This window comes from Capsicum annuum, chromosome 5 (assembly GCF_002878395.1).
Source record: "Capsicum annuum cultivar UCD-10X-F1 chromosome 5, UCD10Xv1.1, whole genome shotgun sequence".
NCBI lineage: Eukaryota > Viridiplantae > Streptophyta > Magnoliopsida > Solanales > Solanaceae > Capsicum > Capsicum annuum.
The window spans coordinates 3,042,011-3,186,189 of NC_061115.1; the positions used below are offsets into that span (position 1 = coordinate 3,042,011).

The 144,179-nt window shown below is 36.0% G+C and overlaps 10 protein-coding genes and 1 long non-coding RNA gene across 11 annotated transcripts; 6 read left to right on the forward strand and 5 right to left on the reverse strand.

The window, feature by feature from the left end:
- Positions 1 to 838: 838 nt before the first annotated feature.
- Positions 839 to 28,198, reverse strand: LOC107871532 (receptor kinase-like protein Xa21). Its single transcript, XM_016718481.2, has 4 exons — positions 28,003 to 28,198; positions 27,593 to 27,808; positions 15,841 to 16,014; positions 839 to 984 (listed from the first exon to the last, which is right to left on the reverse strand). Exons 1-4 carry the CDS (start codon positions 28,196 to 28,198, stop codon positions 839 to 841), a joined length of 732 nt encoding a protein of 243 aa, XP_016573967.2.
- A 7,287-nt stretch (positions 28,199 to 35,485) lies between these two features.
- Positions 35,486 to 39,308, reverse strand: LOC107871533 (receptor kinase-like protein Xa21). The gene is made up of 5 exons (XM_016718482.2): positions 39,189 to 39,308; positions 38,970 to 39,099; positions 37,444 to 37,808; positions 37,047 to 37,326; positions 35,486 to 35,679 (listed from the first exon to the last, which is right to left on the reverse strand). Exons 1-5 carry the CDS (start codon positions 39,306 to 39,308, stop codon positions 35,486 to 35,488), a joined length of 1,089 nt encoding a protein of 362 aa, XP_016573968.2.
- Positions 39,309 to 45,533: 6,225 nt separating this feature from the next.
- On the reverse strand, positions 45,534 to 47,574 carry LOC107870157 (receptor kinase-like protein Xa21). The gene is made up of 2 exons (XM_016716590.2): positions 46,222 to 47,574; positions 45,534 to 46,079 (listed from the first exon to the last, which is right to left on the reverse strand). Exons 1-2 carry the CDS (start codon positions 47,444 to 47,446, stop codon positions 45,733 to 45,735), a joined length of 1,572 nt encoding a protein of 523 aa, XP_016572076.2. The 5' UTR covers positions 47,447 to 47,574; the 3' UTR covers positions 45,534 to 45,732.
- Positions 47,456 to 49,235, reverse strand: LOC124898668 (LRR receptor-like serine/threonine-protein kinase EFR). Its single transcript, XM_047412420.1, has 2 exons — positions 47,618 to 49,235; positions 47,456 to 47,574 (listed from the first exon to the last, which is right to left on the reverse strand). The coding sequence occupies exons 1-2, from the start codon at positions 48,230 to 48,232 to the stop codon at positions 47,503 to 47,505; spliced, it is 687 nt and encodes a 228-aa protein (XP_047268376.1). The 5' UTR covers positions 48,233 to 49,235; the 3' UTR covers positions 47,456 to 47,502.
- Positions 49,236 to 51,244: 2,009 nt separating this feature from the next.
- On the forward strand, positions 51,245 to 67,993 carry LOC124898669 (LRR receptor-like serine/threonine-protein kinase EFR). Its single transcript, XM_047412421.1, has one exon. The coding sequence runs from the start codon at positions 64,503 to 64,505 to the stop codon at positions 65,577 to 65,579; it is 1,077 nt and encodes a 358-aa protein (XP_047268377.1). The 5' UTR covers positions 51,245 to 64,502; the 3' UTR covers positions 65,580 to 67,993.
- A 5,825-nt stretch (positions 67,994 to 73,818) lies between these two features.
- On the forward strand, positions 73,819 to 74,889 carry LOC107871534 (LRR receptor-like serine/threonine-protein kinase EFR). Its single transcript, XM_047412922.1, has one exon. The coding sequence runs from the start codon at positions 73,819 to 73,821 to the stop codon at positions 74,887 to 74,889; it is 1,071 nt and encodes a 356-aa protein (XP_047268878.1).
- A 65-nt stretch (positions 74,890 to 74,954) lies between these two features.
- On the forward strand, positions 74,955 to 76,541 carry LOC107871535 (LRR receptor-like serine/threonine-protein kinase EFR). The gene has a single exon (XM_016718485.2). The coding sequence runs from the start codon at positions 74,955 to 74,957 to the stop codon at positions 76,539 to 76,541; it is 1,587 nt and encodes a 528-aa protein (XP_016573971.2).
- Positions 76,542 to 104,742: 28,201 nt separating this feature from the next.
- On the forward strand, positions 104,743 to 108,115 carry LOC107871536 (receptor kinase-like protein Xa21). The gene is made up of 5 exons (XM_047412923.1): positions 104,743 to 105,376; positions 105,608 to 105,830; positions 106,209 to 106,438; positions 106,804 to 107,625; positions 107,769 to 108,115. Exons 1-5 carry the CDS (start codon positions 104,743 to 104,745, stop codon positions 108,113 to 108,115), a joined length of 2,256 nt encoding a protein of 751 aa, XP_047268879.1.
- A 12,897-nt stretch (positions 108,116 to 121,012) lies between these two features.
- LOC107872275 (receptor kinase-like protein Xa21) lies at positions 121,013 to 124,075 on the forward strand. The gene is made up of 3 exons (XM_047412924.1): positions 121,013 to 122,669; positions 123,216 to 123,391; positions 123,488 to 124,075. The coding sequence occupies exons 1-3, from the start codon at positions 121,013 to 121,015 to the stop codon at positions 124,073 to 124,075; spliced, it is 2,421 nt and encodes an 806-aa protein (XP_047268880.1).
- Positions 124,076 to 131,707: 7,632 nt separating this feature from the next.
- Positions 131,708 to 135,826, forward strand: LOC107870158 (receptor kinase-like protein Xa21). Its single transcript, XM_016716591.2, has 2 exons — positions 131,708 to 135,167; positions 135,309 to 135,826. The coding sequence occupies exons 1-2, from the start codon at positions 132,047 to 132,049 to the stop codon at positions 135,653 to 135,655; spliced, it is 3,468 nt and encodes a 1,155-aa protein (XP_016572077.2). The 5' UTR covers positions 131,708 to 132,046; the 3' UTR covers positions 135,656 to 135,826.
- A 432-nt stretch (positions 135,827 to 136,258) lies between these two features.
- On the reverse strand, positions 136,259 to 138,895 carry LOC124898670. Its single transcript, XR_007055380.1, has 3 exons — positions 138,578 to 138,895; positions 138,411 to 138,488; positions 136,259 to 136,543 (listed from the first exon to the last, which is right to left on the reverse strand). It is a non-coding gene; the product is annotated as an uncharacterized LOC124898670 (long non-coding RNA).
- Positions 138,896 to 144,179: the final 5,284 nt, after the last annotated feature.

A 144,179-nucleotide genomic window follows, 5' to 3' on the forward strand; every position in this document is an offset into this window, starting at 1 on the left:
TCACATGAGAAAACAACTAACATAATGAATAGATAGGAAACAGTATAAAATAAAATTTCCTAAGGAGTGATACGCTACTAACTTGGATGTATCAAAAACAGCCCCAAAAACAATACACAACACAATACAAAACCGAGACAAGTTGGAAACAAGTCCAAAAACCGAGAATGCTACACAATGGTGAGATAATAACGTGTATATCCACACCAAAACAGCAACAACACTACAATAACGTGATAAGAACAAGAATAAAATAACAATATTATAGAACAACAAACACACTGCTACAAGAACACAAAAACAACACTACATGATTACAATGAAACAAAGGGATAGATAGATAGAACAATGGTTGGTATAATCTTAAGAACTCAAGATCTTGTTCCACTATTGCACCCTTAACACCACACACAACAAAAACCTATCTCTTACGTGACACAAGATTGTATTCCACCTCTCAAGCATCGACGTTTCAAGGCAATACTCAATCACTAGTGATTCCACATTAGCTCTTGACTTAGTTTCGGTTGTGGTGCCACCAAAGTGAGAGGACTTGTGTTCTTATGACTTACAACATTATCCAAAAACTAACTAGAGAAGCCCTAACATGTTCCTTATATAGCTATTACAAAATGGAAGACTAAAGTGTCCATAATACCCCTCAAGGGTGAGGCGCCTATCAAGTGTAATAAGTGGACTGTTTTTGGTGTGTTTTGGCCATCTTTTACACTAAAATTGCACACACCAAGTATCGGGTCCAAACGCACTCTGATAAGTTCCATATCCGTGATTATTCTCGTATCATCCTCTCCATCTTAAGAGAAATTTGACCACAAATTCACGGCTTCACCTCGTTCAAATACCACTTCAAAAGGAATCGCTCAAAAAAGTACGCACATGAAGAAACCGAGAGCTCAATAACCAAAAGTCTCAGCCAATCATCTTTATTTTGAATCTTGGCTTCCTCTCCATCTTGAGATTTACCTTCAATCGCATTCGAATCAAGTCTCCTACCATCAAACAAGCATTGTTGTTGACCCCATATCCTTCTTGTTCCTTTCTACCATTCTCCGCTACATGGACATGTCGGCTTTGGTGAAATGGAGCTTCGGTTGAAAGGATTGATTTGGTCAAGTGGGGTTTTGGTTGTGGAGCTTGGACGGGAGGGATTTGGCTTCCAAGTCCTTCTTGTTGGACTTGATCGAATTGAGGGGGAAGTGAATTAATTAGGTCTCGGGTTTGAGGAGATTTGGTGGCTTGGCTTATGTCTATGTCATTTGGTGGTGGTCTTGGAGGATTGATCATTGGATGTAAAGTTTGGGAGTAGAAACACAAGAGTTCCTTCGACTCTCCACTTGATCCACCCTATCAAGTATAGTAGACATATCCGAGCCCAATTTTCAAGACCCGCATTCGGCTTAGCTATTTCTCGGTCAATAGCATCAAGATGGGCCAAAATGGTGTACATTATGGCCAAGGAGATACCTACAAAACCGAAAACACGTTAGTTGTACAAAATATCCTCACTCTCTTTTTATTTTGTGTCTCTCAGATCCCTCACTCTCGATCTCACAAGTGTTGTAAGCTTGGTTGTATTCCGCGCTTAAGAGGTAGACCAATATTACAATGACTCCATAAAACTAAGACACAAAAAGAAACGTACACACGAAGAATGGATTTCAAAACTAACTTACAATCTAGTACTAGCTTGTAAGTGAGTAATGGAATCAACAAACGAGACTAAAGAAACATCAAATTAGAAACCAATAATCCATGTTTGATCTCAAATTAATGTGTGAACATTATACTTGGTGACATGTCACCCTTCAATTGGCCGAGGTTTCAACAAATTTTAATCATATTTTGGGTCCTTCACAATTTGGAATTGATAAAATTAAAATTGGAGGGAAAGTTCAAGTCTTAGAATCTTCTTCAAATTCAACCTTCAAAAGGTGTGAATTGACTCGTACTATTCCCCACAAAACAAGGTCCTTGAATTAGGGAAAAGTTGTTGAAAAGTTGTCGTCAACTCAAAAAGTGACGTGAGCTAGTCCTTTCACCAACAAGTCTTCCAACTTTGTCTTTAACCATTTTAGATCTATTAGGTACTTTAAGTTGGTCAAGATATGAGAGTGGGTGAATAACAAAAACAACACAACAACAATTTTTCAAGAACAATAACAATATCAACAACATTCCAGTCCAAGTCTACAACAATATCACCATACAGCCAAGGACAACCACATCAAGATTCGGCCATCTTCAAATTCACAACAATAATGTCATTATTTTAAGATCAAACTTGAGATCTAGACACTTGTAGTGTTGGTGAGAAAGAAAACAACACTTGAAACACTCTAAATAAACAAAATAACTACCAAATATAGACACACAAACAAGTTTTTGGTCTAAGACAACAAGATCCAGATTCGGCCAAGAACACAAGAACACTTTTTTTTTTATTTTTCAACTTTCAAGCCCAAGATTGATCTTGTTAGGACAAAATAAAAGATGACTCTGATACCGAATGATACACTACAAACTTGTATGTATCAAAAACAGCTACCAAAAATAATACACAACATAATACAAAACCGAGACAAGTTGAAAACAAGTCCAAAAACTGAGAATGCAACACAATGGTGAGATAATAATGTGTATTCCACACCAAAATAGAAAAAACACTAAATTAACATGATGAACAACAAGAATACAATAACAATATTATAGAACAACAAACATACTGCTATAAGAACACAAGAACAACACTACACGATTACAATGAAACAAAGCGATAGATAGATAGACCAATGGTTGGTATAATATTAAGAAACCAAGAGCTTATTCCACTCTTGGAAACTTAACACCACAAACAACAAAGACCTATATCTTATGTGACACAAGATCGGATTCCAGCTCTCAAGCATTGACGTTTCCAAGCAATACTCAATCATTAGTGATTCCACACTAGCTCTTGACCTAGTTTCGATTGTGGTGCCTCCAAAAGAGAGGACTTGTGTTCTTATGACTTACAACATTATCTAAAAACTAACTAGAGAAGTCCTAACATGTTCCTTATATAGCTATTACAAAATGGAAGACTAAAGTATCCATAATACCCCTCAAGGGTAAGGCACCTATTAAGTGTAATAAGTGAACTATTTTGGGTGTGTTTTGGCCATATTTTACATTAAAACTTCACACAGCAAGTCTCAGATCCAAACACACTCTCATAAGTTCCATATCCATGATAATTCTCGTATCACCTAGGTAGAAAGGAGGTTCACCAATTTCAGAAGATGACAATCCTAATGATGCGCCTGATCGTAGACTTGAGATCCAGAACCTTCTAATGCCTCGAGTCTGTACTCTGGATGCTACACGGTGCTTACGACCCCGAAGGACCACAAGCTAACCCTTGACTGATATCTACTGTGAGCACTGAAACGTGATACTGTAATAAATGTGAAAAATAGGCTAAAATTCCATAAGGTTCAAAATCTATAAATGTTGATAAAATATATTGTATATGATAACAATCTATAAAAATGAACACTGCCTAAAAACTTGTATAAAAAGCCTCTAATTTGAAACTATCTGAAAGTGGAGTTGATGGTATAATCCCCCAACTAACTCCATCTACTGAAATCCAAAGTCTACTGAAATAATAAAATAAAATAATATCCTTGAATGATAAGGACTCACTGCTAATCTACTGCTACTAGCTGAATCTGAATCTATCTATGTGCGGTCGGGAACCTGGCGTTCAGACCTATGATATGAGACATCATAGCACAAAGAAAAAGTATTCGTCAGTACTTGGAATGTACTGGTATGCTAGATGAGGTAAGGCTGAATGCAAGGGTTCATATGCATGAACAATAACTGACTGTATGATATAAAGTAACTAAACATGAGAGTACATGTATAACTGGTACTGTTGTAAATACTGAGTATGCACTAATGTGCATATAAATAAATACTGTGACTAAGCTTGTCTAAAGCTAAGTCCTGAAATCTAAAACTAAGTAAATGATATCTGAAGTTACTGATAACTGAGTTACTATACTAATTGATTGTTTCTGACAATCCTGATTCTGTAGAACTGAACTGAGTTCTATTCTGAAGATTGAGACTGAGAATGTGGGAGGTAATTATCTAATCGACATACCCCAAATTTAAAACACCTCATCAACCCTCAACTGGTAGGTTTGATGTCTCAACCTACAGTAGCTACGTAGTTTTGGAATGTAAGAATTGCTTCTACGGATCTTACCCTCTACTGGCAGGTGATCCCCCATCCTTGGGTTCACTCGGTGCTAAATCCTACTCCCAACTGAGTATACTGAACTGGACTATACTGATACTGAGCTTATTGAGTTTTCCTGAGTTTGGTAACTGACTAAGTTCTACTGAGTTCTATAACTGACTGAGAGTACTACTGATCGTGACATGACTGAGATTCTGTAACTGACACTAGATCTATACACACAGCTAAATTATTGGGTATTAAATACTCCCAGGACTTGATAGCATGAAAAATAAAGCATAATATACTCTTGAAAATCATAACAATATATACTTGTCGATAATTCACTCATAGAGGCATTTAATCAAACACTTTTAATGCATCTACTTATACATGAATAGGAAATATATTCTATCATGTTATAATGGCACTATCTCATTAACATAGGCATTTTATCAAACACATGGGGAGAATGGTTAGGTTATATAATAATCAAAACAGATAGTTATCATGGCTACATCAAACAACTTGTAAGTTGAAGGTTTTATCATGAAGATCCTGTAATTCAACACATACAATGATTAATTTCATAAAAGCATGTAATTTAATCAGGAACTAAACCCCAATAATAACATGAACATTAATTAAATTAAATTTAAGCATGAAAGTTCATAATTCAACAATCTTGTATTTTGAAAATAGATTCGTGGACTCTATGTGTAAAAATAATCCATAGATGAACGCCTGACATACCTTAGATTGTTAATTCTTGAAGGTTATTGGAGAGACTCTTGATTTCTGCTCTTGTTTCTTAAAGCTGGGTTTTAGCCTTTTTTGAGAAATAATGACTTAATCTTTGAATAAAGTGAATAAATGATGAGATAGTAGGTTATTTAGGGGTAACTTTCATGTTTAGACTGATTAGGGCCGTGGAAAAATATCGATTTATCCTTGAGAATGACTTAAAAATTCGTACTAAAAAAACTCAATTTTGTACCCTGGCGCTATGCGCTACTATCATGCCAAGCCACTGAAAAATGATAACTGGGAATGTGGTTGGTGGCGCAACGCGGTGGAATCGCATTGCAATACTAGATGGGACCTGGAAGCTCGGTGCGATGTGGTACAATCGCGTTGGCTCACTAGAAATTGACAAATGTAAAAATAAGCTTTGCCGTGATGCGCCAGTATCGCGGTACCTCACTAAAAACTGACAATTACCATTTTGGCTTACTCCACGATGTGCTACTGTCCTGAATGACGGTGTTTAACGGCTAAAACTTAAAATAGCCATAACTTCTTACCCGATTATCGAATTTAGGTGAATTTTATATTGTTGAAAAGCTAATTCAATTTCCTATGCAATGGCAGGATCTAAATTTAAAAATACTAAGAGTTTCAAAAATTTTATATTGGATAACTTATGAACTGAGAGTTAAGTTATTCTTGATAAATATGGGGCATTACAAACCTAAATCATGAAATGATGTTGTGCCAAAGACGGTCAATATATGCTTGAGAAATATGGGGTATTACAAACCTACATCATGAAATGATTTTGCGCCAAAGATGGTCAATATGTGGAATGTATTGTTATGTAAAACTATTTCAGGAGGGTAGTAAATCAACATATTAGAAATGCCAATAAAATTCAAATGTAAATGATGACAACTAGAAATAAACAAGAATATAAACTAAATTTATAATTGACCAAGTAAGGTAGATTTAATTCCTTTGATTATTTGTGGTAGAAAGTAGTGAACCATCATAAACCACCATGTGAGTGCATGGACTCTGATCTCGGCCATATTAGCTAAGCCATCCTATACCTTTCCAGGCATAGGACATGAAATAACATGATTTGCTAGCAATTATCTATGGTTAGCCTATAACACCCCATATTTTCAAGCTAGAAAGCGAATCATCATTCCTACGTGCATAAGCTCTAATTCCAAGGTTTATATTTAAATTCAATTGTCATGATCCTTCTCCTAGTGTATGAGGTGATTATGAGGTGAAAAGTATTCATAAAAACCACTTGGATCAAACTTGAGCTAAGAGTCATTCATTCTTCCAAAGTTTGATAGTCGATTCTACAAGGGTCTACTTTAAACATATATAACTTTTGATACACAGAATTTTTCAACTCAAGACCCACCAAATTTTAGATAATTGAATTATCTTTCCAATGATACCAATTTCACCTAAATCCAATAACCAAGAAAAAAGTTATGGCATTTTCCATGTGAGGCAGTAAGCCGATGCGATCTTGATGTGTCGCATCGAATGCTCCCTGACATGAAACTTGACACAAATCTAAAGTGGTTTTATGTGTTATTTCAATTCCTAATGGGTCTCGGGGTACTTAAGTCATATTTCCTCACCCAAATTTTGTCCCTAATTATCCTTAAACAAAATTAAGCGTATTAGTAACATTTGAACTCTCTCAAGATCCCTAATTCATCTTTCAAGAACACAAGAGGATAAAACAACTAGGGTTTGGGCAATCGAGCCTAAAGGTCAAATCTTTTCAAAATTTCTTCATGATTCTTCACAATTAAGGTATGTGGGACTATTCTAAAAACCTTGGACATAAGTTTAAGTGTTTTATCAAGATTAAAAAGCCCCAACTATGATTTACAATGAAGTATTCCATATTGTCTTGAATCACTTTTCATGGAAATTGAGTTACAACTATATATATATATATGTGATTTCGTGTAATTTGTAAGATTTATTGAGAGAATGTGTATGAATTCTCCTCTCTTGTTGCGAAGTAAAGTTTACATACTCATTATGAATGGTTTGGAATGCATGTTTTGGGATTTGAAAGTGATCTTCTAAATATCGTGGTTTTTGACATGGTTTATACTGAAGAGAGGAATTTTCTTGCTACAACTACAGTTTAAAAAGAAAAGAATTGCATGTGTTTGACTAAATTGACATGACCACCACATGTTTTGAAACTTGCAAATAGATGAAAAATGTCTAAGCTTTCTTGAAACTTCAAAGGAATAATTCTATTGTGATGTTGTAAATCTTAGGTGGTCATGTGAATGTTTTGAATATGAGGGGCTATGAATTTGGCATAACATGGACTTGCAAGTCAGGGTATGACGATACCCGGTGATAGTATGCACTTAACAGAAAAAATGATGAATGTTTTGAATGCATGAATAATGGCTTTAAAGAACTCAAATTTGGCCTAAAGAGAGGTAGATGGTTACCCGAAGAAAGCCTTTGATTGTAAGGGCTCATCGCCGAAAATTGAGTTTACCGACTCGGGTGATATGATTGGATAATGCCAATGTATACTTGTCCTTGAGACTCTGGTATACTAGAATAGAAATTAGGACCCTAATTCAAGAGGTACACTTGGATTGGGGGCTTGGCCACCGAGTTAAGGGCGGATTCCATATAGGCCGTCGGATTATAGAAATGTAGGGTGTACCATCTATCTCAGAATTAAGATAAAGTGTGAGTCATGATTTCAAGGGAAGCATTTAAATATTTTAAATAATGCCCATGTGTTTTACGTAACTGGGTGTAATGTTTCGATAAATGCTCTAATTTATTTTGTATAAAAATATGTTATTTTGAGTTGTTTCACATACCAGTATAATTGTATTGACCCTCTATATTTCAGAATCTGAGGCATAGTCCTGAGGTCCTGCTAAGCAGTAGACTTGTTTGTCCGAAGTTGCAGCTGGTGACCCTCCCTTATTTTGGAAGACCTGATTTATGGCCATTGTTAGTTTATTTTTATTCATGGTTTGACTGGGGACCTTGTCCCAGTTTTGTTTTAGAGATATGATTGTTCTTGGATTGTTAGAGATTTCATAGACGGGCGTCATGTGTTTTAATTGTTAAGAATTTCCTTTTTGAACTGTTTAATTGATTTATGAGATTGACCATGATTCCGTATTATATTTTCTTCCACATTTCTTTTAATTATATGAGTGTTGTGCATGATCTACAAAGGGAAAGGGGCATCTGGGCCTTCACGGTTTGGGATGCCCATCATGGCTAGGGTCTCAACTCAGGTCGTGACATAGCCCCTTTTTGGGACACATGAAAAAAGAGTCGTCCGTCTTGCAGAATAATCTCTATCTTATGTTAGCAAACATAGTTTCGAGAATTTGTCGTTTCAACCTATGCCTTCATGGTCAGCTAACTAACTCTCTTATGCTCATGATGTTATCTTATTTATCGAGTTAGTACTTGATCAAAATGTTAGTCTTGTCACGTTTATGTTAATAGTTTAGCCTTTTAGGATCATGCTCTTGGTTTAGCCTTTTTAAGATCATAATTATGTATAGCAACTTTAGGCTAGAGTTAACCGTAATAGGTTATTCTATAATTCAGATAGATTAAGCAAACCACAAGTAAAATAAAATAAGAACAACACACAGATTTACGTGAAAACCCTTGGGAGAAAAACCATGGGCAGAGAAGGTTTCACTATAATGGAGAAAGAGTACAATGTGGAGAAGGCTGAATTTCCATAATAATGAAAATAACCCACTAAATCACACTTATATAGTACATGCGTACAAATAGGTCCTAGGTCCAAAAGCATAAAGTGATACAAGTACGACCACGAAGATGGATGCATGTGAGTGTGTAATAAACTCAGGGCTTTGAGTTTGCAAGTGAAGGACTTAAAAACACCAAAATAACCCTAATATCACACTTGAAGTGTAACAAGGAGCCTTGGAACACAACAAGGCAGCCCCTAAATACACTTGAAGGGCACCTAGATCCTAAAGGGCATTTTGGACATTTTGCATTTTATTTGTAACCTAGTATAAATAGAACATTTAAGGGATTTTAGACTTAGATTATTCATGATGTTGTAAGTCTTTAAACACAAATAAACACAAGTCCTCTCCCTTTGGAGGAACAAAACCAAAACTAGGCATAGAGAGTGTGGATTCACTCTTGTTGATCTTATGGCTAGGAAACGTGATGCTTGGGTGGTGGATTCTGACCTTGTATCTTCGTAAGAGATAGGTGAACTTTGTCTTTAGTGTTAAGGGTCCAAGAATGGAATATGGCTCTTGGGTTCTTAAGATTATACCTTCATTAAGTCTATCTAACTATCCCTTTGTCTTGTTGTATTTGTGTAGTTTGTGTTCTTGTTAATGCAAACCGTGAATTGTTGTTAATTTTTATCTTTTTCTTCATCTTGTAGTTGTTAAGCTAGTTTGTTGCTCGCTTCCAAATAATGTGTTAAAAACCTCATATCCTTGTTACTCTCATTATTCTTGTCTTGTATTGTTGAATTCGAGTGTGGTCACCAAATAGGTCCATGAATTTTTCAAACTAGTGGACTATTTTAGTGTTTGTTTCGTGTTTCCATTATTTTCTCATATCATTTGGTATTATATCATGGCGTGATATTGTTCCCAAAAGATCAATCTTGATCTTGTTAGTTGAAAAATAAAAACAAATTGATGAAAAACTGAAAAATCAAAAAGAAGCAAATCTGTCTGTGTTGTGTTCTTGGCTGAAATAGTGTTGTTGTTGTTTATTGGCCAAGATTTTTACTTGTTTTGTTATTTATAGTGTTAGTTTTATTCATCTCGAACACTCTTGAATCTAAATCTAAATTTGAGCTTGAAATGTTGGTGTTGTTGTTGTAAACATAAGACTTGGCCGAATTATTGTTGAAACATTATTGTGGTGGACTGTTTTGGCCTTGTTGTCTTCATATAGTTGTTGTTCTAAGATTGGACGCGTGATATTTTTGTTCATTGGTGGCCTAAGAACCATTTTTTTTCAGTTGTAGTTGTCTTGGCCAAGTGTTGAATATATTGTATTGTGAAAATTGGAAGTTGGCTGTGTGAAAATTGTTGGTGTTTTTGGAGATTGTTGTTGGTTGTTCTTGGTGATTGTTGATTTTATTCTTGAAGCTCTTCACAACCTTCATAGCTTGTTAAAATAAATTGAACCTTAGATCTATAAAGGTGAAGGGGAAAAGGTGAATCTTTGTTAGTCTTGAAAGACTTACCATCACTCATCAACTAGTCAATCAAGTCTCAACCACTTTCCAACACTTTCCCATGATTTAAGAACCCATATTTTAATAAGAAGTACAAGAAAAACTCAAAGTCTTGAAAATTAAAAATTAAAAAAGGCTCCAAGACTTATTTTTTCTACTAAAACGAAATTCCACCAATCCAAATTAATTGTTGACCAAGACTTGAAATTGGACAACAAAAAATGGTTAGAAACCGCAACTAATTACGTCCTGCCACATCATCATTGTTACTGTTAACGCAATAATTTTGGCTCAAATTTTGATTTCTTAGTTTCAGTTTGTTGTCTCTTAGTTTTTTTTTAATTGATTCAAGTAATAATTAACAAGCTAGTAAACTTCTACTAGGTTTTCACTTAGTTCTTGAATTCGTTGTTTGTGCCTACATTTCTTTTGTACTTTTCTCTTTTGTGAATTCGTTGTATCTTGTTGGTTCAAGCCCGTAAATAAACTTTCTTTGAGTCAACTCAAATGAAAATCTATTCTGGACCAAGGTGGACTCCTCCCCCAACCACTCATGAAGTACAAACTGGCTTTCAACACTTATGAAGCCAAGTGTGAGGTAAAACCGAGCGTGAGAGTGTGGTGAGGCTTTTTGAACTAACTAGTTTGTTTTCTTTCGTTTGTTGTGTTTTTTCTTTAGGTACCATGTCTTCCAATGATCTCAATGCCACATTTGATAGCATCAACAACAATCTTGAGGACATTAAATGGCATGTTGAAAGGCTACGCCAATTGGTATCCACACTTATCCCAACAAATCCAAAACCTAAGGTCCAAACACCTTGCGATGAAAGCTTCCTGAAGGAAGTTTCTGCACAATCTTTTGAAGGACTTTCATACAGAGGTAAAGAAGAACATACTCATGAACTTCAAGGTAAAATAGCTAACTCCTACACATTGGTGCATGTGAATGATAATCGTGTGGCTAATAAGTTGTAATACCCCAAATTTTTCTAGGTAATTTTTTCCCAAGGATGCCTTGTATTAGCTTCTAAAGTGAATTTGATTATTCCATGAGGATTTTTGAAGATTTTAACTTTTTTTCATGTGGTAAATTCAATAAGTTTTCCATCGATATATGATTCGCTTAAATCCGATAACCGGGTAAGAAATTATGACGATTTCAAGTTTCCGTTGTAAAACAGTGTCATATTAGTCAATGGAGCGTAGCACCACAAGAATAAATGACATTTGGCAATTTCTAGTAGGTCTCCGCGATTATGGCGCATCGCGCCAATGCTCAAATTTAGAATTGTCCTTTTTCCAGTGTGTTAGCGCAAGTTCCCCCGCGTTAAGCCAATGTTCCAGGTTATGAAGGAAAGGCCAATGCGATGGCTCCGCGTTACACCATCCCTTAATTTCCCAATTTTCAATTTCCAGTGACATGGAGCGATAACACCGCATCGCGCCAGGGGTCCATTTGGGGAAAATTTTACTGAAATTAATTGACGCATCCAGGGTTAAAAGGGTCAATTTTCCACACCTATTTAAACCCAATAACATGTGATTTAGCCATTCTTCACCCAAAATATACTAGTTTCTCTCAATTTTCTCTCAAGAACAAGCTAGGATTTCTATTGAGGATTAAAATTCAAGAAGGTTTCACTGTCAATCTTCACGAAATCACGAACTAAGGTATGCATAGTGTTCATTCATGGACTTCTTTCGTCCATAAAGCCCAAAAATTCCATTTCTAAATTCAAGTTATGGATTTTCTTATAAATTTCTTGATTGGGCTGCTCTTGTTCATGTTGATAATGAGTAATTGAATTGTATTCCATGAATGAGTATTAAATTCCATATGGGTTGATTTGTATAGGTATAGATTCATTAGATCCTATGACTAAACCCTTGAATGATTAAATTGAAATTGAATCATGACAGTCAATTGTTGTATGATGTTGTTTACAGATTCTATGCCTACCATGTGTTTGATTGAATGCCTAGATGAAGGAAAAGTGTCTAACTAGCATAATATAATGAAATCCCCATGTATGTACTTGTTCGTGTCTATCACAGGTTTGATGAAATGCTTCTATGAATGTAGTATGTATTATAATACTAGTCAAGTATTCAAGTAAGTTATGCTAAGTCAGTTTCCTTCCATCAAGTCCTAGGGGTACTTATACCCGAAACATTAGCTGGGTGCCTAAAGCCATGTCATTCTTTCATGATACTCTTAGTCAAGCTATGAATTCTTAGACTTCAGATAGTCTTATGACTCAAGAAATCTCCATGATCTCATGAACTCAGTTTGTTATCAGATATCAGTAGTATTCCATCAGGTAACAGAATTCAGTATTTCAGCTCATGTTCAGTTCAATAAATCATGTTCAGTGTCCATTAAGATGGGAGTATAAATTAGCACCAAGTGAACCCGAGGATGAGGACACACACTATCAGATGAGGGTGTGATCCTTAGCAGTCATCCTTGCATTCCAGAACTATGTACCCAACATAGGTGAGGGTGTGATCCTTAGCAGTCATCCTTGCATTCCAGAACTATGTACCCAACATAGGTTAAGACATCAAAATTGTCGATGAGGGTTGATGATGATACAGAACAAACAAGGGAATACAAAATCACACCCCAAAACAGTCCACAAATCAAAAAAAATCGTGGACCAAATGGGGTCCTCTCTCGGATTCGACAAACACAACAAGAATACAAGATATGAAGGTTTATTTGACACCAAAAACAGCAACGACAACAAGAGATAATCAACAATATGATAGGAAGAAAAAACACTATGATAACAAGAACCAACGGTTACAAAATTACAAAAACAACAAGAACCAATGGTTCATTAGACAACACAAACTAAAACATGAAATGTAAATATAGGAAGTGAGACATACACTACAATTAGATCAAAGAATTCATACACATATTCCATCTAAGGACCCCTATAACTTACAATAGTAACATCACACTCTTACGAAGACACAAGAGGGATTCCACCGCTCAAGCACCAACATTTCCAAGCAATACACATTTACAAGTGTTTCCATACTTGGCATGCCCTACTTTTCGGCCTAGAGAGCCTTCTCTGAAGTGTTCTTACATCAATATTCAGCAACCCCCTGAAATAAGCCCTAACATGTTCTATTTATAGACTTATTACAATAATAGGAAAAATGACAAAAGTAACCCTCAGTGTTAAATTAACAAAATGGCTCCCATGGAGTATAATAGAGGGACGACTTTTAAGCCCTTTTCACACTCCAACTCGTACACTCCGTAGGTTGCATTCAACACACTAAAAAATGTCCATCTTCATGATTTTACCCATATCATCCTCTCCATCTTGACAGAAATTTTACCTCAAATTCATGACACAAACCAAATGAAAATGGTTCCAAAACAGCCCACAAAATAAGAAGAAACCGAGAACATAAAAACTTCATTTTGCACCTCGACTTTCTCTCCATTTTGAGATTTGCCTTGAATCTTATTCTGCTCATTTGAGTTTCATTCCCCACCATGATAGCACTACAAATTTTGTTATTCATTGTCGCTAAGAAGCTACCTACAAAATACAAACAAATTAGTTGTATAAGAAAGGTCCTCACACTCTCTCTTTATTTCTTTGCCTCTCGGATTCCTCACACTTTAATCTCACAAGTGTTGTGTTCTTGGTATTCTTCACCACCTTCATAACTTGTGGAAGAAATGATGCAAGAATTACAAGGACAACACAAAACACACTTCAAAATCAGTCCACGAGATCAAAGATCCGAGGACCCTTTTGAAGACCACACTCGGATTCAACAAACAACAACAAGAACACAATGTATTGATGTGTTTATCACCTAAAAATAGCTAAAAACAAACTATTTTAAAAACAACAAGATGAAGAAAAACAACAAGGGAACAAGAACAACAAGTCATGGATTTGAATAACAAGAACAAAAACAAACGATTACAACATAAAAAAAATGGATAGATAGTTAGACTTTGGTTGGTATAATATTAAGAATCCAAGAATATGGTAATATTGGACCCTTAACACTACACACAACGGTTAACCTAACTCCTACGTTGACACAAGAGGAACTTTACCTCCTCTAAACACCAACGTCTTAAGCCAACATTGCAACACAAGTGATATCCACACTTGTTGCCCTCATTTTAGTGTGGTGGCTATTCCAAGCCCTGCAAATAAAGGTGTTTCATGTTTCAAGTATTACATCAATGAAAAACTAATGAGTAAAAGACCTAAAATATTCTATTTATTTTCTATTACAAGACAAGGCAAAATAACAAGAATGCCCTTAAAGGGTGGGGTGGCCATGGAGTGCATTTGGACCCTATGAAGTGACCATAATACCCTTAATGAAGATGACCAAATCATGACCCATTAAGTGTTATCCAAAAACGTGAGTCCTCAAGTCTTCTATCCTCCAAGCAATCTTCCACACACGGCCTTGCTTGTGCTCAAAATAGGTCTTCCTTGTATATTTTTGTGCCATCGGGGTGACCAAGTCTTGAGCCTTTAAATGATGACCTCCAACATGTCTTCAAAAATTAAGGTGGCCATTTGACTTGTATCATCCTTCCCTTCTTGAAAAGGATTCGACCTCGAATCCAAACCTTGTAAGAACAAAGAGAAGACAACCAAGCACTACATCCTCATGACATAAGGGTTAGAGTTAGTACAATAAACGATATTAACATGCTAAGGAAGTACACACTTGAGATATAACCACACATTCTTTGTTGTAATCACGAGGGACTTAGAAAAAAATTACAAAGGAGTTGGTGAAAGGAATCACCATCAAGGGGTGGTGTCCTAATTAAAAGTAAAGTCCACCTAACATATATAACAATATCACTCACTTTCTCCTAGGGTGTCGTCCTCAAAATTAAGAAATCCCTCTTTATCACTATTGAAAATATCATGAACTAAAAGAGTGTTGAGAAAGGTGTTCCATAAGTCGACTTCAAATAAAGGGTTCCCATGCATGCACTTACTACTAGTTTCAAAATTTCCACTAGGAATATGCCCAACAGAAGAAACACATAAAGACGAAGTAGATGGTATTTCTAAGCACATATCACCTTCTCTTTTACAAGAGTTGTCCTCACATACATACAAACCATCATGGGAAGCCAAAGGACCACAATAAAAATCATCTTCACAAAGACAATCACAACTCGGGTTTTCTAAATATTCAAGCAAATCAAGATCATCTATGCCCGGTTGATCATTTTGCTCACCCTCACTAGTTGTTGGCAATTCACATATCAACGCAGACTCACCTTATTTTTCACAAGGGTCAACTAGTGTGTGAATACTCTCATCAGTTGGTAATGAAACCTTAGTCAAGTTGTAAGTGCTAGCACCGGATGGACACAAATCATTCTCATGAGGAGAATCCATTTCGTCATCTAAAGGATCAACTAGTTCTTGTGTACCTACAACAAGAGTTTGGTCCTCATATGACCTAACAACATCAAGAGTATCACAAAATGAAGACTCATGCACTCCTACACTAGGTAAAACTATAACTACGTTCATATGAATGTAGGGGATAACATTTTTACCTCGTAGCTCACATGAGCTACGGTCTTCATCTTGACGTGTGTCTGGGTAGCCCACTTGCTCCCGTGGAACTCCCATATGATCTAACCTTTCATTTATCACTTCCCATTGACGGGTAATGGCATCAAGTTTAGCCAAAAAAGCACTTTCAGCCGCGAGTTCCATCGTAATTGCACCTAAAAAAAAGAAAAGAAAAAGTCTACAAAATAAAACGCAAGTTATTTCGAAACAACCTCACCGCACTCTCACACACTTGATTAATTCACACTTGGATTCAAAAGTGTTGCAAGTCGGCTTATAGTTTGTGATGAGTCGAGGGGTTAGTCTATTCCTTGGTTAGAATGGATTCTTTGATTGAAGACTCAAGGAAATAATGTCCAAACTTGAACCAAGAAATTCTATGATTCAAAAACAAGAAAAGCACAAAATAACGCTAACACAAACAAACGGGCACAAAAACTAACTAACAAGCTAGTAGGAGATTACTAGGTTGTCAATTAGTGTTCAAACCAACAAAAAAAACTAAGAAACAATAAAATCAAAATAAGAAATCTAAAAGTTGAACTCAAAATGTTGTGTGAACAGTAATTTAGTGATGTGGCAGTCCACTATTGGCCTTGGTTTTGTTAAAATTTTACTCTCCAATTTCAAGTCTTGACCAATCTACAATTTGGAAATGGTGGATTTGATTAATGGAGGGAAATTGGAGCTTCATTTTCAAGTTCAAATAAGGCTTGACCTTCTTGGTACTTTCTCCTTGAAACAAGGTCCTTAAATAAAGGAAAGTAGGTAAAAAGTGGTTGTCAAGTCTTTTGAGTGATGTGATCAAGTCTTTCACCAACAAGTACTAAAACTTGTTCTTTCACCTTTTGTGGATCTAATGTTCACTTTTTGTTTTAACAAAAGATGAAAAGGGTGAAAAACAACAAGAACACAATAACAACACCAAGAACAACAACAATATTATCCAAGAACAACAATAAATTCCTACGCCCAACGCCCAACTCCACAACAACAAGTCCTTCAACACGGTCAAGGCTTAGAATGACAACAACATCAAATCAACCACACTTTGTTCACATTAACAACATCAACAAGTTCAAGTTTAAGCTTAGATTTGGACACTTTTCAGCGTTTGTGAGAAAGAAACGAACACTAGAAACACTCTAAACAACAAAATACTACAAGATCTAGTCACAAAGAAACATGTCTTGGAAAATACAACAACAAGAACAACAACTTTCTCGGCCAAGAACAACAAGAACGGGGAGATTACTCCTTTTTTGGAATTTTTTTCAGTTTTTCAACTCTTTTCTTTTTTGATTTTTTTTTCAACTCTCAAGCCCAAGATTGATCTTGTTAGAACAAAATCAAAGATGGCTTTGATACCAAATGATACGAAACAAACAAGGAAACACGAAATCGAACCCCAAAACAGTCCACAAATCATAATAAATTGCGGACCAAATGGGGACCTCTCAAGGATTCAATAAACAGAACAAGAATTCAAGATATGTAGGTTTCTTTGACACCAAAAACAGCAACAACAACAACAACAGATAATCAAAAATATGATAGGAATAAGCAACACTGTGATAACAAGAATCAACGGTTACAAAATAACAAGAACAACAAGAACCAATGGTTCACTAGACAACACTAACAAAAACATGAAATGTAAATATAGGAAGTGAGACATACACTACAATTAGATCCAAGAACCCATAGACATATTCCATCTAAGGACCCCTAGAACTTACAATAGTAACACCATACTCTTACGAAGACACGAGAGGGATTCCATCGATCAAGCACCAACATTTCCAAGCAATACACATTCAAAAGTGTTTCCACACTTGACATGCCCTAGTTTTCGACCTAGAGAGCCTTCTCTGAAGTGTTCTTACATCAATATTCAGCAACCCCCTAAAATAAGCCCTAGCATGTTCTATTTATGGACTTATTAAAATAATAGGAAAAATAAAAAAGTACCCCTTAGTTTTAAATGAACAAAATAGCTCCCATGGAGTGCAATAGAGGAACGACCTTTGATCCCTTTTCACACTCAAACTCGTACACTCCATAGTTTGCATTCAACAGACTAAAAAATGTCCATCTTCATGATTGTATCCATATCAGATCAGGTGGATAAGCACTATCAGATAAGGCCCCACCATTCTCATATTGGGGACACTATCAGATGAGGGTGACCCACAGCTTGTCCTTACCAATGGCGTGGTATTGACACCCTCCCAATTGGGGTTACAAATTGGATCCCAACTCAGCCATAATGGCGTATCAAGGGCATGTCAGTTAAATACTACTTCCCATAATTTCATGTAATAGAATCAAGACTATCTGATACAGTCAATCAGTCCTAGTAATAGAACTCAGATAGTTCTTTAGACTTCAGGATTGTCAGATATAGTCAACTCAGATATAGTACAGAACTCAGATAGTTCCATTAGATTCAGGACTGTTAGATACAGTCACCCATATTATCAGTTATATTTAGATATAGTCACTCATGTTATCAGTCATATCAGTTATTTGTATTTTATTCTATCAGTATTCAGATTCAATAATCATGTTATCACGATGTCAGTTACAGTTATGTTTTCATGCATGCACTCTCACGTTCATGTTAGACACCCAGTTAGTATTACTCATGCATGCAAACTCTTGCATTCAGCCTACCTCACATGTATACTCAGTATATTTCATTATACTGATGAATTTGCGCTATGGTATTTTCTTTTTATGCTACACCATAGGTTCAGAGACACGAGTTCCAGATCAGCAGTAGGTTTCAGTCCCAGCAGTCAAAGTTAGAAGTTAGTCCTCATCCTTCGAGGACATGATTATTTCCTTACTATCACATTGATTTGCTTATTATTTGGATTTAGTTGGATGTCCCATCAACTCCTCATTCAGATTATTCAGATATTAGAGGCTTTCAGACTAGATGCAGACTAGATTCAGACTATTATATTTTAGACTTCAGTATTTCTAGTTTTATTTTAGGTATTTTATTATGCTACACAGAGGTTATGCTATTAAGATATGTTCAGTATTGAACCTTATGGCCTCTCAGTGCATGTTTCCATATTTTTATGTCATATTATGCAGTGTACAGGTACAGATATCAGTCATGGGTTATCCTGTGGTCCTTCAGGATCATGAGCATTATATAGCATTCTAGTTCAGAAAATTGGGGTGTTACACACTTGGTATCAGAGCCTAAAGTTCAATAGTGTCCTAGGAAGTCTAAAAGCCACATCTAGTAGAGTATTGTACATGGGTGTATTGTGCTCCACATTTATGTGCAAGAGTCTATGAGATGTTTAAGAATAGGTTCCTTACTTTTAGTATTCATGTCGTGTCTGTGAGCATAATCACAAGTCTGTTTCTCAGTTTAATCTATTTCTCTCTTTCTTCTACAGAATATTCCTCCTAATAGAAGAAATGAAAATCAGTCAGCCCCTCAGGTCGAAGAACCTTTGGGCGATCATGTTTCTTATGTGGAGTTTCGAGCCACATTCACAACCCTTGCTCAATTAGTCGCCACTTGGAATAAACATCCAGCATTTATTCTGGCCAACCCAGTGGCCAGCTCAGCCGCAGCTAAGATTCAAGACTTCACCCGAATGAATGCTCCAACCTTCCTCGGGTCTAAGGTAGATGAAGACCCTCAAGAATTCATTGATCAAGTTCAAAAGGTGACAGACTTCATGGGGGTGGATACTGTTGAAAGTGCTGAGCAAGCTACATACCAGTTGTAGGATGTGGCTCATGCTTGGTTCAAATAGTGAAAGTCCGAAAGGTCAAATGATGCAGGTCCTATAGAATGGGAAGAGTTTGACACTACATTCTTAGACAGATTCTTTCCCCAAGAGCTTAGAGAATCCAAAGTGCTAGAATTCATCAACCTCGAGCAGGGTAACATAACGGTAAAGGAGTATTCTTTAAGTTTGCTCAATTATCCAGATATACACCTCATGTGGTTACAGACAATAAAGCCAAGATGAGTAAGTTCGCTTCAGGGGTAAATGATAGCATTATTAATGAGTGCAGATCCTCCATGCTAAATAGTGACATGACCTTAGCCAGACTTATAAACCATGCTCAATAGATAAAGGAGCAGAAGATTAAGCAGAGAGAAAAGCATAATAAGAAGGTTAGGATAGGTAGCTTCAATTTTAGTCAGCCTAAATCAGAAAGAGAAAACCATTTCCAATTTTGTCCTAAGTCATCCATTCTAGCTTCTTCTTCAGCTAGTGCTCCAGCTTCTAAGCTCAGAGATAGAGCGCCAGGCTCTAAGAACAAGGTCAATGTCAACAATGACCGAATGAATTTCCTTTGTCAGACTTATGGTAAGAACTACAAGAGTGCTTGCAGAGCTGGCAGCGATGTCTGTTTTGGTTGTGGAAAGCCAGGCCACAGAGTTAGAGACTACCCTTAATCAGGTTATTAGAGTCATATCCACTTCTCAACTCAGTCCTATCACCCAAATCAGTAGGGTGCCACTACCAGTTCTACTAGTGGGCGACGCCCAAATCTCCTTTATTCTCTTCAAACTTGACAAGATCTGGAAAATTCTCCTGATGTAGTTACTGGTACATTACAGATCTTTTATGTGTATGTTTATATTTTGCTAGATCCAGGAGCTTCCTTGTCTTTTGTTACTCCTTATATAGCAGTTGATTTTGGAATCAATCCCGAAATTCTAGCAGAGATCATTCCAGTCTCTACCCTAGTGGGTAAAACCATCATAGCTCGGTGGGTATACAGGAACTGCCTAGTTATGATATTTTAGAAAGTCACGTTAGCAGACTTAGTCGAATTAGAGATGACTGATTTTGATATCATTCTAGGTATGGATTAGCTTCATTTCTTCTATGCCATAGTCAACTACACAAATAGAATAGTTCAATTTCAGTTTCCAAATAGACCTATCTTAGAGTGAAGGGGTAGTGTATCCACTTTGAGAGGTTAGCTTGTTTCCTACCTTCGAGAAAGAAATATGATATCTAAGGGATGTGCCTATCATCTCGTTCATGTTAGAGATTCTAGTTTTGAGACTCCTAGTCTTGAATCAGTTCTAGTCGTACATGAATATTTAGATGTCTTTCCCAAAGATCTTCCAAGAATTCCTCCAGAAAGGGAAATAGACTTTAGTATTGATCTTCTTCTAGACACTCAATCTATCTCTATTCTTCCATATAAAATGGCACCAGCAAAACTTATAAAACTGAAAGATTAGTTGAAAGATCTCTTAGATAAGGGATTCATCAGACCCAGCATTTCCCCGTGGGGCGCACCAGTTTTATTTGTGCAAAAGAAAGATGGTTCTCTTAGGATGTGCATAGATTACTGTCAACTCAATCAGGTCACGGTCAAGAATAAGTATCCTCTTCCCAGAATCGTTGAGTTGTTTGACCAACTTTAGGGTGCCAGTTATTTCTCTAAGATAGACCTCAGATTCGGCTATTACCAGCTCAGAGTTAAAGAATGTAACATCCCAAAAACAGCTTTCTGTACTCGATATGGTCACTTTGAATTCTTAGTTATGTCATTTGGTCTTACCAATTCCCCAGCCGTTTTTATGGACTTGATGAACTGTGTGTTCAAACAGTACTTGGACATATTCATCATAGTCTTCATAGATGATATTCTGATCGATTCCCACAGTGAGCGTGATTAGGCAGACCATCTTAGAACAGTACTTCAAACTCTCAGAGATTATTAGCTATTCGCCAAATTCAGTATGTGTAAATTTTTTGCTAAGGTCAGTAGCATTCCTTTGTCACATCATTTCTAGTGATGGCATTAGAGTTGATCCTCAAAAGACCAAAGTAGTAAAAAACTGGCCCAGACCTGTCTCTCCATCAAATATCAGGAGTTTCTTGGGTTTTGCGTGGCTATTATCGATGGTTTGTTTAGGGATTTTCTTATATTCCATCCCCTATGTCTAGATTGACTCAGAAGAAAGTCAAGTTTTAGTGGTCAGATCCTTGCGAGAAGAGTTTTCAGGAGTTGAAGACTCGACTCACCTCAGCTCCAGTCTTAGCTCTCCCAGATGGTTCAGATGGGTTCATAGTGTATTGTGATGCACCCAGAGTAGGCTTGGGTTGTGTCCTCATGCAGCATAGTAAGTTCATAGCCTATGCCTCTAGATAGCTTAAACCCCATGAGAAGAATTATCCTACTCATGATCTTAAGTTAGCAGTCGTAGTCTTTGCCTTGAAAATTTGGAGGCATTATCTCTATGGAATTTATGTAAATGTATTCACAGACCATAAGAGCCTTTAGTATGTCTTTTCTCAGAAAGATTTTAATCCTTATCATAGAAGGTGGTTAGAGCTCTTGAAAGATTATGACATGAGTGTCCTTTATCATCCGAGAAAGGCTAACGTAGTGGCCGACACTCTCAGTAGACTATCCATGGGTAGTGTTTCTCATGTTGAGGATAGTAAGAAAAAGTTAGCTCAGAAAGTCCATCGGCTTGCTAGACTAGGCTTTCGCTTAGTCGATTCAGATGAGGGTGATATATAGGTTCAGAGTAATTCAGAATCATCTCTAGTTTCCAAGGTGAAAGAAAAGCAAGATAGAGATCCCAGTTTTGTCAAGTTGAAAGAGTCAATTCAGGATCAGAAAGTAGAAGTCCTTTTTCAAGGGGGAGATGGTGTTTTGAATTGTTAGGGTCGTCTCTATGTTCCAGGTTTAGATGACTTAAGGCAACAAATTCTTACAGAAGTGCATGGTGCGTGCTACTCTATTCATCCAGGGGACACAAAGATGTACTGCGACTTGCGGGAATCTATTAGTAGAGTAGGATGAAGAGAGACATTACAGAGTTTGTCGCTAAGTGCTCTACATGTTATTCAGTTAAGATAGAGCATCAAAAGACTAGTGGGTCCATGTAGGAGTTCAGTATTCCTACTTGGAAGTGGAAAGTTGTGAACATAGACTTTGTGATGGGTTTGCCTCGAACTCGTCATCAATATGATTCAATCTGGGTCATTCATTATAGATAGAATGACCAAATCAGCTTATTTCCTTCTAGTTCATACCTTTTATTCAGCCGAGGATTATGCCAAACTCTATATCAGGGAGTTGGTCAAATTGTATGGTATTCTGCTATCTATTATCTCAGACAGAGGTACCTAGTTCACCTCTTATTTCTGGAAAGCATTCCAAAAGGGTCTTGGTACCCAAGTTCATCTCAGTACAGCCTTTCATCCTCAGAAAAATGGTCAAGCAGAAAGGACCATTCAGACATTGGAAGATATGCTAAGAGTGTGTGCAATCGATTTCAAGGGAAGTTGGAATGCCTACTTACCTCTAATGGATTTTACATACAACAACAGCTATCATTTTAGTATTTGAATGGCTCCATTAGAAGATTTCTATGGTAGGAGATATAGATCTCCAATTGGTTGGATCAAAGTTAGTGAAGCCTCAGTCATAGGTCCTGACTTAGTATTAGATGCCTTAGAAAAGATCCAGTTGATTAGAGAAAGACTCTGAGCTGCTCAGAGCCAACAAAAGTCTTATGCAGATGTTTGTAGAAAAGATCTCAAGTTTGAGATTGGTGATCATGTCTATATAAAGATCTCTCCCATGAAGGAAGTGAAGAGATTAGGCAAGAAGGGAAAGCTCAGTCCCCAATATGTTGGTCCCTTCAAGATTCTCAGTCGCTTTGGCAAGGTAGCCTATGAGCTTGACTTGCCTTTAGATCTAGCATCAGTTCATCCATAGGTGACCCATTAGTTATAGTCCTCATTCAAAGAATTTATGTTCAGAACACTCTTTCTTATGAAGAGATTCCAATCAAAATCTTAAACTATTAGACTCGTAGATTGAGGAACAAAGAAATCCCTCTAGTTAAGGTTCGTTAGGAAAATTAGTCCATCGAGGGAGCTACTTCAGAAGCAGAGGCAGACATGCGTACCAAGTATCCTCACCTTTTCTTCACTAACTTAGATCAAGCTCAAGGTAACAGTTCTCCTTAAGTTTACTCAGTTTCATGTTCAGTGTTCATCACAAACTTGGTATGCAGTTTCATGCTCATGTTCCCATTATAAACTTAGAATCAAGTACCATTGCATATTCAGTCATGCACGTATATATCAGTTCAGTTATTTAATTATGTATCAGATATGCATTCTCATTGTGAGAAACTTAGTTCTTCAGAACACTAAGTTATGCATTCATGAATCAGTTACACATGCATCAGATATGCATGTTCAGTATGTTATGTTCATCTTGTCAGTCATGTTAGTCATGAGATCATGTTCCAGTTATCCATGTTCAGTTCAAGTTCAATTTATTGTCTTCCCTTTCAGTCAGTGTCATTCGAGGACAAATGTTCTCAAGGGGGAGATATTGTAATACCTAAAATTTTTTAGCTAATTTTATCCCAAGGATGCCTGGTATTAGCTTCTAAAGTGAATGATGATTATTCCATGAGGAATTTTCAAGATTTTTACTTTTTTTTCATTGTGAAAATTTAATAAGTTTTCCATCGATATATGATTCGCTTAAATTCGATAACTGGGTAAGAAATTATGACTATTGCAAATTCCTGTCATAAAACAGTGTCATATTAGTTAGTGGCGTGCCACGTCACAAGAGGAAATGTCATTTGGCAATTTCCAGTAGGTGTCTGCGATTATGGCGCGTCGCGCCAGCGCTCAAATTTAGAATTGTCCTTTTTCTAGTATCTCAGTGTGATTTCTCCCACGTCGTGCCAATGTTCCAAGTCACGAAGGAAGGGGAAACACGATGGCTCCACGTCGCACCATCCTTCAATTTCCAGTGACACCGCACAATAACGTTACGTCGCGCTAGGGGCCTAATTCGGCAAAATTTTACTAAAATTAATTGACGCATCTAAGGTTAAAAGGATCAATTTCCTACCCCTATTTAAACCTAACAACACGTGATTTAACCATTCTTCGCCCAGAATATACTAGTTTCTCTCAATTTTCTCTCAAGAACAAGCTAGGGTTTCTATTAGGGATTCAAATTCAAGAAGGTTTCACCATCAATCTTCACGAAATCACAAACTAAGGTATGCCTAGTGTTCATTTATAGACTCCTTTAATCCATGAAGCCCAAGAATCCCTTTTCTAAATTCAAGTTATGGATTTTCTTATAAATTTCATGATTGGGCTGCTCTTGTTCATGTTGATAATGAGTAATTAAATTGTATTCCATGAATGAGTGTTAAATTCCATATGGGTTGATTTGTATAGGTATAGATTCATGAGATCCTATGACTAAACCCTTGAATGATTAAATTGGAATTGAGCCATGATAGTCAATTGTTGTATGATGTTGTTTACACATTCTATGCCTACCATGTGTTTGATTGAATGCCTAGATGAAGGAAAAGTGTCTAAATAGCATGATATCATGAAATCCCCATGTATGTACAAGTTCATGTTTATCACAGATGAAATACTTCTATGAATGTAGTATGTATTATAATACTAGTCAAGTATTCAATTAAGTTATGCTAAGTCAGTTTCCTTCCATCGAGTCCTGGGAGTACTTGTACCAGAAACATTAGCTGTGTTCCTAGAGCCATGTCATGCTTTCAAGATACCCTTAGTCAAGCTATGAATTCTTAGACTTCAGACAGTCTAGACAGTTTTATGACTCAGAAAATCTCCATGATCTCATGAACTCAGTTAGTTGTCAGATATCAGTAGTATTTCGTCAATCAATGAAATTCATAGTATTTTGTCAGTCAATGGAATTCAGTATTTAAGCTCATGTTCAGTTCAGTAAATCATGTTCAGTGTCCATTCAGATGGGAGTAGAAATTAGCACCGAGTGAACCCAAGGATGGGGACACACACTATCTGATAAGGGTGTGATCCTTAGTAGTCATCCTTGCATTCCAGAACTATGTAGCCAGCATAGGTTGAGACATCAACACTGTTGATGAGGGTTGATGAGGTGGATAAGCACTGTCAAATAAGGACCCTACTATTCTCGTATAGGGGACACTATCAGATGAGGGTCACCCACAGCTTTTTCTTACCAGTGGTGCGGTATTGACACCCTCCTAATTGGGGTTACAGTATGGACCCCGACTCAGCTATAATGGCGTATCAAGGGCATGTCGGTTAAATACTACTTCCCACGATTTCATGTTATAGAATCAGGACTGTCACATACAGTCAATCAGTCCCAGTAATAGAACTCGGATAGTTCCTCAGATTTCAGGACTGTCAGATGCAGTCAACTCAAATACAATACAGAACTCAGATAGTTCTATTAGATTTAGGACTATCAGATACAGTCACCTATGTTAGCTGTTATATTCAAATATAGTCACTCATGTTATCATTCATATCAGTTATCTGTATGTCATGTTATCAATATTCAGATTCAATAATCATGTTATCACGGTGTCAGTTATAGTTACATTTTTATGCATGCACTTTCTCGTTCATGTTAGGCAATCAGTTAGTATTAATCATGGATGCAAACTATTGCATTTAACCTACTTCACATGTATACTCAGTACATTCCATTGTATTGATGAATTTGCTCTATGATATTTTATTTTTATGTTAGACCATAGGTTCAGAGACATGAGTTCCAGATTAGCAGTAGATTCCAGTCCGAGTAATCAAAGTTAGAAGTAAGTCCTCATCATTCGAGGACATGATTATTTTTTTACTATCTCATTGATTTTTTATTAGTTGGAGTTAGTTGGGGACATATCCCATCAACTCCTCATTAAAATTATTCATACATTAGAGGCTTTCAGACTAGATTTAGACTATCATGTTTCGAACTTCAGTATTTCCAGTTTTATTTTGGGTATTCTATTACCCTACACAGAGGTTATGTTAATCAGATATGTTCAGTATTGAACCTTATGGCCTCTCAATGCATGTTTCCGTATTTTCTTGTCATATTATGCACTGTACAGGTACAGATATCAGTCATGGGTTAGTCTGTGGCCCTTCGGGGTCATGAGCACCGTGTAGCATTCTGGTTCAGAAAATTGAGGTGTTACATAAGCCGGTGAGTGTGAGTAGCAGCTTACCTACATATGAGTATGTTGATTCCTTGCCACTTGTGAATTATGTACATGTTGTACGAGTGGAAACACTAGTTGATCCTATAGATGACTGAATCGACTCTTTTAGTAAGATCGATTTGTGTCCACCTAGTGTTGAAGCTATTTTGTTGAATAAAAGTACATCATCGTGTGAAAATTGCGTTGACCAACTTGTGTGTAAAACTTTCCCACCACTTGAGTATATGTGTTGTGTGATTAATGAATCTCAAGTGAGTGAAGAATTTGAAAATGTTGGTCAACAAAATTGGAAACCTGATAACTATTCTTGGGATAGTCTTTTACTTGAAATCTCTTTGAAACTTGATATTAATCTCTTGGAGAGTGATGAACTTGTTTGTTCCGAATCTGCCCATGAAATAGATCATGGTCTCTTTAGGTATAATGTCTTGTTTGAACATGATATAAACACTCCTAATAGACCTAATGGTGAAAATAATGGTATAACTTGCCTTGGAAGCTATAGCCTCTATGCTAACCCACTATTAGCCTATAAGTACACTCCTTATTGCTAACTTTCTATGTTTCCAGAAATATGTTCTTGATTTTGTTAAGCCTCTTGACAACATCTTTCATGGTTATCCTTGATTTTGGAGTTTCCTTTGTGCAATCTAAAGCCAATTCTATCATGGAGGCTATGGATAATTCACTTTTGGAAGTGATTTGCTCTTCCTCAGAGAAAAGATTGGCATCCACAACATCCATTATAGTTCTCGGAAATGCTCGCCTTATCCACTCTCTCAACCCAAGGTTTTCATTGAATATCTCTTCATCTGTCAGCCTTCTTTTTGCCAAAACTTCCATGAACATGATGCCATAGCTGTAAACATCACCACTAGCGGAGACCATTCCATCTGAACCATATTCTTAATAGAACAAAAATGAAAAAGAGTTACTCATTTGAACAAAAATGAAAAAGAGTTACTCATTTGAACAAAAATGAAAAAGAGTTAGCTCGTACTACCAAAGACTTTCTTTTTATTTGTGAAGGCTTGATTTAGATAAAGATAAAATCAAAGAGAAAGGGTATAAGATAAGTAAGAAAGAAAGAGTAGTATACCTGCTGCAATGTATCCAAGAGTTCCCAATGTCTCTGTGTGTTCCATGGACTTGTTTACGGCTAAAATCATAGAGATTCCAAAATCACCAACATGAGCCACCATATCTTTGTACAAAAGAGGATTTAGGTCGCAATGAACTATCGGAGTGTTATGACTGTGATGCAGATATTCAATTGCCACAACCACATGAAACATTATAGTAACTCTTTGAAGGAGGTTCAAGTGGGATTGTTCTTTGTATAACCAATTCTCGAGACTCCCATACAAAGGCTCTTATATAGTCACTAGAACAAGTAGTAATCACGGGGACAAGATTTATGTGTCTAACATTTCTCATAATTTCGTATTCAGTATCAAACCTTTTGAATAATTGCTCATTTTCCAAATCCAGAACTTTTATTGCAACCATGATTCCACTAGATAATATACCTTTATACACAAAGCCAGAACCTCCCACATCAATCAGATTGGATAGATCAAAATTATTTGTTGCTCGTTGAATCTCATGATAAGAAACTAATTGATGAGTCATGATCTCCCAAAACTATTCGACATTTTTAGAATTTCCTTTCTTTTTTTGTTTCATTATTGTAACACTCCGCATTTTTGAGATAGAAATCAAAACGTCATTCCTACGTGCGGAAGTTCAAATTCCATGGTATATATTTAAATTCATGTGTCTTGATCATTCTCCTAGTGTATGAATTGATTATGAGGTGAAAATTGTTTATAAAAATCACTTCGAGTAAAGTTGAGCTAAGAATCATTCATTCATTCTAAGTTTGATATTCGATTCTACAAGGTCTAGTTTGAACGTGTATAACTTTCGATACATATAGAATTTTTCATCTCAAGGCCCAAAAAATTTTAAATAATTGAATTATCTTTTCAACGATACCAATTTCGCCAAAATTCGATAACCGAGCGAAAAGTTATGACATTTTCCGTGTGAGGTAGTAAGCCGACGCGATGTCGACGCGACGCGCCGGCCAGCGCGTTACGGAACTGTTTCACTCGTTAAATCAGTTTCTAATGGGTCTAGGAGAATTTTGGTCACTTTTTCTCACCCAAAACCCATCCATAACATAAAATTTTAGCCCAAAGAAGCATCAATTGCCTCTTTTATGCAATCTTCTCTCAAAATAAAACCTAGCCACCTCCAAGAATAAGATTCAACTTTTTCTTCCCCAAAGATCATCAATTCAAGCCTTTAAGATAAAGAATTCCAAGAAACAGATCAAGATTCGGGTTTCATCTTTCCAATTTTATAATCTAAGGTATGTGGGACTACTCTAAAAACCTTGGGCATAAGTTTAAATATTTCGTCAAGATTAAAGATCCCCAATTTTGATTTATAATGAAGTATATGTATGATTTTTTAAGAGTATGCATCATGGGACTATTTAATGGAAAAATATGTTGATTTGAATCACGTTTCATGAAAATTGAATTATAATTATATATATATGATTTTGTGCATGTTTGTAAGATTAATTGAGAGCATGATTCTGTAGATGTTTGTAAGATCATGGTGTTTGATATGGTTTATTTATAATGAGAGGGGGTTTGTTATTATCACTACATTCTTGTTTTAAAGGGAAAGAGTTGCATGTAATTGAATTAATTGACATGACCACCACATGTTTTGAATCTTGCAAATAAATGATAAATGCCTAAATTTTCTTGAGATTTCAAAGTGATGACTTTATTGTGATGTTATGAATCTTGGGTGATCATGTGCATAATTAAAATATGATGGGCTGTGATTTTGATACGATATGGACTTGCAAGTCAGCGTATGATGATACTCGGTGATACTATGCCCTTAACAGAATAAATGATGAATGTTTTGAATGCATGATGAATGGTTTTAAAGAAATAAAATTGGGCTTAAAGAGAGGTAGATGGTTACCCAGAGAAGGTGTTTGAGTGTAAGGGCTCATCACCGGAATAACCAAATTTGTCGATTCGGGTGACATGATTGGCTAAAGCCAATGTATACTTGTCCTTGAGACACTGGTATACTAGAATAGAAATTAGGACTCCAATCCTTGTAGCATACTTGGATTGGGGGCTTGGCCGCCGAGTTAAGGGCAGATTTCATATAGCCCGTGGGATCGTAGAAATGTAGGGTGTACCATCTATCTCAAGATTAAGATAAAGAGTGCATCATATTTTCCAAATAAGTTCCTTGGAGTCACTGAAGTATGCCCATGTATTTTACTTACGTATTATGATCCTTGACTTTATGAAATACTCTCATCTATTTTTTATAAAAACATGTTATTTGGAGTTGTTTCACATACCAGTACATCTGTATTGACCCACTATATTTCAGGATTCTGAGACATAGTTGTGGGGTCCCGTTAAGCAGTAGATTGACTAGTAAGAAGTGAAGTGTGCAGTTGGTGAGCCTTCTTTATTACGGAAGGCCTATTTCTTTTCAATCACTTGCTATTTATTTTGGTTTAGGTCCACTGGGGTCCTTGTCCCAGTTTCAGATAGTTTTTGTTAATTTTCGTATGTATTAGAGATTTTGCAGACAGAAATAGATGTTGTCTAGATGTTGATGGATCTTCTTTCGTATTGATATGCTTAACTTAGAACATGACCATGATTCCGTATTACTTCTTATTTACGCATTTTCTTTTGTATATGAATGTGTATGTGATTTCAAGTTAGAAGGGCTCTCGGGCCTTCATGGTTCGGGATATCTGTTATGGCCAGGGCCCTGGTTCGGGTCGTGACAATTATCCAAACTGAAACCAACAAGAATATAAAAAAGGATGAAGTAACCACTGGAATAACAATTTTTAGCACAAATAACTCCTTAGATTTTGATTGTTACCCAGTGATAGGGCAAGAAGGAACCTCTAATTTGTGAATTCCACATTGACCTTTGTTCCCAAGAAATGATCGCAGAGTGGAATTTGTAAACACACCACCATTTTAAGGTGATTTGACTTGTATTTGATTCAAAGCAGCTTATTTTAAGTTTTGATTGTTTGAAGCTCAAGAAACAAGAAGATAACTCAGAAATGATGGAAATTAGCTAATTAGATGCGACAGTCGATGACATCAGAACAATAAATAGATTGAACGGAGATGTGAAGAAGAAGAAGAGCAGTACACTTTCCACTTTCCCTATTTTGTCTTTAGGATTAGAAAGTCTTTGACTTTCCTATTTTTGTTAGAGTAATTGGGCTTGGGTCTTGCCTGACCTAAGTTTTTTGTACAAATTTGTTTTAACATTTTAATAAATGGCCCAAAAGGCCGATCTTTGATTTAAAAAAAAGTAAACGCACCACCATTGGGTATTTCACCTTCTAAATCATTAACTGAAACATTGATGGCTTTAAGGTACAAGAGTTTTGCCAATGACCTAGGAATAGTACCTACCAAGACATTTACAGACAAATCCAGGATTTCCATGGGCATGAAAATGAATTGTTCGACAGATTAAGAATCTTCACTTCAGAAATATCAGCAAAAAGTGATATCTTTTGAAATTGGCGGTGATGGGATTTTGAGATATCAAGGTAGGTTATGTGTGTCAGATGTGGATACTTTTCAAAAAAAAATTCTTGATAAAGCTCACACTTCGAGGTATGTTGTTCATCCAGGCTTTACTAAGATGTACCATGATCTTAAAACTATATATTGGTGGAATAATATGAAGCATGATGTGCTGATTTTGTTTCCAAGTGTTTGAATTGACAATAAGTTAATGTGGAACATTTGAGGCCAGGTGGTACTTCCCAAGAGATAACTTTGCCGATGTGGAAGTGGGAGATAATCAATATGGACTTCATAACGGGACTTCTGAGGTCCCGAAACTAGTATGATTCCATTTGGGTAGTTGTTGACAGGTTGACGAAGTCAGCTCACTTTCTTCCTGTGAGGACTAACTATTCGGGAGATGATTATGCCAAGATGTACATTGAGGAAATAGTTCGTTTTAATGGAGCACCAGTATCCATTATATCCGATCGAGGTACGTAATCCTTTTCACAGTTTTGGAGATCTTTTCAGAGGGGTTTAGGTACCCAAGTGAACCTGAGTACTGCATTCCACCCTCAAACTGATGGGAAAGTAGAGCACACCATCTTGAAGATATGTTGAGAGCCTGTGTAATTGTCTTTAAAGGTAGTTGGGTAGATCATTTGCCATTGATAGAGTTTTCCTATGATAATAGCTACCATGCCAGCATTAAGATGGTCTATTTTGAGGAACTTTATGGGAGAAGATGTAGATCACCTATTGGGTGGTATGAAGTAGGTGAGATGCAGTTGTTTGGGCCTGATCTCGTTCATCAGGCAATGAAAAAGGTGAAAGTCATTAGAGAATGACTCAAGAAAGCTCAGAGTCATCTGAAGTCCTATGTTGATGTTAGAAGGGGGGAGTTGGAATTTGAGATTGGTGATTGGGTGTTTCTAAAGGTCTCCCCTATGAAGGGAGTCATGCAATTCAGGAAGAAAGGGAAGCTAATTCCTCGCTATATTAGACCATATCAAGTTGTGAGAAGCATAGGTGGGGTCACTTATGAGTTAGAGTTGCCCACAAATCTGGCTTCTGTCCATCCCGTGTTTCATGTGTCCATGTTGAGGAAGTGTATTGGTGATCATTCTCTAGTGTTTCCTGTAGAAGAGATCAAGGTGTCGGACACCTTGGCATATGAAGAAGAACTTGTTGCTATCTTAGATCGTCAAGTCCAGAAGTTGAGAAGTAAGGAAATTGCTTTGGTTAAGGTGTTATGGAAAAATCAGAAAGTTGAAGAAGCTACTTGGGAATCGGAGAACGATATGCGTGCAAGATACCCAAATCTTTTTGATCCGGTGAATGGTGAGGTGGAAGGTATAATCCCTGCCTTATTCTTTTGATCTTTTATTCGGTGAGATAAATCGTGCTTACCTGTGTCCTGCGTCATTATTCAGGGATAAATGATCCCAAGAGGGGATAATGTAATGCCCCGCAGAAATCTTCTATGTGGTATCTCACCTAATAGCATGTTGAGAGTATAGCAACTTGAAAATTTTCTAAGTGTAAAAGGGACTTAGTCACATTTTGAACTCCTAACCTTTGACGATTTTATTTTTGACCTTTTCGACCTCAGAAAGTTAATTTTTAAGTTGTTTCATGTTTGACAAAGAAAAAAGGATGTGTCAAAAAAGTTTTGGATTTTTTGGACAACGTTATAGGTGTGTTTAGAAGTTGGAAACTGTGAACCGACGCGAAGTCGACGCACCGCATCGATGAAACAGTGAACCAATGGATATCAACGCATCGTGTCGGTGGCCAGTTCGCAAATTCTTTTAAATAACTGGCCTAGGGAATGGCAATTCAATCATTTTTTTCCTTCTTCATAACTTTGCCATATCAAAAAATTAAAGAGTGTTTAGGGAAAAATATCTTCCGAAACTACTCTTATCATCAAATATCAAAACCCTAGTCCCTCCTCAATAGATCAAGAGTAATCTTGGAAGCCAAGAATTTCAAGAAACGAAAGTTTGATTCAGATTCCACTCTCCCTCCTAAGTGAAATAAGGTACGTGGGGCTTTCCTAAACTACACGGGTATAAGAAAATTGTTTCAACAACATTTGAATATTGTGAAATCATGAATTTTGAAGGGGTTTTAGAATTCATATTACAATGTTGCTTTATGAACTCTTAAATGACATTATTGTTTTGGTCTTGAGGCCTTTCCCCCAAAAACTTGATTTACAACCATGTATAAGTATATATATATATATATATATATATATGTGTGTGTGTGTGTGTGTGTATGTATGTGTTTGATGAATTTGAATGATGAATTGAGAGCATGATCCATTAGAAATCCCTCTCTTGTTTACAAGTTTCTAGTTTTCGCAAGCTATGATTTATTTGAAATGCCTTGTTGGAATTATGATATAAATGTCTTGATTTAGTTTATGGTTTGACTATGGTTTTGAATTGAAGAGAGGAGATTTTGCATGTTGATAAATGTTGAATATATATAATGAAAGGATTGCATGGTTTGCAAAAAAAATACATGACCACCACATGTTTGTTGAAATGATTGAAAAAGAATGATTTTTGCATAGTTTGATAAATGTATTGAAGAATGAATCTTCTTGAATTGTTTGAAGTAGGGTGGTCTAATTTATGTTTTGAAAGAGAAGACTGTGATATGATTTTGATGGCCCAGAAACATGACTTGCAAGTCTTGGTATGACCCCTATATTTCAGGGTCTGAGGCTCAGTCTAAAGGTCCTGCTAAGCCTTTGAATTTCCAGACAGACAGTGCAGTGTGCAGTGGTGAGCCTTCTTTATTCCGGAAGGCATAATTCTCTTCAGACATTTATTATTTATTCTAGTTTAGGTCCACTGGGGCCTTGTCCCAGATTTAGACAGTTTAATTATGTCATATGTAGTAGAGACTTCGCAGACTGAAAGAGTTTATGTTTAGATGTTGAAAATTTATTTCCGTCTTATTAAACAGATTTCAGATTCATGATCATGATTCCGTTTAATTCATTTCCGCACCTTTTCTTTATTATTCGAGTATTGTGCATGATTACCAGATGTAGAAGAGTGTTCGAATCACTATGGTTCGGGATGCTCGTCATGGCTAGGGTCCCGGCTTGGGTTGTGACACTGAATAAGCTGCAAGTTACAAAGTTAGTTACTAACTACTTTCCGGAAGTTAGTTAACACTGTTTTCACAGTGTTTATTGGAAGGGCTGAGCTGACTTCCTTCTTTAAAAGTTGACTTCTCTCTCTTTCAACAAAATATCACCCAATTTTATAATCCAAACTACTCTAGCTGGTTTATTTCTTTACATAAACTTGATCTTTTCTAAGTTCTCGTGTTTCAGTTGGAAGGCAGTTGAATAAGAACCTCGCTCCAGAGTGCCCTCCTGGGCTGCAAACCGGAAGAAATGGAAGCTCGAAAGGACCGAGGTTCATAACAAACATATTAAGCAACTATATTTTGCATGCAACGATCCTTAAAATAAAAATCCTTTAATTTGGTGATATAATAATTAATCCAAGTAAGGTGTAAAGAAGCTGTGTACACATTAAAACGGCAGATTCAAAATATTGAAACTCAGTTACATATATTATTATTAGTATTTACCATTTGCTTATCGTCCTTTCATAGTAATACCATTAATGGACCACACTTTGTTTGGCGCCAGATCTTAACATAAGATTCATCGTTGTTTGGTGCCATGTGGAAGAAATAGAACGTTAAGCTTGCAAACAGAAAGTAGACACTTTCATGATATTTCATAATTGAATTCAGGTTTATTCAAGAATTAAAAACATAGCTACAAATAAAGAAAGTGAACAATTTAAGGAATCAGGTTCAAAACTACTCAAATCTGAAAAACAAAATATGGGAAATGCAACACTCTAAAGTACAAACAGTACATGACTCCAGGTAGTAGTATACGACGACTTTACTAGAGAACACCATTGGAAGAGATGCTAACTTCTAGGTTTCTAGAAATACATTCTTGATTTTGTTAAGCCTCTTGACTACATCTTTCATGGTTATCCTTGATTCTGGCATTTCCATTGTGCAATCTAAAGCCAATTCAACCATGGACGCTATGCAAATTTCACTTTTAGAAGTGATTTGTTCTTCTTCGGGAAAAAGATTGTCATCTATAACGTCCATCATAGTCCCTGAAAAATGATTGTGTTATCCATTTGCTCAAGTCAAGATTTTCATTGAGATAAAACCTAAACTTAACACCATATTATAACTTTGACCTTAAATTTTGATAGCGCACAAATAGGACCTTTAACTATTCAAAACCTGAACAAATATGACCTCCAATTTTGCAACCCCCATGCGTGAGTTTCACTCGCGCCTATGTGGAAAGGTAATCAAATCACACGGTGCTACGTCATTAAAAGGGCTGACTTGGAGGGAGGTCATATTTGTGCAGTTTTGAATAGTTAAAGGTCATATTTGTGCATTGTCAAAGTTTTATTTTTTGTGTTAAAACGACGTCGTTATTATTATTATTATTATTATTATTAGTATTAATCCTATGATTTTGGTTGTTGTAAGCGTTATTGAAGAGCAAATAATACTTCTGAGCTATCTAAGTGCCTTGTTTCATGTGGTTCAACATTAATATACGTAAATAAATATAGATTTTCTACCTTATATATACAACGTAATTTTTTTACCAAGGGGTTTCGGGTGAACCCCATGGCAACCACATAGGTCCGCCCCTACGTTAATTTAATAACGTTTTAATAGCGTTAATTTAATAAAATTTTAGTAACGTTAATTTGATAACGTTAATTTAATATACTACTACTACTATCCTTAATAAGGTTAATTTAATAACGTTTTATTAAAACTATAATTTATTTATTATTAGATAGTTTCATCTTTAATTTAATATTTAAATAAATTATATTTAGATATATTATATAACTTAAATTCACCCTCTGCTTTATAATATATATATACCCACGCAATTTTTTCATATGAGGCTGACCCACCTAATTAATAAATCTTCAATATTGCTCTTTTTCTGCAATGACAAAAGAAATTAGATGTCATTTTAATCTTTGAGCCGAAAATAATGAAAAAATAATAGTGAAAAGTCATTTAAAGATCATATTTGTACAGTTTTGAATAGTTAAAGGTCATATTTGTGCACTGTCAAAGTTTAAGGTCAAATTTATGTATTATGCCCTTAGATTTTAAGCTAGATGCGCCTAGTTTTGTGTGTTGAACACACGTTTTGCCACATAGGATTGGAGGTCATATTTGTGCAGTTTTGAATAGGTTAAGGTCATATTTGTGCACTGTCAAAGTTTAAGATCAAAGTTATAATTTGGTGTCAAGTTTAGAGTCATATTTTTGTATTATCTCATTTTCATTACATATCTCTTTATCTGTTGGCCTTCTTTTGATCAAAACCTCCATCAACATGATGCCGTAACTATAAACATCAACACTAGTGGATACTATTCCCTCCGAGCCATATTCTTAAAAAAGAATGAAATGAAAAAGAAGGGACCTTTTTTACCTGGTACAGTGTAGCCAAGAGTACCCAATGTCTCGGTATGTGCCATGGACTTGCTTACAGCTAAAATTTTAGAGATACCAAAATCACCAACATGAGCCACCATATCTTCATCCAAAAGTACATTTGCTGGCCTCAGATCACAATGAACTATCGGAGTGTCATTACCATGATGTAGATATTCTATTGTCATAGCCGCATCAAGCATTATAGTAACTCTTTGAAGAAGGTTCAAGTGGAAATCTTCTCCGTACAACCAATTTTCGAGACTCCCGTTGGACATCTATTGCAGAACAAAGGCTATTATATACTCACTAGAAAAAGTAGTAATCACAGGGATGAGATTTCTGTGTCTAACATTTCTCATAACTTCGCACTCAGTATCAAACCTCTTGCATACTTGCTCATTTTCCAAATCCAGAACCTTTATGGCCACCACATTTCCGCTAGATAATGTGCCTTGGTATACAGAGCCAGAGCTTCCCTCACCTATTAAATTTGATCCATCAAAATTATTTGTTGCTCGTTGAATCTCATGATAAGAAATCAATTGATAGGTTCCGATCTCCAGTACTTTTTCAACATCTTTCAACTTTTGTTTCTTCTTCCATTTCATTATCCAATCTGAAGCCAACAAGAATATCAAAAAGGATGAAGTAACCACGGGAATAACAATTTTCAGCACAAGCTCCATAGACTTTGATTGCTGTCCAGTATTATTGACAGGGCAAGCAGGAACCTCCAAAATGTGCATTCCACATAAACCTTTGTTCCCAAGAAATGATTGCAGAGTGAAATTCGCAAACACACCACCATTGGGTATTTAACCTTCTAAATCAGTAAATGAAACATTGATACTTGTAAGGTGTAATAGTTTTTCCACAGACTTAGGAATAATACCTGACAACCAGTGGCAGATCTACCCTTTGCCGAGGGGTTCATCCGAACCCCCTTCGGCGAAAAATTATGCTATATATGCATTGTTAAAATTATTTTTTATGGATATATATTAGACGTTGAACCCCCTTCGGTTAGTTTATATGTTTCTTATGAACCCTCTTCGTGAATATCCTGGCTCCGCCACTGCTGACAATGCATTTAAAGACAAATCCAAGAACTCCAAGTTTATCAACTTTGTAAGGGAGAATGGAATTGTTCCTAAAACAAATTGTTGGATAGGTTAAGAGATTTCAGGTTTTGGAAATCCCCCAATATGCTTGGTACCTTTCCAGACAACTGGTTACCAGAAAGATCTAGATCTGCAATGGCCTCCAGTCCAATATTTGGTGTAATTTCTCCTTCTATAGAGTTTCGTGACACGTTAAGAAAGAGAAGACCTTTCATTTTCCAAAGGCTCAAGGGCAATTTTGATGAAAATTTATTAGAACCCAAATAAAGGTGTTGTAGCATGCTAAGATTTCCTAAACATTCCGGGATCACTTCTGTGAGATCATTACGATCCAGATCTAATTTGACCAAATTAGATAAATGGCATACCGCCTCCTCAATATGTCCCTGCAATTTACTGTTATATTAACAGCCCTTGGAGTTGTTTAAGCTTACCAATCTCAGGAGGAATATTTCCCATCAAAATGTTATTTTCGAAGACTAGGATAATAAGAGCACTCATGTTGCCTATACTTGGGGGATGAGGCCATTGAGGTGAGCATCTCCTATATAGAAGTCTTCAATAGTAGATGAAAGATTCCCAATAGAATTGGGTAGAACGCCATTCAACGGGTTGGAGCCTACTTGTAGATATCGCTGTTGGGTTCATAGAAGTGTGAATGAGAAATGGAGAAGAAATGGTGGAGGAAAAGGAGACACCCAAATTGAAAAGTGTACTCCTAATTTGGAAAGCTTACTCTTTCTTCCACATTGGTGGAAGAAGAGAACTTTTTAGTGTTTATATTGTGAAACACTTACTCCACATGGTAACTGAGGCAAGGAAATAGAGATGCCTCGCGTCGTTGTCATCGCCGCTCGCTTGGCTCGGCTTTGGATTTGGCAATCGATTGATGAGAACTTTCTTTTTGGACAAATTATTTGACAAAATCTGAACAATGATGAAAAATGCAGGAAATATTTCTGAGTTTTAATCCTCCATTTACATGCAGTAACAGATACGCGATGCTACTGTTTTACGTGAACAGTGACATAGAACAGTTGCACTGCTTCGAAAATGTTGCATTGCTTCAGTACTGGTGCACTGTTTTTTGTACTTAACTGAACTGATGCACTGGTTGAATAAACAGATGCAACCATTCAGCAAAAGACACACTAATTTATGGAAAGATATGGCTGTTCAGGGAAGGATGCAATCTTTAATGAACAAACATGAATTTACAGCAAAGGTGCAACCTTTGGAGTGAACCATTACCTCCTTTCTAAAGAGGCATCTTGTGGCTATAAATAACCTGGTTTGCATCCACAGGTTAGAGGTAGAAAATACAGAAATTTTCAGATTACAAAACTTCTTCTTCTTCTCTTAAAAAATACTCTAAGTGTGATCATTCTAATCGTGAGTGTGTTTGAAGAATCTGCCTATTTGAGGTACCGTTATAGTCGGATTGAAGGTCATTTTATCCTGGGAGGAAGATTCCATAACCTCAGGTACAGTGAGGAGAATTATTCCTTAAGGAAAATCGTGAATTCGGACGACTTAACCTTAATCATTTCTGTTTAATCTTTATTTTCTGAAAAATAAATACAACTCTTGAAAAGGTCATTTTGATCTTGTGTTGAGAGTATTTAATACTTCATTGTCTAGTTTTTAGTATAAAATTTAGCGCAACTAATGTTTTCTCTCAATAAATTATATGACCTTATTTATTATTTTTTCATTATTTTTCATTATTAGTTTTAATAACAAATAAATGACTTTTCACTATTTTTATCATTATTTTCGGCTCAAAGATGAAAATGACATCTAATTTCTTTTGTCATTGCAGGAAAAGAGCAATATTGAAGATTTATTAATTAGGTGGGTCAGCCTCATATAAAAAAATCGCACGGGTATCTATATATATTATAAAGCAGAGGGCGAATTTAAGTTATATAATATATCTAAATATAATTTATTTAAATATTAAACTAAAGATGAAATTATACTAATAATAATAAAAATTACAGTTTTAATAAAACGTTATTAAATTAACGTTATTAAGGATAGTAGTAGTAGTATATTAACTTAACATTATCAAATTAACGTTATTAAAATGTTATTAAAACGTTATTAAATTCACGCAGGGGCGGACCTACGTGGTTGCCATGGGGTTCACCCTAGCCCCCTCGGTAAAAAATTACATTGTATATATAAGATGGAAAATCTATATTTATGTACGTATATTAATGTTGAACAACATGAAACAAGGCACTTAGATAGCCCAGTGGTGTTATTTGCTCTTCTTGGGCGCTTCCTTCAGCCTACTGCGCGGGTTCGATCCGTGCTAGTGGCTGTTTTTTTTTTTTTAATAAAAAAAAATCTAGGTGCTGCTGCTATAGTAAATAAATAAAAAACTTATAATGATACTAATAATAATAAAAATGTTGTTTTAATAAAAAAAGAAAAACAAAATAAATAAATAAAATAATAATAATAATAATAATAATAATATTAATAATAATAATAATAATAATGACGACACGTTTTAACACAAAAAGCAAAACGACATCGTTTCAGATGAAAGACAAATATGACCTTCAACTATTCAAAACTGGACAAATGACCTCTGATCAAAAGTTTCTCCAAGTCGGCCCTTTTAATGACGTGGCATCGTGTGATTGGATTATCTTTCCACGTAGGAGCAAGTGAAACTCACGCATGAGGGTTGCGAAGTCAGAGGTCATATTTGTCCACGTTTTGAATAGTTAAAAGTCCTATTATTTGTGAGCTATCAAAGTTTAAGATCAAAGTTATAATTTGGTGTCAAGTTTAGAATCATATTTACGTATTATTCCCCTATAAATTCATATTATTTCTACTATGTCTAGTTTTGAATATAAATTTTTGCATAGCTGTTGTAACCTCCAAATAACTAAACCAAAGTTTGATTTCCGATATTAAAGCCTGTGTGAGTTATATGTGCAGAGTTATAAATTAAAACTGCCATGCCTAAAATCATTTCAAGCACTCAAATTTGATAGCTTCCCTAATTCCGGAGGAATTTGCCCCACAATGTGACTGTTTCGACAATAAAGATATTGCAGAGTGGAGATATTGCCCAATGAAGTGGGAATAGTCCCCGTTATTGGATTATCACCAATATGAAATTCCTCTAGTTTGGATAAACACTCAATATTTCTAGGTATATCTCCAATTATATTGTTTAGAGATATTGAAAAAAAACTTTAATTTCTGTGAGTTGGCATATGTTGGAAGGAATGCAACCAGAAATTTGGTTGTTAGATATGCCTAAAGACTCCAGATTTGACACAATATTTCCCTTCATCAAGCAAGAGAGGACCAGAAAGGCTATTGTGTGCTAGAGATGCGGCAAGAAGTGCTGACATATCAATCAAACAGTGCTACAAGAATAGAACCTGTTAACTGAGAGTAAATTTGCTGAATAGTTTGAAAAATTATCTATAAATATCACTTTTATTTTATTTAGGACAGAATATCATTCAACTTTTCTTGTTTTCCTTAAAATATACTCGCACCTCAAAATCTTTCTCTCTCCTACTTGGAATATCATGTCATTAAATTTTTTTTTTTTAATAAATGTATAACTTATCAAATTTATTTAACTAAAGGTTTATCCTAATTCTTTTTTTTTTAAATACACATGATATATTAATCATTAAAGCTTAATTTAATTACATCAAAAGCTTAGGTTATTTTATTTGATATGTACTCTTCAAATTTCTTTTACTTAATTATTTATTTCACCACGTAATAATAGTTTTAAAATACAAGTACTTATATGAATTGGTACAATAATTTTTTTTATCGTTTATATTATATACTAAAAATTCTTAAAACTTAAAAGAAAAAAAATGATGGATTTCATATTTTAAACCTTAAGTTTGTTATTTATATGAGAATAAAAGTAATATCCCTTTTTGGAAGGAAAGAAAAATTATGTAGTCTTGAAACAAATAAAATTTTAAATGATACCTTTTTCAGTACTATTACAAATGAATTTTTAAAATATTACTCAATCAATTATTCTTTATTTTTGATGTATTTAGAATGAAGTACGGATATAAATTAGCGTTTAATTGTATAATAAAATAAAATATAACTATAATGATCACAAAATAAAAGTAAAGAAACTAAATTAAAAATAATATATTTTTTTTCTAAATTTTTATGTCTTGTCTTACGAATTTACTTGATTTATTTATGGACAATAACTTGTAAAAAATTTGCAAGAAAAAAATCAGCTTTTCACTTTATATCTAGCAAAAATTATCTTGCATAACAATTTTCAATTAATCTATGTCCAAATTAAATTTTTCAGGTTATAATACATATTAATTTTTTTTATTGAATTTTGTTTGGCAACAAAAAATACCGTAGATTTGGCATCAATGTTTTTAAATAACAAATTATATTCTTTTACTCTCTATTACTCTATATTTGAAGGTAATATAATATCTTTGGATTATATTAATTCAAAAATTCTTTTGTATAATACAAAAAAATGAATTTTATTCTTTTATTTTCATATAAATAACAAATTTAATGTCTAAAATATATGAAATCTGTCGTTTTTATTTCTTTTACATTTTAAGAATCTTTAATATATAAAATAAATAACAATTAAATGATTACAAAATTTTATAAGTACTTGAGTTTTAAATATTATTAAGTGATGAAATAAATAAGTAAATAAAAGAAACTTTGAAAAGTAAATATCAAATAAAATAATTCAAGTTTTTGTGTAATTAAATTAAACTTCAATGATTAATATATCATGTGTAATTTTTTTTTTTAAATTAGGATAAAACTTTAGTTAAATAAGTTTGATAAGTTAAATAGATCTATTTATATAAAAAAAAATTAATGAAATGACATTTTAATAGGAGAGAGAAGGTTTTTGAGGTGTTAAGTATATTTTAAGGAAAATAAAAAGAGTTGAATCATATTTTTATCCTAAATGGAGCAAAAATGATAATTATAGGTATTTTCTCAAACATGAGTGACATTTACTCGTTAACTGATTATCGACCAAGGCAAAATGGTCCTTTCACCCCATCTAACTCCCTGGTCTTTTTTTAATCCCTAAATTTGTTCCAAAGTATATGAAACACTCCTTAATACCTAATTTATTCTCTCTCCCAAAATCCGCAATTTCCAATCTGAAGTTTCAAGAATATGGTCAAAGATAATAGTTTCTTCTTAAGGTTTTCTTACGAGTTTCATCATCAAGGGTATGGGAAACAAATCCAAAGTCTCATATCGAATTCAAGCTAGGGTTCAATCTTCCAAGTTAAGGATTCAAGCTTTTCCCAAATTCCTTCCCTCAAAAAGGCATATTGAACACTCTCTACTTTAATTACTATCCTAAAGTGTGAATTTCATTATCGTTATACTTATTTTATTGATGTTTTAAGGTTGGAATTTGAGAATTGTTATTACAAACACTAAATACGTTTTTCCCTCTTTGTACAAACTATTTCTAACCTCTTGTGGACTGCGTTGGTGATATGAATAAAATGATTGAAAGATGCATCTTATTATATAGCTTTCAAAATACTGAATTTATGAATGATTGAAATTATACTTTCAAGTCCTTCAAGAAAGCTTTGAAGTAAACATGATGAACAGAGATGATGCCCCATCTTTCTGAAAGATTGAAATGTGTTAGAACTTTATGACTTGCTTTGAGTTTCTTATGCAATTTGATGATGAATATGAGTATGATTTAGAATGATGGGGTAAGGAGTCGATAATGTTTTATGATAATGTTTTTTTGGCATAATATGAATGGCTTGTAAGTCTTGGTATTACGATACCAATATGAAGATGCCTAATGAATGACTCCATGATTAATGTTATGTGAAAAATGTTTTAATTGGTCTCTAAAGGGAATTGCATAGCTTCACCTTGAAGGCGTAAGTCCTTGTGACCAACGCTCGAAACCTATATTTGCCGGTATAGAAATGTTGTACCTTAACTGGACGATCAGATAGTATCCTCAAAATGAGGATAGTCCTTAACATGAAGACAATATATATGGTGGCTCAGTCTATCGTTGACTCTTGCCTAACCCTCAGCACGTGCGGCCAACATGTATTGGGCCCTGCCGGTTGGGGAGTTCCGGACCCATATAGCCATGGGTAAAGAGATGACGGTGAAAGCTACGTAGTTCAGGACAAAAGTTTTAAATGATCATGTAACATGTCCCTTGCCCCTACCTCGGCATCCTATTACAGTTATGATTGTTGAATATATGTTTTATGACTAATTTTGGTAAATTTGCATATTTTATCCCTCTCCTTGGGTTGCATGTGAGTACTCGCTGTACTGACCGTCTCCGGATGCTACATCATTTCATGATGTAGGTTCGGAGGGTTTTTCGCAGTGTTAGGTGGTTTGGTATCTCTATTGCGCAGCTGTTGAAGTGGTGAGCCCTCCATCATTCAAAAGACCTGTTTCTTTTAGCCCTTTCTGGTTTTAGCACTTTATTTCTTTCCTTCTGGCATAGTCGGGGTCATGTCCCGACTTAGTCGATGTTTTATGGATAGAGGCTTGTAGACAACATTGGGTTATGGTTCCTAGATTTGGATTTGGTTTTCAAACTTCATTTCGTTATTCATCAAACTCTTTCATGTTATAAGTTCATTTCCGCAATTATATTTGTCACTATGCTTAAGATATAATGCTAAGGGGTCATCCCACGCATTCATCGGTTTGGGATGATTGTAATGGGCAGGGCTACTGTTCGGTTCGTGACACTTCGAAAAGTCCCAACTAGCAGATACTATTACCAAGGTTCTTCTAAACGAACCTTCGACAGCCACATGTTCAAGCTACACGTTGTTACACACTGCTTACCTAAAAGAGGTGTATCAGTCCATTACTTAGAATTAGTTAATCACCGTGTATTGTGAAGTTCTCTTTTTAAATTGATTAGCTAAATTAGTCTTAATAAAATTATTATATTATCAGTGTATTTATCTTAGTCCAATGTTCAATAGTTTAGGTTCTTTAAAAGTTAAAACTAGTAGAAGTTCTGCTCACTAGTTTGATGTTTTTTTAAACTATAAGAGCATTTGGTTAGTACGATGCTTGTAGACAAAGTTAATAGAAAGTTTTTTCATATTAATACGACTAATGGACGGTGGTTTGCTGCTTTCGTCTGTTGATCCATCTAACTACTTAGCATAAGAACTATAGATGACATTAATGGCCTATCGCTGCATGGTCCTGGATATAGAGAAGGCCAATATGAGTCTGAAATTGATTTATCCATCAGTCTAGTCCTTTGCTTTCCGTCCATAGCTGTCATGCCTAAAATCATATAAGCACTCAAAACATGGTTAAATTTTATTTAGAAAAATAAATAAATTAAAATAGGTTCAAATGAAATTACAAATGCTAGGACAACACTATGAATTAAAAGCAGTACATGACTCCAAGTAGTACCATACAACGACTTTACAAAAGAAACCAAGTAAACAAAACGCAACATATTAACTTGCAGCTGAGAAATAGCACCACTTGAAGAGATACTAGCTTCTACATTTCCAGGAATGTGTTCTTGATTTTGTTAAGCCTCTTGACTACATCTTTTATGGTTATTCTTGATTCGGGAATTTCCATTGTGCAATCTAAAGCCAATTCGACCATGGAAACTATGCAGATTTCACTTTTAGAAGTGATTTGTTCTTCCTCGGGAAAAAGATTGGCATCCACAACTTCAAGCATAGATCCTGAAAATGATTGTGTTATCCACTTCCTCAAGTCAAGATTTTCATTGCGTATCTCTTCATCTGTTGGCCGTCTTTTGGTCAAAACCTCCATCAACATGATGCCGTAACTATAAACATCACCACTAGTGGATACTATTCCGTCCGAGCCATATTCTTAAAAAAAAGAATGAAATGAAAAAAGTTAATTGAAATATAACGCCAGTTTTGTACAAATAAATACATGCTTTTTCACTTCTAGAATTTGGAGATGCATAATTATGATACAAAAATCAAAGAGAGGGGATTTTTCTTGTACCTGGAGCAATATATCCAAGAGTGCCCAATGTCTTGGTGTGTGCCATAGACTTGCTTACCGCTAAAATTTTGGAGATGCCAAAATCACCAACATGAGCCACCATATCCTCATCCAAAAGAATGTTTGATGGCTTTAGGTCGCAGTGAACTATCGGAGTTTCATTACAATGATGTAGATATTCAATTGCCATAGCCGCATCAAGCATCACAGTGACTCTTTGGAGAAGGTTCAAGTGGCAATCTTCTCTGTACAACCAATTCTCCAGGCTCCCGTTGGACATATATTCGAGAACAAAGGCTCTTATATAATCACTAGAACAAGTAGTAATCACAGGGACAAGATTTCTGTGTCTAACATTTCTCATCACTTTGCATTCGGTATCAAACCTCTTGCATACTTGCTCATTTTCCAAATCCAGAACCTTTATGGCCACAACAGTTCCGATAGATAATGTGGCTTTGTACACAGAGCCAGAACTTCCCGCACCAATTAAATTTGATCCATCAAAATTACTTGTTGCTCGTTGAATCTCATGATAAGAAATTAATTGATAAGTCTTGATCTCCGGAACATATTCAACATCTTTGGACGTCCCTTTCTTCTTTCGTTTCATAATCCAAGTTGACACCAACAAGAATATCAGAAATGATGAAGTAACTGTTGGAATAACAATTTTTAGCACAAGCTCCTTAGACTTTGATTGCTGTGCAGGATTAGTGATAGGACAAACAAGAATCTCCAATATGTGCATTCCACATAGACCGTTGTTCCCAAGAAATGATTGCAGAGTGGAATTTGCAAACACACCGCCACCGGGTATTTCACCTTCTAAATTATTAAATGAAACATTGATGCCTTTAAGGTATGAGAGTTTTTCCAAGGACTTAGGAATAGTACCTGACAAGGCATTTAAGGACAAATTCAAGAATTCCAAGCTTATCAAGTTGGCAAAGGATAATGGAATTGCACCTGAAAATGAATTGTTGGATAGGTCAAGAATTTGCAGGTTTGAGAGTTGCCCGAATCTGCTTGGTATCATTCCTGAGAAGTGGTTACCATAAAGATATAGTTCTACAATGGCCTTCAGTCCTCCAATATCTGACGGAACTTCTCCTTCTATAGAATTTTGTGACATGTTTAGAAAGAGAAGACCTCTCATTTTCCAAAGACTTGAGGGAAATTTTGATGAAAATCTATTAGAACCCAAATAAAGTTGTTGTAGCATGCTAAGATTTCCTATACATGCTGGAATTAACCCCACGAGCTCATTATCACCTAGACTTAATTGAACCAAATTAGATAAATGGCATACTGCCTCTGGAATATGTCCCTGAAATTTGTTGTTCGGTAGAAACAAACCTTGGAGTTGTCTAAGCTTACCAATCTCTGGAGGAATATTTCCCATCAAATTGTTAAATTGTAGGACTAGGGTATTAAGGCCACTCATGTTGCCTATACCTGGGGGGATGAGGCCATTCAGGTGAGCATCTCCTATATATAATATTTCTATAGTAGACGAAAGATTCCCAATAGAATTGGGCAAAACGCCATTCAACAGATTGGAACCCAAAAGTAGATAATGCAACATCCTACAATCCACCAAAGAATTTAAGAATCGCAACTCGTGCTCTCTTGGTTCATTGGTAAGGTGATTATGATGTAGTAACAGTGATCGCAGCTCACGAAGATTTCCCAAATTATTAGGAATAGTTCCTGTGAGAAAATTGCCAGCTAGATCCAGTGTCTCAAGCTTGGAAGCATTTGTTATGAACAATGGAATTTCCCCTTCCAGCTGATTGTCTGACAAGTGAAGATGTTTAAGGTTCGGAAGATGAAGACCTGTAGAGGTTAGAATTCTATGCGAGAGGTTGTTGGAACTGAAATTAATTGTTTCCAAAGAAGATATATTAAAAATATCCTCTGGAATCTCGCCAATAAGATTATAATTCTGGGCAAAGTTTAATTCTCTCAAATTTGATAGCTTCCCTATTTCTGGAGGAATTTTCCCCATTAAGCGATTGTTTCCACAAAAAAGATTTTGCAGACGGGAAATATTGGCTAATGAAGTGGGAATAGTCCCTGTTATTGGATTTTCGCCAACATAAAACCCCTCGAGTGTGGATAAACAACTAATATTTTTGGGTAAATCTCCAGTTATCTTGTTGAAAGATATGGACAACACTTTGAGCTCTGTGAGTTGGCAAATGCTGGAAGGAATGTGGCCAGAAATTTTGTTGTGAGATATACCTAAAAACTCTAGATTTGACACTATATTCCCTTCATCAAGCAAGAGAGGACCAGAAAGACTATTGTAAGCCAATGAAATCTTTTGAACTTTCTGGTTTTGAAATAGGCTAGTTGGAATACTTCCTTCTAGCTGATTGTTCTGAATGTCAATGACTCGCAAGCGAGGCAAGTGGCCAAGTCCGTAAGGGATGCCACCATGGAAGCTGTTGTTCCCGAGATTGAGCACACTTAGAAAGGACAAATTGGCCAAAGATGGGGAAATTGTGCCTTGAAGTTACATATCAGGAAGAGCCAAGGCGACAACCCTTTGCCTTTTTGGACTGCACGCGACACCGAACCAAGAGCAAAAAGAAGTATTCGTGGTCCAATTAGTGGCCAATAAATGACTAGGACTTGTAACAAGATTTTTGAAAGCTAGTAGAGCTTGTTGATCTGTTTCATTTGAGGAAGCAGCTGATATAGAAACAGAAAAATATTGAACTAGAAAGAGAAGAATCAATAAGAAAATTTGATTCTCCATATATCTTGTTACTATGCACTGCTTTGAAGGGATTTGGAAAATTGATTTGTTTGATTGATTGCCAAATTTACTGCATTATATACAGCACAAAGATCTCAAAATAAATAAATAAATTAACGAAACAGAAAAGGATAACTGATCAGTATTAATGTAAATAAAATGTTAGTTGACTCAATTTGGATTATTAGTTATTTCCACAAAATAGAAGAAAAGTTGTGGAAATAATTGCTCAAGAAAGTTTGCTGTTTATGCATCGCTATCGAATTAATGTCATGTGTTATACGACTTATAACATGATGTGATATTGTCTATTTTGATCAAGAATCTGACGTTGATTATAACACCCCTACAGCTTTGCCAAAAGCCTCATTGACTAACATGTAGCTATTGTAACTTTTTAATATTCTCAACCAATAATGTGAGACTTTTTTTCTCAAATCCAACAATCACTCCCTCGTTATGGCCCATTCCCTTAGTTGGAGTCTTTTTGGTTCCTAGAAAATGTGTAGTTTGGTTAAGAAAAAAAGAACATGTCCAATTGACTTGAGCGTTGACTCAAATTTGGTTTATTTTTTCCACAAAATTATAGAAAAGTCCGTCAACACTGCTTTAGCAATAGAAACCTAGTTATCTATTATAACTTATGTCCTTTATTTGGAAATCATTTAGTATAATTAATAGAAACATGAATTTTATTTTTGGAAAAAAGAAATACTATCCTATTTTGTTATAGGGAAAAAGGATTTATATGGTCATTGGAGTGTGATTTGTGAAAATAATTATGCCGGTTATGGCTATCCTTGTAGAAGCTAAAAAGCTCAAAAACAGTTGTTAAGAAAAAGGTATAGAACCGTGAATATTATTCAAAATAGTGAAGGGTGCTTTATAATATTACATTGATTGAAAATCTGTGAACATTAAAACTAGAGAACCCGTAGCTAATAAAATGTAAACAAGTAAATAGGAGTCCAATGTTGTCTAGGCAAACTCAGATATCAACCATCAAGGAACACATATTCGGATTAGTCGAGACTTTAATGCGGATTCCAAAATTCAACTAAAATAATTAAAATTTCTACCAAAAAAATCTGTAAATATATCCTAATAGATTGTGGGTGCAACCAATAATTCGATTTTTCAACCTCAATAGTGGCCTTAGAACTAACTCCACTTGACTTATTTCAACAAAAGAAAATCATCATGAGGAGAAAAATGTATCACAAAAATCATCATTAGGAGGAAATGTCCACTTGGTGGAGTAATTAGAAACAAAAACAAGAGTGGATAGTGCCATAGTGGGATTCTAGCTTTAGGTGAAGTCCGTGCTATTTTCCTCAAAAAGTGTCACATCATTAACAATACGAAACTTTGTTCACATGTTCAATAAAAGGGGAAAATATACTTCTTAATTTTGCCGTTTAGAGCGGATATACCTCTAGTTAAAAAATATGCTTATATACCCCGCATCGAACAAATGACGTGTATTATTCTTTTAATTAGTAGACCATTATTTACTGAATTAAAAGAAAAATATCCTAAACTTGATTTTTCAATTCCAAAAATGTCGCGTAGCTTTAAGATATAACCTCACCTAGTAATACCAGCTTTATGTTACCTTACTGCATTTCAACTCCTTCAATCATCATGATTGTACATAGTAAGTTATCGATTATTAATATCTGGATCTTGAACATGCTGAACTTAATTGAAAGCATCATAAAATACATATGTGAAAATTAGACTTATATCAAGTTATAGGTTACCAATTTTTCAGAACTGTATCCTTTTCTCCCAGTTGAATTTTGATTACAATCTGAATAGCGAAAATATTTATAACATGTACAATCGAACTTCTATCTGATTGTTGTCCTTTTTTTTGTCTTTTTGGCATTCTTAATTTCGCGTTCATTGAATATTGCCTAGGGTGACTTCATTTCTTGTGCTTTTTATCTGCATTTTAAAAATTGAAGCAACTATTCCGCGCTCAAGAAATAAAATTGAATTGAGTCTTCCTTTTATAGCTAAGTCATCAGCAACTTTTGCAGAATTCCGTCAATTTGAAATCATTTACTTTGCTGCTTGAGTCGTTTGCTTGCTTTAAGAGACTTGTTTAGCATAGTAGTCTCATGTAGAGAAACATCATCACGTTCTTCTTCAACTTCTTTTATTTGTGCCATGAAGCTTATTTCTTTCCCATTGCAAGCCGATAGTGACTCCTCTGCCGTATTTAGCCTTAGTGCTTTTGGTTATCTCATTCAAGTTTCCGGCCTTCAACAGCTAACGCTATATCATCTGAAGTCTTTCTGCTCTTTTCTCAAACAAACTCATCTCATAATTCAAAGTGTTGGCTTTTGATGATGTAATCTTCTCATTCTATTTCGCCTATTCGAGTCCTGACTCAAGGTTTTCCATTTCTTTGTCAGTCGAATGTTCCATGTGCTTGCATAATACCCCAGAATGCACTAGATTAAAAAAATTTAAATGAAAATTATTTCTCCCTTGGGACATTACGGAATGCTTAACAAAGGACCTTTTCTTCTAGAAAAAGTGCATTTGTTGGAGTCCCACATCGGTGGGTTAAAGAGTCCTTGGTCTCCTTATATGGTCTTGGACAATCCTCCCCTCATGAGCTAGCTTTTAAGGTTGAGTTAGGCCCAAGGTCCATTTCATTATCATGGTATCAGAGCCAGGCCCACCCAGTTCATTTTACCACCCAGGGGAGCCTTGACATTACTGGCTACTACACCAAAATGAAAAAGCTCTGGGAAGAACTTGGTACTTTGGATACGAGTTCTCAGTGCTCATGTTTGTGCACCAGTGGCGGTAAGGCAAAATTGCACAAGGCTGAGAAAGACCGACGGCTCATTCAATTTTTAATGGGATTGAATGAGGTGTACACAATAGTCAGGGGTAGTATTTTGATGATGAACCCATTGCCCAATATGTCTCAAGCTTTCTCCATTGTAGCCTAGGAGGAGAGACAAAGAGAGGTCAAATCTCATAACAAGTTCAATCTGGAGCCTACTTCTCTCCTTGGGAATGTTGCTGGTACTAGCACCAATTTTAAAACAAACTATGCCCCATACAGAGGCAATGGGGGTAGTAGACCTCCTAGAAACTCCCACTTGTTTTGTGACTATTGTAGGAAGGCTGGTCATACTAAGGAAAAGTGTTACAAGTTACATGGTTTTCCCCCAGATTTCAAGTTTAAAAAAGGCAAAAATATTGGAACAACCGCTGTTGCTCATGGTTTTACAGAAGAGATGATGGGAAAGACTTATGAAAGAGATAATGAAAGGTCAAAAGGAAAGAGAACTGAAGTGAATGACAGTGGATATAGCCAGGAGAAGAAGAGTCCAGCAGCAACAGTTTAACCAACTAGTTGGTTTACTGGAACAATTTCAAGTTCTAGGAGGCAACAATACTGGAAATACTGCAAGAGAAGCTGCAAACAACATCATGGGTGGAGCTGTGAACTTTGCAGGTATTCTAGCATGCTACTCTTCCATTACTGACATTGGTAAATTGTCTTGTGAATTTTACAAACTATCTGTTGATTCATGGATCATAGACTCAGGGGAAACACACCACATGAACTTCAATAAGTCACTACTTACAAATATTAGACTCTTGCGCTGGTTACCTTACCAAATGGCTATAGAGTTAGAGTGACAGAAATTGGTGATGCTTGTTTGAATCCTTCACTAACTTTGCATAAAGTATTGTATGTAACTAGTTTCAAGTTCAATTTGATTTCAGTTCATTGCCTATCTGCATTCTTTAAAGAAATTGTTAGTTTCAACAGTTCTTCTTGTTAAATGCAGGGCTCTTCACTGAAGAGCCCTCTGGAGATTAGTAGATCCCAAAATGGACTCTATTTCTTATGCTCAAGGTGTCACAAATGGATCCTCTAATTCTGTCTCTGTTTTCTCTAGTTTACCTCCTACTCTTTCTACTGTTAGTGCAGCCACCACATATACACACTCCACCACTATTCCACTTGTAAGATCCATCTTTTGAATAATAAGACTGTGGCTCTTGATTCTAAGCATTCCTCAATACCTTTTAATGTGAATGATTTTGAGCTTCCATCTAATTGTAGTAAGTCATTCATGTCAAACATGTCTCACGGAAACAATGTAGATCACTTGTGGTATAATACGCTAGGCCATGTGCCTTTTGTAAATATGAGAAAAATCTCTTCACTCCCTGTTAATTTCTCACCTAGACAACCCTTTTTTATGTTCTGTATGCCCCATGGCCAGACAAACAAGATTTCCATTCCCAATAAAGACTACTCCCTCTAGTTCTAAAATTTTTGATCTCTGTAATACCCCACATGTTTCTAAGCTAGGAAGTGAATAAGTTTTCCTACGTATGAAACCTCCTATCATGTTAGTAGCATTTTAGTGCATGACTTACAATGAATATCCTAGTGATAGAATAGCTTGCAATGTCTTAAGCATGCTCATATGAGTTGCTTAGAGTGATGCAAGCTAAGAGTTTTTGAGTCCATCAAGTCTTAGTGCTCGATTTTTTTTGCAAGGGTCATCTTTGAACAAGAATAAAGTGATTTATATGTGAAATTTTGGCTCATTTAGACCCACCAAATTGTATATAATCGAATTATCTTTCCAACGATATCAATTTCATCAAAATCTGACACCCGAGCAAGGAGTTATGGCCATTCAAAGTAGAATGCATCGCCTAACCAATCACACATGGCCACTGGAAAGCATATGCGATAGAATATGCGGAGCCTATGTAAATATAGGAGATATCACATGCGGCGTCTATGTAAATATAGGCGATATCATATGCGGCGCCTATGTAAATATATGCGATATCATATGCGGCGCACATCTATGATTTCAGCCACAAAAACACTTAGTTTTTGAGTTATTTTGAGGGTACTTAAGTCTTTTAACTCACCTTACATGTCCCTAAACTTAAGATCATGAAATTTATAGCTTCTAAACACATTACAACCCTATTAAGATCTCAAAGTTCATTATCCAAGAGCACCATAGGAGAAAAACAACTAGGGTTGCACAATCAAGCTTGAAGATCAAATTTCAAGGAAATTCCTCCGTCAATCATCAAGAACCTCCCTTCCAAGGTATGCGTAGTTTTCATCCATGGATTCCTTTCGTCCATGGAGTTCATGAATCATTCTTTAAAATATAAAAGCTTTGTTGGTTGTGGTGATATGATCATACCCATATTGATGCTTGTTTGTTTTTCTATATAATAGTATCGTGACTGTATATCTCATGAAAGTTATGTTGTTAGATGAAAAACATGATCTTTAGGTGGATTTATAGAATGAAAGTGTGAAATCCACCTATTCCTTAAAGAATGCATGCAAGGTGTTCGATAAAATGCCTAGTATGTTAGAATTTCATATTTACATGATTTCATGATATCTAAATAACAAGTTCATGTTAGCCATACACTCCAATATGATTTTCCATGGAAATCATGTGTTGCTATTGTTATGGTATAAAACATGTATGATAATGGAGATATAAATTATGTACACAAAATATATCCATTCTTTTCCTATCATGTTTTAAATGTTGAATAAATACATGAAGTATACTATCCCTTGCTTATGATATTGTGAATTGTGGACTCAAATCTTCTGATCAAGTCATGTCATATGTGTCAGTTTCCTCCTATCAAGTCTTGGGGGTATTCGTACCCAAAAACTATAGCTGTGTGCCTAGAGCCATGTCATGTTTCACGATATCCGAACTCAAGCTATGATTCCATAGACTTCAGTCAGTCATGTGACTCAGGAAAACCTCATGATCTCCATCAGTTCTCAGATATCAGTAACATTACGCCAGTCAATGGAATTCAGTAAGATTAATTCATGTATAGTCAGTTATTCATGTCCAGTCCCTCCAGATGGGAGTAGAGGTTAGCATCGAGTGAACCTAAGGATGGGAACTCACCCACCAGTTTAGGGTGTGATTCTTAGTAGTCATCCTTATGTTTCAGAACTATGTAGCCAGCATAGGTTGAGACATCTTAACCTATAAGATTAGGGTTGATGAGGTGGTTTAACCTATCAGTTTAGGGTTCCCACCATTCTCATTGAGTACCTGCCAGATAAGGGTCACTCACAAGCTGTCATTACTCGTGGCACGGTATTGACACCCTTCCAGTCAGGGCAGAGATTGGACCCCAGCTTAGCCATAACGGCATACATGGGTCATGTCGGTTAAACACTACCTCCTACAGTTTTAGTATCAGTCTCAGTAAAAGAACTCAGGGTGTTCTTCAGATTTCAATATATACAGGACTGTCAGATACAGTCGTCCATGTTATCAGCTTGCAGTATCAGTCATGACAGTTATCAGTAAACCATGAATTAGCTTACAAGTCTTGCTATCACGTATTCATGGTCCCAGTTTCTATATATGTATGTTTGCACTCCCACGTTCATATTAGTCATTCAGTGTTGTTCATGCATGAAACCCTTTATGTTCAGCCTACCTTCCTCGTATACTCAGTACTCCAGTTGTACTGATGCATTTGCACTATCGTTCTTTCTTTTCATGTTACACCATAGGTTCCGAGACACGAGCTCCAGCCCAGCAGTATCGGTAGCATTCCAGTCGCAGAGACACAGTGAGTCCTCATTGATTCAAGGATAATATGATTTGATACATTTATTTATTTCTTCAGTTCAGTTTTACAGAGTTAGTTGGAGACATGTTCCTTCAACTCCTTATTCAGATAGTTTAGAGGTTTTCAGATTTATGATCAGATTTACGTTTCAGATTTACGTTCAGACTTGCTTTCAGATTGAGTTGTTTTTGGTATTTTCACCCACATGGACGTTATGATTTTTAGATATGGTTTTATTCATTTGAACCTTAGGCCTTACAGTTTTACGTATTCTGCATTATTATGTCATAATTTGCAGTATACAAGTACAGATATCAGTCATGGGTTAGCTTGTGGTCCCTCAGGGTCATGAGCACCTTGTAGCATTCCGGTTTAGCAAATCGGGGCGTTACAATCTCCTACACCTGGATTTATTGGGACCTTACCATGAACCAACTGATGATAACTACAAGTATTTCCTAACTATTTTTGATGACTAGAGTAGGTCAACATGGACCCAACTTCTCAATTGTAAAAGTAATACTCTTCAAGCTCTAAAAGGTTTTGTGTCTCTAGTAGAAAATTAGTTCAAGGTCACAGTCAAGTCAATTAGGACTGATAATGGTTCAGAATTCATCAACAATGAGACTCACATATACCTTCAAGACAAGGGTATAATACACCAAAAAACATGTCCATATACACCTCAACAAAATGGTGTGGTAGAGAGAAAACACAAACACCTCCTTGAGGTTCCTAGATCACTCTTATATTAATCAAAAGTTCCTATTAAATTCCGGGGAGAATGAATTTTAACTGCTACCTACCTAATTAACAGGCTTCCACTTTCAGTTCTTCATGACAAAACTCCCTTTAAAATACTGTATAACAAGCATCCCACTTATTCTTATCTTAGAACTTTTGGTTGCCTATGTTTTCCCACTCTTAACACTCACAAGGACAAATTTGATCCATGATATACACCTCATATTTTTATTGGTTATCCTTTCAATAGAAAGGGTTACAAGGTCGTAGACATGAGTACCAAGAGAATACATGTTTCCAGAGATGTGTTGACATATGACATTGTTTATTTCAGTATTCAGTGTATAAATTTTAAGTTAGCTAAGACGGTGACCTGGCAAGTTAGTTAGATTAGCTGCCAGTCTTTTAGTTAGTGTTGCAGTCAGTAGTGTAGTTAGCTTTGCGGTTATTTCTTGGGATTAGAGCTGTGCAGTTATTTTGTTGTGGTGAAGTAAGAGTTGAATTAACAGTGGTTTGGTGTAGAGGTAATGTGTGGTCAGAGGCAGGGACAGGTAGAGTAGTGTTAGTTGAGTTATCAGTGACATTATTAACAGTTTCATCATCCAACACATAAGCTTTGTTAAAAGTATTATGAGTAGAGTTCAACAAAATTGTATCAACAGTTAATTTCTTTAAGTACTTTGGTAAAACTAGAATCAGATTCAGAAAGTGCAACTGAAAAAGCATTTTCATGAAATAACACCTCCCTGGAAACATGTATTCTCTTGGTGCTCAAGTCTAGGACCTTGTAACCCTTTTTATTGAAAGGATAACCAATAAAAACGTGAGGTGTAGGTCTTGGATCAAATTTATCCTTGTGAGTGTTAAAAGTGGGAAAACATCGGCAACCAAAAGATCTAAGATGAGAATAAGTGGGGTTTCTTTTGAGGCAATCCTCCCCTCATGAGCTAGCTTTTGAGGTTGAGTTAGGCCCAAGATCCATTTCTTTATTAGCATTGTTATCAATTTGTGCTTCCAAAGCGTTTTATTAGCTCTTTTGGGTTTGCAACCTCACTTTCACGTGTCCTAATTTTGTTGTGTAGCACTAAGTTTCTATTTCACCTCATAAGCTTTGGGAGCACCTTCTTTCTATGCTAATGCGGAATCATCTAAGGTATTTTCTGATAAAAACAGAACACAGTGAGCAGTTTGTTTTTCTATTAACTTCAGTATATTTCAATGATTACAAGGCTGCAACTTTATACAAATAGAAAAGAGAACTAAATGGTAAGATAATATACAATAATCAATACAAACACCTAAATAAAAAAAATAATCAACATTAATGAAAATAGAATAAAAACAATGTAGGCTCCAATCACTCATTTTACTTCCTGAATTAGCTCACTCTACAGCTCATTGCAACACTCCCACTCAAGTTGGTAGGTAGATGTCTTTGATACCCAACTTGTCCAATGATCTATTAAATGGTATACTTGGAACAACTTTTTTTAGAATGTCTGCTAACTGGTCTTCTGATTTAACATGTGGAAAACATATTATTTTCTCTTCAAGTTTCTTTTTAAAGAAATACCGATCTACTTCAATATGTTTTTTCCTTTCATGTTGAACAGGATTCTGAGTAATTTGTATAGCCGACTTGTTATCACAGAACATCTTTATCAATGAACTTGAGTCAAGACCTATTTCTGTTAATAATCTCTTCATCCAAAGAAGTTCACAAATTCCCTTCGTCATACTTTTGAATTCTGCGCTAGATAGCCATCACTTTTTGTTTCTTGCTTCCCCAAGTAACTAAATTTCCTCCAACAAAGGTCAAATAACCTGATGTTGATCTTCTATCTATTTCACTCCCAGCCCAATCCGCATCTGTATAGCCATTAATATTCAAATGACTATGTTTCTTGAACATAAGTCCTCTTCCAGGAGACGACTTAAGATATTACAAAATACGAGTAACCGCCCCCATATTCTCTTCATTCACTAAGATAATTCATGAATTGACTAAAAAGACTCACTGCATATGCTATATCTGGTCTTGTATGGGATAAATAAATCAACTTGCCAACAAGTTGTTGATACCTCCTTTTATTTTTTGGCGTCTAATTCGGATGCTCCTTTAGTCCATGATTTTGGACAATAGGAGTGTAAACTGGTCCATAATTGAGCATTCCTATTTCTGCCAATAAGTCAAGAACATATTTTCTTTGGGAAAGGAAAATTGCTTTGCTAGATCGAACCGCCTCTATGCCAAGAAAATACTTAAGTCCTCCAAGGTTCTTAATTTCAAACTATATAGCTAAATACCTTTGCAAATTTGTAATCTCTTCTTTGTCAATCCCCTATGATTATCATATCATCAACATATATAATTAAATTTGTGACCATACATCTTCGGTGATTCAAGAATAAGGCGTGATCAACAGTACTTTGCTTGTAACGTCATCTCTTCATGGCCAAGCTTAAGTGTCCAAACCACACTCTTGGTGACTGATTTAATCCATATAATGCTTTGTGTAACTTGCATACAGTTTCTTCTTGTGAAGTAACAAAGCCTTGTGGGATTTCCATATATACTTCCTCTTCAAGATCACCATGTAAGACAGTACTTTTCACATCATATTGATGTAATGGCCAATTCAAATTAGCAGCAACCGATAGTAGTACTCTCATGGTATTTAATTTTACTACAGGAGAAAAAGTCTCTGTATAATATATACCATAAGATTGAGTGTATCCTTTTGCCACAAGTCCCGCTTTATAGCGGTCAATCGATCCATCAGCACTGTATTTGATAGTGAATACCCACCTGCATCCGACCAGTTTCTTTTCTTTAGGTAGTGGTGCTTTTCTCCATGTATTCATATTCTCCAGTAGTTCTATTTCTTCCTTTATTGCTTGAGTCCACTTTGAGTCACTCAGAGCCTCCTGTACAGTGCTTGGAATATTTGTAGAGGATAGGTTGTAAGTGAATGCTTTGAGTGATTTTGATAAATTTTTTGTGCTAATGTACTCGACGACGAGGTATTTTGCTTTCTTTTCTTCAAGATCTGGAGAGTATCAATTTGGTGGTTGCCCTTGATTGTGCCTGAAAGGGAGTTTATATGTTGAAGGACAATCTAGTTCATTATTATTAGTAGAATTCAGAGATTGTACCTCAGGAATGCCCGCAGGAGATTGGTCTTCGTGTGGTACTAAGCTTTGAGTGACCATTTGTTCTGTCAGCTGCTTATGTGTATATTTTGGCTGCAGATCCTCTTGTATACTCACACCATGTTCAAGCATTAGTACCGACGGCAATGAAGAATGATCAACAAGTGTCTGTAATGGAGTTTGAAATTTCAATACTCATGATGGCAAATAAACTCCAGTATAGACTGCATCCATCCAATAACGTCAAGGTGCTTTAGATGCTATTAAAAGATCTCTAGCAGTTTCCAAAATATTCCTATTTTTTCGTTCTGTGACACAGTTTTGTTGAGGTGTCTGGGTGCAAGAAGTTTCATTAAGTGTTCCATTCTCTCGAAAGTAATCAACAAACTGGTTACTTGCATATTCTTCACCATTATTTGATCGTAAAACTTTTACAACAATAGAGAATTGAGTTCTTACCATGTTATGAAATAAACGAAAAAACCTAAACACCTCATCTTCACCTTTCATCAAATAAAGACAAGTCATACGTGTACAATCATCTACAAATGTCACAAACCATCTAATAGGCCCAAACAATATCATTAATGTTTCTAAACCGATTTCTTAAAATCATGATTTCTATGCCCATGAGATATTAGGAAAACCCCGCGTACTCTATTTAAGAAATAAAAGGATGCTCCTTGATACCTACGGCTTAAGGATTCCAAATCTCCAATTTGTTTTGAAAGCACATGGTTAAATCATGAGTTATTTGGGATTCTTGTTTGAAACCCTAGGGAGAAATCTTGATGGATTTTGGTGAGAGTAGGTGTATTTTGGTGTAATAGGGATTAAATCCCGTGTTCAAGATGTTAAGGGATTGAAAAGTACCCCAACTACCCTTAATGAGATGGGTATTAAAATATAACTGAGAGCCCGATTTCATGGGACACCACGATGCACCACAATCACGGTGGCTCCCTGAAAATTGACGAATGGGAATTTGGCCCATTCCGTGATGCGTCACCATCACAGAGTCTCACTGGAAACTGATCATCGGCATTTACACCCTCTCCGCGATGTACCAAGGACAGGAATGATGGTGTTTTACGACTAGGACATAAATTAACCATAACTCCTTCACCGAGTGTCCGTTTTGGATGAATCTTATGTTGACGGAAAACTTATTCGATCATCTATGTAATGAAAAGTTAAAATCTAAGGAATTCCATAGGAAAATAAGTACAAATCATTCTAGAAACCAATACTTGATACTTTAGGGACAAAATTTAGCTAGGAAAACTTTGGGGCGTTACACATGCATGTTTCTGAATTTTAAAACTGAAAATCTCAGTAAAATCTGTATTTTAGTCTATTCTGAATTTGCTATGACATTCATCTATTTTGGTATCGATATGCAAGACTTTGAATTCATATTTCTATGCCATACATTAACATGTTACAGCCTTCTCTTTCAAAACATTATTTTCAGACCACGAAACTAGTCAAACGGTATAAGTGGATATGTATAGTGAAATTCATGAAAACATAGTCAAGGATCCTCAATTCAATTCACAAGCACATGGTGGTTAAGTATCTTATAACAAATCATTCACTTCTCTTTAAAATCAACACTTTCATTTATGCAATTAAGAAAGACACCCTCTCTTCAAGTCATCATCAAAATCAAGCCAACAAATAATAGTAAAGACATTTATTTGTTGACATCACTCAGGAAATCACCTTTTTTTTAAATATCAAAGGGTCATTCAACTACTTGTTTAGTGACATAACTGTGTAAGCCCTTGTTACAATAGATATTTGCCTATCATACTATTTTCCTTTTACAATAATGCAAATGCAAACATGGCAGTTTAGTCCAAAAGAGAAGAAAAACATTTCTCAGTTTATCTGTATTGATTGTCAAACTATGTGGGGACTGATATGACATAGCCATATTGGCATTTTTGTCAATCAAAGACAGCGTACCAAACAAGTTTACGGATATTTTGGTTGATGGTCACTTGGGGCCAATTTATATCACGGACAGAGTTCTAGCTGCCTTTTTCTAAAGTAAGAATATAAAAACCTAAATAGGGGTAATACAAGCAAAGGGGATAAGTCTTACCTTACCAATCTTAATGAGTCTACAAATCTCTACTAATTAACAAAGAGTAAAGCATGTCGTACCCCTGAACTATGAACAAATCTGCTACGACAACAGGGGCGAGTTTACCTCTTTAAAAAATAGGCAACCGCCGGGGGCCTCATTTTTATAAATATTATTTATAGAAAAATAATTTTTTTATTTCAAAGGAAAGGATTATTAGAAGTAGTTCATATATCTAGAGTATTATGTCTCAAGAAATGCATTAATTATATTATTACTTACAAAAATAATTTAAAAAAATTGATTATATAATGTTCAAAATAGAGTTTATTAAAAAATTTATTTTTTCTTAAAAATTTAAGGCCTTCGTTTAATTTTCACCTTAAGCCACGAATTTGCTTGAGCCGCCCCTGTACGACACAGTCCAACTTCACGAGGATCCTATTACCCGAACTAAATTTTAACATATTTTTATCAATCTTTTTAGCTGACCCGACACCTTGTCAACCTTTTTAGCTGACATGACACCTTTGACATGAGTTATGTAATAAAGGTACCACATTAGCACAAAAGGGTGACAAGTGTAGACACCTAATTTCGTCCCTCCCCAATAACATTTTTTACCCATTTTTACCTTATCCTACGGTATACCCTCACCCATGTAATTATCCCTCCATAAAATGACAAAAAATAACAAACTCCCTAATAAAATTTCATCTTGTTTTATTTTATCCTAACAACCTATCCAATCAAAATAAACCACATCACTACCCCACCCTTTACCTACCTACCATACCCCTACCCAACGTGACCCCTCCTTTTTCAGGGGGCTTCCCTTCTTCTTCACCAAGACACCCTCACTCACCAAAAACCATACACCACATCACAACAAATCATAGACAGAAAAGAGGACTCCATTTTTTAGTTTCTTCTTCACGCACAACAATGATAAGATCAAACACGCAGAGAGGGAAAGAGATTATTGAGAGCTCAAACAGTGAGATTGAGAGAGGAGAGACGATGAGAGAATGAAATAGAGAGAAAAGAGGACGAACTGAGAAGCATCTGTGATCGAAATCAAAAAATATAACTGTTGCCGGCGTGGTTTTCACCGGTAAATCACCAAGAACCCGACCCTGTCCTTTTCCGGTGACCATCTAACAAAAATACATTGGAAATTGCTGGGAAACCACAGAATCCTTCCTATAGTGTCAATTTCGATGACCATCCATTAGAAAGTGTCGAAATCTGCTGGTGAGTAACCTAAATCGGCCCAACCAGACCGAATCCGACGAAGTCTGTTGGAAAACGGTCGAAACAGTTGGTGGGGGTGCGAAATAGGTTCGATTTTATCGTCGTCGTGTGATTTTCCAATTCGGGTCGATAAAAAATATAAAAGAAGGCTATTCCGAGTTGGGTTCGATTCAAAGTCAAAATTCGATTCGAGGTTTCGGTGCGGATTTCATCTCATTTAATTGAATAATACTTAAAAACAACATTGAGGTCTAATTCTTTCCTCTCTTCCTTTTAATTCTTATGTGATTGTTGAACGTGATTCGATATGTGAATTGTTGATGACGTTTGAGTGTTGGATTAGTTAATGTTTGGTTGTTCTGAATTCGTTGTTGGTCGCCATGATCATGAATTGTGTGATGAAATGGTATCTCATTCGAAAAGTAAAATCAGTGTTTGGGGGGGGGGGGGTGAGAATTGAAAACTCATTAAAATTGATGGATTTTGGGTGACTTTGGTTCATTGTTGTGTTCGGAATGAGCATGAATATTGTCGGAATATAATAGTCATGACATGTTGAAATGGATAGGAAAATATAGGTTCGGGTAGACAAAAATTTAGGAATAAGTATGTCATTCGATGATTGAATGTGGAGTTGTGTGTTGAATATTTTCTAGTTTATCGCATTCGATTGAAATGTAATCATTTGGCCGGGGAATGCCCCGAGGTTTCATGTATTTATTTATCGGGAAATGCCCCGACGTATTATGACTTCGAAGGAAGTTCGTGATCAAGGCCCGAGGCATCAGGTAAAGCATTGGAGCTTAGTTTAGGTCTAGTTTAGATAGGTTTTATATTTTTTTGCATTTTTCTATTTCGGACTGTATGATTGGACTGAACACTATATTTTGAATTTGTTTTGTTTCATGTGTTTGATGGATTGTTTTATGTGTTTTTGTGTGGTTTATACATTTGTAATGTCAAATTAGCCGATATGCTCCACCAAGCGACCGTGGTCGAACCACGGGGTAGAGGGGTGCCTAACACCTTTCCCTCGGTCAACAAAATTCCTTAGCCGGAATCTCTGCTCGCGAATCAGTGAGTCAAAATCGTTTCGAAAAGGATCTCCAAAGGTGACTTGGCACACCGGATTATGTCAAGTGGCGACTCTGAATAAAAAATGTAAACAATTCTTTTTCGAAATAAATTTTCAATCTTTTGTCACTTTGATAATAAAAACCCTTTCGAACCTTAAAAACAATATCTTTTTGTTGTCAAAAAAGGGGTGTGACAACAAGTATATGATAAAATTTAGTTCATGTGAAGATAGAGTGAATCATAGAAACTTTGGTCATAGTTTGGAGGATACTGGATGCTTATCTCAATCAACAAACATTCATTCCTCCTAGAAGTCTTCGTCTTGGATCCTAACAACCCAAGTATTGTCAATAATCAAGGAAAATTGGACAGATTCTGTTTCTTTGTGCTACTTATTTTCCACCGTTTAATCTGTTTGCTACTTATTTTACTTCTCAAAAATTTATTTGTTTTGGTGCTATATAGTGGAGTATATCATTGATCTTTGAAAATACCACACACATTAATCCAGTTACAAAATTCCCTTGAAACATACTATTTCCACTGCATAGTAACATGGAGAATCACATTTTCTTATTGATGCTTCTCTTTCTAGTTCAATATTATTCTGTTTCTATATCAGTTTCTTCGTCGAATGAAACAGATCAACAAGCTCAAGTAGCTTTCAAAGATCTTGTTATTAGTCCAAGTCAGTTTTTGGAGAATAATTGGACAAAGAATACTTCTTTTTGCTCTTGGTTTGGTGTCACTTGCAGTCCAAAAAGGCAAAGGGTTGTAGCCTTGGCGCTTCCCGATATGCAACTTCAAGGCACAATTTCCTCCTCTTTGGCCAATTTGTCCTTTCTCAGCGTGCTCAATCTTGAGAACAACAGCTTCCATGGTGGAATTCCTTTCGGACTTGGCCACTTGCCTCGCTTGCAAGTGGTTGATGTTAGAAACAATCAGCTCCAAGGAAGTATTCCAACAATTCTATTTCAATGCCGGAGGGTTCAAGTAATTTCATTAGCTTTCAATAAACTCGGTGGTGAAATATGGAAAGGGCCATGGTTTGTACCGAAACTCAGAGTCTTGAATCTGAGGAACAATAGCCTCACAGGTATAATCCCTCCTTCTCTTGGAAATGCCACAAAGTTGATGAACTTTAGTTTGGCTGGGAATAGAATCAGTGGCAACCTTCCAAAAGAGATCGGCAATCTGAGCCCTCTTGCAACTTTGTCCTTGTATGATAATCAATTAATAGGTTCGATTCCCGCACCACTGTTTAATATATCGTCGCTTCTTCTTGCAAATCTAGCATTCAATAGCCTTTCCGGTTCTCACTTCCTTAATGAAGGGAATATTGTGTCAAATCTAGAGTTTTTAAGTGTATCTAACAACCAAATTCCTTCTAACATATGCCAACTCAGAGAGCTCCAAGTTTTGTCCATATCTGTAAACGACATAACTGGAGAGATACCCAGAAATATTGGTTGTTTATCCAAACACGAGGATTTTCTTATTGGTGATAATCCAATAAAAGGAACTATTCCCGCTTCATTGGCCAATATTTCCACTCTGCAATATGTTTCCTGTACAAGAAATCGCTTGGAGGTCACTTCCAACCACTACAGGTCTTCATCTTCCAAACCTTGAACAACTTATCTTGGGAGGAAATCAGCTGGAAGGGGAAATTCCGTTGTTCATAACTAATGCTTCCAAGCTCGAAATACTGGAGATAGCAAGCAACTATTTTACAGGAACTATTCCTAATAATTTGGGAAATCTTCGTGAGCTGCAATATCTGTTCCTACATCATAATCAACTTACCAATGAACCAAGAGACCATGAGTTGCAATTCTTCAATTCTTTGGTGGACTGCAGGATGTTGGGATATCTAGAAGTGGGTCACAATCCATTGAATGGTGTTCTTCCCAATTATATTGGGAATCTTTCATCTACTATCGAAGACTTAGATATATCAAATACACGCATCAATGGCCTCATCCCCCCAGTTATAGGAAACATGAGCGGTCTAACAGAACTAACCCTTGGAGGAAATAACTTGATGGGAAATATTCCTCCTGAGATTTGTAAGCTTAAACAACTCCAAGGTCTGTTTCTACCGAACAATAAATTGCACGGAAATATTCCAGAGGCAGTATGCCATTTATCTAATTTGGTTCAATTAAGTCTAGGTGATAATGAGCTATCGGGGTTAATTCCAGCATGTATAGGAAATCTTAGCATGGTACAACAACTTTATTTGGGCTCTAATAGATTTTCATCAAAATTTCCCTTGAGTCTTTAGAAAATGATAGGTCTTCTCATTCTAAACGCATCACAAAATTCTATAGAAGGAGAAGTTCCACGGGATATTGGAGGACTGAAGGCCATTGTAGAACTATATCTTTCTGGTAACCACTTTTCAGGCATGATACCAAGTAGATTGGGGGAAATCCAAAACCTGCAGTGTCTTGACCTATCGAACAATTCATTTTTTGGCCAAATTCCATTTTCCTTTGCTAACTTGATAAGCCTGGAGTTCTTGGATTTGTCTTTAAATGCTTTGTCAGGTACTATTCCTAAGTCCATGGAAAGACTCTCATACCTTAAAAGCATTAATGTTTCATTTAATGATTTAGAAGGAGAAATACCCAGTGGTGGTGTGTTTGTGAATTCCACTCTACAATCATTTCTCGGGAACAAAGGTCTATGTGGAGTGCACATATTGTAGGTTCCTGCTTGCCCTAATCTTGGACAATAAAGGATCTTATGCTAAAAGTTGTTACCCCCGTGATTATTTCCTCCTTTCTGATATTCTTATTGGTTTCAGTTTGGATAATGAAACGACAAGAAAGGAAAGTCCAAAGATGTGGAAATGGTACCGGAGATTAGGACTCATCAATTAATTTCCGATCATGAGATTCAAATAGACACAAAAATTAGATGAATTGATTATGCAAGGGAGTACCATTCTCCATTCCATTTTGTACTCATTGAAAACAAATGGAAACCTCTTGCTGATTCGACAAATGAAGAAATGGAAAACCTCGAGTCTGAAATGAGGTAGACCTAAAATTATATTCGATACAAGAAAGACCAAGAAGACACAAAACAAACACCCAAAACAGTCCACTAGTCAAGAAAATCGTTTATCCTTTGGACGACCCCTCTTGGATTCAACAAACAACAACAACAACACAATGTATTGTGGTGTTTAACACCTAAAAAAAGCCAACCAACAAACTAACAAGATGGATAACAAGATGGAACAACAACAAGATGAACAACAACAACAAGTTACGGGTTCACTAGAAACAAGAGGAACGATTACAAGTTACAAACACTAACAAGATTGCAATAAAAGAAACAAGGGATAGATAGATAGACTACACGAAGATGTAATCTTAAAAACCCAAGAGCCTATAACACTACACACAATGATTCATCTATCTCTTACGTGACACGAGATCGGATTCCACCTCTCAAGCGCCAACGTTTCCAAGCAACACAATCACTAGTGATTTCACACTAGATCTTGCCCTAGTTTCGGTTGGTGGTTTATCCAAGCCCCAACTATGGTGTTTCAAGTCTTACAAGACTTACAATCATATCCAAAAACTAAATCTAAAAACCCTAAAATGTTCCTTTTATAACCATTACAAAATATAAGTTAAAATAACCAAAGGCCCTTCAAAGAGTGGGCACCCATCTAGTGTAATTTATGGGCTGATTGGGATGCATTTTGGGCCTTTTTTACCCTTTAACTGTACATGTAAAGTGATACGGGACAAACAAGAGAACACAAAACAACTCCAAAACAATCCACTAATCCTAAGGATTTGAGGACCTTTTTGAAGACCACTCTCAGATTCGCTATCAACAACACAATAACAAGATAAAGAGGTGTGTTTTAAACACCAAAACAGACACAATATAAGATGAACAAGATGAACACAATGGTTACAAAATTCGGATTCAACAAGTCACAAAAACAATCCACTATGAATCTACAAAGTGCAATAAGATAAAGATAGGTAGATAGACCAAATGAGGGAATAATATTAACAACCCAAGACTTGTTACACTCTTGGACCTTTAATACTACAAACAACACAAACCTATCTCTTACGTTGGTACAAGAGTGACCTCGATCACCCAAGCATCCAACGTTTCCAAGCTTGAATCCAACACGAGGGATTCCATACTTAAGTTGATTTCCCTAGTTACAAGTTTCAGATTTGTGGTCTTCTCTCCTTAGCGAGGAAATGTTTCTAAGTGTTTACAACATCCATATTTAGCAAAGTGTCCCTAACAAATGACCTAAAAGGTTACTTATATAGTTGTTTACAAACAAGGTGTGAAATGTCCAAAATGACCCCTTAGGCTCAAGTCTTCAAGTGGGTGCACTAGGAGAGCAATTATATGGACGGTTTTGGACCCTTTTTAAGTCCTCATTTCACTTCACTTTCACACTTCAAGTCTCGGGTTCAATACATCTCATAAACATGCATCCTCGTGGTCGTACCCTTATCATCAATGATACGGGACAAACAAGAGAACACAAAACAATTCCAAAACAGTCCATTAATCTTAAGGATTTGAGGACCCTTTTGAGGACCACTCTCGGATTCGCTATCAACAACACAATAACAAGATAAAGAGGTGTGTTTTCAACACCAAAACAGCCACAATATAAGATGAACAAGATGAACACAATGGTTACAAAATTCGGATTCAACAATTCACAAAAACAGTCCACTATGAATCTACAAAGTGGAATAAGATAAAGATAGGTAGATAGACCAAATGAGGGAATAATATTAACAACCCAAGACTTGTTACACTCTTGGACCTTTAATACTACACATAACACAAACCTATCTCTTACGTTGGTACAAGAGTGACCTCGATCTCCCAAGTATCCAACGTTTCCAAGCTTGAATCCAACACAAGTGATTCCACACTCAAGTTGATTTCCCTAGTTACAAGTTTCAGATTTGTGGTCTTCTCTCCTTAGAGAGAAAATGTTTCTAAGTGTTATAAAACATCCATATTCAAGAAATTCTACCTAACAAATGACCTAAAAGTTTTCTTATATAGTACTTTACAAACAAGGTGTGAAATGTCCAAAATGACCCCTTAGGCTCAAGTATTCAAGTGGGTGCACTTGAAGAGCATTAGATGGACGATTTTGGACCCTTTTTAAGTCCTCATTTGCACTTCAGTTTCACACTCCAAGTCTCGAGTTAAATACATCTCACAAACATGCATCCTCGTGGCCGTACCCGTATCACCCTTCCCTTCTTGAAAAGGATTCGACCTTGAATCCATGCCTTGAAAAATCAAGAGAAGACAAACAAGCACACATCCTCATGACATGAGGGTTAGGTGGAATAAACTTGAAGTACATCCATGGATCCTTTGTGTTGAACATAAAAAACTTAGTACAAATGTTACAAAGGAAGTGGCTATGAAGAACATCAATAAATAATGAGCATGGGCCGAGACAACTCCTACCATACTCTAAGATGGTACCGGGATCGAATGGGAGAAGTAGCCATGGACATGGGTTTCGGCCTCTCTCACTTTCCCCTAAGGTGTTGTCATCAAAATTAGGCATACCCTCTAGATCATTAGTGGAAATATCATGAGCACAAAGAGGGTGGAGAAAGGTGTCACACAAGCTAACTTCAGCTATGGTGTCCTTATACATGTACTCACTAGCTTCAAGTCCATCACCAGTATGTTCAACATAGGGAAAAAATAAAGAAAAAGTAGATGGAATTTCTTAGCCTACACCACCTTTTATTTCTAGAGAATAATCCCCACATAGGTATAAATCACCATGGGCAGCAAAGGAATCATTAACAAAAATATTTTTATAAGAACAATCACATTTTCGGTTTCCCAAGTAATCAAGCAAATCATGGTCATCTTCACCCGATTGACTATTCCTTTCCAAGACTACACATTCCCTACCCTTAAGAGTACTCTCATCTTCTAAGAAGTGATTTTCATCTTAAGGAGGAATGTTGTCACACCATAGTGGGTTAGCATATAAGGTATAGCTTCCAAGACAAGCCATACCGTTAACATCACTTGCACCACTAGGTTCATTAGGAGTAAATAAACTATCTTCAAACAAGACATTGTGCCTAAAGAGTGAATGATGTAACCCGCGGACAGATTTGGAACTTTCACTCTCTAAGGAATCATTATCAAGTTTCAAAGATATGTCAAGCACATGATTAACCCTATGAGCCAAGCAAACATTAGCATCTTTACAACAACATAGGCTCATAGGTTCAGTTCTTTTTCCTTGGCCAACATCTTTAAATCCTTCAGTCACTTGAGATTCATTAATCACATCACACATATCCTCAAGTGGTGGGCAAGGTTTACTCACAAATTGGGCAGCAACTTCCTCCGAGAATCTCTCAACGCAAGGTGCTTGGACAATTGGATTTTGTGGGTAGAGTTTGGGTAGCAATTGACGTATAATTTCAATGTGCCATTTCATATCTTCAATATTGTCGTTAATACGATCACATGTGGCATTGAAATTATGGGCATCCATTGTACCTAACAAAAAGACACAACAAACAAAGAAAAAAAACAAACTTGTTCGATCAAAAATTCCTCACCACACTCTCACTCTCGGTTTTACCTCACACTTGGTTTCACAAGTGTTGAAAGCCAGTTTGTACTTCGTGAGTGATTGAGTGTCGAGTCTACTCTTGTCCCAAAATGGATTTCTGTTTGAAACTCAAAGGAAATCTTGTAGGACTTGAGTCAAGAACTAACAACGAATTCAAAAAGATAAAAGTACACAAAAAACGTAAACACGAACAAACGGACACAAAACTAACTTACAAGCTAGTAGGAGATTACTAGGTTGTCAATTAGTGTTCGAACCAAAAAATGAACTAAGATACAATAAAATGAAACAAAGAAAATCTGAAATTTGAGCCAAAATTGTTGCATGAACAATAACAAGGATGACGTGGCAGTATGTAATTGGTTGCGGTTTCTAACAATTTTTGTTGTCCAATTTCAAGTCTTGGTCAATTTACAATTTAGGAATTGGTGGAATTTGTTTTAAGGAGGGAAATTCAAACAAGTCTTGGAGCCTTTTCAAATTCAAGTTTTCAAGACTTGACTTTTAATGTACTTTTCCTTAAAACATGGACCCTTGTTTCATGGAAAAGTGGTTGAGAAGTGATGTAAAGTCTTTAGTGTGTAGGAAAAGTCTTTGAGTCACAAGTACTACACCTTGAAACTTGGATCTATGTCTTGCAAGACTAAAACTATACACACACTTTTTTCTTCAACTTCTAAGATCATCAACCACTTTTTCTTTTAAAAATATATGGAGATGGTGAAGAACACCAATGAACACCAAGAACACAAACTTTGAGTCTTGAAGTTCTAAGGTTTAAGTTGGACCTCCCAAACAACAACAACTACTTTCCAAGCTTAAATTCCACAAAAAAATCTCCACAATACACATTCAAAACTTGAACCAACAACACATCACACGTTCAAGTCTTGAACCCGCAACAACAATCGGCCAAGTCCAAGTTGACAATAACAACATCAACAACAAAGGCTCATATCAAGATATAGACACAAAGTGTTAGTAAAGAACAATACTAACACTAGAAACACTTAATACAAGTAAAAATCTCGGCCAAGATACAACAAGAACATAATTTTCGGCCTAGAACGCAAAGTGGAAAGGTTGCTATTTTCGGGAAATTTCAGTTTTGAGTTTTTTTTTTTTTTTTTTTTTTTTTTTTTTATAGTTTTCAAGTCTCAAGCCCAAGATTGATCTTGTTAGAACAAAATCAATGATGGCTTTGATACCAAATGATACGAGATAAACAAGAGAACACAAAACAACTCCAAAACAGTCCACTAATCTTAAGGATTTGAGGACCCTTTTGAAGACCACTCTCGGATTCGCTATCAACAACACAATAACAAGATAAAGAGGCGTGTTTTAAACACCAAAACAGCCACAATATAAGATGAACAAGATGAACACAATGGTTACAAAATTCGGATTCAACAAGTCACAAAAACAGTCCACTATGAATCTACAAAGTGCAATAAGATAAAGATAGGTAGATAGACCAAATGAGGGAATAATATTAATAACCCAAGACTTGTTACACTCTTGGACCTTTAATACTACAAACAACACTAACCTATCTCTTACGTTGGTACAAGCGTGATCTCGATCTCCCAAGCATCCAACGTTTCCAAGCTTGAATCCAACACGAGTGATTTCACACTCAAGTTGATTTCCCTAGTTACAAGTTTCAGATTTGTGGTCTTCTCTCCTTAGAGAGGAGATGTTTCTAAGTTTTATACAACATCCATATCCAGCAAAGTCTCCCTAACAAATGACCTAAAAGGTTCCTTATATAGTAGTTAACAAACATGTGAAATGTCCAAAATGACCCCTTAGTCTCAAGTCTTCAAGTGGGTGCACTTGGAGAGCATTATATGGACGGTTTTAGACCCTTTTTAAGTCCTCATTTGCACTTCACTTTCACACTTCAAGTCTTGGTTTCAATACATCTCACAAACATGCATCCTCGTGTTCATACCCGTATCACCAAGGCTCGGATCCAACAGGCACTCTCCTAAGTCCATATCCGTGATTCTTCCCGTATCAATATGAAACTAGTAAATTGTCCCAAAAAATATACAATTTCATTTGAGGTTCATTTTATACAAAAGAATTATTTGGTGTAAAGTATAATTCTGGGGAATCCTTCCATTTGCCGTGAAGACTGGGCAGTAGCAACTTGCTAATTCCTTGGAATATGTCATTATCTGCATTTTGTCAAGTCAAGAAATCGATAATTTCCACACTAGCTGCTATAACGTGTTGGTGAATTCAGTTCGGAAAATTTTCTGAAAAAACATTATACAATATATATATATATACACACTCTTTGTTTTTTGTTTGTTATTTTGTATTCGGAACACACATTAAAGTCCTGACTAATCCGAATATGTGTCGTGTTAGGTCCACAAAAAGTCGTTGATGGTTGATATCTGATTTTGCCTAGAAATGTAATATCTGAATAGCATTAGCTACCTGCTTCACTAGTTTTAATATTCACAGATTTTCAATCAATGTAATATTATAAAGCACCTTTCACCATTTCGAAAAATATTCATGGTTCAATACTTCTTTCTTAACAACTGATTTTGAGCTTTTAAACTTCTATAAGGATAGGCATAACTGGCATAATTAGTTTCACAAATCACATTGTAATGACCATATATAATTTTTTTCCTTTAAACACAATAGAAATCCGATTAAATAAGACAATGATTGACATATGTTCTTGAACCAAATAAAGGACTAGCTAGGTCTCTTTTTCTAAAGCAAAGTTGATGGACTTTCTATTATTTTGTGGAAAAAGAACCAAATTTGAGTCAACAGTCAAGGCAATTGGACATATTCTAGGAACCAAAAAGACTCCAACTCAAGGAGTGGGCCATCTATAACAAAGGGGGTGATTGTTGGATTTGCGAACAAAAGTTTCACATTGTTAGTTGACAATATTAATCTGTTATTTACCCAAGCTTAAACAATAGTATAAGGTGATGCATAAACAGGAAGTTTCCTTCTTGTGGAAGTAATTAATAATCCAGATTGAGTCAACTACAATTTTCTATTTCTTTACTTATGATTTTTGGAAAAGGTGCTATAAATAATGAAGTAAGGTTGGCACTCTATCAAAAAAATCAAGTTTCCAAATCCCTTCAATGCTGTGTGCATATATCAAACAAATCAAGCTTCCAAAGTAACAACATGGAAAAGCATATTTTCTTTCTTCTCTTTCTAGTTCAATATTACTCTCATTCTATGTCATTTGCTTCATCAAATGAAACAGACCGAAAAGCTTTACTAGATTTCAGAAATCTTATTACAAGTCCTAGTCATTTTTTGGCCATTAATTGGACCAAAAATACTTCTTTTTGCTCTTGGTTTGGTGTCACTTGCAGTACAAGAAGGCAAAGGGTTGTTGCCTTGGCTCTTCCTAATTTGCAACTTCAAGGCACAATTTCCCCGTCTTTGGCCAATTTGTCCTTTCTCAGTGTTCTCAATCTTGGGAACAACAGCTTACATGGTGACATCCCTTATGTCCTTGGCCACTTGCCTCCCTTGCGGGTGATCGATATTCCGAACAATCAGCTCCAAGGAAGTATCCCAACAAGTCTACTTCAACACCAAAGAGTTCAAAAAATTTCATTGGCTTTCAATAAACTCGGTGGTGAAGTGTGCAAAGGGCCATGGAAAGTACCCAAGCTTAGTGTCTTAAATCTTAGGAACAATAGCCTCACAAGTATAATCCCTCCTCCGGTTGGAAATGCCACAAAATTGATGAACTTCAGTTTGTCTGGGAATAGAATCAACGGCAACATTCCAAAGGAGATCGGTAACATGAGCCAACTTGCATCTTTGGTCTTGCACGATAATCAGTTAAGAGGTTCCATTCCCACATCGCTATTTAATATCTCGTCGCTGGTTGATATGTCTCTGGTATTGAATAGCCTTTCTGGTTCTCTCTTGCTTGATGAAGGGAATATTGTGTCAAATCTGAAGTATCTAAGTATATCTAAGAACCAAATTTCTGGTTGCATTCCTTCCAACATATGCCAACTCAGAGAGCTCAAGGGGTTGTCTGGAAATATTGTTTGTTTATCCAAACTCGAGGATTTTTATATTGACGAAAATCCAATAACAGGGACTATTCCCACATCAATGGGCAATATTTCCACTCTTCAAAATCTTTTTTTTGGCAACAATCGGTTAGTGGGGCGAATTCCTCCGGAATTAGGGAAGCTATCAAATTTGAGGCAGTTATATTTTGCCCAGAAGATAATCTTATTGGTCAAATTCCAGAAGCTATTTTCAATATTTCTTTCAATTTGAACAACCTTTCAGGGAGAATTCCATCCACGACAGGTCTTCATCTTCCAAACCTTAAAGAAGTAAACATGGGAGTCAATCAGCTTGAAGGGGAAATTCCATTGTTCATAACAAATGCTTCAAAGCTTGAGATACCGATTCTAAATAATAACTTTCTCACTGGAACTGTTCCTACTAATTTGGGAAATCTTTGTGAGCTGCAATCACTGTTCCTACATACTAATCAACTTACCAATGAACCAAGAGAGCATGAGTCGCGATTCTTCAATTCTTTGATGGACTGTAGGACACTGCGATATGTAGAAATGGATGACAACCCATTGAATGGCGTTCTTCCCAATTATATTGGGAATCTTTCATCCACTATTGAAAACTTCTATATATCAAATGCACTCATCAATGGCCTCATCCCCCCAGGTATAGGCAACATGAGCAGTCTAACAGAACTAAATTTTGAAGGAAACAACTTGGCGGGAAGTATTCCTTCTGAAATTGGTAAGCTTAAACAACTCCAGGGACTGTTTCTAACTTACAATAAATTGCAGAGACATATTACAGAGGCGGTATGCCATTTATCTAATTTGGTTAAATTGACTCTAGCTGGTAATAACCTCACTGGAGAGATCCCAGAATGTATAGGAAATCTAAGCATGCTACAACTTCTTTCTTTGTTTTCTAACAGATTATCTTCAGAGCATCCCTTAAGCATTTGGAAGATGAGTGGTCTTCTCTATCTAGACATGTCACAAAATTGTATAGAGGGAGAATTTCCATCGGATATTGGAGAACTGAAGGCCATTATAAAACTAGATTTTTCAAGTAACCACTTTTTGGGCATGTTACCAAGCAAACTGGGGGAACTCCAGAACCTGCAGTATCTTGACCTATCAAACAATTCATTTTTTGGCCAAATTCCATTATCCTTTGCCAACTTGATAAGCTTGGAATTCTTGCATTTGTCTTTAAATTCTTTGTCAGGTACTATTCCTAAGTCAATGGGAAGACTCTCATACCTTAAAAGCATTAATGTTTCATTTAATGAATTAGAAGGTGAAATACCCAGTGGTGGTGTGTTTGTGAATTCCACTGTGCAATCATTTCTTGGAAACAAAGGTCTATGTGGAGTGCACATATTGGAGGTTCCTGCTTGCACTAATCCTGGACTACAATCAAAGTCTAAGGAGCTAGTGCGAAAGGTTGTTATTCCAGTGGTTATTTCATTCTTTCTGATATTCTTGTTAGCTTCAATTTGGATAGTCAAACGGCAGAAGAAAGGAAAGTCCAAAGATGTGGAAAAGGTACCAGATATCAGGACTCATCAATTAGTTTCTTATCACAAGATTCAGCGAGCAACAAATTATTTTGATGAGTCAAATTTAATTGATGTCGGAAGTTCTGGTTCTGTGTACAAAGGCACATTATCTAGTGGAATTGTGGTAGCCATAAAGATTCTGGATTTGGAATATGAGGAGGTATGCAAGAGGTTCGATGGTGAATGTGAAGTGATGAGAAATGTAAGGCATAGAAATCTTGTGCCCGTGATCACAACTTGTTCTAGTGACTATATAAGAGCCTTTGTTTTGCAATATATGTCTAACGGGAGCCTTGAAAATTGGTTGTACAGAGAAGACAGCCAATTGAACCTTCTTCAATGAGTAACTGTAATGCTTGATGCGGCTATGGGAATTGAATATCTACATCATGGTCATATCACTCCAATAGTTCATTGTGACCTAAAGCCAGCCAACATTCTTTTGGATGATGATATGGTGGCTCATGTTGGTGATTTTGGCATCTCTAAAATTTTAGCTGTAAGCAAGTCCATGGCATATACTGAGACATTGAGCACTCTAGGTTACATCACACCAGGTAAATAAAGTCCATTCTCGTTGATCTTCTCTTATCATAATTAATCCTCTCCAAATTGTATAAGTAAAAAAACAATTCTCTATTTGTACATAATTGCTGTTTATCTTTCAATTGAGTAACAATTTTTCCTTTCATTCTTTTCAAAGAATATGGCTCGGAGGGAATAGTGTCCCCTAGTGGTGATGTTTATAGTTATGGCATCATGTTGATGGAGGTTGTGACCAAAATACGACAAACAGATGAAGAGATATGCAATGAAAATCTAGACTTGAGGAAGTGGATAACACAATCATTCTTAGTGACAATGAGGGACGTTGTGGATGTCAATCTTTAGATTGCCCAACGGAAATGTCAGAAACAAGAATAACCATGAAAGATGTAGTCAAGAGGCTTAACAAAATCAAGAACAGATTTCTGGAAAGATAGAAGTTAGCATCTCTTCTGATGGTGTTGTATCGGAGCTGCAAGTTAATATGTTGCCTTTGTTTATGTAACACCCCGTACTTTTGGGCTAGAATCTAGACCATCGTTCCTACGCGTATAGACCCGAACTAGATAATTCCTTGTTAATATATGTGTGGTTATCAATCCTATAGTATGGGAATACCTTTGAATATGAATTGAGGTGACAAAAATCCCCCAACTCTAAGACGAGTTGAAAACATTTCTAGTGATTAAGTTTCGTTTAAACTTGAGTCAACTTCCATCAACCATAACTTCTTGTATATACCGAATTAGAGGGCCTGCTATATCAAATGAAAGATCTTCAAAGTAGTTTTTCAACCATACCAATTTCGCCAAAATCCGATACCCTAGCGAGTTACAGCCATTTTCGTGAGAGAGGCAATTGCTGCGCGCGATTAGCGTGCAATGCACTCTCCATCGCATGCACCTAATTTTCAGGTTCTGTTTTCTCATTTTTAAGAGCAACTTGAACCTTTACCTCACCCAAGGTCTGTCCAGAACATAAGATTCACGGCCCAAAAGCAAAATGCACTCCATAATTCAATTTTTCCTCTCAAATTAAAATCCTAAATCCTTTCCCTCAAGATCAAAAATCAAGATCTTAAGTTCAAGACTCCAAGAAAAGGGTCAAGATCCGGGTTCCATCTATCAAGATCTAGGTTCCATCTTTCAACTCTTATAGTCTAAGATTCGTGGGGTTCATCCGAAAAACTACATGGGCTTGTTGAATCTCCTGAATAAGATTTAAAGATTATCAAGAATGAATTTTAAAGGGGTTATGGAACTTATGCTTTAAATTTCGCATTTTGGATGTTTTGATAATATTATTTTTTTTCTTTAGGCCTTTCCCCCTTAAATTGATTTACATCTATATGTATACGTATGATATTGAAGATTTGATTGAGAGCATTATCATTGAAATCTCTCTCTTTGATGATTTATAATTTATGAAACTGTTGAGAATGATTTGAGATGCATGTTTAATGGTTTAAAAGTGGTGTTTTCAATATTAAAGTAATTAACATGATTTTGATGATGGTGAGAGGGAGTTTCTTGATATGATTTCGTTCGTGTGTTAAAGAGAAAGAATTGCATGTGATTGATATCTTTGACATGACAACCTAGTGTGTGTTTGAAATATCGAAAATGAGAGTTTTCTTGCATGTGTTTACATGAGTTTTAAAGAATGAGTTTCTTGAAAGGAATTGTTGATATGGTGGTCCTGAATTCCATGTTTTGACAGAGATATAATTTGCTATAAATGGCTCAGAGAATGTGACTGCAAGTCAATGGTATGACGATATCATATAAATTTATGCCATAACAGAACTAGAGTCTTCAGAGAGTCTGATTTCAAAGATTGCATGTTGTAAAGAATTAAAAATAGGATTAAAGAGGGTTAGGTGGTTACCCGAAGAGGGAACGAAACGGCTCATAGACTAAAACTGTGTTTTGCCAATACGGGTATGTTACTTTTGTATCGCTGGCGATGGCCCTATGGCGTAGTAGAGATTCAGAGACTCTGGCCCTTGCGACAAACTTGGGTTGGGGGCTTCACTGTCGAGTTAAGGGTAGATTCCATATAGCTCATGGAATTACAGAATTGTAGGGTATACCACCTAGCACAGAAGTAAAACAAAGAGTATGTCACTTTTTTAGATGATTTTATAGAGACTTTTAAATATGCCCATGAGATTCTTAACATATGATATATTTATGAACTATTTTAAATCACTCTCATATATATTGAATAAAAATTATTATTTTGGACTTGCTCTGCATACAAGTACAATTGTATTGACCCCCTATCTCTCAGGGTCTGAGGCTTAATCTAGAGGTTTGGCTAAGCAGTAGAGATTTCAGAGAGAAGAGACTGTGCTCTGGTGAGCCTTCTTTATTCCAGAAGGTCTGTTTATTCTAGACTATGTTATTATTTTGTTTTGGGTCTACTGGAGGCCTTGTCCCAGATTTAGACAGTTGTCATTTTAGCATGTAATAGAGATATCGCAGACTGGTTTAGATATTGTCTAGAGTTGTTGTATTTTAAATTCCTTATCATTAAATTGAGTTCAGAGTATGACCATGATTCTGTGTTAAGTTATATTTCTGCATCTTACTTTATTGTATGAATATTGTGCAGGATTACCTGATATGGGAATAATCAGGGATATGGACTTAGGAGAGTGTGTGTTGGACCCGAGCCTTGGCATATGCAATTGAAGTGTAAAAGATGCCCAAAATGCACCCAAATCAGCCCATAAATTACACTAGATGGGTGCCCACTGTTTGAAGGGTCTTTTGGTCATTTTAACTTATATTTTGTTATAGCTATAAAAGAAATATTGTAGGGTTTTTAGTTTAGTTTATGAATGAATTTGTAAGTCTTACAAGACAAAGAAACACAGGTCCTCTTTCCTTGAGGCACCCAAAACCGAAATTAGGGCTTAGACAAGTGTAGAATCACTTGTGTTTGCATTTACTTGGAAACATTGATGCTTGAGAGATGGATTCCGATCTTTTGTCTTAGTAAGAGATAGGTTTATTGTTGTGTGTAGTGTTAAGGGTACTAGAGTTACCATTCTTGGGTTCTTAACATTATACCTTCATGTGGTCTATCTATCTATCCTTTTTTTTGTAATCTTGTATCCGTTTTGTATCTTGTATTGTGAAGCCGTTTTTGTTGTTGTTGTTCTTATTCTCATTGTTGTTTCATCTTGTGTTGTTAACTTAGTTTGTTGTTAGCTGCAAAAGGTGTCAAACATCTAGTTATATTGTCCTTCTTATATTTCATTCTTGCATCTGAGAGTCATCTTCAAAAGGGTCCTCGATTCTTTGAACTAGTGGACTGTTTTTGGAGTGTGTTTGGACTGTTTTGAGCCAATTTCGTGTGTTCCTTGGTTTTTTTGTATCACTAAAAAATAGAGAAGGGCGTCCGAGCCTTCATGGTTTGGAATGCTCGTCATGGCCAGGGCCTCGGTTTGGGTCGTAACAAACTTGGTATCAGAGCAGGGTTCATGATCCCAGGGTGTCTGCAAATTTGCATCAGGTAGAGTTTTGTTTATGAGTGTGTAGTGCGCCACACTTAAAGAAGGAGGCGACAAGGTGTTTAGGAATATTTCTCTTTCTTCATGTTCTAGTTCATGTTATGGAGTCAAAATGTTCCTCTTCCATACTATAATTCATGCTATGGTGTCGCCCATACGAAATTAAAGTTATCCAAATTCTTTCTCTTATGTTGATGTGCTCAGATATATCTTATTGTTGAGCTGATTCAAGTGCAAAACTTTAGAGTCTAAATGATATGATCCTTTCTGATTGAGTTATATAAGATTTTAAAATTGTGCACGGACTTGTAAAAAGTGTTAGTTCTTCAAGGTGCATTGATTCTAGTGTGAACTTTGATTCTAATGAAATTGTGCTTTTTAGTTTGTGGTATTAAGTGTATTCAGTCCTTTTCAAACTTTATGTTGCAGATGTCACACTTAAGGGAAAATGATGTGTAGCAGAATGTTGGAACTGTATTTCCACCCGAGTAGTAGTGTATGCTAAAATGTCATGATCTATTGGTAGTGAGATGGTCTAGAAGTTGATGACATGAAGTCACAAGGTGAGCAATTAAAGTGAGGGTGGCTTTTGTGTAAATGCATATTTTTAGTTGTATAACTGTCGAATGAGGATTGATTTGTCATTTTATATTGATAGACTAGTGTGGTAGTAATATTTGTAGATTGCGAGGTATGCGATAGCGGAAGTGTTTGGCCGTGATTATTATCTATTCAAAATAGTGAAAGAGTCCAGAGTGGATGGTTATGGTGGTTACAGAAATCCCTTATAGGTTGTGAATAAAGACAGTTAGATTAGCCAATAAGTTATGATTATAGAGTCATTGTTATTTGTGGAATTTGAAGGTAGTCTATATGTATGCTTGGGTAAGTAAGTATTATGTGAGAAAGTAGAACATGGGAATAAGATCGTAGTGGATTATATTATAACATTAAGGTTAAACATGTCTATTATGTGACTTTACCCCCTTGACCTTCTTTTCTTTAACAGTTGTAAACTCGTATTTCATGTGAGAAGGTATGTAGTGGATTTTGAGTTGTAGTAGTAATGTCATAGAGGGATTGTGATTGTATGTAGTAGTTGAATGAAATGAGTATTTGAATCGATTTTCCAATTTGATGGACTAGTACATTATGTTGCATTCTTCATTGGTGATAGATGATTGATGCTAGACTATAGGATTGAATTTTAGATACAAAATATGGTGGTAAGAGTAGTGACTTAAGATTAATGATGTATGTTTCGAGGGAATGAATTAGTAGGCCCTGATGTGTTGAAATAGTATGTGCTAATGGATTATAATAAGGGAAACAATAAGGTCATGATAGATTATTGTTGTTATGGAGTTCCAGTGTACTAATGTTTCTTGATGTTTTATTTCTTAGTTCCAAGTGAGAATTGTGTGTAAGGTTGGGTTGTAAATCATGTTCAGCCCCAGACATTATGTTTGAACAACTGATGGCCATGAAGGTGGATGTGATGATTTCTTGGTTAATGATACTAGTTTTATGGAAGTGATCTAATAGGTTTGAACAAAGTATGCAAGAGCTTAAATTTATTTGACTTGTAATGAAGTATGATGTTGTATGTATGATGTAGAAGTATGCCCAAGGTGATGTGAGGTTACGGTATGTTTTTTTAGGGATATTACATATTGTGTGGCTAGTGTTACCATTGAGTTGCTAGGTGAAGAAAGACTAGTTACATGTTATCAGGTGTTCTAAATAGCCAAGTTAAGGAGTTTTGATTGATAGTGTTGAGCTTTTTGATATGAACTTGATTCTCATGGTAGAGAGATATAAGTTAGGAGTCGTGATATTGGTATGCTATGACTAAGTAGTATGGTTCATCAAAGTCTTGGTGATCCATGTTAAGTGTTAGAAGATAAGTTTGAGTTTTTCAAGATTGAGCTAATAGAAATAAGAGTTGAAGCACTAAAGAGTATGCACTCCGACCATGGGGATACTCATGAGGATTCGCAGTAAGTGTGCAAGTATTATGTGATGACTATTGGGACTATAGAAAGATAGGAGTGTGGCTTTGAAGGTAGTATTAGAAGTGGTTTTCCACTTCCAAGTGTAATCATTTGGGTTAAGTCCTATTAGTTGCATGTATTATCGTATTCCAGACCCTAGAGTGCATTGAGTGTAGTTCAATTTAGAGCCAAGTAAGGGATCTCTCAAACATAAGGTGATGGCTTAAGGTTAGGGGTAATATGATAGAAAAAGTAACCAAGAGTCTTTCAGATTCTAGTAGTAATGCCAGTATGATATAAAACATCAGAAAGTGAAGGTGAGGCTCAACCCATTCTTATCTCAGTATTTTTCAGTTATCCCAATATCTACCCATGCCTTACGTTTCGGATCCATGTTCATAGTTTATGTTCATGCATATGATAGAGAATCATGTGCTCTTCCAGCTCCTAAATGAGGAATTCTAGTTCATTCGATAGTCGGAATCACATTCCATAAGTTATGAACTCCAAATTGAGGTCATGCAGCTCATGACTCATGTACTTATGCTTTATGGTGTGTTCAGTTCCCATAACTCATGCTACACTCCAAATAATTGGCGGGATTTAGCTTTTAGCAAGGTATGCCCTCAATTCAGATCACTTTGATGAATATCTAATGTTGGTTCACTATTCCTCCGGCCTCAATTATGTGTCAAGTTTCGTATAGTATCCTTCCATACTTCAAGGTCTTATGTTCTAACCTTTTAGTGACTCCTCCTACTCACTCTATGAGGTCACTCTGCTAATGCGTTACATTATGTATCCAAGTCCTACCTATGTCTAAGGTTTGAGCACTTTATGGAACTTATGACATGTCCCGACTATGTCCCTCGATGAGCCAATAATTCTAAGTATCCAAGCTCTACGTTATGTTGCTCATGAACAACAAATCTGTGTCCCAAATCATAATTGGTTCTAAGGAACTATGTTTTTTGTATGTTAACGATTCATTTAATGTCGGGATTAGCCAAAATGATAAAGTTGTGCTAACTCGTGACTATTTCAGTTCTGAAAATGAGAAGTAATAGCTTCGAGTGGAAGTCCTTGCCTAAATCATCGACTTCATGAATTCCATACTCATGTTATAAGGCTCATGATGAAAGATCTCATGTTTCTCACTGTGGTTGTCCTAAGAACTCGTTCTATGTTGAGTTTATGCTAGAATGACTCTCCACTTGTGATCCAAACACTTGATATACGAAGCACTCTGTGATTGTACCGTATTTGCAACTCATGTCCCACCTTGAGTATGACAATTAGTATATGTTATAATCGAATTGTGTTACTCCCTTTCATGATTCTCTTGCTCAGATCCTTTATGACCCCTTTGTATGCTAGTATGATGGTGACTCTGGAAGCGTAGAAGTATGTTGGGTGGGGGAGTAGATGTCTTTGTAGGTGAAAATTTTGATGCGATTTCTTGAGCTAAGGTTAGAAGAGCAAGGGAAGGAAGGATATAAATATTCTTTACATGAAATAGTTAGGAGGAAAGTATATGGCGAGAATCTTAGTGAAAATAAATGAATTTGCAGGTCTTAGTGGAGATATCCATGAAGTGGGGTGTAGTAGAGGTGGGCTGAAATTTTGTGATTGATGAAAACACAAACCAATGTGTCATGCGGTTAGCATTCTTTGAATTAAGACTTGAGCCTGTTGGATTATAGTGATAAGGTGAGATTATTTCTTAATGTGATGTAGAGTATAGGGTCTCGTGGTTTAAATTAGCACCTCTTTCCTCTGAGTTACGCTTCAACATAGAAGTAATATACGATGGGACACAAATTCTTGTGGTTAGATGTGTTACGGGAGAATTGTAAGTTGGAAATGATGAAGTATGTTGATTAAGGTTGGGGTATAGATAAGTAGTGTTGTTAAGTTTAAGTCTTTTCGTTGTATGTTGTAAGATGGAGAATACTAATATTCATATGCTCCGTGAGAAGCTTATCTCATATCTTATACCAATCTTAATCAGGCCGAGGGCTCTTAGAAAAAGTTATGTTTTACAATGTTTTGATCATGTGCCATGAAACACATGCCAAGATCATGTCGATGTCAAGTTTCGTTATCTCAGGTTTCATGCTTACCCATTTTCCTAGGGGTTATCATGAAGATCGTATAACACCTTTGCATATTTTTGTTGAGGAAAATTATTCAAATCAATTTTATGTTCTTTATTCTACACTTTTAGAGCTTTAAAAAGTCCCTACCAATCATTCGGGGACGAATGATCCCAAGGGGGAGATAATGTAAAACTCTGTACTTTCGGGCTAGAATCTAGACCCGAACTAGATAATTCTTCGTTAATATATGTGTGGTTATAAATACTATAGTGTGGGAATACATTTGAATATGAACTGAGGTCACAAAAACTCCATAACTCAAAGACAAGTTGAAAACATTTCTAGCGATTAAGTTTAGTGGACGTTTAAACTTTAGTCAACTTCCATCAACCATAACTTCTTGTATATATAGAATAAGAGGGCCTACTTTATATAAAATGAAATATCTTCGAAGAAGCTTTAAAACGATACCAATTTCTCCAAAATTAGATACCCGAGTGAAAAGTTACTCCCATTTTCATGAGAGAGGCAGTAGCTACGCGCTATTAGCGTGCGACACATGCTCCGTCGCACACACCTAATTTTCAGGTTCTGATTTCGTGTTTTTAAGGGCAATTCGGACCTTTACCTCACCCAAGGTCTGTCCATAACATAAGATTCACGCTCCAAATGTAGAATACACTCCATAATTCAATTTTTCCTCTCAAATTAAAACCCTAAATCCTTTCCCTCAAGATCAAGAATCAAGATCTTACGTTCAAGACTCCAAGAAAAGGGTCAAGTTCCGCGTTCCATCTATCAAGATCTAGGTTTAATATTTCAACTCTTATAGTCTAAGGTACGTGGGGTTCATCCTAAAAACTACATGGGCTTATTGAATCTCCTGAATAAGATTTAAAGATTATCAAGAATGAATTTTAAAGGGGTTATGGAACTTATGCTTTAAATTTCGCATATTGGATGTTTTGATAATACTATTGTTTTTTCCTTTAGGCTTTTACCCCTTAAATTGATTTACATCTATATGTATACGTATGATATTGAAGATTTGATTGAGAGAGTTATCATTGAAATCCCTGTCTTTGATGATTTATAGTTTATGAAACTATTGAGAATGATTTGAGATGGATATTTAATTGTTTGAAAGTGGTCTTTTCAATATTAAGGTAATTAACATGATTTTGATGATGATGAGAGGGAGTTTCTTGATATGATTTTGTTCTTGTGTTAAAGAGAAAGAATTGCATGTGATTGATATCTTTGACATGACCACCTAGTGTGTGTTTGAAATGTCGAAAATAAGAGTTTTCTTGCATGTGTTTACATGAGTTTTAAAGAATGAGTTTCTTAAAATGAATTGTTGATATGGTGGTCCTGAATTCCATACTTTGAGAAAAGAGATATAATTTGATATAAATGGCTCAAAGAATGTGACATGCAAGTCAATGGTATGACAATACCATATAAATTTATGCCATAACAGAACTAGAGTCTTCAGTGTCTGATTTCAAAAATTGCATGTTGTAAAGAACTAAAAATGGACTTAAAGAGGGTTAGGTGGTTACTCGAAGAGCGCACGAGCCAAATGGCTCATAGACTAAAACTGTGTTTTGCCGATACAGGTATGTTACTTTTGTACAATGGCGATGGCCCTATGGCGTAGTAGAGATTCAGAGACTCCGACCTTTGGGGAAAACTTGGGTTGGGGGATTTGCTTCCGAGTTAAGGGTAGATTCCACATAGCTCATGGAATTACAGAATTAAAGGGTATACCACCTAGCGGAGAAGTAAAACAAAGAGTATGTCACAAAGTTCAGATGATTTTGTAGTCTTTTAAATATGCCCATGTGATTCTTAACATATGGCATATTTATGAATTGTTTTAAATCGCTCTCATATATGTTGAGTAAAAATTATTATTTTGGATTTGCTCTACGTACCAGTGCAACTGTATTGACCCCCTATCTCTCAGGGTCTGAGGCTCAATCTAGTGGTTCGGCTAAGCAATAGAGATTTTAGAGAGAAGAGATTGTCCAGTGGTGAGCCTTCTTTATTCTAGAAGGCCTATTTATTCCAGACTATATTATTATTTTGTTTTGTGGCTACTGGGGATTCAGAAAGTTGTCATTTTAGCATTTAACAGAGGTTTTGCAAACTGGTTTAGATATTGTGCGGAGTTGTTGTATTTTAAATTCCTTATCGTTAAATTGAGTTCAGAGTACGATCATGATTTCGTATTAAGTTATATTTCTGCATCTTACTTTATTGTATGAATATTGTGCATGACTACCAGATAGAGAAGGGCTTCCGAGCCTTCATGGTTCGAAATGCTCATCACGGCCAGGGCCTCGGTTCGGGTTGTAACAGCTTACCTGGTTTCACTTTTAAAGTCGTCATATACTAGCTTAGAGTCATGTATTGTTTGTACTAGTAGAGTTTTGCATTTCCCTCCTCTACTTTACTTTTTGTGATTTCAGATGGGAGTGGTATGGAAATGTTCATCGGCACTATTTTTTCACGATCCGAGGCCCGGACCGTGATGAGCATCCCGAACCATGAAGACACGGGCGCCCTTTTCTACATCTCGTAATCATGCACAATATTCATAAAATATAATAAAAGATGCGTAATTGTAAATCACTATGGAAACATGGTCATACTCTGAATTCAATTTAACGATGAAGAATGAAATCCAATACCAACTAAACAACATCTGAACCAGTCTGTGAAATCTCTACTACATCTGAAAATAACAACCGTCTGAAACTAGGACAAGGCCCATAGTATACCTAAACCAAAATAAATAACATAATCTGAAAGACATAGGTCTTCTGGAATAAAGAAGGCTCACCAACTGTACACATCACTGCTATATGAAAACTCTACGTCTTAGCAGGACCTCTGAACTGAGCTTTAGAACCTGGGAGGTAGGGGGTTCAATACAAATGTACTGGTACGCAGAGAAAATCCAAAATAATAATTGTATTCAATATATATGAGAGCAATTTAAATCAGATCATAAATATATCATATGGTAAGAAATTACATAGGCATGTTTAAAAGGCTCTGTAAAGTCATCTGAACTCGGAGATACTCTTTATTTACTTTTGTGCTAGGTGGTAAACCCTACAATTTAACAGCTTTTACCGACTATCTTATCTCGGTTTCCACCAAGATAGGAGTAATAGTGAGGAAAGAGCACACAAGATCACACAACAGGGTGCCACAACCGCAATCAAGTCATTATGTTGTGGTTGGGCTCAAGATCATAAACGAGGCTTCCAAACCAACAATCCCGATTTGGGATGACAAGATACTGGGTACACAAGATCACATAGCAGGGTACCAAGTTCCTGTATAGGCAAATCACGATTTCTAGCATAGAGTCATTTGACTCGTGCTTTTTTTGGGTAACCACCTAACTCACATTAACCCAGTTTTCAACTCTTTAAGACATGCATTCTCTGAAATCAAACTCTGTTATGGCTTACATTTATATGGTATCATTATACCATTGACTTGCAAGTCACATCTTTGAGCCATTTATAGCATATTATCATCTCTTCTTTCAAAACATGTAGTTTGGGACCACCATAACAATAAATCAATTCAAAAAATTCTTTCTTTTTAATTCATGTAAACACATGTAGGAAACTTTGTATATTTCAACATTTCAACAGCATAAGGTGGCCAAGTCAAAGTGCTCAATCACATACAAATTCTTTCTTTTTAAAAATAGATGCATAATTATATCAAGAAACTCCCCCTCATAATTGATAAATCATGTTCAAATGCTTTAATATTGAGAAAACTACTTTCAAAACATAAAACATGCATTTCAACTCTTTCCCGACAAGATCATAAACTTTAATTCATCACAAGAGAGGAGTTTCATGATTTGTGCTCTCAAACAATCTTCAATTTTATACATATACATATAGATGTAAATCAATTTAAGGGGGAAAGGCCTAAAGGCCAAATCATCAATATCATTAAACATTCATAATGCATAATAAAAATCATGGATTCCAAAACCCCTTTAACAATTCATTCTTGATAATCTCTAAATCATATGTGAGTGTTTTCAACAACCCATGTAGTTTTTAGGATGAACCCCACGTACCTTAAATTTGAAGATTTTCAATGAACTCTAGCTTTTGGTATGCTATACGTACGATTGATAGGTGGTTCTTGTAGCCCTCGCAATAGGGATTCCGAATCTTGAAGAATTAAGAAAAACCCATGGTTAAATCTTGAGATATATTGATCTTTGGGTTGAAACCCTAAGGAGTGTTCTTGGTGATTTTGGGAGAGAATAACCTTATTTTTGTGTTTGGGGGATTTAATCCCGTGTTATGGCTGAATATTGGGTGGAAAATACCACTTTTGCCCTAAAAAACGCGAAAACAGAGCGTGTGTTGCTCGCTAATCGCGCGATGCTACTATCTCAGTCACGAAAATGGCCATAACTTTTCGCTCGGGTATCGGATTTTGGCAAAATTGGTCTCGTTGGAAAGCTAATTCGAAGAGATTTCATTTTCTATATAGTAGGACCTGTAATTCATTATATACAAAGATTTATGGCTGATTGAAGTTGACCCAAGTTTCGACGCTCACTCAAACTAGAACGATAGGAAAGATTTCAACTCATCCTGAGTTTGGGTACCTCTATGAACTCAATTCATGCTCAAATAGGTTCCAACACTACATAATTGATTAACATGCCAATTTTACATAGGATTTATGGCTTTTGGATTATCTACGCATAGAAACGACGGTTTTCGTTCTAGCCCGAAATACAGGGTGTTACAATTTTACTTTCTGTTTGCAAGCTTTAGTGGTTCCAGATATCCTGTAATTTTTGTATCCAGTTTATTTGGTAACACAAATTTTTTATATTTACTTTTATACTATATTAAAAAACCTAATTAGATAGACAAACTGTTGCTTTTGCAAGTTAAAATGTAAAGCTATTACCCAAATACCTACAAAAGGTTGTTTTGATGCTGCAACCTTTGTAAAGAAGATAATGCATGTAATAATTAAAAAAAAAATAATAGCAACAAAAAGAGAAGACATATGCATATGATTTTATAATCCACGTCAAGGTTTTTTTCCGACTGATATACAATTACGCATTACATTAACTAATTAAGATACATGGAGAAATGGATAGTTAGAGTTAATATAGCCGCGGGCTCCAACTAGTCTGGGATTTTACCGTAATTGTATCAAATAGGAAAACTCTTGCTGATTCGGCGGAGAAAGAAATGGAAAATCTCGAGTCTGAAATGAGGTGGACCTAAAATTATATGAAACTAGTAAATTTTCCCAAAAAACCTACAGTTTCATTTGGAGGTTCATTTCATACGAAAGAATTATTTGATGTAATAGTACATTTGTGTAACACCCTAAACTTTCGGGCTAAAAAAAACTAGTTGGACCGCTCTTCATATGTACTTATACCTAAGTCTAGAAAATTTATTGTACTAGGTGTAAATGTCATGTCTTAAGCATAGGGGTGTTGGATATGAATTAAGGGTATAAGAAATTTCTGAAACAAATTTGAGCTGAAAGGTCCTTTAATAATTAAGTTTTAGTATAGGTTCATACAAGGACCAAATTTAAACCAGCATTTCTCCTAGAATATTCAGAGTTACGTGGCCCATTACCTATCAAATTAAAGATTTTTGAGTCTTCTTTCCAACGCCACCAACAACTTATTAATACGAGACCCAACTAAAAAGTTACGTGTTATTTAATAAGAGCAGTCAGAAAGCCTACCAGACGAAAATTTTTTATTCTTAACTTTTCACATTCCAGGAGGGTTTATTTCTTCCTTTACTTTTCCCATAACCTCCAATACCTTTTAAAAACTCTTTGTCAGTCAGTTTCAAACCTTTTTTTAGCCTTAACAATTCTCTTCTTTCTCTCAAACTCAAGCTTAAGACATCCAAGAAAATTGGCTCAAGAAATCAAATTTGGTTCCTTCTTTGCCAACTAAATTTCATCAACGGCTTGTGGTATGTAAAACTACTCTTTCCTTGTAATTCTTTGAAATTCATGGTCTCCAATCCAAGATGTTACAAATAAGATAGGGTTGACGAAATTCCCATACTCCTATCCCTCAATTGAAGGCATAAATATATTCTCGCAGATACTTGGGATAAGAAAACAAAAAAAATAAAAAGCTTTCCTTGTCTATCGTCTTTCATCCTTTCAACTGTTGAATTGACCTGATCCAATTTTAGCTCTATAAACTTTTGTATAACTATTGTATTAGTTGTATGACTACTGCACTTGTCGTATAACTGCTTCACTGGTTGTTTTGTATGATTTCCTTCTTGTTTTCACAAAATATTGATCTGTTTGCCTGGCAAATGGCTCTTTGAAAATTGAACTCTCCATATTGATATCGTCTAGTTCTTAGATTGAGAGTTTGAGTTCTCTTTTTACTGTTAATAACTGATTTATCTTCTATTGGGATCTCATGTTAATCCATTTTCCAAAATCTCAGGTTGTAGATGATTTGTAATACAATATCTTAGCCAATCATCCATGTCAAAATGTCAGTCATGCCATCATGTGAATGTTTATATTAGACAAAATTTTATGAAACTCTTAAAGTATGATTCTAATTCCATAATCCATAAGAAAGTCACCTTCTTGCAACATTCCTAAAACTCTTTGCACTATGAACTATACATTATGAAATTGCAAGCCCTAGTATAATAATACCAACTTCTCAGGAATTTTCCCATTGACCTAGTTAATATATACTTAATAATGTTAATATGAATATTTTTACAAGAATGCTTCCAATCATGTACATGAATTATCTCATATTGAACCATGAAATTACCTATCATGACTCTCCAATATAGATAGTGTTAACTCATGAATATGAACCTATTACGGTTAACTCTCAATAGGAGCCTAAAGTGGTTATACATAATTATGAGCCTAAAGAGGCTAAACCATGAGCCTAAAAAGGATAAACTATGAACATGAACGTAACAAGACTAACATTTTGATTAAGAACTAATCAGATAAATAAGATAATGTCATGAGCACAAGGGAGTTAGTTAGCTGACGTTGAAGGCATAGATTGAAATGACAAATGCCCGAAACTATGTTTGCCGACATAGGATAGAGATTATTCCGCAAGTTGGATGACTCTTTTTTTATGTGTCCCAAAAAGGGACTAACCATGGATACTTGCTAGCAAACTATGTCATGTCATGTCCTGTGCCCGACAATGTATAGGACGGCTTAGCTGATCGGGCCGAGATCAGACTCGATGCGCTCACATGGTGATTTATGATGGTTCACTACTTTCTCCCACTAATAATAAAAGTAATTAAATCTACTTTACTTGGTCAATTATAAATTTAGTTTACACTCTTGTTCCTTTCCAGTTGCCTTCACTTATATTTGAATTTCATTGTTACTTATATTCTCTGGTTGTACTGCCCTCTTGAAATTGTTTTACATACCAATACATTCCACGTATTGATCGTCTTTGGATCTCAAGTCTGCGGTCAAGCGCATCATTAAGATTATCATCTTCTTCTATATTGGTGAGCCTCCTTTCTACCTGGAGCAAATTTAGATATGACAATTTCTCTATGTTCCTTTCAGTGTTAGGATATGCCGAGGCCTTTTTCTGACAGTTATAGTTAGTCATTAGAGACTTCCCAGACTGATTTAGTTTTCAGAAAGACCTTGTAATTTTTAGTGTTGTTTGTCATGACTATTGTATCTTCAGATGTTAAGTGATATTAATGAATATTGTTGAAAGACTTTATCCTTTAAGAAATTATTCTACTTTGTTTCCTCTCTATTCGTTATGTTAGTTGTATTTTCATGTGATATGCCAAAACGTTCACTCGTACTAGCAATAGTATCTGGGTGTATCACGTCTAGGGCCTCAGCTCGGGGTGTGACAATTTGTGGATAGGGCTGGGCACATTTTGTTTTAAACCGAAAAAACTAAAAAACCAAACAAAAATTTAATTTTGATTTAGTTTTTCAGATTGGTTTCGATTTCAAATTTTAGAAATTCAGTTAAACGGTTTGGTTTTCGAATTTTTCAAAGAAAAAAAATTCGGACAAACCGAAATTATATAAATAACATATTATAATATATATATATGTATATATATATTATATGTAAATACAGTAAAAGTATAATATAATTTGATATAACATATAAATATATAAATTATAATCATTTAGTAACCCTAAATCCTAATATACTGCTTTGCATTAGACCCTAACATTAACGTAAAGGTTGCAGCGGTGCTCAGCAATCCTCAGTTCATCAGTTCATTTGAAAATTCAACATCGTCAATGACAGTCGGCAATCGTTTTCTCAATTTGTCACTGCCGACGACAGTCGCTCACACCAACGGCAACGACTTAGCGAGGTCGACATTTATGGTTATTTCATGTTTGTTGAATTAATTATATTTGGGAATGAAAAATAGGTTTGAAAAAAAGATTATTTTTCTAGAAAAATCACCAATTTTAAATGCTCACTACTTTAATCTTTAAAACTGAACTAAAAATCCAAAATAACCGAGCGAAATTTGTAAAAACCGAACCAAACTAAAATAATTTTTATTTGATTATGGTTGTCATTTTCGTCAATCCAAAAATTTAAAAACCGAATGGATATTCAATAATCAAATCGAAAAAAAACAAATGTCACCCACAAATGTGGGGATCCTGCCATTTGCCGTGAAGACTTGGGCAGTAGCAAATTACTAATTCCATGGAATATGTCATTATCTGCAACTAGCCAAAGTCAAGAAGTTGATAATTTCCACACTACTTGCTATTTTATTTTTTGTTTGTTATTTGGTGTTCAGAATCCGCATTAAAGTCCGATTAATCCGGATATGTGTCGTGCTAGGTCCACAAAAAGAAGCTTATGGTTGATATCTGAGTTTGACTAGAGAACATTGGACTCCTATTTACTTGTTTATTATACTTTATTAGCTACAGCTTCGCCAGGAGTGGAGCCACTTTGCTCCAGGGGTTTATCCGAACCCCCTTTGATCGAAAATTGTATTATTTTTATATGATTAAAAATATTTTTATGCATATATAGAAGATGTTGAATCCCGTTTGACTAGTTCATATATTTAATTCTGAACCTCCTCAACGAAAATCCTAGCTCCGTCACTATGCTTCGCTAGTTTTGATATTCACAGATTTTCAATCAATTTAATATTATCAGCACCCTTCACTATTTCGAATAATATTGATGGTTCTGTACCTTTTTCTTAACAACTATTTTTGAACTCTTTAGCTTCTACAAGAATAGCCATAACCGGCATAATTAGTTTCACAAATCACACTATAATGACCTTTAACTTAATATCAAATGATAACTATAACCTTTAACTTTGTCAGTGCACAAGTAGGCCTTTAACTATACAAAAACTGAACAAAAAACACTCCCATCCTACATTGCAAAATGCATGTATACATTCAAAATCACGCGCGTCAGAGTTAAAATTGAAGTGTTTTTTTGGTTCAGCTTTTGTATAGTTAAAGAGCCTACTTGTGCACCAACAAAGATAAAGGTCATAGTTATAATGCGTCTTTTTAATTAGATGGCAGCATCTGAGTGGATTACTAATCCACATAGGAGCGAATGAGTTTCACGCATGTAAGTTGCAGAATTGAAGTGTCTTTTTTGTTCAGTTTTTTGGATTGTTAAAGGGTCTACTTGTGCACTGACAAAGTTAAAGGGCATAGTTATAATTTGGTGTCAAGTTAAAAGTCCTATTTATGTTTTATGCCTTTTATTTTTTCAAAAAAAATTTCATGTTTCTATTAATTATACTAAATGATTTCCGAATAAAGGACATAAGTTATAATAGCTAGCTAGGTCTCTATTTCTAAAGCAAAGGTGACAGACTTTTCTATAATTTTGTGGGAAAATTAACCAAATTTGAGTCGACGCTCATGGCAATTGGACATGTTATTTTTTTGACATAATACATAAATATGATTCTAAAATTGATACCAAATCATAACATTGATCTTAAACTTTGATAGTGCACAAGTAGGCCCTTTAACTATACAAAACTTGAACAAAAAGATACTCTGATTTTGCAACTACATGCGTGTACCTCACTTGCTCTGACGTGGATTACTAATCCACTCATTTGGTCCCACCTAATTAAAAAAAATTATATGTATGACCTTTAACTTTGTCGGTGCACAAATAGGCCCTTTAACTATACAAAAGCTGAAAATAAAACCCTTCAATTCCAACTCGGACGCGCGCTGTTTTGCATGTACAACACACATATTGCCACATGGGATCGGGGTGTTTATTTGTTCAGGTTTTGAATAGTTAAAGGTCCTATTTATGCATTGTCAAAGTTTAAGGTCTATATTATAATTTGGTGTCAAGTTTAGGGTCATATTTATATATTATGCCTCTTTTTTTTCTTAACCATACCACATTAGTGGGCCATAACGAGGGAGTGATTGTTGGGTTTAAGAACAAAAGTCTCGCAAATATTAGAAAGTTACAATAGCTACATGTTAATCAGTGAGGCTTTTGTCAAAGCTGTAGGGGTGTTATAATAAGGGAAATGGCTCAAATATGCCATCGAACTATCAGAAATGAATCATTTATGCCATCTGTTAAAAGCTTGTCTTTTTTATGCCATCGCCATTACAAAATAGGTTCATCCATGCCATTACTTGTTTATGACGGCTTTTCAAAAACAACTTTACACATGTCGTCTTACTAGAGGTCCACATCATTAATTAAAAAAAAGAAAAAAAGCTCGAATATGCCATGGAACTATTAGAAATGTCTCATTTATGTCATTCGTTCAAAGTTTGGCTCGTTTATGTCATCGCCATTATAAAATAGGTCCATACATGTCAGTACTTGTGATACGGGTGAACCAAGCTGTCCAACAAGTTCTACAAGCTGTCCAACAAGTTCACGACCATTCACACGTAGCCAAGCTCGGGAGTTACAAAAACTCCAAGCTATGTTCATGCAAATGGCCGTGTGTGATTTGGTACTTTAGCCTTCCAATGGATTAAATGGTTTTAAGTGTGAAGAGGAGCCTTGAAGTGTAATAAACTTACACTCCAAGGCCACCCCTTGGAAAGGGTAGTATGGTCATTTGTTATCTCCCTTTGTGGACTAATATAAATAGATAGTGTTAGGGTTATTTTGGATTTAGTTCATTCATATTTTGGAAGACAGCAAACACTTTGTAATATTTTGGAACTTCTCTCTTACATTGGAGAAGCCCCAATTCCAAACACTCACTAGTAGAGTGATAGTAGTGTTGACTCTTGGCTAGAAACTAGGGTCTTGGGTTCTTTGAGTTCCTCTTGGTCCAAGCAAGAGCTTGGTATTAATATTCATTAATCTTAGGGTGCTTTCTCTTGTTAAGGTTCTTAGATCACTGAATATTGTGTGTCAAGTTAATATCCCTCTTGTAATCTTGTTAATCTTGTGTTGGTGGAACTTGAAGTCTAGTGAAGCCGTGTGAGGCTCTTTCGATTCACTAGCATTATTATTGACTTGATTTTTATTGTTGTTAATATCATCTTCTTGTTCTAAAAATGTGACTCTTGAAGACTAGTGAAGCCTTGTGTGGCCTATTTCGATTCACTAGCACTTGTTGTTCATCTTGTTGTTCTTGTTGTATTATTTGTTTCTTGTGTTGTGAACTTGGTATCATATCATTTGGTATCAAAGCTTGTGGTTGATTTTGTTCCAGCAAAATCAATCTTGGGTTTGGTAGTTAAAAAATACCAAAACCAAAAAAGAAAAAAAAAAGGTTGCTGAAATCTGAAAATTCTAGAAAAAAAAGAGAAATCTGTCCATCTTGTTCTTGGACGAGAAAATTGTGTTGTGTTGTTTTCTTGGCCAAGATTGGTGTTTGTGTGTTTATATCTAGGTGTTCTTTTGTTTGTCTAGTTAGTTTTGTTGTGTGGATTTCTTTTTCATCAACACAAAAGGTGTCTAAAGCTAAGTTGAGCTCAATATATTGACATTGCTATTGTGAACTTGAAGTGGTAGTATGATGAACTTGAAGAAAGCTGAGTTTGTGTGTTGTTGCTTGACTTTAAAGTGGACTATTGTTGGTGAATTTTAGTTGTGTTCTTGAAGTATTGTTTTGGTGTTCATCTTTATCTTCTCATCATCTCATATCTTGACCACTATAAAGACTAAAATAGATCCAAAAGGGTTGCAAGACAAAGTTGTAAAGTTGTTTGTGAAAAGACTTGCCAACATCACTTCCTTGACTTAACAACCACTTTTCCTTAAAACAAGGAGCCTTGTCTTTTGTAATTAGTAAAGTCAAGCCTCATCTTTTTGATTTGGAAAAAGTTGAAAAGTTACAAGACTTTACTTTCCCTCCAAAAGCAAAGTCATCCATTACAAAATTGTGAAGATTAAGGCTTCAAGTTGTTGAACAAAATGTATGGACCCGTGACCAATTTCATACTGCCACATCACCTTAATAAGTGTTCACATCATTAGTTAAGCTCAATTTGGATATTCTAGTTTCTAATTATTTATTCTTAGTTTCTTCTAATTGACTCGAGAACTAATTAGCAAGGTAGTACGTTCCTACTAGGTTGTCAATTAGTCCTTTGAAGCCTTGTATTCGTGTCATCATTTGTTTGTGTGCTTTTTGTCGTTTGAATACATTGTAACTCCTTGACTATAGTCCGACAAGAATTCTTTGAGTTTCAAACAAGAATCTACTCCGGAAAAGAGCATACCCAAACCTTAAGAATTCATGGGTTACTAGCTAATCTACAACACTTTTAGAGCTCGAGTGTGAGTGATCTGGGAGTGTGTGAGTGAGGAGAGGTTTTAAACTAACTTGTTTGTTACTTTTGTAGGTGATACCTAGACAATGGAATTAACCACGTCTCAAACCGTGGATTCTAATGAAATGGAGAATATGAGGGTCACTCTTGAGGCTATGACCCGAGCTCTTGAAAGGTTGAGTACAGAAGTGGGAGCCATAAGGAGATAAGTGACAACTATTAGTGGGAGGTTAGAACAAGTGGAGAGTCAAAGGAACTCTTGTCCTTTTGCTCCTCAATATGTTTCATCAAGTGGACATGATAGAAATTCCTCCGCCACCGTTACTCTTGAAACATGGCCACAATTGCCAAATCCTTCACTAGCTCCACTAAATGCCGCAAGGCAAACCACTCATAACCCCCTAAACCGAAACTCCAATAGACCAACCCATTCCTAAACTCTTTAAGTTCCACAAGAGGGACTCAAACGTCAAATGCCTCCACAAAATTCGAACCCTCCCTTCCAAGCTCCACTAAACCAAAGACCACCACTTCTACAAAATCCAATCCCTCCAAATCAAGTTCCAAATGTCCAAAATTGTCCTGTCTACATTGAGTAATATGGTAGAGAGTATTATGAAGTGTATGGAACCTTTGACAATGCTTATATGAGGGAATAAGAGATGAGAGAGGGATGTAAGGATCCAAGAAGATACCGAGGGTATGGAAAAAGGGGAAACTGACACCAAGAGAGAGACATATACATCAATACCATCAAATTGAGCCTACCTATATTTAAGGGTTAAAGTGACCCTGAGGTGTATCTTTCTTGGGAGTCGGAGTGTGATAAAGTGTTTCAATTAAATGATATATCAGAGCTGAAGAAGAGTTATTATGCCATAGCTCACTTTGAAGGCTATGCTAACACATGGTGGGAATATGTCAAATGGTTTGGTAATGAGTTGATTGATGGACAACTACCACCATGGTTTCAGTTAATTTATCTAATGACGCAATGGTATCTTCCCGAAATTTATCGTCATGAGTTGCTTGCTAGGTTGTACAATTTGCGATAAGGGAATCGAAGTGTGATGGCATATTATGATGAGTTTCAACAACTCATGTTGAAGCTTGATCATCGTGGAGAACAAATTTGCCATAACATCATTCGGTTCAAGTGTGGGTTGAAAAAGATATCTCCAATCATTTCAATCTTCCCAAGTTTGATACCGTTGAAGGAGTTTTCCAAGCAGCTCTTGAGATTGAAAAGGAGTTTAAAGAGAGGTCGTCATTCAGGGAAAAGGGAACATCAACCTCGGGTTTACTGAGGAGAAAAGATATGGTTGAACCATCTTCGGGTTGTCCCAAAAACAAGGACCAACTCTCCACTTTAAGGCTGCCCGAGCCTAAAACAATCCACAAATTTCCTCCCCGACAAGAAGCTCACAAGTATCCTAATCCTAAAGGGTTCTAATGTTTCAAGTGCCAAGGTTGGGGACATAAAGCCAATGAATGTCCAAAAAGATGCAATGAGATACTAAGGAAAGGGATATTGTATTATCTTGGTGAGGAAGTGGGTCTTAAAAAAGAAGAGAATGAGGCCGAGCCTCAAGATGGAGAGAAACCCAAAAGTGATCCAGATAATGATGATGATGATGATTGTGAGGATACTAATCCACAAGAAGGGGAGTGTGTGGTTCCAAAATTTGTAGTGAGGCATTCCATGACTAGTAAGGCGATAGATGGTCCTAGCCAATGGGAGAATCTATTTCATACTAAATGCCTTGTGAAGGGAAGTGTGTGCACTTTGGTGATAGATAGTGGTAGTTGTGCAAATGTTGTTAGTATTGCTATGGATAACTTCTTGAAATTGCCAACTACTCTTCATACTAGCCCTTACAAGTCAAATGGTTGAATGAATGTGGCGAATTGAAAGTCATGAGGCAATGTGTGATACAGTTTAAGATGGGAAACTACCACAATGAAGTGCTTTGTGACATAATACCAATGCAAGTGTGTTACTTGTTGTTAGGTAGACCTTGGAAATATGATAGGTCTACCAAATATGATAGGAGGTATAATCGATATACACTTGAGAAGGATGGATGAAAGGTCACACTTCATCCACTTTTGCCTTCACAAGTGAACGAGTTGTATCAAAGGATGAGAGAATTGAAACAAAAGGGGAAGAGATCCAAAAATAAAGAAAAAAGAGGGGGAACCCATAGGTGGGGGAGTGGGGATATCCGGGGATGCCTCAACATCAAAGGGAAAAGAAAACATAGTGATGTTGGTTAGAACAAAGGATCTCTTCATGGATCATGATGAGGAGACACCCATGCTTCTTTTGGCACATTGTTTTAACACTAACCCCACTAATTCTTCTATTTCTCCGTTGATTTCTTGTGTGTTGCAGGATTATGAAGATTTTTTTCCCAAAGAACTTCCACAAGGGATGCCCCTGCATTGGGGAATTGAGCATCAAATAGAATTTGTACCGGGATCACAATTGCCTAACAAACCGGCTTATAGGAGCAACCCGACAGATACCAAAGAATTACAATGCCAAGTTGAGGAACTCCTTAACAAAGGGTATATCAAGGAGATTATGAGCCCTTGCACGGTCCCGATGCTACTATTTCCCAAGAAAGATGGGACTTGGCGTATGTTCATTGATTGCTGAGCCATCAACAAGATAACGGTAAAATATTGTCACCCTATTCCTAGGCTAGATGATATGCTTGATGAATTGAGTGGTTCGTGTTTGTTTTCTATAATTGATTTGAGGATTGGATATCACCAAATACTTATGAAACTGGGTGATGAATGGAAAACTACGTTCAAGACCAAATTTGGTCTCTATTAATGGATGGTTATGCCATTTGGCCTGAAAAATGCTCCACGTACTTTCATGAGGCTAATGAATCATGTGATGAAACCTTTTATTGGAAAGTTTGTTGTTGTCTACTTTGATGATGTGTTGGTGTATAGTAGGTCCTTAGATGAGCATCTAAAACATTTATAATGTGTGTTTGATGTCCTCCGAAAGGAGAAGTTATATGCTAATTTAGAAAAGTGTTCTTTTGGTGTCCAAGAAGTTGTATTTCTCGGTTTTGTGGTGAGATCAAAAGGGGTCCAAGTGGATGAATCTAACATTGACGCTATCAAAAATTGGCCAACTCCCAAAACCATAGGTGAAGTGAGAAGCTTCCACGGGTTGGCTAGTTTTTATAGACGTTTTGTCAAAGGATTTAGCACTATTGCCTCTCCCTTGACCAAAGTGATTAAAAAGGATCGGCCTTTCAAGTGGGGAGATGAACAAGCTAAGGCCTTCAAGGACTTGAAAGCTATGCTCATCTCGACCCCTTTATTACAATTGTCGAATTTTGACAAGACTTTTGAGGTTGAATGTGATGCTAGAAAAGTTTGTATAGGCATGGTTTTAATGCAATAATTGAAGCCTACTGCCTACTTTAGCGAAAAGCTCAAAAGAGAGACTCTAAACTACTCTACGTACGATTTAGAGTTGTATGCCTTGATTAGAGACTTGGCCACTTGAAAACATTGTTTATTGCCTAAAGAATTCGTGATCCAAATGGACCATAAATCCTTGAAGCATCTTCGGGCACAAGATAAGATTAACAAACGGCATGCCAAGTGGATTGAGTTTTTTGAAAATTTCCCTTATGTTATTCATTACAAAAAGGGTAAAGACAATGTGGTTGCTGATGCTTTATCTTGAAAACATGTTCTTGTGTCTACTTTGTCTTCAAAATTGATGGGTTTTGATATATTAAAGGAATTGTATCATGAGGACCCTCACTTTGCTCCTATCTATAGGGAATGCGAAGAATGAGGTAGGGACAAGTGGGATTTGGCTAGGGTTTCAAATCCCTATGCCAAGTTTGACGGTTACTAATTTAAAGGTAGGTGATTGTGTATACCCTCTAGATATTGGAGAGAGTTGTTTGTGAGAGAAGCATACAATGGTGGTCTAATGGGTCACTTTGGAGTCGAAACCTTGGAATATTGGAGGAGCAATTCTATTGGCCAAAAATGCACAAGGATGTGTCTAGGATTTGCGGCCAATATGTAGATTGCAAAGGAGCCAAATCTCAGCTCCAACCTCATAGGTTGTACACCCCGCTACCCATCCCTTTACATCATTGGCTTGATATATCTATGGATTTTTTGTTAGGGTTGCCAAGGAGTAGAAGAGGTCGGGATAGTATCTTTGTTGTGGTTGATTGGTTTTCTAAGATGGCACACTTTATTGAATGCTCTAAATGTGATGATGCACCTAGTGTGGCCTTTTTTTTTTGATAATGTTGTCAAGTTGCATGGTATTCTGAGGACCAATGTGAGTGATAGGGACTCTAAGTTCCTAAGTCTCTTTTGAAAGTCCATGTGGGGTAGGCTTGGTACCAAGTTGTTATTCTCCACTTCTTGCCACCCACAAATCGATGGCCAAACGAAAGTAGTAAATAGGACTTTGGGTGCTATTATACATTCCATGATTAAGGAAAAATTGACTTCTTGGGAGGAACACCTACCATTAATTGATTTTGTCTATAATCGTGTTATACACTCAAGTATGGGAATGACTCCCTTTGAGTGTGTATACGGCCTCAACCCCTTACCCCTTTGGATTTAACTCCTTTGACAAATGATCTTATGATTAGCCTAGATGGATGAAAGCGGGAAGATTTTATGAAAAAGTGGCATGAGAAGGTGCATCTTCGACTTGAGAAGAAAAATCAAGAGATTGCAAAGCGGGAAAACAAAGGAAGAAAGAAACTCATTTTTGAACCGGGAGATTGGTGTGGGTGCACCTTAGGAAAGATCAGTTTCCATTTCAAAGAAGGACCAAATTGATGCCAAGGGGTGATGGTCCATTCCAAGTACTTGAAAGAATCAATGATAATTCCTACAAGATTGACCTTCCCCCAGAATACCAAGTGCACAACACTTTCAACATGTGTGATCTTTCTCTAGTGGATGCGGTTGAGGATGGCCAAATGTCAAATTTGAGTTCAAATTTCTCTCAAGATGGAGAGCATGATACGGGTGTACCAAGCTGTCTAACAAGTTCTACAAGCTGTCCAACAAGTTCACGACCATTCACACGTATCCAAGCTTGGGAGTTACAAAAACTCCAAGCTATGTTCATGCAAATGGCCGTGTGTGAGTTGGTACTTGATCCTTCCAGTGGATTAAATGTTTTTAAGTGTGAAGATGAGCCTTGAAGTGTAATAAACTTTCACTCCAAGGCCACCCCTTGGCAAGGGTAGTATGGTCATTTGTTTTCTCCCTTTGTGGACTAATATAAATAGATAGTATTAGGGTTATTTTGGAGTTAGTTCGTTCATATTTTGGAAGACAACAAACACTTTGTAATATTTTGGAACTTCTTTCTTCCATTGGAGAAGTCCCAATTCAAAGAACTCACTAGTAGAGTGATACTAGTGTTGTCTCTTGGCTAGAAACTAGGGTCTTGGCTTCTTTGAGTTCCTCTTGGTCCAAGTAAGAGCTTGGTATTAATATTCATTAATCTTAGGGTGCTTTCTCTTGTTAAGGTTCTTAGATCATTGAATATTGTGTGTCAAGTTACTATCCCTGTTGTAATCTTGTTAATCTTGTGTTGTTGGAATCTTCAAGTCTAGTGAAGCCATGTGAGGCTCTTTCGATTCACTAGTATTATTATTGACTTGCTTGTTCTTGTTGTTAATATCATCTTCTTATTCTAAAAACGTGACTCTTGAAGACTAGTGAAGATGTGTGTGGCCTATTTTCTCTTACATTTAGTTAATAATAGTCAGTGCCTTGAATCTTTGAGGAAGATTTTCCGTCATAGAATTGAATGAAAAATCTACCAAAATGTATGCAAAAGAGAATGATTAATTAGTCATTTTAAGGTTTATAAGGCTTGACAAAAGAATATCTTAGGCCTCTCTTGTGAATATCTCAAAATATATTCAGTTGTTTAGTTAACTTAGTTGGGACCATTGCATAATTTTAATTAGTGACGTGGATCTCTAGTAAGATGACACGTGTGAAAGTTGATATGATACAAATTTGGTACGTATCAAAAACAATCCAAAAATAGTCCACAAACAAAGGGAAACCGAGAGCTCAACAAACACCAAATCTCAGTTCCAACAAAATCAAGAAACAAGGTGTAAATGACACCAAAAGCACTAACAACAACAAGAGATAAACAATAATAACGAGAGGAACAATACTACAATAACAATAATCCAACAGTTACAAGATTACAGGAACAACAAGAACCAAATGGTTCACCAGACTACACAACTAGTACATGATATGTAAAGATAGGAAGTGGGACATAAACTATTACAAGGTTAAGAACCCAAAGATGTATTAAATCTAAGGACCCCTAAGACTTACAATAGCAGCACCACACTCTTACGTGACACAAGAGAAATTCCGCCGCTCAAGCACCAACGTTTCCAAGCAATACACAATCACAAGTGAATCCACACTTGTTCATGTCCTAGTTTTGGCCTAGAGACCCTCTCTCTCAAGAGATGTGTTCTTTCAACAATATCCAACAAAAACTAATGAACTAAAACCCTATATTGTTCTATTTATAGTACTTTACAAATAAAAAATCAAATGACAAAAAGGCCCTTTAATGACCAAGTAGGCAAATAGGCACCCATGGAGTGTTTTTAGGGGCGATTTGGAGCGCTTTTTAACACTTCAACTCGTACACCTCTGAGGTTACATCCAAAATACTCAAAAACATTCATCTTCATGATCGTGCTTATATCAAAAGCTGTTTTTGAAAAACCACCGTTAACAAGTAATGGAATGGATGAACCCGTTTTGTAACGATAATGGCATTAACAAGATAAACTTTTAACGGATGGCATAAACGAGCCATTACTGATAGTTTGATGGCATATTTGAGCCTTTTTTCGTTATTTCACTTAATGATGTGGACCTCTAGTAAAAACACACATGGCAAAGTTATTTTTGGAAAACCACCGTTAACAAGGAAAGACATAGATGAACCTGTTGGGGAATCTTAGTAGCTTAGTTGGTTAGGGTTCGATTCCCCACATTGTAATCCCCTCCCCCATTCCCCTTCCCCTCCCCCCAATTTTTTTCTTTTTAAAAAAGACATAGATGAACCTGTTTTGTAACGGCGATGACATAAACAAGCCAAACTTTTAAGGAATGACATAAATGAGCCATTTCTAATAGTTCCATGTCATATCTGAGCCTTTTCCCTATAATCAATGTCAGATTCTTGACCAAAATAGACAATATCACATCATGTTATAAGTCGTACAATACATGCCATTAATTCGACAGCGTTACCTAACAGCTAACTTTCTTGAGTAATTATTTCCACAACTTTTCTTCTGTTTTTGGAAATAATTAATAAACCAAACTGAGTCAACTAACATTTTATTTACGTTAATACTGATCACTTATCCTTTTCTGTTTGTTTATTTTTTTATTTTTTTTTGAAAATCTTGGCAATCAATCAAACAAATCATTTTCCAAATCCCTTCGATGCAGTGCATAGTAACATCATATATGGAGAAACACATTTTCTTATTGATTCTTCTCTTTCTAATTCAATATTACTCTCTTTCGATATCAGCTGCTTCATCAAATGAAACAGATCAACAAGCTCTACTAGCTTTCAAAGGTCTTGTTACTAGTCCTAGTCATTTTTTGGTAAATAATTGGACTAAGAATACTTCCTTTTGCTCTTGGTTTGGTGTCACTTGCAGTCCAAAAAGGCAAAGGGTTGTATCCTTGGCGCTTCCCGATATGCAACTTCAAGGCACAATTTCCTCCTCTTTGGCCAATTTGTCCTTTCTCAGCATGCTCAATCTACAGAATAACAGCCTCCATGGTGGCATCCCTTTCGGACTTGGCCACTTGCCTCGCTTGCGAGTGATTGATGTTAGAAACAATCAGCTTCAAGGAAGTATTCCAACAAGTCTATTTCAACACCGGAGGGTTCAAGTAATTTCCTTAGCTTTCAATAAACTCGGTGGTGACATGTGGAAAGGGCCATGGATTGTACCAGAACTCAGAGTCTTGAATCTGAGGAACAATAGCCTCACAGGTATAATCCCTCCTTCTGTTGGAAATGCCACAAAGTTGATGAACTTCAGTTTGGCTGGGAACAGAATCAGTGGCAACCTTCCAAAAGAGATCGGTAATCTGAGCCAGCTTAAATTTTTGTCCTTAAATGATAATCAATTAATAGGTTCAATTCCTGCAGTACTGTTCAATATTTGGTCGCTTCTTGTCACATCTCTGAGATTCAATAGACTTTCTGGTTCTCTCTTGCTTAATGAAGAGAATATTGTGTCAAATCTAGAGTTTTAAAGTGTATCTAACAACCAAATTTCTGGTTGCATTCCTTCTAACATATGCCAACTCACAGAGCTCCAAGTTTTGTCCATATCTCTCAACAGCATAACTGGAGAGATACCCAGAAATATTGGTTGTTTATCAAAACTCGAGGTGTTTTATATTGGAGAAAATCCAATATCAGGGACTATTCCCGCTTCATTGGCCAATATTTCCCCTCTGCAATATGTTGACTGTACAGGAAATCGATTGGAGGGCCCAATTCCTCCAGAATTGGGGAAGCTATCAAATTTGAGGTGATTAAGCTTTGGCCATAATTCTAATCTTATTGGTCAAATTCCAGAGGCTATTTTCAATATATCTTCTTTGGAAACGATAGCTGTCTATTTCAACAACATTTCAGGGACCATTCCAGCCACTACAGGTCTTCATCTTCCAAGCCTTAAACTGCTTCTCTTGGGAGAAAATCAGCTGGAAGGGGAAATTCCATTGTTCATAACAAATGCTTCCAAGCTTGAGATACTGGACCTATCAAATAACTTTTTTTAAGGAACTATTCCTAATAATTTGGGAAATCTTCGTGAGCTACGATATCTGTTCCTACATCATAATCAACTTACCAATGAACCAACAGACCATGAGTTGCGATTCTTCAATTCTTTGGTGGACTGCAGGATGTTGCTATATCTAAAAGTGGGTCCCAATCCGTTGAATGGTGTTCTGCCCAATTCTATTGGGAATCTTTCATCTACTATCGAAGACTTATATATATCAGATGCACAGATCAATGGCCTCATCCCCCCAGTTAGAGGCAACATGAGCAGTCTAACAGAACTAACCCTTGGAGGAAATAACTTGAAGGGAAATATTCCTCCTGAGATTGGTAAGCTTAAACAACTCCAAGGTTTGTTTCTACCGAACAATAAATTGAACGGACATATTCTAGAGGAAGTATGTCATTTATCTAATTTGGTTCAATTAAGTCTAGGTGATAATGACCTATTGGAGGACTGAAGGCCATTGTAGAACTTTATCTTTCTGGTAATCACTTTTCGGGCATGATACCAAGCAGATTGGGGGAACTCCAAAACCTGCAGTATCTTGACCTATCAAACAATTGATTTTATGGCCAAATTCCATTATCCTTTGCCAACTTGATAAGCTTGCAATTCTTGGATTTGTCTTTAAATGCTATGTCAGGTACTATTCCTAAGTCCATGGAAAGACTCTCATAACTTAAAAGCATTAATGTTTCATTTAACGATTTAGAAGGTGAAATACCCAGTGGTGGTGTGTTTGTGAATTCCACTCTCCAATCATTTCTTGGGAACAAAGGACTATTTGGAGTGCACATATTGGAGGTTCCTGCTTGCGCTAATCCCGGACTACAATCAAAGTCTAAGGAGCTAGTGCTAAAGGTTGTTATTCCAGTGGTTATTTCATCATTTCTGATATTCTTGCTGGTTTCAGTTTTGATATTGAAACGGAAGAAGAAAGGAAAGTTCAAAGATGTGGAAAAGGTACCAGATATCAAGACTTATCAATTAGTTTCCTATCACGAGATTCAGCGAGCAACAAATTATTTTGATGAATCAAATTTAATTGGTGTCGGAAGTTCTGGTTCTGTGTACCAAGGCACATTATCTAGTGGAATTGTGGTATCCATAAAGATTCTTGATTTGGAATATGAGGAGGTATGCAAGAGGTTCGACACTGAATGTGAAGTGATGAGAAATGTTAGGCACAGGAATCTTGTGCCCGTGATCACAACTTGTTTTAGTGACTATATAAGTGCCTTTGTTCTGCAATATATGTCTAATGGGAGCCTTGAAAATTGGTTGTACAGAGAAGATTGCCAGTTCAACCTTCTTCAAAGAGTAACTGTAATGCTTGGTGCGGCTATGGGAATTGAATATCTACATCATGGTCATATCACTCCAATAGTTAATTGTGACCTAAAGCCAGAAAACATTCTTTTGGATGATAATATGGTAGCTCATGTTGGTTATTTTGGCATCTCTAAAATTTTAGCTGTAAGCAAGTCCATGGCATATACTGAGACATTGGGCACTCTTGGTTATATCGCACCAGGTATATAATATCCACTCTCTTAGGTTTTCTCTTAGCATAATTAGACGTCTCCAAATTTTAGAAGTAAGAAAAAGCAAGTCTCTATTTGTACATAATTAGTGTTATATTTCAATTTACTTTCTTTCCTTTCATTCTTTTCAAAGAATATGGCTCGGAGGGAATAGTGTCAACTAATGGGGATGTTTATAGTTACGGCATCGTGTTGATGGAGGTTTTGACCAAAAGAAGGCCAACAGATGAAAAGATATGCAATGAAAATCTTGACTTGAGGAAATGGATAACACAATCATTTTCAGGGTCTATGATGGACGTTATAGATAACAATCTTTTTCGTAAGGAAGCGCAAATCACTTCAAAAAGTGAAATCTGCATAGCCTTAATGGTAGAATTGGCTTTAGATTGCACAATGGAAATGCCAGAATCAAGAATAACCATGAAAGATGTAGTCAAGAGGCTTAACAAAATCAAGAACACATTTCTGGAAATATAGAAGCTAGTATCTGTTCCTGCAGTGTTGTTTCTCAGCAGCAAGTAAATATGTTGTTTTTTAAGTAAAGTTTTTGTATGGTACTACTTGGAGTCATGTACTGTTTGTAATTCAAAGTGTTGTAGTCCAGCATTTTGTATTTCACTTTTTGTATACAGTTTCTCTATTAATCAGATCAGTTGCTCCTCTTTTTGTTTTCACTATTCTTTATAGTAGGTTCTGGAGATAAACAAATGTACTCCTAAAAAAACTTGCTATTAATTGTCTATAAGCATGTATTGTATCTGTGAGCAAAACTTCTACTAGGTGAAAAGAACCTAAGTTATTGAACAATTGATTAAGATAAATGTTTGACAACCAAATAGAAAGGGAGAATAAATACATGAGAATGAAAGAGAACTCTTGAAATTGATGTGTTACGAATGTGAAAGAAGGTACCCATTTATAGAGATGTAAATGGCTTGTTGATGTCATCCATGATGTTAATGGAAGATGTAAATTTCAATATTTACATGTGAATGAGAGAAATTTACAATAAAATCTTTGGTAGCAACCTTGTTTGACAAGACGAACAAATAATCTTCCAAAAGCCTTTGGTTGGCTTTTACCAAGTGTAAACCAAAGAAGAAACAAAGTCCATATTACAAATCTCCACCTTGGCTTGAGTTTGATTAATATAGTAAATTTTATTCCCTCTGCAAAAGCCCGTGTGGAAAAATCATTCTTCACAAAGGGCAGTAAGTTCAAGCTTTGCTTGAACTTACTGACAGGAAAACTCTTTGCGAACATATAAGCAGGATTGTCTCTAGTGTTGATTGAGACCTTTCCTTCAACAATAGATTCCTGAATAAAATGATACTTGAGTCTTGATGTAAATATATTTCGTCCTCTCATGATAAATTTGATCTTTAGTCATGTGGATGGCACGTTGACTATCACAGAAAATAATAATATCACCTTGGTGTGGACTGAGTTCAGCAAACAGACCCTTCAACCATAAGGCTTCTTTGATCGCCTCAGTCACTGCCACATATTCTACTTTGGTAGTAAATAAAGATTTTATTTGTTGTAATGTAGCTTTCTAATTGATAGCACAACCACTAGTGCAAAATACATAGCCAATCAATGATCTTCATTTGTCAAGATCACCTGCATAATCTGAGTCTATAAAACCAACCGAAGTGTTATTATTTCTTCCAAACTCCAAATATGCGTTTGAAGTACCTCGCAAGTATCCGAGAATCCATTTTACCGCCTGCCAATGTGCTTTTCCAGGATAAGCCATATATCGACTTACCGAACTTACTGCTTGTGAAATGTCTGAACGTGTACACACTATTGCATACATAATACTACCACCTTCCCTAGAATATGGTATATGTACCATATACTTTTCTTCTTCCTCTGACTGTGGTGATTGAGACATTGATAACTTAAAATGATAAACAAGAGGAGTACTTACAGGTTTAGCTTCTTTCATGCCAAACCTCGCCAAGTACTTTTTTGGGTCAAGAATAGCTTGTTGGCTTCTCGATCTCTTCTGATCTCCATGCCAAGGATTTTCTTAGCTGCTCCTAAATCTTTTAGTTTCAAATTCACTTTTCAGCGGAGTTTTCAAGTTGTGAATTTCTGTCAAATCCTTAGCAGTAATGATCATGTCATCAACATATAATAGTAAGTAAATGAAAGAATCATCATTTAAATTTCGAAAGTAAACACAACTATCATACCTGCTCCTTGAATAATCATGATCCAACATAAAGGAATCAAACCTCTTGTACCATTGTCTTGGAGGTTATTTCAATCCATACAAGGATTTATTCAACAAGCAAACATGATCTTCCTTTCCTTCAATTTCAAATCCTTCAGGTTGATCATTTGTATTTGTTCCTCAAGTTCGCCATGTAAGAAAGTTGTCCTAACATCAAACTGTTCTAATTCCAAATCATACATGGAAACTAAGGCAAGAAAGACATCAATAGAGCTATGTTTAAAAACAGGTGAGAAAATATTTTTAAAATCAACTCCTTGAACCTGACTATAGCCCTTCACAACTAATCATGCCTTATACCTTGCATCTTCAAACCCTGGAATTCCATCCTTTTTCTTGAAAACCCGTTTGCAACCATTGATTCTGCTTTCTGACAGCAACTTCACCAAAGACCAAGTACTATTCTTGTGGAGAGATTCAATTTCTTTATTGTCCCAACTCGAACCAAGGCCTTGGATGCGAAGGGCATCCTGAACCACGAAGGCCCGAGAAACCCCTTAGCATAATATCATAAGAATAATCCATACATAATCAAAGTGAAGAAGCTATAATAAAATTCAAGGAAACTTATAATACAAACTGTGTTAACAAAATATGATAATACAATACCCAAAATTCATCTACGAAGCCTCTACTGAACACTAACTGTCTAGACCGAGACAAAGCCCCCAGCTGAAACATGTACTGAAAAACTCAATATATAAGTAAATTCCTTATGAAAGATGGATGGATAACCAATCGTGTCATATTCCAAATGTTCTACTAATGTGATGGACCATGGGACTATACGGTAGAACCTGAAATATAAGGGATCGATACTCGAAAGTACTGGTATGTAGAACAACCCAAAAGTAACATAAATTTTTATACAACATAAGTGAGAGCATTTCATAAAGCAGTTTAGCATAAGGTAAATGAAAACACATGGACATAATTTGATGAGCTTCAAAACATTTTCTTGTAATAATGAATCAACTCTTTGATTTACTTCTGAGTTAGATGGTACACCATACATTTCTACAATCCCATCGGCTACATGGAATCTACCCTTAACTCGGCGGTCAAGCTCCCAACCCAAATTTGCCGCAAGAGTTGGGGTCTATAATAAAGCAAGGTATGCCTCCTTACTGACACACCATGTTATGAAAAGTATGCCTCCTTACTGACATACATATCATGAAACCCGCATCGACAAAATACGGTTTTAGGCTATGAGTTATCAGAATTCATTCATTCTTTGGGTAACCATCTAACTCTCTTTAAGCCCATTTTCAGTTCTTTAAAACCATGCTTCATGCTTATAACATTATTTACTTTCATGCTAAGGGAATTTCGTAATAGGTATCGTCATACCTAGACTTGCAAGCCATATCATATCATATCATATCATATCATATGCCCTTTTATTCAAAAATTGCATTATTAATCACCAAAAGATTTAAATCACACGAGGGTTGTTATTGTAAAAGCATATGAAAACTTATGCAACATACTCCTATTTTAAGTCTTTAACATATGGTTGTCAATTCTTTTATTCAACACATGCATTTCATTCTGTTAAGACACAAGAGCCTTCAGCATAAGAAATACCCCTTTGAAAACATGAAAAACTACAATGCATAATAGTTAAAGAGACATTTAAAATTCAAGAATTATCATCATTCATAAAGCAGCCCCAACATTAGTTAATACATAAATCTCATGATCAAAATGGGGTTTATAATTCATGCTCTCAAACCCAACTCACAATTCATAACATGATAAGACCATAAATTTCGTCATGGGGAAGTAAATTTTACAAGTCATATTCATAAATCACTTTTCAAACACAAATTATGTATGCACAAGATTATAAATTAAACTTCTAGAAAAAACCCATGATTATTACGTACTTTCATCAAATTGGATTTATGATGCATGCTCTTTAAACGATTTTCAAAATCCATTACATATATATATATATATATATATATATATATATATATATATATATATAACTTGTTAAAACTGTAAAGTTTATGCCCATGATATTTAGGATAGTCCCACATACCTTTTGATGGAGAAAAATCAAAGAGAAAGTAGAGAAATTAGAACCCCGGAGCTTGAATTCCCTAACCCTAGGTAGTTCTCCCCTTTTGGCTTAGGGAAGATGATTTGTGAATTTTTAAAGAGAAAATAATGTGTTTAAGGTTTAAAATTCGTCCAACGAGGGTTAGGAATGGTAATGGGATGATAAAAGATGTTTATGACCTTAAAATAAATCAAACGAAATACTTTTTGACCGGAGAGGCTATTTTTCACATGGCCATTTCATAGTTGAGACAGTGTGCTTAGGCGATTGCTTTGCGGCACATGAACATCGGACACCCTGGACAATGCCTCATTCAAACACTCATAACTTTTGACCCTGGACTCGAATTGACGAATGGTCGGTGGCGTTGGAAATAAGACTCAAAGGATTTAAATTTTTTATATAGTAGACCACATAACTCTTTATATACAAGGAGAAATGGTCGCTGAAAGTTGATCCATGCAATCGTCAACTAAAAGTCAATCGATAGAAAAGTGCTCAACTTAACTTTTTAGCTAGAAGATTTTACTTACGTATGTCCACCTCCAAGGTTGTTCCCACAGTAAGTAAATGTTATTAAATCTTATATCTAAATAAAAATAATTAGGTTTAGGTCTATAAATATAAGAAACACAGTTCAACATTAGCCCAAAAGTACGGGGTGTTACATTATCTCCCCCTTGGGATCATTTGTCCCAGAATGATGGATAGGAACTTGTTGAAGCTCTAAAAGTATGGAATAAAGAATGTAAACTCGCATTGAATATTTTTCCACAATAAAATATGCAAAGGTATCAAAAGAGCTTCATAATAACCCCCAGTAAATCGTGTAGGCGGGAAGGGTAAGATAATAAGAATTGACATAGAGATGACCTTGCACTTGATTTCTAGGTATCATGATTATCACCATATATGGTATGAGTTTATGTGGTGATCATAGGCCTGATTTACATCGGTACTAATCATGAGATAAAAATTCATGGGATATAAGAAATTGAAGCATTCTCCACCTTGCAAGATACATCGAATAGACCTTAAACTTAGAAACACTACTCATCTATGCTCCACAACAACAACAACAACAAACCTAATATATTCCCACATAGTGAGGTCTGGGGAGGGTAAGATGTAAGCAGTCCATACCTCTACCTCTAAAGAAGTAGAAAGCCTATTTTTGATAGACCCCCGGCTCGAGACACGGAATAATAAACAAATTCCTAGTAAAGCATGGAACAAGATGGCATAACATAAATAAGACACCCACAAGTAATAGTAAATAGAGAAAAGTAAACAGATTCGTAATAAAGCATGAAACAAGGTATCATAACAAGAATATTACCCCCAAAAAGTAATGCCCTACACTAGCGACCCAAACTGACCCTAGCCTTCTTCCCTAATTCGCGTCCTCCAGATCTTCCTATCTAGGGTAATGTCCTTAATGAGCTGTAACTGCTCCATGTCCCACCTAATTACCTCTCCCCAGTACTTCTTCGGCCTACCCCTACCCCGCCTAAAACCTTTCAAAGTTAGCCTCTCACACCTACGAACCGAAGCATCCATGCCCCTCCTCATCACGTGTTTGAACCATCTCAATCGGACTTTTTGCATCTTATTCTCCACTGGAGTCACACCAAACTTCTCCCTAATAGTCTCATTCTGAACTCTATCCCCCCTAGTTATCCCACACATCCAATGCAACATCCGTACTTTCGCTACCTTCATTTTTTGAATGTGGGAGTTCTTAACTGGCCAACACTCTGCTCCATACAACATGGCCGGACGGACTGCCACCCTGTATAATTTTTCTTTAATCTTAGGCGGCACCTTCTTATGACACAACACCCCCGAAGTGAGCTTCCACTTCATCCATCCCGACCCAATACTGTGCGAGACATCCTCGTCAATCTCACCGTTACCCTGAATCACAAACCCTAGATACTTAAAACCATCTCTCTTACATACCACCTGTGATTCCAATTTCACTACATCATTCTCCAGCCTCACATCATTAAACTTGCATTCCAAATATTCTATCTTGCTCCTACTTAACCTGAACCCTTTAGACTCAAGAGTTTATCTCGACACCCCTAATTTATAATTCACACCCCTCCGCACCTCATCAATCAAAACTACATCATCTGGAAAAAGCATACACCAAGGCATCTCTCCTTGAATACACCGCATCAATAGTTCCAACATTCTGGTACACATCATTCCCCTTTAAGTGTGACATCTATAACATAAATTTTGAAAAGGATTGAATAAACTTAATACTACAGGCTAAATAGCATGGTTTCATCAGAATCAAAGTTCACACTAGAATCAATACACCTTGAATCACTAACAACATCTTCTCAAGTCCTTGCACAATTTTGAAATCTCATATGACTCAATCAGAAAGGACCATATCATTCAGACTCTAAACTTCTGCACTTGAATCACCTCAACAATGAGACATATCTAATTATATCAAAGTAAGAGAAAGAATTGGGATAACTTTACTTTCATATGGGCGACTCCATAGCATGAATTAGAGTATGGAAGAGGAACATTCTGACTCCATAGCACGAACTAGAACATGAAGAAAGAGAAACATTCCTAAACGCCTTGTAGCCTCCTGTTTATAACTATGGTGCGCTACACACCCATAAACAAAACTTACCTAGCATGATTTTGCAGACACCCTAGGACCATAAACCGTGCTCTGATATCAAGTTTGTCACGACCCAAACCTAGGCCCTGGCCATGACAAGTAAACCAAACCATGAAGAGCCGAACGCCCATCTAACTTGTAATCATATACACCATTCATATATAAAAAATAAATGCATAAATATAACTAAATAAGGGATCATGGTCATGCTCTGAAAACAACATAATATTAAAGACTGCAATCCGACAACATTAAAATAATATCTGACTCGGTCTATGAAATCTCTAAAGTTGTCTGAAAACTAGGACAAGGCCCCCAATAGACCAAAATCATAATAACAATAAATGATTGAAGGAAATTAGGCTTTTTGAAATATAGAAGGCTCACCAACTGAACTTTACACTTCGGTCTGAAGAAATCTACTGCTTATCCGGACCCCTAGATTGTTCCTTAGAACCTGAGAGGTTGGGGTCAATACTGTTGTACTAGTACGCAGAGAAAATCCAAAATAATAATTTTTATTCAACATATATAAGAGCGATTTAAAACAGTTCATAAATATATCATATGTTAAGAATCACATAGGCATATTTAAAAGACTCTATAAAATCATTTGAACATTGTGACATACTCTTTGTTTTACTACTACGCTAGCTAGTTTACCCTATAATTCTGTAATTCTACGAGCTATATGGAATCTGCCCTTAACTCGGCAGCCAAGCCCCCAACCTAAGTTTGCCGCAAGGGTCAGAGTCTCTAAATCTCTACTACGCCACAGGGCCGTTGCCAGCGTACAAAAGTAATATGCCCTTCATAGCCAGGGTCTCGGCTTGGGTCATGAAAGAATTCCATCATGACCCGACCTTAGGTCCTGGCCCTGACGGGCATCCCGAGCCACACAGGCCCGAGATACCTCTATAACGTCCCAAACCACTAGTGATATTATCTGCTCTAGGCCCAAGAGGACAATATCACTAATGGGTTAGGGAGTTACGGGGGTCTCTCGAGCATTTGTCGTTTGGAATGCCCGTCTCAGCCAGGGCCTCGGCTTGGGTCATGACAGAATGGTATTAAAGCTGCTTTTGTGTCAGCCCTGTCAATGTGGGCCATAGTTTAAATTGATTGTAGGCAAATCCCTGTGAGATGGGGAAAACCTCATTCTTGAGTGTAGGCAAATCCCATTCGGTGGGGAAAACCACAATGAGGACGCTGAGTGCATAAGGGGGGTGTATGTAACACCACAACTTAGGAAGGATTCCCGCATCAGCAAATCACAGGAGGGATATTGGGTTTATAAGTAAGAAATTCTTACTCTCTAGTGATGCATTTTAAAGTTGTACGGGCCTAGGCCTAGAGTGGACAATATCACTAGTGGGTTGGGGAGTTACGGGGGTCTCTTGACCCTTGGTGGTTCGGCATGCCCTTCGCGGACATAGCCTCAGCTCGAGTCATGATAATAACTGTGTAAGCCCTTGTTACAATAAATATTTGCCTATCATACTATTTTCCTTTATCAATAATGCAGATGCAAACATTGTAGTCTAGTAGAAAAGAGAAGAGAAACATTTCTCAATTTATCTGTATTGATTGTCAAACTATGTGGGGACTGAAATGACATAGCCATATTGGTATTTTTGTCAATCAAAAACAACGTACCTATTGGAAAGAAAGAACAGAACTTAATCTATATAAAAAAACAGAACTTGAACCAAGAAGAGAAAGAGCAGAAAATATATGTTATTTTTCATTGCTTATTGAAATGATCATTGCCACATTAATACATAAAACCATAACTGAAAAAGATTAATTAAAGGAGTAAAATAAGCTATCATATCTCTAACATTATTTCCTAAAGATCAGCAACTGTTATAAAATCAGAATCTGCATGATTGCAGCCTTATTTACCTAAACTTAGTCCAATCTTTAAAGCTGTAAGCTGAATTTCAGCAGCTGGTACAACTAATCTGCAGCTCTTGAGGCACTAATCTTAATACTACTACTTGACTCAAGAGCTGTTTATAGTTACGTCATCATTTTGATGGAGGTTTTGACCAAAAGAAGGCTAACAGATGAAGACATATGGAATGAAAATCTTGATTTGAGGAAATGGATAACACAATCATTTTCAGGAACTATGTTGGACGTTTTGGATGGCAATCTTTTTCCCGAGGAAGAACAACTCACTTCAAAAAGTGAAATATGCATAGCCTCGATGATAGAGTTGGCTTTAGACTGCACAAAGGAAACCATGAAAGACGTAGCCAAGAGGCTTAGCAAAATCAAGAACACATTTCTGGAAAGATAGGAGTTAGCATCTCTTCCAGTGGTGTTGTTTCGAAGCTGCAAGTTAATATGTTGCTTTTGTTTACCTGGTTTCTTTAGTAAAGTCGTCAAATACTAGTTTTTTAGAGTCATGTACTGTTTGTACTAGTACAATGTTGCATTTCGCTCGTTTACTTTACTTTTTGTGATTTCAGATGTGAGCAGTATGGGAGTGTTCAGCTGCACTATTTTACTTTCTGTTTGCATGTTTTAGTGGTTCCATATATCGGCCTGTAATTTTGGTATCCAGTTAACTTGGCAACACAAATTTTTTATATTTACTTTTATACTATATTAACAAACCTAATTAGATTGACAAACTTATACTTTTGCAAGTTAAAATGTGAAGTCATTACCCAAATACCTACAAAAGGTTGTTTTGACGCGGCAACATTTGTAACAAAGAGAATGCAGGTAACAATTAAAAAAGGGAAAAAGGCTCAAATATGCCATTGAACTATCACAAATGGCTTATTTATGTCAGCCATTAAAAGTTGGGCTCATTCATGTCATCGCCCTTATAAAACAGGTCCATCCATGCCATTACTTTTTTAAAGGCGGTTTTCTAAAAAACTGCTTTGACACGTGACCTCTTATAAGAGGTCTACGTCATTTTTTAATTTTTTTTTTTTTAAGTTTTGATCCATTAAGAAAAATTCACCCACACCCAACTTATCACCTTAACCCACTTTAATATTATTCTTAATTTTGATCCTAAATTTAAATATATATATATATATATATATATAATCATTTAGTCTTCGAACATGAAATTTACACACTTGAATACTTGGTTTAAAATAATACAGGTTAGAATAATGAATAATTTAAAATGACAAATAAATAAATTGTGATTAAAAAATAATTTGTTTTGACTTTCGAAATTCGAATATCATCACATAATTTAGGACAAAGAGAATGCCACATACATGAAGGACCACAACTTTTAATTAGGAAAAATACCTAAAAATGCCTTCTAAATTTGGATTATAAGTTGTATAATTGAATTATTGGTAGTCTTAATTATTTCGTGGACTTGGCTATTTGGTAGCTTTTATACTCTTTAATGTAGACGAGGCATAGAGCATAATTTATTTTTAGGCGTGTTAGAGTTTAAAAAATATAAAATAAATAAAAGATCACCATCCAGGTACGTAGGGTGTTTTCAGTCCACATATTTTTGAGTGTTGTTTGGTATCTACGCACGCAGACACTATTTATGGGTATATTAATGGATTTTAATGTGTATATTAAAGAATCCACCCACGCAGAAAAAAGTTATGCTCTACGTCTCGTCTACGCTAAAGAGTATAAAGGCTACCAAATAGTCAAATTCACGAAATAATTAAGACTATCAATAATTCAATTATACAACTTATAATCCAAATTTAGAAGCGATTTTTAGGTATTTTTCCTAATTAAAAGTTATGGTCCTTCATTTATGTGGTATTCTTTTCATCCTAAATTATGTGATGATGTTTGGATTTCGAGAGTCAAAAAAATTATTGTTTAATCACAATTTATTCATTTGCCATTTTAAATTATTAATTATTTTAACGTTATTTTAAACTAGTATTCATAATTTTAACGTTATTTTAAACTAGTATTCAAGTATGTAAATTTCATGTTCGAAGACTAAATGATTAAATATATTTTTAAATCTTGGGTCAAAATTAAGAGTAATATTAAAGTGAGTTAAGGTGATAAATTGGGTGTGGCTGAATTCTTCTTAATGGATCAAAACTAAAAAAAAAAAAAAATTAAAAAAATGATGTGGACCTGTAACATATTTGTGTTTTTATAATCTGATAGCAAACGAAAAGAGAAGACATATGCTTATGATGTTATAATCCATATCAAGGTTATTTTCCGCTATAGATATACAATTTCGCATTAATTAATTAAGATACACGGAGAAACGGATATTTAGAGTTAATATAGCCGAGGGCTTCGACTAGTCTGGGATAGTGGCCTAATTGTATCAAATAGACACAAAAATTAGATGAATTGATTATGCAAGGGAGTACCATTCTCGATTCCATTTTGAACTCTATGAAAACAAATGGAAACCTCTTGCTGATTCGACAAATAAAGAAATGGAAAACATCGAGTCTGAAATGAGATAGACCTAAAATTATATGTGATACAAGAAAGACCAAGAAGACACAAAACAAACACCCAAAACAGTCCACTAGTCAAGAAAACCGTGGACCAATTGGATGATCCCTCTCGAATTCAACAAACAACAACAAAAACACAATGTATTGTGGTGTTTAACACCTAAAAATAGCCAACCAACAAACTAACAAGATGGATAACAATATGGAACAACAACAAGTTACGGGTTCACTAGAAACAAGAGGAAATTTTACAAGTTACAAACACTAACAAGATTACAATAAAAGAAACAAGGGATAGATAGATGACTACACGAAGATGTAATCTTGAAAACCCAAGAGTCTATTCCACTCTTGGACCTTTAACACTACACACAACGATTCACTTATCTCTTACGTGACACGAGATCGGATTCCACCTCTCAAGCGCCAACGTTTTCAAGCAAACACAATCACTAGTGATTTCACACTAGATCTTGCCCTAGTTTCAGTTGGTGGCTTTTCCAAGCCCTAACTATGGTGTTTTCAATAATATCCAAAAACTAAATCTAAAAACCTTATAATGTTCCTTTTATAACTATTACAAAATCTAAGTTAAAATGACCAAAAGACCCTTCAAAGTGTGGGCACCTATCTAGTGTAATTTATGGGCTGATTTGGGTGCATTTTGGGCCTCTTTTACACTTCAATTGCACATGCCAAGGCTCGGGTCCAACACACACTCTCCTAAGTCCATATCTGTGATTATTCTCGTATCAATATGAAAATAGTAAATTGCGTCTACAATTTCATTTGGAGGTTCACTTCCTACAAAAGAATTATTTGGTGTAAAAGTACATTTCTGGGGAATCCTTCCATTTGCCGTGAAGACTGGGCAGTAGCAAATTGCTAATTCCATGGAATATGTCATTATCTGCATTTTGTCAAGTCAAGAAGTCGATAATTTCCACACCAGTTGCTATGACGTGTTGGTGAATTCAGTTCGGAAAATTTTCTGAAAATAAATTGTACAATATATATATATATATACTTTTTGTTTTTTGTTTGTAATTTTGTGTTCGGAGCTCAAATTAAAGTCCTGACTAATCCGAATATGTGTTGTGTTAGGTCCACAAAAAATAGTTGATGGTTGATTTCTGAGTTTGCCTAGAAATGTAATATCTGAATAGCGTTAGCTACTTGCTTCACTAGTTTTAATATTCACAGATTTTCAATCAATGTAATATTATAAAGCACCTTTCACCATTTCGAATAATATTCATGGTTCTATTCCTTTTTCTTAACATGTTTTTGATCTTTTTAACTTCTACAAGAATAGCCATAACCGGCATAATTAGTTTCACAAATCACATTGTAATGACCATATATAACTTTTTTCCTTTAAACAAAATAGAAATCTGATTTAAACGACTCTTAAGTAATAAATACTCCAGAATAGAAATTTGACTTAAACGACTCTAAGTAATCAATAGTTAATGCATGGTATAAATAGCTAGGTCTCTTTTTCTAAAGCAAAGTTGATGGACTTTCTATTATTTTGTGGAAAAATAACCAAATTTGAGTCAACGGTTAAGGCAATTGGACATATTCTTTTTCTCATAACCAAACTATTTTCTAGGAACCAAAAAGACTCCAACTCAAGAAGTGGGCCATTTATAACAAAGGGAGTGATTGTTGGATTTGCGAACAAAAGTTTCACATTGTTAGTTGACAATATCAATCTATTATTTACCCATGCTTATACAATAGATATAAGGTGATGCATAAACAGGAAGTTTCCTTCTGGTGGAAATAATTAATAATCCAAATTGAGTCAACAAACATTTTCTATTTCTTTACTTAGGATTTTTGAAAATGTGCTATATATAATGCAGTAACTTTGGCACACGATCAAACAAATCAAGTTTCCAAATCCCTTCAAAGCAGTGTGCATATATCAAACAAATCAAGCTTCCAAAGTAACAACATGGAGAAGCATATTTTCTTATTGATTCTTTTCTTTCTAGTTCAATATTACTCTCATTCTATAACACTTGCTTTGTCAAATGAAACAGACCAACATGCTTTATTAGCTTTCAGAAACGTTACTACAAGTCCTAGACATTTTTTGGCCAATAATTGGACCAAAAATACTTCTTTTTGCTCTTGGCTTGGTGTCACTTGCAGTTCGAGAAGGCAAAGGGTTGTTGCCTTGGCTCTTCCTAATTTGAAACTTCAAGGCACAATTGCCCCGTCTTTGGCCAATTTTTCCTTTCTCAGTGTTCTCAATCTTGGGAACAACAGCTTACATGGTGACATCCCTTATGTCCTTGGCCACTTGCCTCGCTTATGGGTGATCGATATTCAGAACAATCAGCTCCAAGGAAGTATCCCAACAAGCCTATATCAACACCAGAGAGTTCAAGTTATTTCATTGGCTTTCAATAAAATCGGTGGTGAAAAGTGGAAAGGGCCATGGAATGTACCCAAGTTCAGTGCCTTAAATCTCAGGAACAATAGCCTCACAGGTATAATCCCTCCTTCGGTTGGAAATGCCACAAAATTGACGAACTTCAGTTTGTCTGGAAATAGAATCAACGGAAACATTCCAAAGAAGATTGGTAATCTAAGCCAGCTTGCAATTTTGGACTTGCATGATAATCAGTTAACAGGTAACATTCCTGCAACACTGTTTAATATCTCGTCGCTGCTTGCTGTATCTCTGAGAATCAATTGCCTTTTTGGTCATCTCTTGCTTGATGAAGGGAATATTGCGTCAAATATGATGTTTCTAAGTATATCTCACAACCAAATTTCTGGTCCCATTCCTACGAACATATGCCAACTCACAGAGCTCAAAGTGTTGTCCATTTCTTTCAACAACAAAATTGGAAAGATACCCAGAAATATTGGTTGTTTATCTAAACTTGAGGAGTTTTATGTTGGTGATAATCCAATAAAAGGGATTATTCCCACTTCTATGGGAAATATTTCTACTCATCAAAAACTTTATTGTGGAAACAATTGCATAGTGGGGCAAATTCCTCCGGAATTAGGGGAGCTATCAAATTTGAGGCAATTAAGCTTTGTGCAGAATTATAATCTTACTGGTCATATTCCAGAGGCTATTTTCAACATATCTTCTTTGGAAATCATTGATTTCAGTTCCAACAACCTCTCGGGTAGAATTCCGACAACTACAGGTCTTCATCTTCCGAACCTTGAAGGACTTTTCTTGGGGCAAATTCCGTTGTTCATAACAAATGCTTCCAAGCTTGAAACGCTGGGGCTAGAAAATAACTTTCTCAAAGGAACAATTCCAACTAATTTGGGCAATTTCCGTGAGCTGCATGCACTGATCCTAAATAGTAATCAACTTACCAATGAACCAAGAGAGCATGAGTTGCAATTTTTCAATTCTTTGGCGGACAGTAGGATGTTGCGATATCTACAAGTGGGTTCTAATCCGTTGAATGGCGTTCTTCCCTATTCGATTGGGAACCTTTCATCTACTATTGAAGTAGTATATTTAGCAGATGCACACATCAGTGGCTTCATGCCCGCTAGTACAGGCAACATAAGTGGTCTTATTACCCTAGTATTTCAAAATAACAACTTGATGGGAAACATTCCTTCTGAGATTGGTATTCTAAAACGACTCCAAGGTCTATCTCTAACTAACAAAAAATTACAGGGGCATATTCCAGAGGCGGTATGCCATTTGTCTAATTTGATTAAATTATTTCTGCAAGTTAATGAACTCTCTGGATGGATCCCAGAATGCATAGGCAATCTAAGCATGCTACAAGACCTTTGGTTGGGTTCTAACAAATTTTTATTTAAGATTCCTTTGAGCCTTTGGAAGATGAGTGGTCTTCTCTATCTAGATGTGTCACAAAATTCTATAGAGGGAGAAGTTCCATAAGATATTGGAGAACTGAAGGCCATTCTAGAACTATACCTTTACAGTAACAACCTTTCAGGTGTAATACCAAGTAGATTGGGGGAACTCCTGCACCTGCAGTATCTTGACCTATCAAGCAATTCATTTTCCAGCCAAATTCCATTATCCTTTTCCAACTTGATAAGCTTAGAATACTTGGATCTATCCTTAAATGCCTCGTCAGGTACTATTCCTAAGTCCTTGGAAAAACTCTCATACCTTAATAGCATTAATGTTTCATTTAAAGTTTTAGAAGGTGTAATACCCAGTGGTGGCGTGTTTGCAAATTCCACTCTGCAATCATTTCTTGGGAATAAAGGTCTATGTGGAATGCACATATTGGAGGTTCCTCCTTGCCCTATCACTAAATCTGGACAACAATCAAAGTCTAAGAAGCTTGTGCTAAAAATTGTTATTCCAGTGGTTACTTCTTCCTTTATGATATTGTTTTTAGTTTTTATTTGGATAATGAAAAGCAAGAAGATAGCAGAGTCCAAAGATGTTGAAAAGGTTCCGTAGATCAGCACTTACCCATTGATTTCTTTTCATGAGATTCAACGAGCAACAAGTAATTTTGATAGATCAAATTTAATCGGTGTGGGAAGTTCTGGCTCTGTGTACAAAGGAACATTATCTAGAGGAACTGTGGTGGCCATAAAGGTTTTAGATTTGGAAAATAAGCAAGTATGCAAGAGGTTTGATACCGAATGCGAAGTGATGAGAAATGTTAGACATAGAAATCTTCTCCCTGTTATTACTACTTGTTCTAGTGAGTATATAAGAGCCTTTGTTCTGCATTATATGTCCAACGGGAGCGTTGAGAATTGGTTGTACAGAGAAGATTGCCACTTGAACCTTCTCCAAAGAGTCATTGTGATGCTTGATGCAGCTATGGCAATTGAATATGTACATCATGGTTATGAAACTTCGATAGTTCACTGTGACCTAAAGCCATCAAACGTTCTTTTGGATGAAGATATGGTGGCTCATGTTGGTGAATTTGGCATCTCCAAAATTTTAGCGGTAAGCAAGTCTATGGAACACACCAAGACATTGGGCACTCTTGGATATATTGCTCCAAGTACAAGAAAAATCCCCTCTCTTTGATTTTTGTATCATAATTATGCATCTCCAAATTCTAGAAGTGAAAAAGCAAGTATTTATTTGTACAAAAATGGTGTTATATTTCCAATGGGAAAAGGCTCAAATATGTGAATGAACTATTAGAAATGACTCATTTATGCCATCAGTTAAAAGTTGAGCTCATTCATGCCATCACTGTTGCAAAACCAGCTCATCCATGCCATTACTTTTTAACGGTGGTTTTCAAAAACAGCTTTGCCATGTGGCCTTTTATTAGAGGTCCACGTCATTAATTAAAATAAGCAAAAAAGGCTCAAATATGGCATTGAACTATTAGAAATGAATCATTTATGCCATCAGTTAAAAGTTCGGCTTATTTATGCCATCGCCATTATAAAATCAACCCACCCATGCCATTACTTTTTAATGACGAAATTTTTTAAAATAACTTTTTCATCTAGTCTTTTATTATAAGTCCATGCCATTAATTAAAAGAAATCAATATTAATTTCAAAATATTTTAAATTAGTTATTATCGAGATTATTTATTCCAGCATATATATAATAATGATGGGAGAAGTAATCACATATACTTGGCGGGATAATTGGAATAGCAGACTTCTTTTAAGCAGTTATTTGAAAATAATTTTTCAATAATGTGTGCTCCACTAATTCGTGATGGGAGAAGTTATCCCGTATACATGGCGGGATAGTTGGGATAACAGACTTCTTTTAAGCCATTATTTAGAAATGATTTTTCAATAATGTATGCTCCCCTAATTCATGATGGGAGAATATTGGAGAAGCTCTATTGGTACGCCTCTTTCTTTTACTTGTTTTCCCTAATCGTTCATTGGCTTATTTTCTTACAATTTCGGAGTATATATTGGAGTCACTGAAATTAAAAAGTAGGATAGAATCAACTTGAAATAGTCAAAAGATATACATTAATCACTATTTCTTCTGATCATAAAAATAATTGTTCTTGTAGGAAAAAATACTTTAATGGGTGTGGGTCAGGTTATGTTAAATAAATCGGTTGTTTTTAATGGATCTAAGATATATGAAATTACTATTGATTTATTTTAATTAGTCGCGAACCTCTAATAAAAGGTCACATCGAAAATAGTGTTTGAAAACGCACCATTAAAATGTAATGACATGGGTGAGCTGATTTTATAACAATGATGGCATGAATGAGCTGAACTTGTAACTGATGGCATAAATGAGTCAATTTTGATTGTTCAATGGCATGTTTGAGCATTTTTCCTTATTTTAATTAATGACGTGGACCTTTAATAAAAGGCCACATGGCAAAGTTGTTTTTGAAAACCACATTAAAAATTAATGGCATGGATGAGCCGATTTTATAACGGCGATGGCATGAACGAGCCGAACTTTTAACTGATAGCATAAATGAGCCATTTCTGATTGTTCAATAGCATATTTGGAACTAATAAAACAATAAAAAGAAACTAAGAATCTAAAATTTTTGAGCTTAAGCACTTTCGGTGATGACGTGGTAGCCTCTCATTTGTTGTTGAATCCGAAGATCGTCGTCGTCCAATCCGAAGAGAAAACTAAAACTTTAATTTAGTTTCCTTATTTAAGGTGGACTATTTAAAGACTTGTTTTAGGGTTATTTAGGGATGGATTATTAATTATCAGAGAAGAACTTTTGAAGAGAATCATGTAACATTTCTTCATCTTCACCATCAAATATTTTTCTTGTGTCTTTACAAAAGCACTTATCAACTATTTTTGGGTTTCTATCTCATGAGTAAATTGAAGAAACTAGTTGTTTTTCATCCGTTCGTAAGTTTATCCTTATTATGATGAATTCAACTTGTTGTTTCATTCATCAAATCATGAGCAGCTAATTCCATTAGCCTAAGTTATCGGATCTATGGATTAGGGTCTGATAGGTTACTACGCATTTAATGGATTCAAAGAGTAGTAGGACATCTTGAAATTCTGTTGTTTTGACTGAAATCTATTGGTTGCAAACATTAGGTTATGACTAAGGTTTTATTTTCTTTTAATGAAGAAATAGACTAGAGGTCGTGAATTATCAACAGGGACTTGGAATCTACCAACCTTCTGTTTAATAATCAATGTCGTAACTAGATTGATTTACCTGAGATAAAATCCTATTGGAAATAGATAAGTTATCTAAGTTTGAGAGAATTAGATAATAAATTATCTGGTGAGGTTGAGAGATAAGTTAGACAGTATCGTTGTTAGGGATAATCTGTTGTTTCTACTTACTTCAAGAATCCCAAGCATTACCTAGTATCTATCAATTCCCAAAACCTATGGTGAACATAACTCTGGTTTTCCATTTAGACTGATTTCAAACACTAAAATATTGAAAGTGACAATTAACTCTCTATGAACCTTAAACCCCCATTTTATCTTTTTATATCGATTGTTTGAATTTAACTTGTAGCTTTAGTTTCAAACTAGTTTAATCGCCACTAACATTGTTCCTTGTGGGATTCGACCCCAACCTAATTGGGTTTTATATTGACAATGATCGCTTACACCCATTCAAGAGTGTAATTTGAGCGTTATCAGTCTACTCTCAAGAGAGGATTTCAAGTGTTTCAATTTTTCATATTTCATAAACTAAAGAGAAAAAATCTAATAAGAGACTATATATAGCCTAACTTATTACATAGTATAATGAACCAAAATACCCTTAAGGAAAAGGGAGGTCATGGTTTGTTTCTTTAACAAGTGCAAACCCCAAAATACCCTTAATGAAGGGTGCTTCTTTAATTCTCCACAACCATGGGGTCACACTTCAAAACTTGTAGTCTCAAATTGGCATCGAATGTAAGCCCCCATGCAATCTTCCACACATGGGTTTGTTTAATGGCATGCTCAAAACGGGTCCTCCATGCATGTTCTCGTATCATCCAGGTGACCAAGTCTTGAGCCTCTATGTTTTGGCCTCTAAAGATGTCATCAAAAGAGAAGATGGTCATTTGTCCCATATCACCATGTCCTACTTTTATATCATATTTTTTTTTAATGCTCAATTGTTTTGATTTGTTCGGTACTAGCTTAGGTTTAATGTGGAGCATGCTCTGTCAGTTAAATGGAATGGTTATCTTTGCTAAATTGACTTATATTTTTGCTCTCTTTAATACATTACTAGGTTGGCTAAAGTCTTTGTCTGATTGTTTTGGTGATACCCCCCAGTGGCTATGAATAGTATAACAAATCACTTTGGCTAGTATATTATTGCATTGAAATGGTTTTTCGATGTTGCCAAAAGGGGGAAGATAAGACGGTTGTGTAATGTTTATAGCCCATTGACTAACTTATTTCATTCTAGTGTTTTATACTTTAGTGCCTACAGGTGAAGATCTTTGGATGCACAAAGACAAGAGGTTTGTCATCATCAAAAAGGGGGAATTTGTTGGAACCTTGAAGTTTTGATGAATGACAATATGAATGAAACAAGTTGATATGAGTTAATTCAATGCAACTAGAAACTTCAACTTACTGATCACATGGGGAATAGAACAAGTTGAATTTGATTCAAACACTTAATGATAAGGGAAAACAAGTTGAGTTGAAAAAAGAGTCCTACGTAAAGAAGGAGTTTTACATCAGAGTATATCTTGAAGAGTCCTATGTGTGGGAGGAGAAATATTTTGATAAATTGATATGTGTTAATTTAAAGAATTTGAATTTGACAACAACACCAAGGAGACAAGAGTTGGAATTGAAGAAGGAGTCCCACTTGAAGTAAAACTCTATGCAATGAGAGTTTTGATTATAGGAGGAGTTTGAAATAAAGAATGACTCTTTGGAGAGATGTGCTTAAATAGAAGATGTAGCAGTTAGAATAATTCATGCACTTAAAAAACAGAAAAGCACATTCGACAGATTGACTTTATGAAGTGCTACTCAATCACTGAAGAAACACGTTGAGGAACCTAGTCCTCAGTACAGAATCCAGCTAAGAGTTTTAGCGTTGATTTTTAGAGTTGTTCATTGTGTTTGAACTATTGCTGTAATATTAGTTTCAGTGTGTTATAAACTGAACTAGGAGCTTGTTTTCGAGTTGGGAAAACTCAGAGACTTTGGGAATACATACCTTAGAAGGGGTGTGTGAGTAGTTAGGAATTAGAGTTTATAATTCCTAGTTGTTGAGTTATAGGTATTAGAGTTTATAATTCCTATTTGTTGGTTACAAGAGTTTTGTAATTAATGTTGTTGAGGCTCATAGTTATTTAGTGAAATTGGGGTTAAATCCTGTAGAGGTACAGGTCGTGCTTTTTTACACCTTTTTGAGCCAGGTGTTTTCCACATAAAAATCATTGTGTTTTTTACTTTCTATTTTACTGCTTCCTTGAAACACATCAGTGGAACACGTCAGGCAACCCGTTCCATCGATAAGCAACAGTTAAAAAAAAATAAGATAATCAGTAGGGCACGAATTCTTAACACTTCTTTGTTACCTTTCTTGTTGCTGGGTCCATTCTAGTTTGTGTTGGCCCACCAAAATCCCCACCACCTCGTGCAATATTTAACTCTCTTTCGTGAGCATCACCTATATGTGTCATTAACGTACCCATATCTCCTTGCTTGCCTCCGCTTTTATGCTTATATATTTTTTGACAAATATTGCATTGCACCTCAGTATCTGATATACGTTCAAAAAATTGTCATGCAATAATAATTGTTTTCCGAGCTCTTGGGGCATGAGGAGGACGGAAAGGGACATTAACCAATTTAGATCTAACGTTAGCATTTCTTGTTGTGGGTGTCTCACCAATATTTTCATCATCTTCGTCTAAATTAACTGCATCTACTTCATTTTTTTTCTATACTGTAATTTTCTTGAGCTTCTACATAATCCATATCGTGAGCACCTACACCTAAAGGTACACCTACTTCTTCCTTGAAAGGTTGACTAAGCGCTGTCCGAGGCACATGGGTATATCTACTACTTGAACTACCTCTACCACTAGTAATTCACTTTTTACTACCACTACCACTTCCGGAACAAGAAACTTTAACACCTTTAGTAGCGAGATTTATTAATTTATCCATAATATAAATTAAACTAAACAAATTCAAAATAAACAAATGTAATAAAATTAAATATTCAACAATTAATACACTAAATAAAAATTAAACGTAAGAGATGGAACGACAATACCAAATTTTGGAAGTATCCGAAGGTTGCAACTTTAGAAACTTCCACTCGTACTTTGTAACCGCAAAATTAAAAAATTAAAGTGAGCACTTTATGAAATTAAATATATTGAATAGTTGAGATTTGAGAGAGAATGATATTTGAGAGAGTGAAAAATAGTGTGAAATACGATTTGAAGGTGTTGGGTATTTATAGAAATTTTTTTGGGATTAAAACATAATTTTAAAACTAATTTTTTTTTTAATTAATGGGCCCAAACTAGCTGTTTGGACCCAAAAACGGCTATATAGACGTTGGGCCAACGACTAGTTTGGCCCAAAATCCAAATTAAAAAAAAAAAATGTACCAGGCCAGGCTGATTAACTGGTGGGCCTAGACTGGGCTTGGTTTGGGCCGGGTTAACTGGGCCCAAATAAAAAATTGGCCCGGTACCCAGTACCCTAAAGCCCTTGGGCTTACCGGGTCGGATCAAACCAGGCCGATTTCTTTAAGTGGGCCTTATCGGGACGGGTAGGGACGGGTCAACCCGACCCACTTGACACCCTTAGCAGAACTTCTACTAGTTTTAAAGAACCTAAGCTATTGAACATTGGACTAGTAGAGTGCATTTCCCTCATTTACTTTTGTGATTTCAAATGTGAATGGTATCGAAGTGTTCAGTTGCACTATTTTACTTGCTGTTCGCTTTAGTGGGACCATATATCTTGTTATTTTTGTATCAACAATAGATAGTCAAAATGCAATCCAAAATTTGTTTGCGAGCTTCATTTTGGAGGTCTCACCTTTAATCAACATATTGGCTATTAGCGTAGAATCGAGTTCTTAAGTGAAATTAGTGTGGCCATGAAGGTAGCACCATTTCACCCCAAACTCAGCAGCTAAAGCTTCCGCCATGTCGTTGCTACTACTACAGTTAACTGACACCGCGAAGGCCATAATCAAATTACTGTGGCTATTCCTGATCACTCCACCAATTCCCGCTCTGCTTATTAATATCAGTATATATAATTGTACTGATATTATTAATTTAATAATTATGTTTAGCATGTACAACCATGACGATTGAAGGAGTTAAAAGGCAGTAAGCTAGAAATAAATTTTCAATTTCTTAGAATCTATGTAGACTTAGCAAAATATCAAGAGATAATGGTTTAAAAAACACCTGAAATATCATTTTTTTTGCAAGTTTCTTGCCTGAACCATTAGGTGTTCGTGTTTACTATCACCAACTAAATACAAAAAATCTTCTACCATCAAAGAACCTAAATGTTATTGTAGTACGGAAGAGTTAATATCATCTCTTTAGGTTGGTTGGTGCAATTGAACTTTCACTTAGCATGTTTAGGATTGAAACGTTATGAATTATTATTATTATATATCCATACATTCTGCTATTAGATACTGCAATATTAGATGATGAGATAAGCATCCAGTACATCCTTGAATTATGACCAAAGTTTCTATGACACACTCAAACTTCACAGGGTTTTATTACCCTTGAAGCCAATGTTAGTGTATTTTTGTCAACCTTTTGTGCTGACGTGACACCTTTATTACATAAAAATGGGGTCCACGTCAGCTAAAAAGGTGTCACATCATCTAAAAAGGTTGACAAAATATGCTAAAATTTAGTTCAGGGAAGTAGTAGGGCTCCCGTGATGTTGGTGTGTGTCATAGCAAATTCGGTCATAGTTCGGGAGGTACGAGATGCTTTACTCTTAGATGATCAATATTGCAAGTTGTGGCATCGAAGTGGGTGTATCTAGCCAACGTGGTATGGATTCATGTGAACCTAATAGCGTTTGTTCAAATTTAGTATCTATATAAAGACAACACAAAATATTTATAAATATTTGAAATGAATCCAGTTATTATTGTATATAAATTTCAAGTCGTCCTAAAAATTCATAACTTTAAATTATGGATCCGTCTCTATATGCTGCTGGTAAGAGGTCAAGCAACATGCCTTTTTCCAAACTTATCTTTATATATGGATTCTGGACCATATAAATATGGAGGGTGTGTTCTTTCTTAATAATGCAACCTTTTTTTTAAAAAAAAAAAAAAAAAAAAGTTTTAAAATTTTAATAATACAAGTTGACTGACTTTTCTCAATCAATACCCTTACCCCTCAGTTTACGCAATTCATTAGTCTTCTTGTGCTTTTGTCTTTACAATGTACTTCTCAATGTGAGATGACATTTCAATAGAAGTTGTGAAAATCACAATCATTTAACTTTTTAGTATGTTCATAAAAAATTATTTTATACCAAAAAATAGTAAAAACACTTCATTTTGCTGTATAATAATTTCTAATGGTATATTGCGAAATATTTAACATTAAAAGTTTTAAAAGTCGTCAAGGTGGAAAATCGAACCCTTACTAATAAGATGGAAGTTTAGGTTGCTAGCTTACCAACTGAGCTACTCATAAGATTCTTCTTCTGCTTGATTGCTATAATTAATGTGACATTTCTTTTTGATTTGGAAAAAATTTCGGAAAAGAAATTTTGATCAGACCTTTCTATATTCCTCTTGATTCTCTTTACTCCATGCCCCCTTCCCCTGCCTCTAATTTGTTTTTTTCGAAAAAATAAAAAAAATTTGCTACTTCACTCAAATTAAAAGGCCACTCAAGAGGGAGTTGTTCGTGTAGTAAGCAACATCCAACCTTCATCTTTAAAGTTATGGATTCGAGTCACTAAGAGAGCAGAAAGGATGGGAACAGAAAGATTGTCATTCAAGCCAGAAAGTGATATATTTGGCTACTTGTTTGATGACATAACACCTGATTTTTAAACCAAAACATAAAATATATAATGCAGCAACTTTGGCAATCAATCAAACAAATCAATTTTCCAAATCCCTTAGAAGCAGTGCATAATAACAGCATGGAGAATCACATTTACTTATTGATTCTTCTCTCTCTATTTCAATATTACTCTCTGTGTATATCAGCTGCTTCCTCAAATGAAACAGATCAACAAGCTCTACTAGCTTTCAAAAATCTTGTTACTAGTCCTAGTCATGTTTTGGCGGATAATTGGACCAAAAATACTTCTTTTTGCTCTTGGTTTGGTGTCACTTGCAGTTCGAGAAGGCAAAGGGTTGTTGCCTTGGCTCTTCCTAATTTGCAACTTCAAGGCACAATTTCCCCATCTTTGGCCAATTTATCCTTTCTCAGTGTTCTCAATCTGGGGAACAACAGCTTACAAGGTGACATCCCTTATGTCCTTGGCCACTTGCCTCGCTTGCGAGTGATCGATATTCAGAACAATCAGCTCCAAGGAAGTATCCCAACAAGTTTATTTCAACACCACAGAGTTCAAAAAATTTCATTGGCTTTCAATAAACTCTGTGGTGAAATGTGGAAAGGGCCATGGAATGTACCCAAGCTCAGTGTCTTAAATCTTATGAACAACAGCCTCACGGGTATAATCCCTCCTTCAGTTGGAAATGCCACAAAATTAATGAACTTCAGTTTGTCTGGAAATAGTATCAATGGCAACCTTCCAAAACAGATCGGTAATCTGAGCCAGGTTGAATTTTTGTTCTTGTATGATAATCAGTTAACAGGTTCCATTCCGACATCGCTATTTAATATCTCGTCGCTGGTTGCCGTGGCTCTGGCATTAAATAGCCTTTCTGGTCCTCTCTTGCTTGATGAAGGGAATATTGTGTCAAATCTAGAGTTTTTAAGTGTATCTAACAACCAAATTTCAGGTTGCATTCCTTCTAACATATGTCAACTCAGAGAGCTCCAAGTTTTGTCCATATATTTAAACAACATAGCTGGAGAGATACCCAGAAATATTGGTTGTTTATCCAAACTCGAGAAGTTTTATATTGGTGATAATCCAATAAAAGGGACCATTCCCACCTCGATTGGCAATATTTCTAATCTGCAATATGTTTCCTGTACAAAAAATCGCTTGGAGGGGCCAATTCCTCCAGAATTGGGGAAGCTATCAAATTTGAGGCAATTAGGCTTTGGCGAAAATTATAATCTTATTGGTCAAATTCCAGAGGCTATTTTCAATATATCTTCTTTGGAAGGTGTATCTTTCAGTTTCAACAATCTCTCGGGGACAATTCCAGCCACTACAGGTCTTCATCTTCCGAACCTTAAACATCTTCACTTGTCAGACAATCAGCTGGAAGGGGAAATTCCATTGTTCATAACAAATGCTTCCAAGCTTGAAACGCTGGAGCTATCATCTAACTTTCTCAAAGGAACTATTCCAACTACTTTGGGCAATCTCCGTGAGCTGCGTGGACTGATCCTGCATAGTAATCAACTTACCAATGAACCAAGAGAGCATGAGTTGCAATTTTTCAATTCTTTGGCGGACTGTAGGATGTTGCAATATCTAGAAGTGGGTTCTAATCCGTTGAATGGAGTTCTTCCCAATTCTATTGGGAATCTTTCATCTACTATTGAAGACTTCAATATAGGAGATGCACACATCAACGGCCTCTTCCCCACAAATATAGGCAACATGAGCGGTCTTACAAGGCTAGGCGTTCGCAATAACAACTTGATCGGAAATATTCCTCCTGAGATTGGTAAGCTTAAACATCTCCAAGGGATGTATCTACAAAACAATAAATTGCAGGGACATATTCCAAAGGCGGTATGCCATTTATCTAATTTGGTAGCACTGTATCTAAATGTTAATGAGCTTATCGGTTTAATTCCAGCATGTATAGGAAATCTTAGCATGCTAGAACAACTTGATTTGGGTTCTAACAGATTTTCATCAAAATTTCCCTCGAGTCTTTGGAAAATGAGAGGTCTTCTCTTTCTAAACGCGTCACAAAATTCTATAGAAGGAGAATTTCCACCGGATATTGGAGGACTGAAGGCTATTGTAGAACTATATCTTTCTGGTAACCACTTTTCTGGCATGATACCAAGCAGATTGGGGGAACTCCAAAACCTGCAGTATCTTGACCTATCAAATAATTCATTTTTTGGCCAAATTCCATTATCCTTTGCCAACTTGATAAGCTTGGAGTTCTTGGATTTGTCTTTAAATGCTTTGTCAGGTACTATTCCTAAGTCAATGGGAAGACTCTCATACCTTAAAATTATTAATGTTTCATTCAATAATTTAGAAGGTGAAATACCCAGTGGTGGTGTGTTTGTGAATTCCACTGTGCAATCATTTCTTGGGAACAAAGGTCTATGTGGCATGCACATATTGGAGGTTCCTGCTTGCACTAATCCTGGGCTACAATCAAAGTCTAAGGTGCTAGTGCTAAAGGTTGTTATTCCAGTGGTTATTTCATTTTTTTTAATATTCTTCTTGGTTTCAATTTGGGTAATAAAACGGCAGAAGAAAGGAAAGTCCAAAGATGTGGAAAAGATACCAGATATGAGGACTCATCAATTAGTTTCTTATCACGAGATTCAGCGAGCAACAAATTATTTTGGTGAGTCAAATTTAATTGGAGTTGGAAGTTCTGGTTCTGTGTACAAAGGTACATTATCTGGTGGTAGTGTAGTGGCCATAAAGATTCTGGATTTGGAATATGAGGAGGTATGCAAGAGGTTCGATACTGAATGTGAAGTGATGAGAAATGTTAGGCACAGAAATCTTGTGCCCGTGATCACAACTTGTTCTAGTGCCTATATAAGAGCCTTTGTTCTGCAATATATGTCTAACGGGAGCCTTGAAAATTGGTTGTACAGAGAAGACTGCCAATTGAACCTTCTTCAAAGAGTAACAGTAATGCTTGAAGCGGCTATGGGAATTGAATATCTACATCATGGCCATTTCACTCCAATAGTTCATTGTGACCTAAAGCCAGCCAACATTCTTTTGGATGACGATATGGTGGCTCATGTTGGTGATTTTGGCATCTCTAAAATTTTAGCTGTAAGCAAGTCCATGGCATATACTGAGACATTGGGCACTCTTGGTTACATCGCACCAGGTAAATAATATCCACTCTCTTTGGTTTTCTCTTAGTATAATTAGGCGTCTCCAAATTCTAGAAGTAAAAAAGCAAGTCTCTATTTGTACATAATCGGTGTTATAGTTTAAGTAACTTTCTTTCCTTTCATTGTTTTCAAAGAATATGGCTCGGAGGGAATAGTGTCCACTAATGGGGATGTTTATAGTTACGGCATCATGTTAATGGAGGTTTTGACCAAAAGAAGGCCAACAGATGAAGAGATATGCAATGAAAATCTTGACTTGAGGAAATGGATAACACAATCATTTTCAGGGTCTATGATGGATGTTATAGATGACAATCTTTTTCCCAAGGAAGAACAAATCTCTTCAAAAAGTGAAATCTGCATAGCCTCAATGATAGAATTGGCTTTAGACTGCACAAAGGAAACACCGGAATCAACAATAACCATGAAAGATGTAGTAAAGAGGCTTAGCGAAATCAAGATCACATTTCTGGAAATGTAGAAGTTAGCATCACTTTCGACGGTGTTGTTTCTCAGCTGCAAGTTAATATGCGTCATATACTAGTTTTTAGAGTCAATGTATTATTTGTATTAATAGAGGGTTGCATTTCCCTCATTTACTTTACTTTTGTGATTTCAGATGTGAGTGGTATCGAAGTGTTCAGTTGCACAATTTTGCTTGCTGTTTGCTTTAGTGGTACCATATATCTTGTTATTTTAGTATCCATAATTGATAGTCAAAATGCAATCCAAATTTTTTTTGTGAGCTTCATTTTGGAGGTCTCACCTTTAATCAACATATTGGCTATTAGCATAGAATCAAGTTCTAAAATGAAATTAGTGTGGCGTTGAAGGTAGAACCATTTCACCCCAAACTCAGCAGCTAAAGCTCCGGCCATGTTGCTACTACTACAGTGAACTGACACCGCGAAGGCCATAATCAAATTACCGTGGCTATTCCTGATCACTCCACCAATTCCGGCTCTGCTTATGTAACGCCCTGATTTTCTGTAACCGGAACACCACACGGTGCTCATGATCCCGAAGGACCACAAGCTAACCCTTATTTGGTACCTACTGCAATAACTGTATAAACATACTGAATAATGCGGAAAACATGCCATAAGGTTCAAACGTCTAAAAATACAAAATGTTGAAAACTGAATACTAATACATTCGTCTGAAAAATGCTGTAGTCTGAAAGCCTCTAAATTGTCTGAATAAGGAGTTGATGGGACATGTCCCCAACTGGCTCCAACTACTGAAATACTAAAACTAGTAATCAAATGAAATAAGAACCATCCTCGAATGATGAGGACTCACTGCTAGGTCTACTGCTGCTGACTGGAACTGAGCTACCAAGGGTGCTCTGGATCTCGCGCTCCTGAACCTATGGCGTAAGGTAAAACACCATAGCGCAAATACGCCAATACGATTAAATGTACTGGTACGCAAGACGGGGTAAGGCTAAATTCAATGCTTATGCATGAACTACACTAACTGAATAATCTGAGTATGCTGAATGAGGATACATGCATGAATGCATAAACTATAACTAAAATCATAATAACACTGAATGCTAACTTCTGAATGCTTGCACTTTTGACAACTGAGCTTACTACTACTGAGAGACTGATTATTTGAGTCTGCAAATAACCGGATTCTGAGCTTACTAATATCAACTGACTAGAACTGAGGTCAGACCTATCTAGCGGGTGACCTTTAGATCTACTAATAATGATAAGGAATAATGGTATATGAGATAGGCTTATCTAATGGGTGATCTCTTAATCTTCTCATGATGATGATAACTGAATGAGTTTTAGATCAAGCCTACCTAGCGGGTGATCTCTAAATCTATGGAACTACCTAAGTTCCTCACTGAACTGTGTGACCGTGTCTGACGGTCCTAAATCAGAAGACATATATGAGTTCTTGACTAAAACTGAATCCGGAGCTGAAACTGTAACTATGGGAGTTCTCACTTAACTGACATGCCTCGAATCTAAATAGTGGGGTCCAACCTGTAACCCCAGCTGAAAGGGCATTAGTACCGTGCCACGGGTAAAGACACTTGTATGGTCATCCTGTCTAACGGGTGGCCCTGAACAAGAAGTCAAGCCTAAGGCATCGGGTGACTCCTATAAGGTAGTCAAGCCTTATTCTAATGGGTGTGTCCTGATCCTGCGCTGGATACGCAGTTCTGGAGTACAGGAACTGCTCCTAACGACTCTGCCTCTCTAACAGGGAAGCTATGTCATCCCTACACTCGCTCGAATCTAGTTCCTACTCCCAATTGAAAGGCAGTGAACTGATTCTTAAACGGTACTGTACTGAGCTAAATATGTTATCGATTATCTTACTTGATCGATTTAACTGAGTTCACTTACTTCTATTCTCTGATGGAATACTTTTGAATTCTACTTACCGTCTGAATACTACTGAGTCTTGTAACTTACTGAGCTTTACTTAAATATGAACTGAGTACAGAGCTGGATTAGACTGAATATTAAGATTAATGAGTTTTCATAATGTTCTATCACTAACTGAGTTCTATTGATCATAGCACGACTGAGATTATTTTGCAACTAACTCGGCTCTATACAAGCATCTAAGTTTTTGGGTATTAAATACCGCCAAGACTCGATAACATAAATAAATAATACATGAAAACTCTTGCGTTACAACACAACAATAGACTATCGTTCACAAAATAATCAATGAAGCATTACGTCAAGTACTTGGGAATTTCAAACATACAATTGTATAGGGAGCACATTCTATTGTCTCATAACTCATCCAATAAAGAGTTCTCATGAATAGGAATGAATGCAAAATATCATAATCTATTCATTTAGGCCTTTCAACAAACACTTGGTATGCACTAGTTGACACATACTTGGGGATTTCATACATAACATATTACATGGACACTATTTCCTTCACATAAGCAATTTATTAAACATGTGGAAGGCATGCTTTGGTAACACAACATTCAATACACATAATTAACATGATTACATAATTCAACATGCTTCTTGAAGGGCTTTTATCTTGAACATCAAATAATCAATACATACTAAGGTCAAAGCTTGGAGCTTTATGATCAAAACATGAATCACAACATATCAACAACATAAACTTCAATCTCTATTTACATAAATCATGAAAACTCATAAAAATATAATCTTTGAACTTTAAAAAGGAATTCTTGAACTTCTTGGGTGAAAGGAGACCAAGAATCAGTATCCGCATACCTTGCTATTTGATTCACGGAAGATTCACGGTGAAACCTTGATGATTTAGGTCTTGAAATATGAACCCTAGGTCTTGTTCTTAAATAAAATTGTGAAAAAAATAGTATTTTCGGTTAACTTATGTTGAATATCATGTTAAAGAGTATATAAAGTGGTTGGAAAATTACCATCTTTCCCTTGCAGAAACGGACAAAAACTGTTGAAATTTGGCCCAGGTGGCGGTGCCTTGAATTGAGCAGTGCTGAGACCAGGGCGGCGCCTTGCTATAGCTGTGGGAATTATTATTGATGTTTCTTCTTATCAAAGACTTATGGGCAAGCTTATGTATGCTACTATACCAAGAACTGATATCACTTTTGTTGTCAAAACTCTCAGCTAGTTCATGCAACATGCCTATAAATTTTAAATTTTAATAATACAAGTTGACTGACTTTTCTTAATCAATACCCTTACCCCTCAGTTTACGCAATTCACTAGTCTTCTTGTGCTTTTGTCTTTACAATGTACTTCTCAATGTGAGATGACATTTCAATAGAAGTTGTGAAAATCACAATCTTTTTACTTTTTAGTATGTTCATAAAAAATTATTTTATACCAAAAAATAGTAAAAGCACTTCATTTTGCTGTAAAATAATTTCTAATGGTATATTGCAAAATATTTAACACTAAAAGTTTCAAAAGTCGTCAAGATAGAGAATCGAACCCTTACTAATAAGATGGCAGTTCAGGTTGCTAGCCAACCAATTGAGCTACAAATAAGATTCTCCTTCTGCTTTATTGCTATAATTAATGTGACATTTCTTTTTGATTTGGAAAAAAATTCTGAAAATAAATTTTGATCAGACCTTTCTATATTCCTCTTGATTCTCTATACTCCATGCCCTTTCCCTTGCCTCTAATTTGTTTTTTCGGAATTTTTTTTTCTACTTCACTCAAATTAAAAGGCCACTCAAGACAAAGGGAGTTGTTAGTGTAGTAAGTAACCCCCAACCTTCATCTTTAAAGTTATGGATTTGAGTCACTAAGAGAGCAAAAAGGATGGGAGCTTGTAGGGAGGGGTGAACAAAAAGATCTTCATTCAAGCCAGAAAGTGATATGTTCGGCTACTTGTTTGATGACAACACCTGATTTTTAAACCAAAACATAAAATATATAATGGAGTAACTTTGGCAATCAATCAAACAAATCAATTTTCCAAATCCCTTAGAAGTAGTGCATAATAACAGAAAGGAGAATTATATTTACTTATTGGTTCTTCCTTTCTATTATAATACTACTCTCTCTATATATCAGCTGCTTTCTCAAATGAAATAGATCAAAAAGCTCTGGTAGCTTTTAAAAATCTTGTTACTAGTCCTAGTCATGTTTTGGCCGATAATTGGACCAAAAATACTTCTTTTTGCTCTTGGTTTGGTGTCACTTGCTGTTCGAGAAGGCAGAGGGTTATTTCCTTGGCTCTTCCTAATTTGCAACCTCAAGGCACAATTTCCCCATCTTTGTCCAATTTGTCCTTTCTTAGTGTTCTCAATCTTGGGAACAACAACTTACATGGTGGCCTCCTTATGTCCTTGGCCACTTTCCTCGCTTGCGGGTAATCAATATTCAGAACAATCAGCTCCAAGGAAGTATTCCAACATGTCTATTTCAACACTGGAGAGTTCAAGTAATCTCATTGGCTTTCAATAAACTCGGTGGTGAAATATGGAAAGGGCGATGGTTTGTACCGGAACTCAGATTCTTGAATCGGAGGAACAATAGCCTCAAAGGTATAATCCCTCCTTCTGTCGGAAATGCCACAAAGTTGATGAACTTCAGTTTGGCTGGGAACAAAATCTGTGGCAACCTTCCAAAAGAGATCGGTAATCTGAGCCAACTTGCATTTTTTTTCCTTGTATGATAATCAATTAATAGATTCGATTCCTGCAGCACTGTTAATATCTCATCGCTTCTTGTCGCATCTCTGAGATTCGATAGCCTTTCCGGTTCTCTCTTTCTTAATGAAGAGAATATTGTGTCAAATCTAGAGTTTTTAAGTATCTAACAACCAAATTTCTGATTGCATTCCTTCTAACATATGCCAACTCACAGAACTCCAAGTTTTGTCCATATCTATCAACAACATAACTGGAGAGATACCCAAAAATATTGTTTGTTTATCCAAACTTGAGGAGTTTTATATTGGTGATAATCCAATAAAAGGAACTATTCCCATTTCATTGGCCAATATTTCCACTCTGCAATGTGTTGACTGTACAGCAAATTGCTTGGAGGGGTCAATTCCGCCAGAATTGGGGAGGCTATCAAATTTGAGGCGATTAATCTTTGGCCAGAATTATAATCTTATTGGCCAAATTCCAGAGGCTATTTTCAATATATCTTCTTTTGGAAGGACAACTTTCAATTTCATCAACCTTTCGGGGATAATTCCAGCCACTACAGTTCTTAATCTTCCAAACCTTGAACAACTTATCTAGTAGGAAATCAGATAGAATGGGAAATTCCATTGTTCATAACAAATGCTTCCAAGCTTGAAACCCTGGAGCTATCATCTAACTTTCTCAAAGGAACTATTCCAACTACTTTGGGCAATCTCCGTGAGCTGCATGGACTGATGTATATGTATTGCTTGATACCAATGCGTGGAGCTATCATCTAAATTTCTTGTAATCTATATTTATTTCTTTATCTCGGGTCTACCTTGTCCTATGTGACCCCTTATGTGGCTATTGGTTTTGGGTTTGAGCCCGATGTGATTGTCGAACCTTTCTATGTTTCCACTTTGGTGGGAGATTCTGTTATATCTAGACGGGTGTATAGGGATTGTGTTGTGACTGTTTGTAGTTGGGATACTGTGGCATACCTCATATAACTTGAGATAATTGACTTTGATGCTATCTTAGGGATGGACTGGCTCTATTCATGCTATGCTACACTGAATTGTAGGACCTAAAGAGTTATTTTCTCTTTCCCGAATGAACCAGTTATAGAGTGGGAAGGTCATTCTTTAGCATCTAGAGGGAACTTTATATCCTACCTCAGAGCCCGTAAACTTATCTCTAAGGGTTGTTTGTATCATCTCATTCGGGTTAAAGATTCTAACGCCGAAAGCCTTTCTCTTCAGTTTGTCCCTGTTGTAAATGAATTTTCATACGTTTCTCCATATGATCTCCCATGAATACCACCTAATAGGGAGATAGATTTTGGAATTGATTTATTGCCAGATACACATCCTATTTCTATTCCGCCATACAGAATGGCCCCAGCAGAGTTGAAAGAGTTGAAAGAATAACTAGCAGATCTTCTAGATAAAGGTTTCATCCGTCCTAGTGTTTCTCCCTAGGGTGCACCTATGTTTTTTATGTGAAAGAAAGACAGTTCCCAGCGTATGTGCATAAATTACCACCAGTTGAATAAGGTCACCATTAAAAATAAATACCCTCTACCAATAATAGATGATCTGTTTGACCAACTTCAGGGTGCTAAGTGTTTTTCAAAAATAGACCTTCATTCGGGATACCATCATTTAAAGGTTAGATACTCTGATATTCCCAAAACAGTTTTCCAAACCAGATACGATCATTATGAATTCTTAGTCATGTCCTTCAGATTGACTAATGCCCTTGCAACATTCATGGATCTAATGAATAGGGTCTTCCATCAGTTTTAGGATCTGTTCTTCATAGTATTCATTGGTGACATTTTGGTTTATTCTATGAGTGAGGAGGACCATGCCAATCACCTTCGAATTATCCTTCAGACCCTCAAAGATCATAGGTTGTATGCTAAGTTTTCTAAGTGCGAATTCTGGCTTAATGCTATTTCTTTCTTAGGGCGTATTATGTCTACTGAGAAAATTAAGGTTGATCCCCAAAAGATTGGGGTAGTGAGAAAATGGCCCAGACCCACGACTCCAACCGACTTTTGGAGCTACTTGGGTTTGGCATGGTATTACAGAAGATTTGTAGAAATTTTTTCTTTTATAGCTACTCCACTTACTAAGTTAACTCAGAAAAAGGTAAAATTTGTGTGTTCTGACTCATGTGAGAATAGTTTTGAAAAGTTGAAGGACAAATTGACTACTGCACCTGTGCTGACTCTTTTGAAGGTACGGAAGGTTTTGTGGTATACTGTGATGCTTCTCGAGTGGGACTTAGGTGTGTTCTTATGCAGCATGGTAAGGTGGTGGAATATGCATCTAGGCAGTGGAAAGTGCATAGGTGCAATTACCCTACTCATGAGTTGGAGTAAGCAATTGTGGTGTTTGTGCTTAAAATCTGGATGCACTATCTTTATGGGGTACATGTTGATATTTCCAATGACCATAAGAGTTTGCAGTATGTTTTCTTGCAGAAAGAATTGAACCTCAAGCAGAGGCGTTAGAGGAAGCTTTCAAAAGACTATGACATGATCCTACACTATCATCCGGGTAAGACAAATATTGTAGCTAACACCCTCAGTAGATTGTCTATGGGCATTCTTTCTCATGTTGAGGAAGGGAAGAGGGAAATGGTGAAGGATATCCACTGACTTGCAAATCTTGGAGTGCGACTCTTAGATTTTGAAGATAGAGGGGTGGTCGTGCATGAGATAGCTAAATCATCCCTTTGTTCAGAAGTTAAAGAAAAACAGGTCAAAGAAACCATCTTGATGCAAATTAAGAATGATGTGAAGGTGATGTCCTTTGAGATTGATGGTGATGGTATTTTGAGATACAAGGTTAGATTGTGTGTGCCAGATGTAGATGGTCTACAGAAGAGAATTCTTGGTGAAGCTCACACTTTGAGTTATGTTATTCGCCCAGGCTCTACAAAAAATTTATCATGATTTGGAAACCATTTATTGGTGGAACAATATGAAGCGTGATGTGGCTAAACATGTTGCCAAGTGTTTGAATTCTCAAAAGTCAAAGTGGAACATATGAGGCCAGGTGGTTCTTCTCAAGAGATAGATTTGCCTTTCTAGGATTGAGAGATGGTCAATATGGACTTCATTACGGGACTTTTGAGGTCCCGAAACCAGTATGATTCCATTTGGGTGATTATAGACCAGCTAACTAAGTTTGCCCATTTTCTGCCTATTAGAACTAACTATTTGGGAGATGATTATGCCAAGCTATACGTTGAGGAGATAGTCCATTTGTATGGAGCGCCGATATCTATCATATCCGACCGAGGTACGAAATTTTCTTCACAATTTTGGAGGTCTTTTTAGAGGGGTTTAGGTACTCAAGTGAACCTTAGCACTACATTGCACCCTCAGAATGATGGGAAGGATGAGCGAACCATTCTGACCCTTGAGGATACGTTAAAGGCCTGTGTAATTGACTTCAAAGGTAGTAGGGTAGATCATTTTCCACTAATAGAGTTTGCATATAATAATAGCTACCATGCCAGTATTAAGATGGCTCCTTTTGAAGCACTGTATGGAAGAAGATGTTGGTCGCCTATAGAGTGGTATGAAGTGGGCGAGACTCTGTTGTTTGGGCCTGATCTTGTTCACCAGGAAATGGAATACGTGAAGCTTATCAGAGAATGACTTAAGACAGCTCAGATTAGACAGAAATTCTATGCCGATGTTAGAAAAAGGGAGTTGGAATTCGAGGTTGGTGATTGGGTATTTTTAAAAGTTTCTCCTATGAAGGGAGTAATGCGATTTGGGAAGAAAGGTAAGTTGAGTCCTCTCTATATAGGACCATATCAGATCTTGAGAATGATAGGAGAAGTTGCATATGAGTTAAAGTTGCCTGCAAGTTTGGGTTCGGTTCATTCG

What these genes read in the sequence shown, in the direction of transcription:
- LOC107871532 (XM_016718481.2), bottom strand. Translation starts at nt 28,198, where the DNA reads ATGTTTCATGTGGTTGTGGCAATTGAATATCTGCATCACAGTCATAAC. An exon ending in TCTTGGATACATTGCAGCAG is followed by an intron (nt 27,809 to 28,002) that starts GTATACTACTCT and finishes TGTTCTATTAAG; the next exon opens with AATATGGTTCAGATGGAATG. An exon ending in TAGCTCATGTGAGCTACGAG is followed by an intron (nt 985 to 15,840) that starts GTAAAAATGTTA and finishes ATGCGATTGAAG; the next exon opens with GTAAATCTCAAGATGGAGAG.
- LOC107871533 (XM_016718482.2), bottom strand. Translation starts at nt 39,308, where the DNA reads ATGGTTGCATCTGTTTATTCAACCAGTGCATCAGTTCAGTTAAGTACA. An exon ending in TGTTCTATGTCACTGTTCAC is followed by an intron (nt 39,100 to 39,188) that starts GTAAAACAGTAG and finishes ATCATTGTTCAG; the next exon opens with ATTTTGTCAAATAATTTGTC. An exon ending in TGGATTTGGAAAATGAGCAA is followed by an intron (nt 37,327 to 37,443) that starts GTATGCAAGAGG and finishes GTTCTGCAATAG; the next exon opens with ATGTCCAACGGGAGTCTCGA.
- LOC107870157 (XM_016716590.2), bottom strand. Translation starts at nt 47,446, where the DNA reads ATGCTACAACAACTTTATTTGGGTTCTAATAGATTTTCATCAAAATTT. An exon ending in TCTTGGATATATTGCTCCAG is followed by an intron (nt 46,080 to 46,221) that starts GTACAAGAAAAA and finishes CTTTTTTTTAAG; the next exon opens with AATATGGCTCGGACGGAATA.
- LOC124898668 (XM_047412420.1), bottom strand. Translation starts at nt 48,232, where the DNA reads ATGGGGAAAATTCCTCCAGAAATAGGGAAGCTATCAAATTTGAGAGAA. An exon ending in TTAACAATTTGATGGGAAAT is followed by an intron (nt 47,575 to 47,617) that starts ATTCCTCCAGAG and finishes TCCAAGGTTTGT; the next exon opens with TTCTACCGAACAACAAATTT.
- LOC124898669 (XM_047412421.1), top strand. Translation starts at nt 64,503, where the DNA reads ATGGAGAATCACATTTTCTTATTGATGCTTCTCTTTCTAGTTCAATAT.
- LOC107871534 (XM_047412922.1), top strand. Translation starts at nt 73,819, where the DNA reads ATGTCATTTGCTTCATCAAATGAAACAGACCGAAAAGCTTTACTAGAT.
- LOC107871535 (XM_016718485.2), top strand. Translation starts at nt 74,955, where the DNA reads ATGGGAGTCAATCAGCTTGAAGGGGAAATTCCATTGTTCATAACAAAT.
- LOC107871536 (XM_047412923.1), top strand. Translation starts at nt 104,743, where the DNA reads ATGGAGAAACACATTTTCTTATTGATTCTTCTCTTTCTAATTCAATAT. An exon ending in GGGAAGCTATCAAATTTGAG is followed by an intron (nt 105,831 to 106,208) that starts GTGATTAAGCTT and finishes GGTGGACTGCAG; the next exon opens with GATGTTGCTATATCTAAAAG. An exon ending in TAAGCTTAAACAACTCCAAG is followed by an intron (nt 106,439 to 106,803) that starts GTTTGTTTCTAC and finishes TTAACGATTTAG; the next exon opens with AAGGTGAAATACCCAGTGGT.
- LOC107872275 (XM_047412924.1), top strand. Translation starts at nt 121,013, where the DNA reads ATGGAGAAGCATATTTTCTTATTGATTCTTTTCTTTCTAGTTCAATAT. An exon ending in AAACATTCCTTCTGAGATTG is followed by an intron (nt 122,670 to 123,215) that starts GTATTCTAAAAC and finishes TTTCATTTAAAG; the next exon opens with TTTTAGAAGGTGTAATACCC. An exon ending in TAAAAATTGTTATTCCAGTG is followed by an intron (nt 123,392 to 123,487) that starts GTTACTTCTTCC and finishes AAGGTTCCGTAG; the next exon opens with ATCAGCACTTACCCATTGAT.
- LOC107870158 (XM_016716591.2), top strand. Translation starts at nt 132,047, where the DNA reads ATGCAGCAACTTTGGCAATCAATCAAACAAATCAATTTTCCAAATCCC. An exon ending in TCTTGGTTACATCGCACCAG is followed by an intron (nt 135,168 to 135,308) that starts GTAAATAATATC and finishes TTGTTTTCAAAG; the next exon opens with AATATGGCTCGGAGGGAATA.